General features: G+C 36.2%; 7 protein-coding genes across 7 annotated transcripts in view; 3 read left to right on the top strand and 4 right to left on the bottom strand.

Annotated features, from left to right (window-relative positions):
- Nucleotides 1–8,750: 8,750 nt before the first annotated feature.
- Nucleotides 8,751–26,845, top strand: LOC100243373 (myosin-9). The gene is made up of 38 exons (XM_010661838.3): nucleotides 8,751–9,251; nucleotides 9,747–9,875; nucleotides 13,710–13,853; nucleotides 13,974–14,119; nucleotides 14,286–14,442; nucleotides 14,559–14,617; nucleotides 14,962–15,121; nucleotides 15,206–15,355; nucleotides 15,479–15,615; nucleotides 15,703–15,849; nucleotides 15,985–16,086; nucleotides 16,210–16,267; nucleotides 16,347–16,448; nucleotides 17,393–17,430; nucleotides 17,625–17,751; nucleotides 17,829–17,999; nucleotides 18,199–18,330; nucleotides 18,434–18,543; nucleotides 18,715–18,775; nucleotides 19,099–19,276; nucleotides 19,509–19,714; nucleotides 19,809–19,928; nucleotides 21,100–21,198; nucleotides 21,544–21,765; nucleotides 22,490–22,629; nucleotides 23,432–23,543; nucleotides 23,633–23,680; nucleotides 23,779–24,033; nucleotides 24,134–24,289; nucleotides 24,371–24,577; nucleotides 24,690–24,833; nucleotides 25,095–25,165; nucleotides 25,260–25,359; nucleotides 25,441–25,497; nucleotides 25,590–25,646; nucleotides 25,730–25,810; nucleotides 25,950–26,032; nucleotides 26,483–26,845. The coding sequence occupies exons 1-38, from the start codon at nucleotides 9,249–9,251 to the stop codon at nucleotides 26,604–26,606; spliced, it is 4,593 nt and encodes a 1,530-aa protein (XP_010660140.1). The 5' UTR covers nucleotides 8,751–9,248; the 3' UTR covers nucleotides 26,607–26,845.
- A 10,895-nt stretch (nucleotides 26,846–37,740) lies between these two features.
- On the bottom strand, nucleotides 37,741–38,531 carry LOC104881486 (extensin-like). The gene is made up of 2 exons (XM_010661860.1): nucleotides 38,109–38,531; nucleotides 37,741–37,803 (listed from the first exon to the last, which is right to left on the bottom strand). Exons 1-2 carry the CDS (start codon nucleotides 38,529–38,531, stop codon nucleotides 37,741–37,743), a joined length of 486 nt encoding a protein of 161 aa, XP_010660162.1.
- Nucleotides 38,532–49,806: 11,275 nt separating this feature from the next.
- LOC100260472 (uncharacterized) lies at nucleotides 49,807–102,648 on the top strand. Its single transcript, XM_002263628.5, has 12 exons — nucleotides 49,807–50,164; nucleotides 50,260–50,430; nucleotides 57,002–57,133; nucleotides 58,511–58,650; nucleotides 76,432–76,518; nucleotides 86,881–87,006; nucleotides 96,981–97,133; nucleotides 99,862–99,927; nucleotides 100,385–100,486; nucleotides 101,239–101,409; nucleotides 101,524–101,603; nucleotides 102,270–102,648. Exons 1-12 carry the CDS (start codon nucleotides 50,071–50,073, stop codon nucleotides 102,322–102,324), a joined length of 1,377 nt encoding a protein of 458 aa, XP_002263664.1. The 5' UTR covers nucleotides 49,807–50,070; the 3' UTR covers nucleotides 102,325–102,648.
- A 1,334-nt stretch (nucleotides 102,649–103,982) lies between these two features.
- Nucleotides 103,983–106,605, bottom strand: LOC100255400 (putative pentatricopeptide repeat-containing protein At1g12700, mitochondrial). Its single transcript, XM_059742471.1, has one exon. The coding sequence runs from the start codon at nucleotides 106,062–106,064 to the stop codon at nucleotides 104,301–104,303; it is 1,764 nt and encodes a 587-aa protein (XP_059598454.1). The 5' UTR covers nucleotides 106,065–106,605; the 3' UTR covers nucleotides 103,983–104,300.
- Nucleotides 106,606–115,125: 8,520 nt separating this feature from the next.
- LOC104881487 (uncharacterized) lies at nucleotides 115,126–116,118 on the top strand. The gene has a single exon (XM_010661862.1). The coding sequence runs from the start codon at nucleotides 115,126–115,128 to the stop codon at nucleotides 116,116–116,118; it is 993 nt and encodes a 330-aa protein (XP_010660164.1).
- Nucleotides 116,119–123,315: 7,197 nt separating this feature from the next.
- On the bottom strand, nucleotides 123,316–125,460 carry LOC100256928 (pentatricopeptide repeat-containing protein At1g62910). The gene has a single exon (XM_010661839.3). The coding sequence runs from the start codon at nucleotides 125,394–125,396 to the stop codon at nucleotides 123,645–123,647; it is 1,752 nt and encodes a 583-aa protein (XP_010660141.1). The 5' UTR covers nucleotides 125,397–125,460; the 3' UTR covers nucleotides 123,316–123,644.
- A 17,568-nt stretch (nucleotides 125,461–143,028) lies between these two features.
- Nucleotides 143,029–144,179, bottom strand: part of LOC100246659 (putative pentatricopeptide repeat-containing protein At1g12700, mitochondrial) — a 2,466-nt gene continuing 1,315 nt past the window's right edge. Inside the window, exon 1 of the mRNA XM_003633638.4 lies at nucleotides 143,029–144,179. This exon is cut by the window's right edge and continues 1,315 nt beyond it. Coding sequence (XP_003633686.1) covers nucleotides 143,635–144,179 — 545 coding nt within the window. The 3' untranslated portion in view covers nucleotides 143,029–143,634.

The following is a 144,179-nucleotide window of genomic DNA, read 5'->3' as shown; positions in this document are numbered from 1 at the left end:
GTTCTTACAAATAAATTTATGACACTTTTATTGTTTGAAGCATTAGCAAAAATAATATTAAAAATTTTGCTTTATATGTCATATTCTCTAAAAACACTTATCAAAGAATCATATATGATAGGCTCATCATGAGGATGAAATATTTTATGAAAACCTAATATTTTCTTATGTAATTTTCAATTTGAATTTATATAATGTGTTGTCACACATGTAAAAGGATCATTATGTTGATTAGTCCATATATCTGAGGTCATGATAGACTACCACTATGATAATTAAATTCTTCAATTATTAATTGTTTTTTATTTTTGTAACATTTAATTACATTATTACAAGAAGTAGTCTTAGGAATTCTATGATAGGCTGGTTGGGCATACTTGTGCATAAAATGTATAAATCTAGGATCTTCTCCAAATGTCAATGGAAGCCCCAAACTAGCCACCATTCTAGCTAACCCTTCTCTCAAGAATTGTTGATTGTATATAGATGGAGATATTAAAGATGCACTAGATCCCATTTTAGTTTGACTTATTTGGGATTGCCTAGGGTTTATAGATGTAGCGGTGCGTATACTAACCCTAGGTCTTTTGTTTGTGGGATTGGGTTGAGAAAGGTTAGAATGAGGGACACTAGAAGGGATGCAGGTCTCCTCTGTTAGATTAATTTTTGTAATTAATCTATAATTTGGGCCACCTCATCTTCAAAAGGATTAAATTCATTACATTCATCAATACTAAAGTCAAGGTTTTCAACATCTAGGTTACGAGGATTCATTTTTAATTTTAGAGGAAAAAAAAAAAGGTAAAAGGAAGAAAATAATTAAATTAAAATATAGAATTAAAATAAATAAATGAAATAGCTAAATACAAATACCTCAACCTTGTGATGATGACCACTTGTAGAGTTAGTAGATATCTTTAGCACAAAAGAACTTGTAATTAATGAACACTTGTGGATAAAAGATAACTTGAAGCCTTGAATTGAAGTACTTATGGAGAATTTAAACTTAGAAAATTGTAGAAAGAGATATTAAAGAGAATTGTAACCAATATAAAAAGAGAGAATAGAGAATTGTGTGAGAAAGAATTAAAATAAGAGGAATTTATAAAGAATTATTTGACATAAAATATTAACAGTGAGTGATTTACTTAATTATACTTTAAATTAGCCATTATATAGTTGTTTGGAGGGGTAATATAGATACTTGACATAAAAAAAGTAAAAATAATTATTGATTTACTTTTTTACTCCTTAAACTAGCCATTATATAGTTGTTGAGGGGAATATTATAAACATTTGACATATAATAATAATAAATAAAAAAAGAAAAAAAGTGATATTTTAAATTAAGGGTCAAATGGCCAGCATGATAGGTCGGCATGATGGCATGACGGGTTGTCTCCTTAGGCCCAGCACGGCCCGCTCCTTTGGGTCTTGCAAGCCCAACGCGCTACAGTAATTGGGTTATGTCGGCCCAACCCGTTACAGTAATTAGGTCATGCCGGCCCAACCCACTACAATAATTGGGTCGTGCTAGTCTAACCCGGCCTTTTGGCATGCCGGGCCATAGGCCAAAATGGAAAGTTCAACCTATTAGATAGGTCTAACCCCATCGCGTTATTTATATCTATGGGGCTAGGGCGGGACGAGTATAGGAAATTCTCACATCCGCACTCTCTTGCCCCATCCCTCTTTGTTTAACCTTTTTATTTTTATTTTTTTTCAAATTTTATATTTTATATTTTTTTATTTATAAAAATTTTAAATGGTATTAAAAATAAATATAATTTATAAATTATTAAATATTTGTAATTTATTTTTTTATTAAAAGTAATATTTTATATATGTTAAAAAAATGAAAAAAAAATAATTAAAATAAATTTTAATTTAATAGAGGTAGGGCAAGATGGGATAAAGTCAAACCCAAACTCGCCCTAAATCAATTCCACGATTTAAAAATATATATATAAACCTAAACTTGTTTGCTTTTTTTTTTAAATCGTCCTATTAGGGTGGGAGGGACAAGTATTGAAAAAACCTATGTTATTGTCATCCCTATACATATCTTTTTATAAAATTTTCACAATCCAAGACCATGTTACCACAATTATCTCACATATAAAAAACAAAGGCCAACTGTGAATGAAACTAAAATAAAATAGATTGTAACTAGTCATTTAAGCTTAGTATCTATACATCAAAATAATAGTCACAACTATCAAAATCATAAAAAGGCAACGAACAAACAAGAAAAAAGGAAAAAAAAAAAAAAAAAGAGCAACCAGATGGATGGAAATATGAGATTGTTGTAAAGAATTCTTATTTTTTGTTTTTAAAAGTAAAAATCTTATTATGAGATATCATTAAGAAATAGAAATCCCGAAAAAAGGAAAGGGTTAGAACAAGGAGATCTAATAATAACTTTTATACAAAAGATATAAATTTTTATAAATAAATAAAAAAAAAAAGACTTTCTTTATATCCTTAAAATTTGATTTTATTCTTTTTAAAAGAGAAACAAAAATTTAGCATTTGCTAGTAACAAAACATAAGGATTTTAAACTAAGTAATACAAGAGAAACTAAAATCACAAAGTGAAGTTTTTTACAACCAAACAAACTAATATGGTGAGAGTAGTGACCAATTAGTTTCAAATTAAACATTGGGTTTTCCAAAAAGCCTCTGAAAAAATCAAATTAAACAAAGGATCACTAAAGCAACAAGCAAAGCGTTTTAGATTCAACAAACTAACAAGATATCGATTCATAAACTAACCACTATGATTCTAAAACCATATAAACTAAGATAAGGTCAAGAGAGAACTAACATAAGACCAACTAAACATATAAACATGTGAATATGACAATGTGAATATAATAACGCAAGCACATAGAATTCTAATCAAACACATGAACTAAGTAAGGATTAATCAAAAATTAAAATTAGCAATTCTAAAACTTGAGCATAACAACATAAGAATTAACTAAAATTTTGAATAGCACATGAATTAAACTACGTTCAATCGAGAATTAAAACTAACAAACTTCAAACATGGAAATAATAACATGAGATCAATTAAATTAAATTAGCTAACATCCTGAAAAAACATATAAATTGAAGAGGATGGATTAAAGACTAAAATTAACTATTTTCTAAAACATAAATATCATAAAATGGGATCAATCAAATTAATCAACTAAAATTCTATATATATATATATATATATATATATATATATATATATATATATATATATAACACTCAAACTAAATAAGATGAATCAAAACCTAAAGTTTAATAATTTTAGAACTAAAATATCATAACATGGAATCAATCGAACTAATTAACTAAAATTTTGGAAAACACTCAAAATGAATATTGATAAATCAAAATCTAAAACTAACAAACTTGAGACATAAAAATTATAGCATGAGATCAACTAAATTAATTAACTAAAATTCCCGAAGACACAAAATAAATGTTGATAAATCAAATATTGAACTGACAAACTTGAAACATAAAAATCGTAACATGAAATCAACTAAATTAATTAACTTAATTCCAAAAAACACATTAAATAAATATTGATAAATCAAAGACTTTAACAACTTGAAACATAAAAATTGTAACATGAGTCAACTAAGTTAATTAATTAATATTCCCAAAAACACACAAAATAAATATTGATAAATCAACAAACTTGGAACATAAAAATTGTAGCATGGAATCAACTAAATTAATTAACTAAGATTCTAAAAGAATTATAAACTAAATAAGATGTATCAAAACTAAAATTAATATTTCAAAACATGAATATCTTAACATGGGATTGACCAAACTAAACTTTAAATATTGTAAAACAAGTAAACTAACATGAGAACAATTCAAAAATTAACCATTAAAGATTTTTAAGGCAAGTAAACTATCATGAGATCATTCAAGAATTAACAACTAATAACAAATAATACGTAAACTGATGGACCAAAATGCGATTAAAACAAAATCAAATCGGAACCGCACATCCTAAAAGCAAAAAACTCACCTTCGATCGCATAGTCTCCAACCTCGTGGATGTGTGCGTGTTGTCAAAAGGATGCAGTCGTGGTTGCTCTCCACATGCAAGTTGTGTGTATCTTTTATACTCTCAAAGTGGCCACGAGTTCCATGCATGATGGAGAAAAAAATTCCCATGGTGCGGTTGTGGTGTGCTCCTTTTCAATTGTGCGTGTTGCCTTGTGGGGTCTCCAAAGTGGCAGCCTTTTTTATTTACGCAGGCTGCTCCTCTTTAAGATGGGTTTGTGCGCTTTGTGGTTGTCTCCAAAGTGGCAGCCTGCTGCCTTTTCCCAATCATGTTGTGTTTCTAAACTGATTGTGCCCTTTAAAAAAAAAAAAAAACTGGTGTCCTCAATGGTGCATGCAATCCTTAAAAGGTGCAACCCGGTGCTTTGGGGAGATAAAAAAAAAAAAAAAAAAATCTCCTTTTGTATGGTGCATCCAACTAGAATTCTTTCATTAATCCAAGACCAATCTGTGTTCCTTCTAAAGAAAGGCCCCTAGTCAATATCCTGCTACCCCCAATCTCGTGTGTGGCACCTTTTTCTTTTGGATGCGTGTGATCCACAAAGTAGCCACCTTTCTAGAGAAAATTCTCCATCTCCACAAATCAATCGTCGTCTCCTTTTATATGCTATGTGTGGGTCTTTTAAAGTGTTTTTTCTACAATGATATATGCACTAGAAAAGCCAGAGAGATCAGAATTACAAATATGATACGACTAAAGCATTAGAAAAGCTTGCTAAAATGTTCAATGAGACTGACATCCCTTTCTTAATTGAAAGCACGGTACAAATAGATGGTGCGCTCCCCCATGAATGCGTGTTGACTTTTCTAACTGATCCTTCTTCCAAACTTGTGCGTGGTATGCTTTTTAAGGATATAGTCCTGGTTCCTCCAAAAAAAAAAAAAATTGATGCTGCTCCCTTTTACGTGAAGGCGTGACCTTAAGGTAAGTCTTGGCAGTCTGAGTTTCCTTTTAGTATGCGAGAGTCTGTGCTTCCCTTTTTGCGATGGAGTACCTCAGATCCTTGCCAAATTCTAGTGGTGACTCTTCCTGAAATAATTCAGCCATAGATATCTCCATATATGGAGCCACACTTTTCATGAATTCTCCATTATGTTGCCACCAGAATCTCATGCAAAGATAAAATAAAAATTAAAAATCTTGCAATAATAATAAAATTAGAAATCATGCAATTAAAAATGAAAATAACAAGATCGATCAATCACATGCATTTGTAAGAAATCAAAATATTAATTCATGTAAATTAAAAAAATAAAATAGAATCATCAATCTCATGCAATTTTCTAAAATAAATGAATAAATAAAACAAAAATATAAATATCAATAATATAAATACCAATATCAAGTATGCAATAAAATATATATATATATTAAAACTAATGTAATAGATAACAATCGAAATATTAAACTCATACAAATAAAGATCGGTATTCTTCTGCAATCAAAAATTAAAATCAAGTCAAATGCTCACTTAATCCTAAAAGCATGCAATTTAATTTAATATTGAATCTAATTGAACTACACCTAAAAAACACCTAGTTGAACTTAACCTAAAAAAAAAAATTAAGTGACCTATGCCTGGAACTAAACTAAAGAGACTGTTAAAGTCACAATGATGGTTTAGAAAAATCTCTCAACAAAAGGTTTGAAAGGTAATTTAAGAAAAAAAAAGTTATATGAGTATCAATGGGCTACTAAAGAATGACTATAGGGCAAGAGATAAGTACATGAAAACACCAAGTATCATATGCTAAGATGCTAAAATGAAGGGTTTACACTAAACTTTTTAAATTAGCTAGTAAATTGTTCAAGTCCAAGAGCAATAGTTGGGTTGAACATCCTTGAATTGAAACAATTAACCCATTGCATTTGGGTTTTATGCCATGAATAATGATTCACTCGAGTCTTTACTCGTTAAATTTAACTTTAGGTTCTAACTGAGAAATTTCACAAGTTTGAGATTTTACCTCCATAAAATATTGGCTTGCTCTCATATTACCCTGTATAACTAATATTAGCTCATTTTACAACTGGTCATCATTTGTTCTTTAAATAAAGATAAAAAAATACATCCCATATTGCCTTAGGCATTTCTATATCCCACGTGTATTCAAGTGACTTGTCTTCAATACTACATAGAACATGTAGATTGCTTCTTCTTTTTCTTTTTTTTTTACTATAATTCTCCATTTCCTTGTGCTTTAGGTTTTTTTAGGCTTGGTAGTATGATGTCACCTCTATCAAGGACATCTTATAACTCTTAATCTTCAAGGTAGGATTTAATTTTGATTTAAACAATTTTTGTAATGGTAGTTTTAAATTTTCTGGACTTGCTCATGCTAAAATTCTCCATTGTTTACAAACTCTTGCCATAAGCTTTGTAACTCCTTAATGATACATATTGGAGTTGGGTTTGGGTGCCCAAGTGGGTTGACCCGACCCGACCCAATAAATAAAAAATTGTGTTAGGAAAGTAGTTTCTTAGAGTTTTAAAACTACCTAAAAAATGTCACTATAAATTAAAATAAAAATAAAAAATCTCTCTCTAAAAATAAAAATCAAAAATCAAAAAGAAGATGAGTCTTCTTTTTGGAACAAAAGTCTTTTCTTAATTTTTTTTTTCCCCTATTTTCTTCATAGAAATGAGGGTTAAGATATTGTGCTATGGATAACTCAGTGGTTCTTATATTTGTAGTTTCATCCATGACTTAGGATAAAAAAATCTCTATTGGTTGTTTCATTGACAAGTTTTCTGACATTTCAAAAGGTAACTCGAAACCATTTTTCATTTAGTACAATATCTCAAATATTGGTCCAAGACCACATAATACCTTAAGCAATTGATAAGCTTAGCTTTGATACTTAAATGTAGGGAAAAATAATTGTATTTTCCAAGAAATAATTGCAAACCAAAAAGATAACCACCAACCCAAGCCATGTTTCGTGGAATATCAAGCTTATAGTCACACCAAAGAAAAACACTTTAAAAAAGGACCAATTAGTGCACACCAAATTTGAAAACCAGGCTAAAGCCATGTTTAGTAGAATATCAAGCTTATTGTCACACCAAAGAAAAACACTTAAAAAAAAGGTCCAATTAGTGCACACCAAATTTGAAAACCAGGTTAAATAAAATAAGTGGAGACCTATAAATAAAAAAGGGCCTATTCTCACATCCAAAAGCCACCTACAAAAAAAGGCTAAATGTTACAACCTTAATCTAATTCTCTCATCTACTACTTGATCTTCTCTATTTTTTCTTATTCCAACCCTACACCCATTATAGACAGATAAGTAGATTAATGGTAACTTCTCCTTTTATGGAGATTTAATGTTGGTTGGAGAGGGTAGTGATAGTCCATGAAAACAATGACAATTGGTGGAGAAAGATGACTATGATTATGGTGAAGGACAAAAATGATGATAGGAAGGGAGAGATGACAATGGAGATAGTGGCTTGAACCTTTTAGAGATGCAGGCAAGGTAGTGATTGTAAAGGCAAGGGATAAGGTGGTGCTCTCATCTCAAGGCTAATGTTGGTCTACATTTAGATATAAAGTATTTAATAATTTATGTTGATTTTTAGACTATTTAGATTAAATTCAAGTTAAATGTGTTAGTAAGTCAAGTCAATGTCAAGTTGGGTCACCTATGATATTTTGTTGTATTGTGCCAAAACATGAGTTGTGTTCATATTTACTCGTATCATGTTTTACCCCTATATTGATATCGTGCGGGTACGATATCTCAACATGATTTGTCATAACTAGTTTTTATGCTCCTTTTAAGAAAGAAAGCCACTTAAATTTATGTTATCATCACATTAAAAATATTTTCTATGCTTCCCTCATAAGTGACTAATGACCTAGTGCCCAAATGCTTCATATATGCTTGGATTAGTATTGGGCTTAGGGAGCTTTAATGGGCTTAGCACATAACCTACCTCATAGGCTCATTGACATGGAATTGTCATCTAATACCAAATTCCTTCAACCAAATTAGAAAGGAATGAGGACTATTTAGCCAAATATCAATATATTTTTCATCAAATGGTCAAGTAGTTTTACACATTGCATTATCTTATTGACATCACACACATCTAGTGTTATCTTATCAACGTATCGACTTATAATTCGATAGCTCAATAGATTTTTATCTAATAGAAACCCCATAAATAAACTTAATGGATTATTATTTAAAAGATAAATTTCATCTTTCAAATTGAACTTCTCTATTTTATATGCATATTCTTTAAAGTCTCTATTTCAATTCCGGACTCTTTGAGTTCTCTACTTTTTAGGCAATAATTTGTATGTTTTATATACAAGTTATTACTATTTTCTATATTTTCATATAAGAACTAAAAAAATCATATTTATTTATAAAATCGGGTTATTCAAACCCCCTCTTAAATTATTTAATTAATTAAAAAAAAATAGTGAAATTATGCTTATCTTTGTCAATCAAAATTTTAGAAGTAAGATATATTATTCACATTGAGAGTAATATATAGATTATTGCAAAACCAAAAAGAATCAGAGGATTTTGTGATTCGAGGGAAAATGGTCCAAAAATAAAGCTCCTGGTCATGATATGGTGGAGCAGAATCGAACGGCTACAATGATGAGTTGCATGATATTAAACTACCGACTGCAACACCAGGCAGTGAAAGTTAGAGAGAGAAAGTAGAAAGAGAAGACAGTTGGGAATTGGGAGCCACGAATTTCCTACAAAAGGGCAAAGTTTGAGAGAAGCAGTTTCTAGAGAGAGAAAGACCGCGCGAAATCGAAGGAAACGAATTTACTGGTCGTCTTGAAGAATGTCACTTCCACAAACTGAGCGACACGAAGACGACAAAGAACAAACACAGGAACAACAAAATCGGTTCCCATTGGCATTCACTTCAACGCCATCGATTCTTCTCTTCGTTTCCCTTCATTTTTTCTCGGGAAAATGGCATTTTCCCGCATTTTCTGCCACCGTCCATGATGGGGTCGCAGTGGAGATCATGCAAAGTTTAATTTTTTTTTATCGGTTTGGTTCCAGATTCATCAAAATTTTGGGCAGAAAGGTTATTTTCAGCTAGGGAGGTGAATGGAGAAAATTCTGAAAGGGAAATTCATGCGCTCAGAGATTTGAATACGTGGGCTTTGGATTAAAGCTTAAAATGGTACATCTCTACTTTTGAAAGTCGTTCATCGAATTTTGAATTATTTTCTTCTTAGCATTTTTTATTGAAATGTGGTTTTATTATTTGTGTTCACTTGTTTTCTTAGGGATTATAGAATAATTTCTATTTTCTTTCTTTATTTCTCCATCATATTTTAACAAATAGGAATTCTCTTTCTGGTAGCTTGATATGCATTCTGGTTCCATTGTTTAGAAGTTTAGGTTTTTGAGATAAGCAGTAATTTCACATTCCTAGGAGCCTCTCTTTGTGTTTGTTCCTTCATTCACTTTTCTCCAGGTTGGTAATAACTCGTGTGTTTTCCATTAAGATTATTAAGACAAGGAGGATGAATGTGATTCAAACACTATGCTTTTATGTTCCTGTCTGGAATAATCCACATAACTGTTTTTTTTCATCTCAAAATAAGTTCTAGATCCATTTTCTGGAAAACAAATTTATCCTTTAACATGTGCACATAATTTCTAATTGCTGCAGGGCACTGCAGTGAACATTATTGTAGGTTCTCAAGTCTGGGTTGAAGACCCAGAAGCAGCTTGGATTGATGGACTGGTAACAAAAATCAATGGAGCAGAAGCTGAAATAGAGCTTACTAAGGGAAAGAAGGTGGATGGATATCAAGTCTTACCTTCTTCTTTTTTAGCCATTTTAATGATATTCTTTTCATGTTTGTTGATATTATACTTGCATCCTTGATGATTAGCCTCATCATCCTTTTTTTTTTCTCTCACAATTTGTAAGTTATGGAAGGGAACTAGCTCTATCATGTATTAACATAGATGACAAGTGGATGAACATTTCCTTTATTCCACTAACTAGTTTTGACTTGCTTGGATCTTTTCCTATTTTTGTGTAAATTTATTATTAATTGCCCAAATAGATCATTTTGGACTCAAGTATCATCATGTGTTGGAAATTGTCTCAAATTCTATTTCAAGTCAATTTATAAGTCGTTGATCTTTTCCTATTATGATATATTCATGTAAGGAACTTTCCTATTGATATAAAGGAAATTATAGTGAGATCTTCTCTTAGGAATTGGTATCTTTGACAATTATGTAATGAGTTTCCTATATGAAATCTTCCTATGTAATTGGGAATATATATATAGAAAGAGATTTTTATTAAAAGGGAGAGTATCTTTTTGGGTGTAATTAGAGCTTTGGGATATGAGAGCTCTAGGATTGTAAACAATAGTGGAAGTGCTTCTTCATTTTTATCCGTGGATGTAGGCTTTAGGGTGAACCGTGTAAATTGTTAAGTGTTTTCTGCTTTCATTCTCTTATTTTCGTCTCTCTATTATTGTCTTTTATCGTGGTTTTTCACAACAAGCTATTATTAGAGCTTAAGGTTGTTAGACTTAGAATAGCGACAAAGTTTGAGGTTGAGAGGTGTGATGGAAGAAAAGATTTCAATTTTTAACGCATTAAGATGCATGCCTTGGTGGTTCAACTGGTTTTGTCTAAACCACTAAAAGATAGAGTGGTTGTTAGACTTGGAATAGGGATAAAGTTTGAGGTTGAGAAGTTTGATGGAAGAAACGATTTCAGTTTAGGGCGCGTTAAGATGTGTGCCTTATTGGCTCACCAAGGATTTTCAAAACACTAAAAGTAAAAGAGGCTCTACCAATGATGATGTCTAATGAAGAGAATGATGAATTTATGAAGAAAGTGCATAATGTTATTCTATTATGTTTGGCTAACGAGGTACTTTGTGAGGTTGTAGTAGAGGATATGACTCCCAAAGTATGGTTGAAGCTATAAAGTTTGTATGTGACGAAGATCACCTTGATGAGTTCAATAAAACTATTATTGACTTGAAGAATATTGATGTTAGAATTGATGACAAAGACTAAGCCATAATTTTGATATGTTCCATGCCAAAATTTTATAAGTAATTTGTGGATTCCATTATGTATGGTAGGGCAACCCTGAACTCAAAGAAGTTGAAGAAAAGGGTCTCAAGAATAGAGAAGAAAGCTTTGGTGTAGACTTGGTGGCTAGAGGGAGAATAGAAAAGAAAAATAATTATAGGAAAGGTTAATCCATATCTAAATTAGAGTGTAAGGAAAACAACAAGTGCTTCAATTGAAACAAGGAAAGACATTATGTGAGAAATTGTCTAGAATGTAAAGGTAAAAAAAAAGAAAGGAAAGCTTCTAATTCTGGTAACGCACCAATTATAGAAGAAAATTTGGATATTGCAAATGCCTTTTCAATTATTGTTAGTAATTCAAGTGATGGGTGGATCCTTGATTCAAGTCACTCCTATCATATGCCTACCAATATGGATCAGTTTAGTACTTACCGAGTTATAAATGGTGGGAAGCTTCTTATGGGAAACAAGATAGCCTATAAGGTTGTTAGAATAGGCACAATTGGAATTAAAATGCATGATGACATTGTAAGGACATTAATTGTTGTAAGACATGTTCTCGAATTGAAGAAAAATTTGATTTCTTTGGGATACTCTACTTCAATGGTTGCACATATAAAGTTAGATGTGAAGTTATGAAAATCTCAAAGAGTGCTCTTGTTGTGATAAAATGACAAAAAATTAGTGGTCTTTATACATTGCAAGGTAACACGGTTATAGGTGCAACTATAGTTTCAACCTCAAAAACAATTTCAAAGACTACCAGGTTGTGGAGTATGCGGCTTAGGCATATGAGTGAGAGAGGATTGTTAATTTTGAGCTAACAAGGTTTGCTTGGTAGGCAGAATATGGGAGAGTTTGATTTTTGTGAGCATTGTGTATTCAAGAGACAATGTAGGGTTACGTGCAATGCAACTATTCACAAGACTAAAGTTACTTTGAAATCTATTTAAATCTTTAGAGCCCTTCTTGGGTTATATGACATGGTGGTGGAAGATGGATATTGACCTTCATCAATGATTGCTCTAGAAAGGTTTGAGTATATATCTTGAAACATAAGAGTGATGTCTTTGGAAAGTTCAAGTGATGATGGTAAGCTATGATCGAAAAGCAGACAAGAAAATAGATGAAATTGACAATGACCTGGAATTCTATGGAAAATAGTTCAATGACTTTTGCAGGAATGAAATTATTATGAGACATTGCATTGCCACATATACTCCACAACAAAATGGTGTTGCAAAATAGTTAAATCGAACTTTTCTAGAGAAAGCATGTTGTATACTTTTAAATGCAGGGTTGTCGAAGGAATTTTAGGTTGAAACAATTAATTTAGCTTGTTATCTTATGAATAATTCTCTTTCAATTTCTATTAATTGTAGGGCTTCTGAAGGGGTATGATTTGGTTCCCTTGTTGATTATGTAAATTATTATTATAATTATGTTGTCATGCTTGTGTACATGTAAATGAAGTTAAGTTGGATCCAAGGGCAAGGAAGAACATATTATAAGATATGTAAATGTTGTAAAAGGGTACAGGTTGTGGTGCTTAAATTCAAAATCTTCCAAATTTATGATTACTAGGAATGTGACTTGTGAAGAGTATGCAATGTTGAGTCTAAAGAAGAAAACAATTTGATATAGAAAACAAACCTAGTGTGATAGTAAAGGTGGAGTTTGAGCCTAGAGCTTCAAGAACCATAGAAAAAAGCTTTCAATAAAGCCAAATGAGGAAGAGGTGCAACATCTTGATGATAAAGAAAATGCACCAGAAGAGCAATAATACAATTTGGCTAGGGACAAAATGAGAAGGCATATTAAACCACCTCAGAAGTATGCTAATGAGGATTTTGTTGCTTATTCACAAAGTGTGGGAGACACTATGAGGAGATCAATATAGTGAAGGGTTCAATGGATGTGACTTCTAAATTTGTTCCTACAATTAAGTTAAAGGATCTTTGTGAGTGTAGTTGAGGCTTTGGAATTTGAGAGCTCTAGGATTGTGAACAATAGTGGAGGTTCTTCTTCATCTTTGTCCATGGATGTAGACTTTAGGACAAACCATATAAATTGTTGTGTGCTTTGAGTGTTTACTGTTTTCATTTTTTTATTTTATTCTCCCTATTACTGTTCTTTGTCGTGGTTTTTGATAACAATATGTACATCTTGCTTTCTCCCTCTCCCGAACTGTAAGTCTCAATCCCTGTTTTATACACAAATAAATAAATGAAGGAAAACATGCATTTCATGTGTATTTTGTATATCATATTTCATATTTTCAGTATTCTTTACGGCAGAAACTGTAGAATATCCTATAGTTTCTCTGTTTGGAAACATCATAATGAATTATATTCACATGCATATCCAAATTAGATTTTGTGCAGCAGCTTGAACTTGTGTGAGAACTCCTACTTGATTGGCCAGAACTTCTCTATCTCAACTCAAGGACCTATCTACCCTCTTCTTTCTAAGAGATAGGGGCTACATTGGCTATTCCTGCAGATTGCTTGTATTTCTCTACCCCGATTAATGGTTTTGACTTTTTTTGTTTTTGGTAATGCTAAGGTTGTTGTGAATTTATTGAAAATATATCCAAAGGATACGGAAGCTCCTGCTGGTGGAGTTGATGACATGACAAAGCTATCTTATTTGCATGAACCTGGAGTTTTACAAAACTTGAAATCTAGATATGAGCTCAATGAGATATATGTATGCTTCTCTTACCTATCTCAAACTGGTCAATCGTTGCTCATTATTCTAATAGAAAAATCTTACTGCATCTATGATCTATGTAACAAGATCTGTTGCAAATGTTAAATCTTATGGCAGACTTATACTGGAAACATACTTATCGCAATTAATCCTTTCCAAAGATTGCCTCATATTTATGATGCTCACATGATGCAACAATACAAGGGGGCACCTTTTGGAGAACTAAGTCCTCATGTTTTTGCAGTTGCTGATGTTGCATACAGGTGATCCCAGTTCATTTTTGTTGCCAAGGAACTCTTTCTTTCTCTCTTTTTTTTTTTTTGCTTATGGGTGATCCCAGTTCATTTTTGTTGCCAAGGAATTCTTTCTCTCTCTCTCTCTCTCTCTCTCTTTGACGTTTCTGATGATCCAGTGTCCAATTCAAAACAGGGCAATGATCAATGAAGGAAAAAGCAATTCAATTCTAGTCAGTGGTGAAAGTGGAGCAGGTAAAACTGAGACAACCAAAATGCTTATGCGGTACCTTGCCTTTCTGGGTGGTCGGGTGGCTACCGAAGGACGCACAGTTGAACAACAAGTTCTTGAAGTATGATTGATAAACTCTCTATTTCTACTAAATTGAGTTTAAGTTGCTTGTTACTTTCTATTGATTATGTTGTTAATGACCTCTTACGGAACTTCTATATTTTCTGATGAATGCAGTCAAATCCAGTTCTTGAAGCATTTGGCAATGCCAAAACTGTTAGAAATAATAATTCCAGGTGAGACATTCTTCAACTTGAGTGGTGAAATATGGTGCTAATGGCTATCCTGATATGAATCCTGTTCATCATATAACTTGACTTCAATTCCATGTTGACTTGTTTCATTCATTGGCTTCCAGCACTCAGTCTTTGTACCATGGAGGACAATTTAGTGAATTTGGTACCTAGTTTTGTATCGTTTTTTTCTTTTATTTTATTTTTTATTTTTTTTATGGGCAGTGTTGATTGCATGAACCAGTTCCTCTTAATTTATTTGTTGACTATTTATAAACATGGTAAAATTCCGGAGACTTTTTCTAGTTTTGGTTTTGATGTTTCTCCTAAAATTAATCCTGGTGCAGCCGCTTTGGTAAATTTGTTGAGATCCAGTTTGATAAGCAAGGAAGAATATCTGGAGCGGCCATCAGAACTTATCTTCTAGAGAGATCTCGTGTGTGCCAAATTTCTGATCCTGAACGCAATTACCACTGCTTCTACCTTCTTTGTGCAGCACCACAGGAGGTATCTTCCAGTTGGGATGACTGAGCTACTGAGATGTTCAATTTTTTCAATTTATCAAAATAACTAATGTTAATATGTTTCCAGGAAATTGAGAAATACAAGCTAGGAAACCCCAAATCATTTCACTATCTGAACCAGTCAAATTGCTATGAACTGGTTGGTGTGAGTGATGCCCACGACTATCTTGCCACTAGGAGAGCTATGGATATTGTTGGAATAAGTGAAAAGGAACAGGTATATGTAAAACTATGTTTATTGCATATATTCAACTTCTTTATAACATTGAATTGAGAAAAATGCTCTCTCTCTCTCTCTCCCCCTCCCTCTCCCTCCCTCTCTCTCCCTCACTCTCTCCAGGAAGCAATCTTCAGAGTTGTTGCTTCAATTCTCCATATCGGCAACATTGAATTTACTAAGGGAAAGGAAGTTGATTCTTCAGTTCCAAAAGATGACAAGGCAAAATTCCATCTTAAAATGACAGCAGAGCTTCTAATGTATGAGTGAAGTCCAACTCACATTTATGTTCTGACATTTGATATATTTCTTTATATATTATAGATTGAGTTTAATCTTTATTTCAGGTGTGACCCTCTGGCCTTGGAAGATGCATTATGTAAACGTGTCATGATCACCCCCGAAGAAGTTATAAAGCGAAGTCTTGATCCTCTTGCTGCAACAGTTAGCAGGGATGGTTTTGCTAAGACAATATATTCTCGATTGTTTGACTGGTAAGATGATAAACTTTTGGAATAATTTTATTAGTTTTCTTCACTTGGGTTATTTAAATTGTTTTTAATTCCTAAATAATAGACAAAACAGACCAAGGACTGGGATGCTAAGTGTGCTTAACTTAATATCTGCAGGTTGGTGGATAAAATTAATGTCTCAATTGGACAAGATCCTAATTCAAAATCTCTTATTGGGGTCCTTGACATCTACGGTTTTGAAAGCTTTAAGACTAACAGGTAACAGCTGCTAGAAAAGCCAAAACAAGTCAATAATAAAATATTAAGATAATGTTTTATATAGTTATCTCTGAAGGGCTTGGCAGTACTTGTAACTTAATTTCATCATATCATGCTGTGCAGTTTTGAGCAATTCTGCATTAATTTCACAAATGAGAAGCTGCAGCAACATTTTAACCAGGTAACTTCTCAGACCATAACCGTTTCAGCTTTGATTCAAATTTTATTTTTACTTAAGATGCTTTGTTGATAATTCTCAGCATGTCTTCAAGATGGAACAAGAAGAATATACAAAAGAAGAAATTGATTGGAGCTACATTGAATTTGTTGATAATCAAGATGTCCTGGATCTCATTGAAAAGGTTTTATTCTTTTCTTCTGCATTAATAGCCATTGATTAGTGACGATGAACCTTATATCCTAGTTATCAAAACTGAAGCAGATACCAACCGATTTAGAGGGTTGAGCTTACTCAGACATTTATTAGTGCATTTATATAAATGTGATTCAAAAGTTGTTCTATTCATTTATCTGGGCCTAGACAAGCTGTTAGACATAAAGAGGAGGTAACTAGTAAGAAGGATGTTGCTGTAGAAAAATGGTCGATATGCCATTGTCATAAGTCAGATTGCAGATTGAATACTTGTCTGTTGCATCACATTTCTCAAGGCAGTTAAGAGTTTTATTCTCGCCACCTGCCTGGTCAAAAATTGTCCATCAAGCTAGCATGTTTGTGTATAAACCATATCTTTTAAGAAAATGGTGACTGGGTGACCAGGTTACTGGTCCTACCATCTGGACTGGTGCACTTCTGATAATGATGCCTCATACTCCTCATGTGGCTTATATGAGTGCTAGAATGGCTAGGGTATACTAGAATGTTTGCATCTGCCACTTGGTGCCTCATTTTAAAAACCTTCAAGCTCCTATTTTTGGTTTCTAATAGGCAAAGGATTCTACTGCAATTACAATTTTGGTTGATTTTATGTAAACAAGAATAATTTTTCTATGGCTCTGAAAAGCATTTTAACAGAATGAACTTCAATGATCTTGGATTGTGGTTATATTGGTTGCTCCTGAAAACAGACTTACCAGGTTTATTGAAATGTTAAGTACTAAAACTTCTCTCTTGGAAGGTTATTTTAACTGAAAATTATTTTCACCAAAGGAGCATTTTTACCTTATATACCCCTTTTTTCATGTTTTAGTATATGGCAAGCTTGTTTTTTGTCCTTCCATTTGGACCTGGATACTGGAATTTGCTTTCATCCACAAACTTGAAATTATGTTTTTTTTTTTTTGGCAGAAACCCGGTGGAATCGTTGCTCTCCTAGATGAAGCTTGGTACAAAATTCTCTGCATTTTTCTATAAAATTTCTCTATTTCTTGTCTGAGGAAGGTTGCTGTAGTTCATTTAACATGCTACAATAGAAGTGTTAGTTTCTAATAAGAACATTGATCTTAGAAGTCTGATGTTTCTTTTAGGAAAATTTATAGGTTTTTAAGCTTGTTGTTCACTGGGAATTTTTGTTTTGCAGCATGTTTCCAAAATCAACACATGAAACATTCTCACAGAAGCTTTATCAGACATTTAAAGTTCACAAGCGCTTTATCAAGCCAAAACTATCTCGCACAGATTTCACTATTTCTCATTATGCTGGGGAGGTATGTTGTCATCAGTTGCTGCTTACTGCTGGCTGCTTTTGCATTTAGATATTTTCCCTTATAATATTTATTTTCAGGTCCTATATCAATCTGACCAATTTTTAGACAAAAACAAAGACTATGTGGTTCCAGAACATCAAGACTTGTTGGGTGCTTCTAAATGTACTTTTGTAGCAGGCCTTTTCCCTCCACTCCCTGAAGAGTCTGCCAAATCTTCTAAGTTCTCTTCAATTGGTTCTCGTTTTAAGGTATCTTTTCTTCTGTTATCCTGGTGAGGATGGTGATGGCTTTTACTTCAACAGGACAACTCAATGTAACACAACCATGGAAGTATTGTGATAAGAGCATAAACCCAACTACCACTTTACAGCACTTCTCCCACTGCTCCCTGTGTTTTTTTTAGTGCAAGAAGTTGACAGCTAATGTTGTTACGATCTAATGATGCAGCTACAACTACAGCAATTGATGGACACATTAAACTCCACAGAACCTCACTACATCAGATGTGTAAAGCCAAACAACCTTCTAAAACCTGCCATATTTGAGAATGTCAATATCATGCAACAACTACGTTGTGGTGTGAGTACAATTTAACTTTTGTAGTTTTAAGCTTTTTTCACTTACATATTCAAATTTTCTTAGTTTTAATTCATTCAGTTGTCACTAACTGGTTTCTGTGTAGGGTGTTTTAGAGGCCATCAGAATCAGTTGTGCTGGGTATCCTACACGCCGTCCTTTTTTTGAATTCCTAAATCGATTTGGAATTCTTGCTCAAGAAGTTTTAGAAGGGAAGTAAGTGCCCTCTTTTGGCTAAATTGAAGCCTGAGTGGAAATTTTGTAATTTGTTTGCTGCCTGGGTACTAGGCTAGTTGGATTTTTTCTTTTCTTTTTTTTGAGAATTTCTGATTTTACTTGGGTAGATGTTCATATTCTCCTTTTCAAATCTATTGCATGTATAAGCAGCTATGATGAAAAGGTTGCATGCAGAAAGATTCTGGAGAAAAAGGGGCTTAAGGGGTTTCAGGTAATACAGGAATTTCTTTTTTGCCTGTATTGACTGGTGATAACAAATGAAACACAGGTTCCTTGATCACATCATATTTGTGTAAATAGTACACTTCATTCAGTTATTGCTGGCATCCAGCATATTGCAGCATCCCTATAGAATAATTTCTGATCTATACCTTTCAAAAATTTACAAACACAGACTTTTGTGAACCTTGAATTATGTTAAGCAAAATATTATCATGTTTTGGTTTTATATACGTATAAATTATGAATTCCCATGCATCCACCCATATCTTTGGCAAGAGGTATATATTTGATTCTCCACTAAATTGCTTGCAGATAGGTAAGACAAAGGTTTTCTTACGCGCTGGTCAGATGGCTGAATTAGATGCACGAAGAGCAGAGGTACTTAGTAATGCAGCAAAGGCTATCCAAAGGCGTATACGGACTTATCATGCTCGCAAACGTTTTATTGCATTGCGAAAGGCTACCATTCATGTGCAATCTTTATGGAGAGGTAATCCATTTGAAAATAACAAAGCATGAACATAGTTCACAACTAAATGTAGAGTTGTTTCTTGAAAGCATGGTTTTTTGAGCCACTCTTCTTATTGGAAGGATATGGTTGTAGTTTTAGTTTCTTCCTATCCATTTTTCTTTTGCAGCATAGCTCTCTGGATCATCAATTGACTGATCGTTCATTTTCCTTTTTCAATTCCATTTTCATATGTCTTTTATATGAATTGTAGGAATGCTGGCTTGCAAACTTTATGAGAGCATGAGAAGAGAGGCTGCTGCTGTGAAAATTCAGAAGAACATACGTAGACATGAAGCCAGAAAAACCTTTAACAAGCTTCGAGTATCAGTGCTTGTCTTGCAGACAGGCTTAAGAGCAATGGCTGCTCATAGAGAATTCAGATTTAGGAAGCAAACTAAAGCAGCAATTGTTATTCAGGTTATTTTATTCTTACCATTATATATTTTGAAAGCCAATTTCCCTGTATACTGAATTCTGAATAATAAATGCTCTTTTAAAAAACTATATGCAGGCCCGGTGGCGCTGTCATAGAGCTTTCTCATTCTACAAGAAGCTCAAGAGAGGAGCAATAGTTTCACAATGCAGATGGAGGGGAAGAGTAGCCAAGAAAGAGCTCAGGAAGCTGAAAATGGTCAGCATTGTTTGTCTTTTGCCATAGGAGTTGGGCAAAAGTGCCAGTACATTAATGGGGATTGTTGAACAACCAATTTTCCTAAAAGATTAAGCTTGTAGGAGTTGGTCCTATAATGTATATCGTGCACTCTAACACCCTCCCTCACGTGCGGCCCCATACTCACACATGGAGAGACACATTGGCCCATAAGCAAACAACCACAATCAGCCTTTTTTTAGGCTTAATTAATTGAGGATACAAATATATGGTTGCAAGGTTCGAACACATGACCTCCCATCAAACAAGGCTCTAATTCCATGATGAACAACCAATTTTCCTAAAAGCTTAAGCTTGTAGGATTTGACCTCACACTGTATATCATGCACTGTAACAGGGATGATGGCTTACCTTGTTTAGTACAAGGATTGATTATTTTCCCTGGCTTTTAACACAATTATAAATTGGAATGGGAGTAAGGTTTTATCAATCCTAAGCTTGGGTGAGGGAAGTCTGCTTTTTGTAGATGACTTAGATGATGAGTAAACCCCCAAGTTACAACTTCATGGACCCAGAATCCAGAATCTAAAAAGGATTTTGTAGGTACCCCCAATTAGTGGATTTAAGGCTTTAGCTGCACCGTATGCACCTAGAAGTTTTGATTTGTTGATTTAGGGTGTATAGTAGTTTAGCTAATATATTCATCATCATTGTTTAAGATATAATTGAGTTCTCAATTTCTACATGACTCATTTGTCTCACTTTTATTAAATCTATATCTGAATATGATGTTTGCACAAAAAAAAAAAGACTTAGTAAGATAAACTGATATTTGTTCCATGTGCCTGGTAGTAAATTTGAGGTACTATATATAATCTACAAACAGATGAAGGTATTATTAAGCTGTCCTCTTTATTGTTAATCAAGTGAACAGCTATCCTTTCCCTGTAGATTCAGGTTTCAGCCAAAAAGTTTTGCCTTTGCATCGATAACTAATGTAAGATGTAGACAGAAGACTGAAGCTAGGCTGAGCCATTTTTTATTAAGTACTTTCTGCACAACCACATGGTCTCCATCCCGTTAATGATATAAAAGGATTATGTATGGTATTCCATTTTGGTGAAGGCAGTATATCATGAATTTTTTCTTTTTCCCAGCTTGGATGCTAATATCCCTTACCAATTTTTTGTAGGCTGCAAGAGAAACAGGTGCACTTAAAGAAGCGAAGGACAAGCTCGAAAAAACAGTGGAGGATTTAACATGGCGTCTACAGTTGGAAAAGCGTTTAAGGGTAAATATTTATATTCTGAGGAGAGCCACTAATTAGTCTAGAAGATATTGCTAGTCTTATGTGTTCGTCTGCTTTGAGAAGTTGAGATCCAAGATTGTGACACATTTAGAATTAAGAAAAAAATTACCTATCAAAAGAAAAAAAAAAAGAATTCACCAAAAGATTCTTTTGTTCTTGCACCAAGTGATGTACTTTCAATTAAAAAATCTAACAGGAAACTATTTGACTTCAACCTTTTTTAAGTGCTTAATTTTTTTATTCTACACCATCTTAAGGACTTAGAAATTCTAATTTGTCCTGTTTAATGTACACACTCTCATCCAAAATCTGAAACCATGTGCACAGACTGACTTAGAAGAAGCAAAAGCACAGGAGATAGCAAAATTGCAGAATTCTTTGCAAGCTATGCAAACCAAAGTTGATGAAACAAATGCATTACTTGTCAAGGAACGAGAGGCTGCAAGAAAGGCTATTGAAGAGGCACCACCTGTTATTAAAGAAACCCCAGTTATTGTTGAAGATACCAAAAAAGTTGAGTCTCTAACAGCAGAAGTGGAGAGCTTCAAGGTAATGCGGTTTGACCCAAATTATTACTACCTATTCTCTTCTGCATTTGGACATAGATACCTTTGCAAAGTTTTCTGAATTTTATTGCACTCAGAATAACCAACATGAACCAAAAATCACACGGCATAATGATTTTTAGAGAGTAAGGGCAAATTTTTTATTGACTAGATTATGGATTGTAGATAATAATAGATCAACATGATGAGGTAGGAGGTATTAAATTTAGTAAAGAGTTGCACCTACATTTTGGATTTTAAATTTAGTAAAGTTCTGTTTAGTCAATTTGCAATCTGATAAGTTTATTACTTTATATAATTTGAGTGAAATTTGGTGCCAAAATAAAAATGGCGGAGATCATCGACATAACTAGTTAGTTATAATAATTTGAATCAAAAGGGCCGCATCTAATGATTACTTAAACAGGTGGTTCACCAAAAAGGTAAAAGTCTTGGGATGCATTATTTATCCTGCTTTATCTGTGAAATGACTAAATCAGCATCAGTGCTGTTTTGCAGCTTTGAGCTAGCCTGAAGTGATTGGATTGGTTAAACTTTACTAGTGAAACAACTAATGTTGCCAAACTTTAACTATAGCTATAACAGGATGCATGTAAGCTTTACAAATTTAACTAAGATTCAACTGGGTGGGCATAGGTTTTTTTATATTTCTAGCACTGGATAATGATCTTGTTATTTTGATGATCTTAACCTTTATGTCCCCACAGGCCTTGTTGCAGTCAGAAAAAGAAAGAGCTGACAATTCTGAGAAGAAATATACTGAAGCCCAAGAATCTAGTGAAGAAAGACATAAAAAATTAGAAGAAACAGAAAAAAAGGTTCAGCAACTCCAGGAATCATTGAGCAGGTAGCATAACACTTTAAGAATGATTTTCCCTCATGTTACTGATTTTCATTTATCTTGTGGACATCTTATATGTGGTTTTCTTGAAAGTTTTCATGAATAGATAATTTTTAGTGTAAAGTCAGACAAAGTGTCAAATGATCATGACAGCAATCAAATCTCTGTAAGGAAGATTGTTAAACCGACCACATTCTCAAATGTATGGTTCGCTAGTCTAATACTTCAAAAACAAATAGTTCCATTCTGACTGCATGTAACACTGTTACTGAAAAATATCCATTCTTAACATAAATGAAAGAATTTAAAGTTCCAATTGAAAGTTCTCATAATCAGCTACTGGATAGATCAATTGACCAGTTGCTGGACTACAGCTATAAATGCAAAAAGTGCTTGGTCTGTGACTGAATTAGTTATGATCTTAAGAGAGGAATTCACTAACCAAATACAAAAATAAGTTCTTAGTTCTATGCATTAGTTATTTCCCCCCTTTTTATCTCTGTAAGAAGTAGAAGAAACAAATTAATCTGCATTTACATTTAATGTTTAAGCATTGATGTTTTAGTTTCTTCAAAAGTTATATTGACCTTACTGTTTATTTGTGTTGAAATTGTCTTGTGCATTTAACATTTGATGTTTGACCATTGATGTTTTGAAGTTAAATATTTGAACTACTTCAACTTCTTTTGTCCATTTCTAGTACCATTTCCCATGTTCTATGCAGCAGTTACATGTTTATATTGGGAAAGTAGTCAGTACCAGTCCTTTTGTAGTACGGTTAACCAAACACTTGAACTTCTGTAATTAGGCTAGAGGAGAAGCTTACTAATTTAGAATCAGAAAATCAAGTTCTCCGTCAACAGGCTGTGTCCATGGCACCCAATAAGTTTCTTTCAGGACGCTCCAAATCAATTGTTCAGGTAATCATAGAAATGACTTGTCAAATTGGTGTTTGATATTCAATGTTATAGATGTTTCAGGAAACTTATTGATGTCTGATAATTGGCAGAGGAGTTCTGAAGGTGGTCATGTTGCAGGGGATGCAAGGACTTCTTTGGTATGTAAAATTGCTAAAAATCTCTTTCAAACTTAAAGGTCTGTTTTGTGAAAGCAATATTTTCTTTCTCTTTGATTGATCACCTTTAAAATTATTAGGATCTGCATAGCCCTTCACTAAACCAAAGGGAGTTTTCTGAAGTAGAGGAGAAACCACAAAAATCACTCAATGAGAAGCAGCAGGAGAATCAGGAACTGCTCATTCGATGCATTGCACAACACTTAGGCTTTGCAGGAAGTAGACCAATTGCTGCCTGTATCATATACAAATGCCTCCTGCAATGGAGATCATTTGAAGTTGAACGGACTAGTGTTTTTGACCGGATTATCCAGACAATAGGCCAGGCTATTGAGGTTTGAATTGTTCAATCCTATATGCTAGTATGGTGCATTATCTTCTTCTTTTATGATTAGTAGCTTCCCTTTTTATTTAAATATTCCATTCTGATTGCAGACCCAGGATAACAATGACATTTTGGCCTACTGGTTATCCAATGCCTCAACTCTTCTGTTACTACTCCAGCGCACATTGAAAGCAAGTGGTGCAGCTGGAATGGCTCCACAGCGCCGTCGATCATCATCAGCTACATTGTTTGGAAGGATGACACAGGTACAATCTCTCTCGAACCTATTATTTATTTCAGAAAAAATTCTTTTCTGTTCAAATCTGTTTGTATAATTTTCTTTACAGAGTTTTCGTGGAGCTCCACAAGGAGTTAATCTTTCCTTCACAAATGGTGGTCTAACCGGTGGAGTGGAAACTTTACGCCAAGTTGAAGCCAAATACCCAGCGCTGCTTTTCAAACAGCAGCTTACAGCATATGTAGAGAAAATTTATGGAATGATTCGTGATAATCTGAAGAAAGAGATTTCTCCTTTACTGGGGTTGTGCATCCAGGTACATGAATCTGATCATTTATGCACCCAGTCATGACAATAAACTCTTTTATTGACTTTCCTTTTGAATTACTTATGTGTATAAATTTCTTTTTTGGATAATAATGAATTAGGCACCAAGAATATCAAGAGCAAGCTTAGTTAAGGGACCGTCACGTTCTGTTGCAAACACTGCAGCTCAACAAGCTTTGATTGCTCATTGGCAAGGGATTGTGAAGAGCCTTGGAAATTTCTTGAATACTTTGAAAGCAAATCATGTTAGTGGGGGTCCAGCGGATTTCTTTTCATTATGCCCTTTTCCTTACCTAAATGATAATGATTGGCTGTCTGTGTTACTCTTGGCATATTTCGTGTCTCTTGAGTACATGCCTAAGCCAACTCAAACTATCTGACTTGGCAAATTATTTGTCCATTACTTGGCAAGACCATGCTAGGAAAATTCTTTTCCTGCTCTTATGGTATTTGTTCTGAAATCATATTTACAGTGAAATACCTTTTCCCACCTCTTCTGTTTCCAGGTACCCCCATTTTTAGTTCGTAAGGTGTTCACACAAATATTTTCTTTCATCAATGTCCAATTATTCAACAGGTATAGAGTCAGTATTTCATATTCTATAGTAATTTTCTGTACCGCAGATTGAAGTTTTTTCCTTATGGTCTTGCACACATTGTTATGGTTGCAGCCTTCTATTACGACGAGAGTGCTGTTCATTTAGTAATGGTGAATATGTTAAAGCAGGACTGGCTGAACTGGAACATTGGTGTTACAAGGCAACCGATGAGGTATCTTGGTTTCTGTGCCTTCATTTCATTATTGTACAATAACCTACTTGCTGAATAAACAAAAAAAAAAAAAAATTGCAGTATGCAGGTTCAGCTTGGGATGAGCTCAAGCATATCAGGCAGGCTATTGGGTTTCTGGTAAACCTTTGCAGTTCATCTCATCATTACTTGTTCTAAGGCTGAAGAAATAAGAATTGGGGAAATCTTGACATTTCTATTTCCTGATTCAGGTCATACATCAAAAGCCAAAGAAAACCCTTGATGAAATAAGCCATGACCTATGCCCGGTAACCAGTGTTCCTATAGACAAAAATGAGAGATAACATTCACATCTACCTTATCTCAACCAATCTTGTTTCTCCATTTGCAGGTGCTCAGTATACAGCAGCTGTATCGGATCAGTACAATGTACTGGGATGACAAGTATGGCACGCATAGTGTGTCCCCAGATGTAAGTTTCTATGGATGCCATTACTCAAACTAGGTTCGAGCCATCTTTGTCACAAGGAAGTATGATAATTTTCATAGCACTACATAAATTAGGAAAAACTAACTATGGTAAGTTTTGCCTTGTGAATGTTGCCATCTAGGTTATATCCAACATGAGGGTGTTGATGACTGAAGATTCGAACAATGCAGTCAGCAATTCTTTCCTGTTGGATGATGATTCAAGGTAGGTTACAAAATTCAACTATCTGATGATATGTTCTTTCCTTTTCTTTCATTTCATATTAACCTGATTGGAAATATACCTGGAATGGGTGTAAAGAAAGTTATTCTGTTTTATCTTCAACTGTTATTTAAAAACTTTAATCTTATATTCAGAATCCAAAATGCATGATAATTAGACTTGCAAACTGCTTGAGGATTTTAGCAGTCTATATAATTTTAGGCTTATTGTAATGTGTACTTGGATTTTAAATGTGCTTATTCATAAAATGATCTAAGCCTAAAAGATGTAACAGATTAGATAGAGATTGGAAGAAGAACCGATCTAGACATAACTTGGTAAAGCTTTAGTAGTAGCCAAAAAGAAAAAAAAAAAAAAAAAAAAGCTCTTATACATCTATTCTGACGTGTTATATTCTCAAAGTGGATGCTGATAATATCATTTATGGTGCAGCATTCCATTTTCAGTTGATGATATATCAAAGTCTATGGAACAAATAGACATATCTGACATTGAACCACCACCACTTATTCGTGAGAATTCTGGCTTTAGTTTCTTGTTGCCGCGTGCTGATTAATCACTTTCTCTCATTCCATGAGGCTGGACGGCTTCTCTTTCAGCATCTAACTCTGATGATTATCAATTTTTGTAGATTTACTTCACAACCTCTTTAATTGTGGATTGTCTTAATGGGGTTGATCATTGTTAATTTTGATTCACATTGGAAACTTTTTTCCATTGAGATTGAAATTCCCTTGCTCCCTACCCAATGTAACATTGAATTTTCCTTTGTGTTATACAACTAGTTATTTTTCCCCTCTGGTTTTTTCTTGTGAAGGCTGTACTCATCAGAAGTTCCTCTTCCAATCGGGGAAGCCATATTGGTGGTTTCTTACATAATTTGACAATATCCTCACTACTAATCATACCTAGTATTCTTCAACCATTCCATCACTGTTCTATTTGATTTTATTAACTTGTTGACATCCCTCTAACTTTTTTCTCTTAAATAATTTGACAATATCCACAGTATTGTTTTCATCAAGTGCTTAAAGTACATTTTTCATGGATTCTCTCCATTCCAATTGTGCATTATCCTAGTGAAAATTGACATGTTCACTTACTTTGGAAATATTGCTCAAGAAGGTGCAGTAAGTTTGCAGTCTATTGGTACAACTAAATGAACTCTAAATAGGAAAAGATGCAGAATGAAAGTTAAGAGATCATTTATCTAATTAGTTGGTGGTTGATGAATTCTTGTTGATCGAACATCCTTGATTTTATAGGTGTTGACAGAACTTCTGTTTTGTATTAAAGTTTAAGCCTTAGTTCATATACTTATCAAGAAAAAAACTAGAGAAAAAATCACTACAACTTATAGTATTCGAGTTGTTATCCTATGAGATCAACATTAATATATTTAGTTATTGAGTTCAAAATATTAATTGTCCATCAAATTTAAATAAAAAATAAACAAACCAATCTATCATATTCTGTTTGGGGCTTATGCGGTGGTTAGAACAAAGACACATTTGGTTGTGAATTTTAGATAAAGGTATATATCTGCAAGGCCTAATCAAAAGTTCAAGTCACACATTTCCATAATCCATTGTCATAAAAAGTACAATATTGTAAGTTAAAGGAAAAGATCCAAATACATGTCTTATTTGTTTCAATAATCCATATTTGTAGCAATGAAGTACTATTCTTCCTCCTAGTGATAAATATTAATTAATTAAAATAAAAAATGTGAAAGATGATTTTCTAAAATATTTAATGAAATAAATAAAGTAAAAAGAAATGTATTTCGGAATTTTCACAATTTAGTGTTGAATTCATAATGAGAGGGATCTATGGTTTAGGACCAAAAGCTATCTATTAAATATATTTTGGCATGAAAATCTTCTTAATCACACTTTTTATTCTCTCTTTTTTTTTTTTTTTGGTTGCATTCTATAGTAGATAAACAAACATATTAGTCCCCAATTGAGGACTTAGCATAGATTTAAGTTAAAAGAGTGGATTGACACTCGAAATGTTTTATAAAATCCTTGTTTTAAGTATGAGAAAACCTCAATTTTGAGTGTTAATCAAGTGCCTAGAGAATTTGGTGCAGTAACATCAAGTATCATTGCAATGTTTGGTTCACTATCTTAGATTAGTGATGGGAAGAGGAATACTAAAATACCAAAAATGTAGATTTTCATATACATTTGGAAAATCTACTAATATAATATAAATGTCAGTGACAAAAAATTTTTAATCTTGAGGAATGAATAAAAGATTATCAAAAGTTACCAATAAACCTATAAACATTTGTGCAGATTACCTAAGACCTCCTCTTGAGTGAAGCAAATTGGCTTTGAGTAATTTTAGGATTAAGGGACTAGGGTCAATTTAAAAGAGATGAAAAGGTAGAGTACAACATGGCCTTGTTGTTGCAAACTTGTTATTCATGTCTTGTGCCCACTTTTGTCCATTAGACTTGCTAGTAGTATATGTAAGGTAATATTCTTGCTAAAAAATCTCAATTATATATATAGTGCTCAAAAAATGACATAATCAAAATAACTTCATCTAACTAATGATGAGATATAGAAGGAAAGATACAGATATAGAAGAGGAGGAGATGGAGAATCCATCACCATCAAACTGTTTAGAGTAAGGATTTTAATGTTTTGGTATAGAGCTAGACCAAAAGTGAAGTCATTTTTAATTTTATTTATCAAACTATTATATTGAACCAAATGAGTAAAATCTTTAACTAGAAAGCTAGATAAAGAATGACATATAAGTTAAAGAGTATGAGTTATGAAAACATGGTTCCCAAAACATATAACTCTACCTAAAGAAATTATCCTTCTAAAAAAGTGCATAATTGTAGTATAAACTATTATTGAAGAATTTGCATTAAGTCTCAAAACTTTGTTTTTTAATTTTATGTTTTGATACATATCTTAGCATACTAGGAGTAATTCTCCCCATCCGTCAACTCCTCTCTTCCAATTTAACAAACCATATTGGAAGTTGCTTACTAAAGTCTTATTTCAGATAACTTCCAATTTTTGGCTTTAACTAGAAGATGAAGTTGAAACGAAGTCACAATTTTTAAAGGGTAATTTTGGTATTGTAAAAGCCTTATTAGATATGAAAAAGCTTTTTATATAAGTCAAAATAGAACTTCTACAAGAAGTAATATCTTCTTGACTTCCCTATTAAGATAAATTGTTTGAACAAAATTACCTAAAGAGACAAAAAAAAGCTCTTATTGAGCTTAAAAAAAAGCTTTTAACTTCTTAAAAATCGAACCAAATATGGTCTAAGATATATTATTAAATATATACATAAATTTCTATGTACTTTTAACATGCTAAATTCATTGATAAACTAAAAGAACTGCACATATCTTGGTTATCTTATTCAATTTTCAAACTAAAGCTTATGTGTCCTATGATAATTAAAGGCTTCCCATAATACCACATATTAAAGTATTATAATGAAGACAATGGATGGGAAATTGCAAGGCACTATCCAACCCCTATCTTATGAAGGGTGAAACATGACTACTAAGCATAATATGACTCTACATGTTTAATAAACTACATGCATTCTAAAATTAAAGAAAATAATAATATTTAATAAATTCTTTTTAATTTTAAATTTTCTTTTATATTTTAAAGTTTGAGCATTATAATTTAAGAATTCATATATTAAATTGAGTTGAAAGAATATTTTCTTTAATTAATTGTTCTGTTTTTAATTCTATATACAAACGCTTGAATAAAAATAGATATATTTTTCTAATTCCAAAGTCTAACTTATTCAAATATAAGAATTGGAATATTAAATCCTATCAAATCAAAAGTCTGAATTTATGTACCCAAGGAATATCAACTCATCACAATGGTACATCAAAATATAATCTCTCGTTCTTTTAAGATACTTGAGTATATGTTTTTTACTTTTGTCCAATGTTCTAGTCTTGAATTGAACCGATATCTACTCATCATCCCTATAGTAAAGTACACATCTAATCTAGTACATAACATTAAATACACAAGGCTACCCACCATAAAGGCATTGGGTATTTTATTCATGTGATCTTTATCTTTGAATATCTTAGGCTACTAATCTTAAGAAAGATGATTTTCATGCCTAAAGGGTAGCAAACCCTTCTTGGAGTCCTACATCACATACTTTGACCAAAAGCTTATCAATATAGATGGTTTGAGATAATGCAATTTTCGTAGTCTTGTGATCCCTAAGAACCTTAATCCTAAAACTATATTGTGCTTCTCCTAAATATTTCATTTGGAACTAAGTAGATAACTAAATCTTAATTGATGATAGTAACCCTACATCATCAACATACAAGATGAAAAATGCCATCATGTTTCCCTACTTCTTCTTGTATACATAAGGCTTATCTTATTTTGATCAAAATCAAAAGTCTCAATGTTTAATCAAAATGTTTGTTCCATGAGTGAGATTCTTGTTTTAATTCATTAATGAATTTATGCAACATGCATATTAGATGCTATTGGCCTTTTAGTAAGAAATTATCCAGTTACATCACATAGATGCGCTTAGGGATGGCAACTTCACGGGTTTTTCGGGCTACCCGCCCCTATTAGGATGGGTATGGGAGTGTAGTAATTAGGGATTGGGCGAGTTTTGGTTTATTTATTAAAACTTGAATCGGGTTTGGGCCGGGGTTGGGTTTATTTATTAAAACCCGAATTGGGTTTAGGTCGAGGTTAGGTTTTGTAATAACCCGCCTTGCCCCGCCCTGAATGTACAATTTTACAATATACCAAAAAAAAAACCCCTATAAATATTTCTCTTCATTCTCAGGGTTCCTCGCTAAACAACCTCTCTTTTTATCAAACATAGAGATGTTATTCTCTCTACTTCTCTTTCTCACTCTCGACCTTTGTGGAGTCGATTTTTCTCACAAAGGCAGAGCTCAACCAAAATCACACCCACTACAACCCTCCTCCTCAATCTCATTGTACCAGATCTCATAGAGTTTTCATGGCCTCCACTCTTCATTCTACCTCTATGTGAGTTTTTTCCCTATTCGTTTCTTATTGATTTGGAATCTAGTGACACCCATTATTATAATCCTAAATGTGTTTTTCTTGTTGGTTTTATTTCTTTTATGGGTTTTTTCTCTGCTAAATGAATCATTATGTGATTTGTAATTTGAGTTTTACTTGTAGAGATGTTTATAGGTGTCATCAAAAATTGGTTTTTGGTATTTGTATTAACATGGCTTGTTGTTATTTGATCTAAACGTTTCAGATATTGAGTTGAATCTTGTGGGTTCATTGTGATAAAAAAAAATGAGTTTTTTTTTCCTTCAAATTGATTGCAATTTGTTGCATCTTAAGTGACAATTTCTTTTTGGGAGTTGAATTTCATTATGGATTTGAGATTTGCATATGCCAAACAGGGCGCAACAAGGATGGGGACAAGATTATAGTTTTTGTTTGAAAACAGGTTGAGAACGATTACCTTGCCCCGACTCGGGTTTGGGATGGGGATAGAAAATAGTTTTGTATTTTGGGATGGAAATGGGATAGGGGTGCCATGTCCCAAACCCACCCTGTTGCCATTCCTAGATGCGCTCATCAAGATGACCATTAAAAAACGATGTCTTGACATGATATCTTATAATTAAGATGCGTTGCAATAAATAGGAGCATTCTCATAGATTTAAACATGGTTATTGGCAAAAAGGTTTCCTTATAGTCGTAACTGGGTTTCTAACTATAACGTCTAGCTACAAGCCTAGCCTTATATTTTTTAACATTTTCATCTATTGCTCTCTTCCTCTTGTAGACCCACATGCACCCTATGGGTCTCAAACTTTAAGTGCATCTAGAAGATCACAAACTTTGTTGGAATACATGAATTCTAACTCTGCCTCTATAACTCATTGTCGTAGATGAGCATCAACATAGTTTGTAGCTTCATTTTAATATATGGGATCAACTTCATGTTTCTCTCAAATCACCTTGAAAGACTTCAAACCAAATACATGAATATATTTGGTTGTATCCAAGTCACATTCAATGCAAGAGGTGCAAGCTATAATGCTTACAAAGTATAATACATGAAATGATGATAGATAAAAGTGAATAGGAACTTTATTAATAAATAATAAATCAAAAAATTTATTACATCATATCATACTTTTAAAGGCTCTATCCTAACAATCTCCTACTAGCTTTCAAAGGATCATGCCTTTAAATCAAACTAGCTACATATTTGACACCTATGCTATCCATGTCATCATCAACAAGACCTACAATGAGTCATAATACAAGGCTATCAAATTGTCATGACTTCGCCAAACTACTTCATTGTATTGTTTCTCAACCTTGAAAGAGTACTAAAGTTGTGTTAAAGTTAGCAATGGTTTTGATTTACGAGTGAGATCGTAAGTTGATCATATATTCTTTATGGATTAGGTCACCATTGATGAAAGTCGATAGTTATAGGTATTCTCAATAGATGCACCATGATATCTCATGAAATTGAGATATAATGTCATCTTGTGTGATCTTAAAAAGATATGTTCATGTAAACTATGGTCATAGTAGTTCCTTAAATGGAACTTGACATAAGCTGTTGGAGAACTAAGATATGTCAGTTGAGCATGTAATAGGAAGATCTATAACTCAATGATAATAGAGATAGTTTTGAAGGCCTGATAATTTTCACCTTGTTAAACTCTTGACACCCGTTCACAAGAAAACTAAATGCAATAGATAATAAGTCACAAACCCGAGCATTTAGTGTCTCATTATTATTTACATTGTTATTAGAGGGCAGTTGATTTTGTATAGTGATATGTTAAATCAATTTCAAAATTGGGTCTCAATGGTCTTCATTTGAGCTCATATACCTTATTGGCATAGTCTATGAGGATTAGATTGACTATTGGTTCACTTTTGTGTATAAGGGTGTTTTGATAATTACGCAATGTTGTATAGGGGTTAGTAAACAAAGTTTCTGGATTAGGTTAATTGATTAATTAGAAGGCCCTATGGGGTTAATTAATCAATTATGACCTATTTTGGGCTAGATTAAGTGACCTAAACCCTTGGTGGGATCAAGTTACGTAAGCCCAGTTAGGCAACCTTATAAATAACCTAATAGGGTTTAAAGTTTCAAGTTAGTTATCTTCCACCATCCAAAGATAAGAGAGGGACCTAGCCTCACACCCTTCTAAAACCCCCCTGGTTAAGTACCAAGATAAAGGTAGAGTCATCATGATGGAAAATCTTGGGTTTTTAAGACTTTCGAAAAATTCAAGTTTTATCTTCTCTAAATGGAATAGATTTGAGAACACTCTAATATGAGGTAAGTGTATTAATCTTAAAATCTAAATCCTAAAATTTGGGAACAAAGTGATCTAAGATTGTCTTGTATTAGAGTCTTAGGTTAGCAAAAAACATGATAAAACCTTTCTAGGGTGTGGGAACCATTGTTTTGTGGGGTATTTTTGTTGGGAACTCCGGATTACTTCATTCATAGGCCTTGGATCTCATAGGGTGCATGCATCTATTTGTAGGGTTCTCTAGATCTGATGCAATGAAAAATAATCACTTTAAAAACTATTTTAGGATAAAGATTTAAAGATTTGAAACTCATATCTACGATATAGATGCTCTTAGGTTGAATCCAAGCAGGTGAAAAAGAAGTTTGCAGTCTATAGATGTCTCGTACACTTAAAGTATTATGCCAAATGACTCTAATCATGATCTTAGTACTCCAAAGGGTGAGCTTTGGAAAAGAGGAAGCTTTGGCGCGCTCTCTCTAGAGGTGTGATTCACGCTCGACTTCCCAGCCGGATCTTTTAATCAAAAACATTTATAAAACCTATGACCTTATACTGGCGTAGCAAAGCTACTATAGTATAGCAGTTCTAGGGTCGAACTCAGGGATGGGTTTTCACTCTACCAATGATAGACTCTAAATTAGAAATTGATTCTGATGATTTCCTTTAGCACAAACTTGAAATTTAAAAGAAAATAAAATTGTTTTGAAAGTGGTGATTTAAACTAAACTCACATAGAACTAAGTAAAAAGTGTAAGAAAGAAAGTCTCCCGGAGCTAAAGGTTGCTAAGTTCAAGTTCCAGATGCAAAGTGGAAAATTCCGGATTTTTCTCCTCGCATTGGGGATTTAACCTATAGTTATTTCCCGAACTGGTATAGGTTTGACAATGAAGTTTTAATCCATAAAAAGTCACTAGAGATGGTAGTCAAGGTCCATTAATGGCTTAAGACACTATGGGCTATCACCTTGAATCACTTTCCAATGGCTCGTACATGATAACTAATGGACTGATATGGATCTAGCAATAAGCATCCACAGAGACCTTAAGCTTACCATGTATTGGCCAGTCAAAGTGATCCTAAGGGATTTAAGGCAAAACCTTGGCTTTAGAAGCCATTTATGGACTCCAACTACCTGAAGTTAATGCACGGAAACTTTCCACCTTTTAATCTGGACTTTTCACCTAGCTTCCTTTAATCCAAGAAACTGTTGTTTAGCCTCTCATCCTCTGGGAAAACATCCTCAGAGGGTGTTTGGCTTGCAAGAAAATAGAAAATAAAAGAGAGAAAATAAAAGCAAAAGAGATCTCTGTATTTCACTAAGTAACAAATTTTACAATAGTTCGTCTCCTGGAGAAAGCTCCCCGAAAGATATGTTTTCAGTGATTACAAGAGAATTTATATAGGAAGGTAGTTTTACCCTTCCTTGGATACTTCCTAGCTAAGGAATTACATGGTTGGATGAATACAAGGAGAAAATGGAAATTTAAACACAAAAATATCAGAAGAAAAAAGAGTCGGCAAAAATATCCAATTTTCGCACGCTGAGTTCCAATTTCGCATGTTGGTTTGAGGTGTGCGAAATTTTCGCACAGTGGACTGAGGATTTCGCACCTTAAACAGTGGTGTGCGAAATTGTCCCTCAGCTTGATGCAGTTGTCTTCCGAAGTCCATATCTTCCTCATTTCAGCTCCAAATCATACGTGGTTTGAACCATTGGATTCTTGACTTTCTGAGCTTCGAAATGGTATATATAATGTAAAGAATGGACTTCGGGAAGTGCTCCAAAAGTGCACTAAAAGACTGCAGCTGTGTCCCCTGTTTTCATCCCCTGTTTTCTTCTTCTCCATTGCTTCTCCCTTGTAAACTTTGAACGATTAAGGCAAAGGATTATGAGGCTCCATAGCTTGATTTCTTCAAAAATCAAAGCTTCCAAAAGCTTTGCCATGAACTATAAATAGCTCTCCCTCATTCTTAAATTGCTTTGGTGGGCAAAAAGCTATCAAAAAGCACCAAAACTTAACACAATTGTTAGAAATCTGATTGCAAGGGTCCCTAACATGTTAATCGAGTTAAAAGGTAATAATTACTACTCAAGAGTGTTTAAGAGAGCTAATTACAAGCTACAAAATAGCATGTTTTGAGTAGTAATCACTCCCCCCAACCGACATATTGCTAGTCCCTTAGCAATTAAGGAGAGAAAAACTAAGCAAACGTAATAATATATATAAAAGAGGTCATGCAATTCATTCCAAAAAATAATTGAGTGGCATGACTGATATCCAAACACCTCTCACCTGGTGAACTAAAGATATGAAGATTCAAAATGCAATAGGAGTTAACAAAGCTTAAACTTAAACAAAAAGTACAAAGAGTGGAGATTATGCAATTAAGTATCAAAAGAATCTCTACTCTCAAGGTTTCAAAACAAACTCTTCCATAATAAGCTAAGTGTTAATGAAATTAGCTTCCAGATATAGTATATACAACTATCATCACCCTCCAACCTAAGCTTTTCTCGGATATTGGCAACATTAACCAACTCTTAATAGGTTAAGAACGCACCTTCTTATTCACAATTCTTTTTATTTACTAAACTTAACCAATTCACCTATGTAGCAAGCAGAGGATCGATGACTCCCAACCAATCAAGGTTTAGGGCATCGGGTTTTAAAGGCTTTCGCCACCCCTTCGGATCATGCTTAGGTTTCAAGGAAAGAATAGAAGCTTATTCTCTTTTTCTTTTTCTAAGACTCATTGGTCTTTTTCTAAGACTCATTGGTCTTTTTCTAAGACTCATTGGTCTTTATGAGGTGTCCCAACACTATTAAAAAGAGGTTAAGTAATAAACCAAATCAAAATTTTCCTAAGCTTAGAAAGTGAGAAAGTTTTACATCTTATATCCGGGATCTAATGTGCACAGTGTGTGTAAAAGCTCGAAATGGAAGAAGAAAGTTCAAAATCAAAGAGGCTTCAATAGATTATCAACTTTGAAAGCATAAAACAAACTCTAAGACTTAAATAATTAAGTTAAAACTCGACTTATCCTATTTTATTTTTGAGAAATTATCTTTAACAACCAGAGAGAATGATTCAAAAAAAACTTTTTAAAAATTTTAAATTTTAAGCAAAAATCAACTAAAATACCAAAATAACTTAATATCGACAACAAAACTTCCTTTCTCAATTCTCCCCCCCAACCAAGTTGAACATTGTCCCCAATGTTTCAAAAGCGATTAAAAAATAAAGGGAGGAAGTGGTACCTCCTGAGTGTGACAAAGTCTGAGTGTAAAGGAGGTATGGAGTACCTTAAACCACATGTTCCAAGGACAAAAGAGTAATGAGAAAAGGGAATATAATCAAAAAGGATATATATATATATATATATTACTTGGAAAAGAAATATACAATGTATGATTTCAAGTACTATTTCCAATCCCAGTTTATAACACATGCAAAAGCTGGGATTTACAAGTCTAATATATAAAGTAAAACATAAAAAGATCAGATATGAGTGGGGTCATGTGATGGCTCTGCTCTGATCTCCTCCTCAGGTATAGGCTGCTCAGCTGGCAAGCTCTCCTCATCTGGCACTAGAGGCTCGGATGGTGCAGACCTATCATGCCCAAGAGGGGTCTGCATACTCAGATGCTGCTGAATCTGATGAAGGATCGTGGTATGCTGGGACTGAGTAGCAATGATCTGATCCTGGTGTGCCCGAATAATGGCCATCTGGTGGATAATAGAATCCTGAGCAGTGCTCAGTGTCCGCAATGAACGCTCTAAGCCTCTGAATTCCGTAAGAGAAACGGTGATAGTGGGCTCAGATGAAGGAGGAGGTGCTGGGGTAGCTGGCAGGACTGGTGGAGCACCCGAAGTGATAGGAGAAATAGGATGTATAGGCTCAGGAATATGCTCTGAGGTGTGTGCTGCAGGGGCAGGAGGTGGTGTCTCTGTGAGAATCTCATCCTGCTGGGCCTGAGGTATCTGCTCATCTCGGGGTAGCTCTGGAGGTGCAGGCACAGCTGGGGCTCCCTGGGGTGCAAAATAGGCTACCAAGTGATGCCATTTGTCGAGAGAGAAGTCCTCTCGGCAATGGCGGCGCCTCTCAAGACGGGGCTCTTCAGGATAGCCCAAGTGCTCTAAAATCTGGCAGAGGAGCCTCGGAAATAGTAATGGGATGCCGTCTGCCCTCTGAAGCTTCTTCTGATGGACTTTCTCTTCAAAATGAAGAAGAGAAGTCATAATCAAATGATGAGGGCCGAAGAAATAGCCCTCAGAAATCCTGAATAACGCCTCAAGTATAGCTCCTCTCCTCTGAACTTTATGCTGAAGGGGAAATAGGTTGGCACGCAGGAACACATCAATGAGGAGCATCCCAGATGGAAGCTCTCTCCTGGTCAATACCGAGGCTGTAGAAGTCCCCCTGGACAAAATGCGGACCATGTCACTCTGAGAGAATGAGGACCACTCCCTGAAATCTGCCTGAAACACGGGCTCATAAGGTATACGGAGGGCCTCAGCAATGTGGCGAGCTCCAATGGCACCCTGGCGTCCGTCTATGGTAAATTGGATGAGAGTAGGATTGCGGAGGCCTCGAGTAGTCATAGATTGATAAAAATCTATAACTACTCTAGGATAGTAGAATTGCCTAGGAGTGAGAAGATCCTCCATGTGATACCTCTGCAGCAGTCGGAATGAATCTCTGAGCTCTGGCTGCTGTCTGAGGGCCTCTCTATCAAAATAGGTCTCGGAATGGAAGGGTCGATCTCTGCAATCTAAGTTGCCTTCTATCGGTGGTCCAGCTAGCATGGGACGCCTGATAACGGTCTCGAGAGGAATATCCGGAGGAATCCGAGGTTCCTCTGTAGATGGCTCTGGCTGAGGTGCGTGGGATGGCTCTCCAGGACCCAAGACTTTGGTCCTCTTCGCAGGGGGTCGAGGAACAGGGCTCGTGGCCTGATCGACTGGTGGCAGAGGGTGCGTGGGTGGCCTCCTGGTAGGGTATCGGCGCTGAGAAGGAGCTTCCCCCTCAGATGGGGGAATGGCCGGGGCCTGAACAGGCGGCAAAGCTGCGGCTCCCATGGCGGCTCGAGGTGGTCGAGGTGTCGGTGAGGATGGGGAGGCGGAATGGCCTCCTCTGGTCTTCGCCATGGCCGAAATGAAGAGAGGTGGGTGTTCGGGATTCCAGAGGTGTCTTAGCTTGTGCGCGGGGAGACTGTTGAGTTCCTGGGCTTTTGGAGCTCAAGGGTTTATATAGGAATGAGGTTTAAAGGTTTCTGATATTTTAAAATTTTCCAAGGCAACCGAAAAGTCGTTTTTGGACGTTAGGCACAATTTCGGGGGTAAAATTTTAATTTAAAAGTCCGTTTTAAATTTTTAGAACTTAAAATTTTACCGTGCGAAAGTTTCGCACCTTGGTCTGCAAATTTCGCACCTTGGAATTAGGTGTGCGAAAATGGCACCCCTTCAATTGAAGATTTCGCACCTTGGAATTGGGTGTGCGAAATTTTCGCACCTTGAACAGTGGTGTGCGAAATTTTCGCACACCGTTTCGCACAGTGCGAAAATTAGCTTGGGGTGTGCGAAATTGGCACACGTGTGCCAGGAGAGGATTTCGCACAGTGCGAAAATTTTCGCACCTTCCACAGTGGTGTGCGAAATTGGATTTTAGGAAATTCGCACCTTGAAAATGGATTTCGCACCTTGGAATTGGTTTCGCACCTTGAAATTGGGGTGTGCGAAAATTGCTTCCTTTGGCCCAAGGATTTCGCACCTTGGTTTTGGGGTGTGCGAAATTTTCGCACCTTGAAAATGGGTGTGCGAAAATTTGGCACCTTGCTCTGCTTCCTTGGTTTTACTCCCCTGTTCTGCTTTTGAAGAGTTCTCCTCACTTTTCATGATTTTTTCTGCAATTTATCATCAAAATTGACTTGAATTAAGACAAAATAAACTAAGCTTGAGGTAAAATTATAATAAAAAGAAATAAAATTAATGATATAACTATAAAACTATAACAAAAAATTCATGGACTTATTTAGCCCATGATACCCTGTTTTTACTCAGAGTTGTGGTGGTTCAAGGAGGTTGATCTCCTCCTTGTCTGTACTGTAAGGCTCTATGAATGGCTTGAGACGATGGCCATTGACTTTGAAGGTTTGATTGCCTGTGGGATTGAATATTTCCACTACTCCGTTGGGATGCACTTCATGAATTATGAAAGGACCCGTCCACCTTGATTTCAATTTACCTAGAAAGAGATGAAGTTTAGAGTCATAAAGCAAAACCTTTTGTCCTTTGGTAAAATTCTTCTGATTTACCAACTGATCATGCCATTTTTTCAATCTTGCTTTTGCAATTTTTGAATTGAGGTATGCATCATTCCTCAATTCCTCTAATTCATTCAAATCTAAACATCTCTTTAACCCGGCTCTTGTCAAATCCATGTTGAGCTTTTTGATTGCCCACCATGCTTTATACTCAATTTCCACTGGAAGGTGACATGCTTTGCCATAAACAAGGCGATAGGGAGACATTCCTAGAATGGTCTTGTAAGCTGTCCTATAAGCCCATAAGGAATCTAGGAGCTTGATAGACCAATCTTTCCTATTCACATTGACCACCTTCATCAATATATTCTTGATCTCTCGGTTGGCTAACTCAACTTGGCCACTAGTTTGAGGGTGATAAGGTGTAGCTACCTTGTGCTTAACCCCATATTTGGCTAGAAGAGTCTCAAAAGGTTTATTGCAAAAGTGGGTTCCCCCGTCACTTATAATGGCCTTTGGCACTCCAAATCTTGCAAAGATGTTGTCCTTGAGGAATTTAAGTACCACTTTATGATCATTGCTCCTACATGGGATTGCCTCTACCCACTTAGAGACATAATCCACTCCTACCAAGATGTAGGAATGTCCAAATGACATTGGAAATGGTCTCATAAAGTCTATACCCCAGACATCAAAGATATCCACTATTAAGATGGGGTTCAAGGGCATCATATTTCGGCGTGTTAGCTTACCAAGCCTTTGACACCGATCACATGCCTTACACATAGAATGGGCATCCTTGAAAAGAGAGGGCCACCAGAAGCCTGATTGGATCACTTTCATAGCTGTTTTCTGAGAGGCAAAATGACCTCCACAAGCACTATCATGGCAATGGGAGAGAATTCCCGATTGCTCTTGCTCAGGAACACATTTCCTTATAATTTGATCTGCACAATATTTGAAAAGAAAAGGTTCCTCCCAATAATAGGCATGGATCTTAGCCAAGAAATGCCTCTTGTCTTGAGCACTCCACTCACTTGGTACTTCTCCAGTAACCAAAAAGTTTGCAATGTGAGAATACCATGGAGCTAAATCTACTGACATGAGAGACTCCTCAGGGAAGTCATCATTGATAGGTAGACCATGTGAGTCATGTGCTATCACTAGTCTGGACAAGTGGTCAGCTACCACATTTTCTACCCCCTTTTTATCCCTGATTTGGAGATTGAATTCTTGGAGCAAAAGAATCCATCTTATCAATCTTGCCTTGGCATCCTGCTTGGTTAGCAAGTACTTCAAAGCAGAATGGTCAGTGAACACTACTATAGAGGACCCTACCAAATAAGCACGAAACTTATCCAAGGCAAAAACTACAGCCAACAACTCCTTCTCAGTAGTTGTGTAGTTCTTTTGAGCCTCATTCAAAGTTCTGCTTGCATAATAGATCACATAGGGCTTTCCATCTTCTCTTTGCCCTAAAACAGCCCCCATAGCAAGATCACTTGAATCACACATTACCTCGAAAGGTAATTTCCAATTTGGGGCTCTCACTATTGGTGCAGTTGTGAGGAATTGCTTCAATTCCTCAAAACTTCTCTGACACTTCTCATCCCACACAAACTTGGCATCCTTTACCAAAAGCTCACACAGAGGTTTTGAGATTTTTGAGAAATCCTTAATGAACCTCCTATAGAATCCTGCATGTCCAAGGAATTGCCTAATTCCTTTAACATTTGTGGGAGGTGGCAACTTAACAATAAGTTCCACCTTTGCCTTATCTACCTCAATGCCATTTTTGGAGATGATATGTCCTAAGACAATTCCTTTTTGTACCATAAAATGGCACTTCTCCCAATTTAGCACTAGGTCTTTCTCAATACATCTATGGAGAACAGCTTCTAAATGCATCAAACACTCCTCATAAGAACTTCCATATACAGTGATGTCATCCATGAAAACTTCCATGATGCGTTCAACCATATCACTGAAGATGCTTAGCATGCATCTTTGGAAAGTTGCAGGAGCATTACATAGACCAAAGGGCATTCTCCTATATGCAAAAGTACCAAAAGGACAAGTGAAGGTTGTTTTCTCTTGATCTTCCAAATCAATTTCTATTTGGAAGTACCCTGAATAACCATCTAGAAAACAATAGAAAGGATGTCCTGAGACTCTCTCAAGGACTTGGTCCATGAAAGGCAGTGGAAAATGGTCCTTCCTAGTTACTGAATTCAACCTTCTATAGTCTATACACACCCTCCATCCTGAGGTAGGACGTGTAGAGACTTCTTCCCCTTTCTCATTCTGGATCACAGTGATTCCAGATTTCTTTGGGACTACTTGGGTGGGGCTCACCCACAAGCTATCTGAAATGGGATATATGATCCCAGCTTGAAGTAGCTTCAAAACTTCACTCCTCACCACCTCTTGCATGTGAGGATTCAGTCTCCTTTGGGGTTGCCTCACTGGTTTTGCATCATCCTCCATATAAATATGATGGGTGCACACCAAAGGGCTAATCCCTTTCAGATCAGAAATTTGCCATCCAATGGCTTTCTTACATTTTCTGAGGACTCCTAAAAGACTATCCTCTTGATCACTAGTGAGGGTTGAGGCAACCACCACTGGACATTTTTCATCATCCTCCAAGTATGCATACTTCAACTCCACAGGAAGTGGCTTTAAAATAAGCTTTGGAGGGTCCTCCACAGCAACTCCTTCAGAGTCTTCATGGTTGAACAGTGGTAAGATCTCTTCCCGTCTCCTCCAAGGAGACATAATGGCTAGCACATCAGAGGGTTCAGGGAACCCATCTTCAAGGACTTCCAGGTTTTCATTCAAGCTCTCCTCTAAACTCTTGTCACAGTGCTCTTCAACCAAAGTGTTGATCAAGCATACTTCCTCAAAGCCTTCTTCCTCTTCAGGGTAAAGATGCCTCTTACATAAGTGGAATATGTTTACTTCCAAAGTCATGTTTCCAAATGTGAGCTGCATCACCCCATTCCTACAGTTAACGATGGCATTTGAGGTAGCTAGAAAAGGCCTCCCTAGGATGATTGGCACATAATTTTCTTCCTTGACAGAGGAATCGGTATCAAGCACCACAAAATCCACATGATAGTAGAATTTGTCCACTTGAACTAGAACATCCTCTATCACACCCCTTGGGATTTTGACTGACCTATCAGCTAAAGAGAGGGTCATGGTTGTAGGCTTTAATCCTCCAAGTCCCAGTTGTTTATAGACAGAGTATGGGAGCAAATTCACACTTGCTCCCAAATCTAATAAAGCTTTTTCCACATGTGTCCCTCCAATGTTGACTGATATGGTGGGACATCCCGGGTCTTTATACTTAACTGGGGACTTACTCTGGATGATAGCACTCACTTGCTCAGTGAGGAATGCATTCTTTGTCACCTGTAAACCTCTCTTGACTGTGCACAAGTCCTTTAGAAACTTTGCATATGTGGGGACTTGCTTGATCATATCAAGTAAAGGTATATTCACCTTCACTTGCCTCAGCACTTCAAGAATTTCTGATGAATTCTTGATTTCTTTCTTTCCATGTAAAGCTTGAGGAAAAGGGGGAGGCATATGTTTCTTCATCATATGCTCCTTAATCACTATCCTTGGTTCTTCCTCAATGCTTGATTTGGATGCACTTTTCTTCCCACTCTGCTCTTCTTGGTTTTTGCTCTCTTTAATCAAAGGTCTCTTTGACATGAGTTCTTCATCTTGCCTCACCTTAGGCAAGGGTTTATCAACCTCCTTTCCACTCCTCAAGGTTATCACAGCTTTGACCTCCCTCAACTTTGAAGAATCCCCCTCTTGGATTTCAACTTCATGAACACCCTTAGGATTTTGGCTTGGTTGAGAGGGGAATTTTCCTTTCTCATTCACTGTGTTGAGGTTGGTAAGTCTAGAGATGGAGTACTGAATATTATCTATCTTATGATATAGATCATTTTGCATCCCATCCATCCTCTTATTTAGAGAACTCTCAACATTCTCAATCTTTTGGTGCAATTGGGAGTTGATTGCCCTTTGTTCACCCACAAAGTCATTCATGACTTTACTTAGGTTTGCAATGGCCTGCTCCACTGAAGATGGTTGTTGAGGTGCTTGGGTTTGGCCTTGTGGTTGGTATGGAGGTGGTCTTGGTTTCCAAGAAAAATTTGGGTGGTTTCTCCAGCTTGAATTATAGGTGTTACCATAGGGTGCATTAGTGTTAGGCCTAAATTGCCCCACAACATTGGCTTGATCACCTAACATTTCTCTCACGGCTGGCATGGTTGGACACTCATCTACCACATGATCACATGATTGGCAAATGGTGCATGGCATGGCATGGGCTTGAGTTTCGGAAATAGCTTGGACGTCATGCATCTTTTTCAACTCAAGTTCTTCCAACCTCCTTGCTATTGTTGCCACCTTAGCTTTCATGTCCACATCTTCACTCAACATGTACATTCCAGCCTTTGGATTTTGGGTTTGTTGAGAGGGGAATTTTCCTTTCTCTCTTGAGTTGGGCTCATCCCATCCTCTTGACACCTCGGCCACATAACTTAAAAAGTCCATGGCTTCATCAGGATTCTTACTCATAAAATCTCCCCCACACATGGTCTCAAGAATTTGCTTCATGGAAGAGGACATTCCATCATAAAAATAGCTCACTAGGAGCCATGTATCGAAACCATGATGAGGACAAGCATTGATAGCCTCCATATACCTTTCCCAACACTCATGGAACTTCTCATTTTCTTTTGCAGAAAAGTTTGAGATTTGTCTCTTCAACCCATTAGTCCTATGGGTGGGGAAATATTTCTTCAGAAATTCAGCTTGAAGATCAACCCAATTCCTTATGCTCCTTGGCCTTAAAGAATTAAGCCATATTTTTGCCTTGTCCTTCAAAGTGAAAGGGAATAGCTTGAGTCTCATCAAGTCTATTGAAGCTCCTCCCTCTCTAAAGGTATTACACACCTCCTCAAACTCCTTGATGTGAGAATATGGATTCTCACTCTCCATTCCATGGAAAGTTGGTAGGAGGGGTACAATATGGGGTCTTATAACCAACTGCTCAAGAGGGGGCAGGATGCATGAGGGTGCACTCATCCTTGGGGGATGCATTCTATCCCTCATGGATAGGTATGCATTAGGATTACCCCCTTGACCTTGTTGAGAATTCTGATCCTCTGGTGGAGGGTCCATGATATTTACACAGATATCCAACTCTGTGTCTTGAGGATTCTCAATCCTTACTAATCTTCCCTCTTGGTCCCTAATCCAATAGGGCATGCACAAGTTACAATACCTGAAATAAGACAAAAACAACAAAAACAAAAGGAATCTAGAAAAAAAAAATTAAAGTTAGGAAGAAAAATGAAAATAAAATTAACAACAGGGAAATGAAAGAAAATGAAATTAGTGAAAAAGAAATTCACCTAACTTGTGATAAAAATCACAAGTAGCCTCTAAAAGGTTGTATCACTGTATTGTGGCACCATCCCCGGCAGCGGCGCCATTTGATTCACGCTCGACTTCCCAGCCGGATCTTTTAATCAAAAACATTTATAAAACCTATGACCTTATACTGGCGTAGCAAAGCTACTATAGTATAGCAGTTCTAGGGTCGAACTCAGGGATGGGTTTTCACTCTACCAATGATAGACTCTAAATTAGAAATTGATTCTGATGATTTCCTTTGGCACAAACTTGAAATTTAAAAGAAAATAAAATTGTTTTGAAAGTGGTGATTTAAACTAAACTCACATAGAACTAAGTAAAAAGTGTAAGAAAGAAAGTCTCCCGGAGCTAAAGGTTGCTAGGTTCAAGTTCCAAATGCAAAGTGGAAAATTCCGGATTTTTCTCCTCGCATTGGGGATTTAACCTATAGTTATTTCCCGAACCGGTATAGGTTTGACAATGAAGTTTTAATCCATAAAAAGTCACTAGAGATGGTAGTCAAGGTCCATTAATGGCTTAAGACACTATGGGCTATCACCTTGAATCACTTTCCAATGGCTCGTACATGATAACTAATGGACTGATATGGATCTAGCAATAAGCATCCACAGAGACCTTAAGCTTACCATGTATTGGCCAGTCAAAGTGATCCTAAGGGATTTAAGGCAAAACCTTGGCTTTAGAAGCCATTTATGGACTCCAACTACCTGAAGTTAATGCACGGAAACTTTCCACCTTTTAATCTGGACTTTTCACCTAGCTTCCTTTAATCCAAGAAACTGTTGTTTAGCCTCTCATCCTCTGGGAAAACATCCTCAGAGGGTGTTTGGCTTGCAAGAAAATAGAAAATAAAAGAGAGAAAATAAAAGCAAAAGAGATCTCTGTATTTCACTAAGTAACAAATTTTACAATAGTTCGTCTCCTGGAGAAAGCTCCCCGAAAGATATGTTTTCAGTGATTACAAGAGAATTTATATAGGAAGGTAGTTTTACCCTTCCTTGGATACTTCCTAGCTAAGGAATTACATGGTTGGATGAATACAAGGAGAAAATGGAAATTTAAACACAAAAATATCAGAAGAAAAAAGAGTCGGCAAAAATATCCAATTTTCGCACGCTGAGTTCCAATTTCGCATGTTGGTTTGAGGTGTGCGAAATTTTCGCACAGTGGACTGAGGATTTCGCACCTTAAACAGTGGTGTGCGAAATTGTCCCTCAGCTTGATGCAGTTGTCTTCCGAAGTCCATATCTTCCTCATTTCAGCTCCAAATCATACGTGGTTTGAACCATTGGATTCTTGACTTTCTGAGCTTCGAAATGGTATATATAATGTAAAGAATGGACTTCGGGAAGTGCTCCAAAAGTGCACTAAAAGACTGCAGCTGTGTCCCCTGTTTTCATCCCCTGTTTTCTTCTTCTCCATTGCTTCTCCCTTGTAAACTTTGAACGATTAAGGCAAAGGATTATGAGGCTCCATAGCTTGATTTCTTCAAAAATCAAAGCTTCCAAAAGCTTTGCCATGAACTATAAATAGCTCTCCCTCATTCTTAAATTGCTTTGGTGGGCAAAAAGCTATCAAAAAGCACCAAAACTTAACACAATTGTTAGAAATCTGATTGCAAGGGTCCCTAACATGTTAATCGAGTTAAAAGGTAATAATTACTACTCAAGAGTGTTTAAGAGAGCTAATTACAAGCTACAAAATAGCATGTTTTGAGTAGTAATCAAGGTGGAAGGCAACTAACTGAAAATCCTAACCCTTAAGGGGGTATTTATAGGGTTTCTTCTTGGCTTAAGTGACATGAGCTCATATGGGCCAAAGTTATTTAATATAACCTAAACTGGACCCTAATTGATTTTTCAACTATATAGGATCATCTAATTAATCAATTAGTCTAATTCAAAGACCTTATTTACTATCCTCTGTGCAACTTTGTGTAATTACCAAAATACTTTTATGCACGATAGTAAATCTATAGTTAATCCAACCCTCATAAATCTTGAGTTTGCTTCCTCTATCCTTTATCTCTTTACATTCTTGATTTATTTTTTATCTAAATTTAGCATGTTATTAAAAATTTTCAAAAGCCCAATTCATCCCCTCCTTTTAGGTGATTTTATTAATTAATTAACCTTTAAATTCACAGTTTTTTATTTTAACAATAAAAAACAGAAAAGTATAGGACACTTAATTTATCAAAGATTTACATACCGATAAGTTCATAGCACTTTTGAAACTATTCTCCATTTAAACACTTGATTACTTTTTGTCTTAGCTAATTTTTCTTTCAATACAATTCAAAAAAAATTCCAAAAAATTTACAATAATACCAAACTGACAGAATATGACAGGATATCATTTAAATGCATTCATAAACATGAAGCAACAATGCATGTTCCTTAGTAAGAGATGAGTGAATTGCAATCACAAACAAGAAGTGACAATGCATTTTGTAGTCATCGTCAGGTGGGTATTTTGGGAAAAAAAGAGAGGAAAATTTGTCTAAAATGAAAAAGAAACATATATAATTAAAAAAAGTTAAAAAAAAACCTTAAAATGCATGAAAAATATTACAAATTGAAGAATAAAAATTGAAAGAGTAATGATTTCAAGACAATGCACTAAAACTAAATCATGAAAATGTAATTTCAAAATAATGGATTTTGAAATAAATAAATAAAAGTATAAATAAATATTTATACTTTTAAATTATTTCCTAAACTTATAAAAAATCTCTTGTTGCTTGTATTATTATATTACATAAAGGTAATTTTACTCACATTCAATGAGATTTGAGTTAAATAAAAGGCAACTTTTTTTTTTAACTTAAAAATAAATAGAATTTAATTTAACTTAATTATAAATACAATTTAATAGTAGTAAGTATTAAATTGTTTGTTTTTTTATTATTATTTTATTTCCGTTAAGTACTAAGTATAATAGAGTGAGTGAGAGTCATGTTGAAATTGTATTTTGATTATTTCAAAAAGATATTTTTAATATTCAGCAAAAAATCAAATAATTTTAGATTTTTTTATTTAGTAATTTTAAAAAAAAATAAGTAACAAGTAAAAAAAAAATTTGAATATAAACTATCGAAAGTTTGAAAAGAAATTGCATTCAACATTAAGTTAAAAACAAACACTATCTTAACCACTGTGAGTTTGAAATTTCATTCATATATCTATTTTATTTTCAATTAAAAGGGAGATAAATAAAAATAACAAATAAAAAAGATTGAAGATGCATTTGATAAAATTTAAAACAAATGATAATAAATAAGAGGAAGACCAGTGAAATTCACTGAATTACAATCAACAACATTTTATTTTTATTTTTTTAATTTACATTGACTTGAAATAAATCCCTAACTCTTACCCTTTAGAGAATTAATTTTTTGATTCCACAAGCATGTTATTTTTATTTTTAAAATTTCATGTATGGTATGCATTTTCTCAACCTAGAGATGTAATATTGGAAAATTTGATATCTATATAGCTTTCTAAAAAAATATATATTTTTTTAAATAACGGTAATTGTAAAAATATTTCAGGATTTATAAGAGTTGAAAAAATAATGGTTTTAAAAACGGGACCGGATTGGGTGGTCCGACCGTCGGCTGGTCACGGTTTCGGTCCAATCTGGTCAATTGGGTTTGAAATAGGTTGAACCAGAATTGGACCATTCCCAAGATCCATTCGTTTTTTTTTTCTCTAACAGATGGTCAGAACTTCATCTGAGTTCGAATCTTATTAAGAGGTCCACTAAAGATCATAAATTGTTGAAGAAACAACAAGATGTTTTTTTTGTCCCTTCTACGCTATTGGAAAGTAAAGAAATGGTTAATATGTTTAAGATAATTACGGTCAAAGCGCCTTCATCATTTTAATGTATTTTTTTAATTATGATATTATGTTTAATATTCCATTTTTATAAATTTTTCTTTTTTTGTTTATTTATTAGTCTTCACAGCAACATTACAATTTTGTATGAATTGTGAGCTCAAATTGATAAAGTAAAAAATGCCTTTTTATATGGATTTACATGAATGGTATTAGATATGATTTAATGCCTTTATATATGGATTTATATGGATGATATATGATTTAATGGTAAAATTAAAAACATTATAATTTTAAATAAATTTTTTATTTTAAAATCAGTTTTTTATTTAAAAATAAATATTAAAAATTTAAATTTTAAATTAAAATTATGATTTTAATTTTAATTTCTAATTTGAAACTAATTTTCTGATTTTTAAATAAAAATTTAATTTTTAAATAATATATAAATTATTATTTTTATTTTTTCGATCATCGGACCGACCAATGAACCGTGAATTGGTAACTTTTCCGCTTCAATGATCGGTTCGATTATGAAAACATTGGAAAAAACACTTCCAAATTTATGATATTTTATGAAGTAATAACTTAAAGTTGTTTTTTAAAATATGGATATGTCTTTTGAGAAATTAATTCTAATGTAAAATTTAAAATTTAAAGTTAATTTCTTTAAAAGACAATTCAAAATGAAGTTATCTATTTTAACAAAATAATTTTATATTAACTTTTAAAAAAAATATCCTAGATTCAGAAATAATTTTTCAATTATCATATTTTAAAAAGTATTTTTTAATAATAATATATATATATAAATAAATGACATGTATATGTCTCGAGTGGAGCTTGGGATTAGAGTTAAATTCCCAGCTCTATGGGGTCCAGGGCCCAAGACCGGCCCGGAAAGGCTGGTTTAGAGCCTTTAGACAATTGGACCCAATCATAAAAGGATCCGGGCCGCGCGTCATCGACCGGATTCCTCTTCCGAGCCTCCCTCATCGAAGTGCTGAGTACTGATCAACTCAACTAAAACCCCAGCTTCACCGCCACTTTTTAAGGTTTTTTTTTTTTTTTTGTAATCTTCAAAAAGGGTTTTAGGGTTTCATTCCTTTTCACCCAATAATGGCACCTGATGCCTATGCTGCCCTTGCGACGAGGAACAAAGTTCAACAATTTCTCAATGCAGCTTGCACAGGCAATCTTGATCTCTTCAAGAGTATGTTTTTTTTTTTTTTTGTTTTTTGAAATGTCAATAAGTTTGTTGTTTTTCTATGAAAATTTGACACTTTGGGTTGAATTTTGGTTTGATAGAGTTGGCAGCGCAGCTTGATGATGGGAAGGGATTGGCTGGAACTGTGGCGGATGTTAAGGATGCGAACAAACGAGGGGCTCTTCACTTTGCGGCCAGAGAAGGCAGAACTGAGGTCTGCAAGTACTTGTTGGAAGAATTGAAACTTGATGTCGATGCAAAAGATGAAGATGGTATTATTTCCCTATTTATTTTATTTTTGGCTATTCCATCTTTTATATGAAACCGAATATTATTAAAAAGAGAGAAATGGAGGACAGGGAAGGATCATATGTCGTTCAAAGAAAGCGAAACCTACAAGAAGGTGGCAGCTGTGTTAAACCTAATGGTTCAACATGGGCGAATTGATCTGATCAAACCCGACCTTTGGGCGGTTCTGGGGAATCATGTTTAATACTCAGGCTGGGGTTCGGTCTAATTTTTAGACTACTTGAGCCTAACCAGCATCAATTTAGTATTTTTATAATATTTATAATTTATATTTTCTATATAATAATCTTCATTTTATTTATTTTATTTTAGATTTTGAAGGAAAAATATCAAATTATAATTATATCATATTATTTTCCAATTTTCTAGAAAGCTGTGTAAATTTGTTTTTACTTTTTTGTTATCATCTTGAAATCTTGCTTGATTTAATATTTAAATTTTGATACATTTAGAAAAAACTTTAAAAAATATTGTGGTTTTGAATTCTTTAACCCGATCAACTTGAGTCTTATCCGACCAACCTAAATTCAATTCAAGATTAGAAAAATGAGGATGAGTTGAACTTGAGTTAGACTTGGTTTGAGTATCTGGGGTTAGAGGTCAAGTTGGGTTGGACTCAAGTTGATTGTTTATTACTTCAAGTTTGGTTCAAGTTAACCATGAATCCAACCTAACCCGCATAAGCTGCAACCCTGAACCAAATACCTACACCACATAAAACATGACCCCGACCCAAAAGTTGCCCACGATAAACTCAATTGAGGTAGAGGCTCCCCTCTTTGTTATACCGTCCTCTTCCTCTAATACAAGAGGAAACCGTGTTTTTAACAAATCAAGGATCCAAGCCTTCCAATCAGCATATCTTGTAAAGGGACTCTGCAGCCTGTAGACTGTAGACACCTGATGAATCACTACAAGGAGTCCCTTTGATCATGAGGCTGCCAATGTTGATCATGGAGGCCTCTTTCTAAGTCTCAAGACTAGTGAATGCTTATCAATTGGTTCAATGAAGACCCTAATCTGGTTCACCTACATTCTCCAATGAAACTTATTGGAGGAAGAGGGAAAGGAAAGGAGAGAGGTTGGGGTGTCACCGCTAACATTTTGACATCTTGATATATGACAACCCTAGGATGGTTGCCGACACTCAAATAGTTGGGTTCTGGTTTTTATTTTTAAGGTGTAAGGAGAGGAACAAGGAATGAAGCTTATGATAAAGAAAAAAAAAAAGAAAAAGAAAGAGAGAAGATACGACAAATAAAAGATGGAAACCTTAGAGTCTCATTAAGGTCTTTTAGGAGTCTCACCCAGAAGAAAATCAATGGAGTCTCACTATTGAGGATTACAACTCTTGCAAAAAAAAATTATAATATTATTAACATCAATCAATTTATTCATTTGATTTACATTGATTAGCCTTATTTATAAGCTTCTTTAAGAAATCCAAAGTCTATTAGGATTCTAATAACTTATTATGACTCTAATTCTAATTGTTTTACAACATTTTTTTTATAGGTAAATGGAAATTGTATTGAAAAAATATACACGATGTATGCAAAACAACAAAAACCATAAGGGGCGAATACACATAAAACAAATGCACCCTATTGGGAACCTAACCAATCCACAAAATCTAATAATGATATATACCAATCCCCCATGAACAATCTAATTCAATCCCAAAATAGATACAAAAAAGAACTTTTAATTGCTTTGTCCAAACTTTTATAATTCTCAAAGGCTCTCCTATACCTCTGCCTTTAAATGGACCAAAAGAGGCATAAAGGAACAACTTTCCAAGCCTTTTTCTTTTTTTTGCCAACTAAGGAGCCGTATTAGTTCAAGATCACCCCTCTCACGGAAGAGTGCATCACCCATTGTACATTAAGAAGAGTAAAAATTAGCTAGCACAATATGCCAACTTTTAGATAGTGCAAGAGAATATGTTCACCCATTTCTTCTTTTGCTTTGCACATGTAGCATCTGTTAGGTATCCTTCATCCATCCCCTCTTTTTGAGTCAATATCTTAGCCCAAGTTGCTTCCCAAACAAAAAAGCTAGCTTTTACAGGAGCCAAAGATATCTAAACTATGTTATGAGGGAAAGACTCTGCTCTCCTACCTGCCAAGGAGGAGTAAAAGGACTTAATTGAAAAAACATTGTTTTTTGTCTCCATCCAAACCATAACATCATTTGTACCCAAAGAGATGGAGTGATCATGCAACCTGCTAAAAAAGGCATTTACTTCCTCCAACTCCTAATCATTGAACTGTCTACTAAACCTCAAACCCCAACTACCCCCATCCTAAACATCAGCCACCTAATCGTCTTTAGAAGAGGTTATAAAATACAGGTTTGGGAAGGAATCCCTTAAAGAAAAATCCCCATACCACCTATCATTCCAGAACTTCACTTGGTTCCCTGAGCCAACTTAAAGACTACTTTTGTCTTTGAAAGCCTCCCATCCCTTTCTGATTGCCTTCCAAACCCCCACTCCATACCATTTTTTTTTTTTTTTTTTGATAGGTAAATAAGTAAAACATATTAAAAGCATTTGCCAAAAGGCACAACAAGGTACACACGGAGTATACAATTAGAGTCGATTGACAAGTAGGAGAAAAGAGAAGAAAAACCCACCACCCTAACAACAATCAACCACAAAGGAAACTGGGATGCAAGAGAAAAAAGAAACCCCTACTGCAACCCCAAAAAAGAAACTCCTACTGGGTACTAAAGCTTCCTGAGCCCAAGTCCAACCCCTTCCCTAAATTTTGGCACCCCTCCCCTTTCCCGTTAAGGATGGAGAGTAACCGTGGTTGACTGAACTCTCTAGCTTTCAGAGTTCCCTCTCAGAACGGGAAAAAGGAAAAGAATTCTTCTTTCTCCCTGACCCCTTTACCCCCTTCCCTTTTCTCGAATCCAGTTTCATAAGAAGACTAATTTCCTTCTCTAAGCCCGTGATTGGCATCCCTAAACTGCTACTGAACTTGACAAAGTTACTGGGCAAACTAACAACTTCTTCGCCCTTCGCAGCACTTTCGAAGACTAGATCACAAGGGAGAACCATCTCCTTATCCCTCACCACCAACTCCTTACCAGAAGGACTCTTTGCTACATTTCCTGAGAGCTTCAACAAACGGCCATCTTGAAGCAACATCATTAAGGGCTGGCGTCCAGGGCTTAAAGGTTCCACAAACGGGAGGGTAGAAATCCCAGCATGTCCATTCGCCTCTGTCACAAGAGCCTCGTCTGTGATCGCTACCCGAGATTTTGGTGGAGACCCACGTCTTACAACACTTCACTCCTCACACCTCACGACCCCCACATAGCCATCGTCAAGGGTTGGCTTTGCCACCGTCGCTGGAAAGGGCTCTCGCCTCTTGGCCTCAAATCCAAAGCTCCCCCCATCTCGCTTCGCAACCGTGAGATCTTCTCTACCCTCTTTTTCTGTCACGAAAGCCAAAGCAGAAGCGCTGAGCCCCCTAGCGAACCCAATGCTTCTTCAAGCTTCTCCTTTAATCGTTGTCTCTCCCTAAAAGGCTCTTTGTTCATTGGGCTAGAAGATCCAAGAGAAGGACCCAACCTTGATAGGCCCACCACCTGGGCCTTAGATGAGAATGATCCAAGAGAAGCTTCTCCTTTTTTTTTTTTTAAACCCTCTGATACATGACACACATCTACATTATTATTATTATTATTATTATTATTTTTTTTTTTTCTTCACCATTCTAGAAAATGACGCAACTCTTATTTTATTTATTTATTATTTTTTTCTAGATCTATTCATTTGAGTAATCAAAATTTGTCGATCTTCATTAACAAATCAAACTATGTTCATAAATTTTTAATTTTTTTGACCTATAAATTAATTAAACGAACTCTAATCAAAATTGAGATATTCCAATGAATATCTAAAGTGTTTAAAACTAATTAACGAATATAAAATATTAATTTAAGGATTAAAAATCTTATCGGAAAAAATTGATCTTCAAACCCTAAACCGCCAAATCTTCAGCCCTATGCTCTCTGATCTTTGTGTAAAAGGGTTTTCTGAATAGAGAAGATATGAAAAATCTAATTTATATCTAGGGGTTTTGAATACAAAAAGACCTTTTTACCCTTATTAAATTATTTTAATTAATTAATCATTTTTGAATTACGATTTTACCCCTAAATTGGGTTTGGGGCATTACACTTTGCCCCCTTATCTCTTCATTTTGGGAATGGAAATGCTCTCTCGCATTTTATTAAGGGCAATAGAAGGGGCCTTTATTGATGGCTTCTTGGTAAGGATGGTTGGGGGTTGGAGGTCTCCCACTTGTTATTTGCAGGTGACATACTTATTTTTTATGATGCTAGCAAGAAGAACTTGGAGTAATTGAGTTGGATCTTTATGTGGTTTGAAGCACTATCAGGGCTAATGATCAATTTGGAGAAAAGTGAGTTGATACTTAGTGGAGATGTCTCCAACTTAGAGAAGCTTGCAGGGATTTTAGGTTACAAGGTGGGTGCTTTGCCTACCACCTATTTAGGCCTACCTTTGGGAGCGTCTTACAAGTGCTATAAGGTTTGAGAAGGAGGGGAATAAAACTTTCAAAAAAGGCTTGCCTTGTGGAAGAGACAGTATTTCTCAAAGGGGGGAAGACAAACTTTGATAAGGAGCACATTGTTTAGCTTATGAGTCTATTTCATGTCTATCTTTGCTATCCCTAGGAGGGTAGCAAAGAGTTTGGAAAAGATGCAAAGGGATTTTCTTCGAGGAGGGGGGGCTTTGACCCATAAACCACATTTGGTGAATTAGGTTGCTTGCTGGATGGAAAAACTAAAAAAGGGTTTGGGCATAAAAAAATTATCCATCTTAAATAAGGCGTTGTTGGGAAAATGATCCTGGAGATTTGCGAGTGAAAAGAACCCTCTTTGGAAATGGGTTATTATAGGGAAGTATGGGCAAGAAGAAGAGGGGTGGTGTACTAAAGAAGTGAGGGAGGGGCATGGTGTAGGTGTGTGAAAGACTATCAGAGGTGGTTGGGAGGTGTTCAAAGAAAGAACAGGGTTCAGAATTGGAGTAGACAATAGGGTGAAGTTCTGGATAGATAAGTGGTGTGGGGACACTTGTTTGAGGGATTCGTTTCCAACGCTTTATTCTATAGCATCCTCAAAAGATGCTTGGGTGGTTGACCTAAGCATCTTTTGAAAATGCTATAGAATAAAAGTTCTTTTTTGTATATTTTTTGGGATTGGGTTGGAGTGTACATGGGGGATAGTGTTACTTCTTTGATAGATTTTGTGGAGTGGTTAGGCTCCCCGTAGGGTGCGTTTGTTTTTTGTGTGTTCTCGCCCCTATTAGTTTTTGTATTTTTATAAATCGTGTATACCTTTTTTAATACAATACTTCTTTTACCTATTAAAAAAAAAAGATGCTTGGGTGGTTGATGTCTAGGATGGTGGTAGTTGATACCCTAGGTTCACTAGATAGTTACATAACTGGGAGCTTGAGGAAGTGGACGCATTTTTTAGGAGATTGTATGACTATTCCAACAGGGTGGACTTTGATGGTGTGGCTAGGGTCAAGGAATGGCACCTTCTTAGTCAAGTCTTTCTACTCCTCTTTGGATTGTAGGAGAGTGGAGCCTTTCCCTCATGATATAGTTTGGAATTCTTAGGCCCCAGTGAGAGTTTTTTTGCTTGGGAGACTACATGGGCTAAGATTTTGACTTTGAATCAACTTCAAAGGAGGGGTTGGAGGATCCCTAACGAATGTTACATGTGCAAGGAGGATGAGGAATCGAACGATTATATTCTCCTTGATTGTAAGAAAGTGCACATGGTGTAGCAGTTTTGCTTTGTTTGGTGTATAGCGGGTTATGTACTTTTTAGTTAGGGGATTTCTTTAAGCTGGGGTGGTGCCTTTGTTGGGAAAAAAAGAAAAAAGGCTTGGAAGATTTCTCCATTATGTGTGTTCTAGACCTTATGGAGGGAGAGCAATAGGAGAGCCTTTGATAGTTGAGAAAATATAGATCAAACAATTAAAAATTATTTTTTGAATCTTTTTTGGGATTGGGTTAAATTGTATATTGGGGACAACACTTTGTTGATGTTAGGATTTGTGGATTGGTTAGGCTCTAGGTAGGACTCGTTTTCTGGTTTGTGTTTTCGTGCCTCCTCTTGGGTATTGTGGCTTCTTTGTATACATCGTGTATGCCTTTTTTTTATTTTATAATACGCCTTATTTACCTATATATATATATATATAAAACTATTATGCAACTGAATATTTTTTTGGATTTGGTCATTTGGTTTGTTTTATTGAAGAGCATAGTTGGTTGGACTCTTTTGAAGGATTAGCACCATCTTTGTATTAATTGAAAACTGATATGTTCTTTGTATTATTTAAAAACTATGTTGTTGTTGTTTATATGGTCTACATATACAATGGCATCACCTAATGGAATGCAAAGATATAAAATGACTTGTGCCACCAGAGCTCTATAGTCTTAGTGTACCTATCTTTTGGAATTTGTTATTGCTTTACAGGTGAGACCCCTCTACTTCATGCTGCTCGGCAAGGACATACTGTCACTGCCAAATACCTTCTTGACCATAGTGCTGATCCTGCTATACCCAGTGATTTAGGGGCAACAGCTCTGCATCATTCTGCTGGAATTGGTGTGGTTTTTCTTCTTGTTCTTCTTCTTTAAAACATTTGCTGCATATTTATGTTGTCAACATTATCTCTCCTCCATAACTGGATAAAGAATCAACTCTCTCTCTCTCTCTCTCTTCCTCTCCACACACACGCACACGCACACGCATATGAACCTCATTTATTTATTTATTTTTAGCGTAATGGAGTTTCCGTCTTCTCCCTCTTAAGGAATGTTTCTGACTTGAGTATATCAAAACTGCTTTGTGAATCCTATTTTGAAATTTGAAAAATTAATATGCCACTCTTATAAACCAATGTCGCTTGTTTACATAGTTTTGGTGTCTTTTGTATGAGGTGAATACATGGGAAATGACAAGCTGATGGTTCACCTTTTACAGTACACCTGCAGACGTTTATTTGTATATTTAAATCTCTGTTTTGTAATATGTAGAAAATGTTCATTTATTTATTTTAAATTTTTGGGGGGATTTTAACATAATTTTAAATCAACATGGAACCAAAAGCATATACACACGGCTTGAGAACCTAGGAGTCTTTTGGAGTGTACCTTATGGAATTTAAAGAGCTTCTCTGTGGCTCCATTGGAGATGGACTTTCAGCACTAATTATTAGTAGGGTTCATGATTATCTAGGGTTGTCATGGGTTGGGGCTCATAAAAAAAAAAAAAAAGGGTTGGGGCAACCATTAAAGTTTTTGGCGTTATGCTAGCTCAAGTATGGCCAGATAGCACTTGGCCTAAATCCAAAGGCTTGGGACTGACCTTTTTTTTGGATAGGTGAATGAGAATATACTAACAACGCTTGAAATAGAGCACAAAGCACATATGATGGAAGCAAATAGCACCATCAGGCAAACAAAAGGAGAGAAAACAAAAAATAATCTCCCTCCACCTACTTTGAGCTCAGCCAAACAATAAAGCCTATCATAATACTAGAACTGATAGTACTTGTAGTTCATGTTATATATGTTTATTTTGTTTTTCTCTTTAACACAAGTTTCGGTTTCTTAAAAAACCTATTTTTCTAAAGTTTCAATTTGAGTCATTTTTTAGGATCTAAAAGTCTTCTTTATTAGAAACTCTTATTATAAGTAATTTCTATAAAATTTAAGACTGTTTGGAAATTGTTCTCAAGAACAATTTTTCCTTTATGAGAACAAAAAATAAAAAAACACATTTGGTTATCTATTGTTCCTAAAACGGGTTTTAAGGACTGTTTTTTGTTGTTTTCACTTGTTTTTTTGGCGTTGTTTTACCTTCGTCTATCAATGGGCCCTATCATGTCAAATCTAGCATTGACCTTTTTTTTTCTTTTTTTTTTTCATCTTTTTCCCCATTTTAAATCCCACCTTCAATACGATTCGTACTTGCTTGCAGGGGACATTGAACTACTTAGGTTTTTACTTTCAAAAGGTGTTGATATTGATTCGCAAAGTGATGCTGGAACACCTTTGATTTGGGCTGCTGGGCATGGGCAACATGATGCTGTGAAAGTTCTCTTGGAACACCATGCTAATGTAAGATCATGTTTTCTTGTTTCATTAATATGTTCTTTTTATTATTATGATTATAAACTTAGAATATTGTTAAACTTGAATTCTTTTCAGGCATATGTATTCACTTTGCATCCCATTTTTTATGAAGATAGATACTGTTCCAAATATCTAGAGCTTGTTGTGTCTTTGTTGCCACATGTTCAATAACTTCAGTTCATTAATGTTAAAAAAGCCTATAAAAAAACCTTAAATTCTTGTCATCTTAGGGTCATTCATTTTGGTTCAAATTCCTTCCCCCCACACCACCCCCCTCCCCCCCTCAATTTATTTTTTGTTTTTTATTTTTTTATTTTGCTTGTCATTTCTTTATCCTAGAGGGACACTTCTCACTTGAGGGCTTTGGTTGTTCATGGTCTTCTGTTGTGGAGCCTTTGATAAAGGCTTCCTGGCCTCTTTAATTTATGATTATAACATTCCTCTAGAGGCCCTTCTTAAGACCTACAGGGCTTTGGTCATACCTGTTTTACATGAGCTTCTTGGACGTACTTTGCACAACCCAAGTCTTCTTTTTTGATAAGCACACAAAAAATATTATAGATAGAAGATAGGCCGAAGCTCACCAATGTACTGTGGGAGTATACAAAGGGAGCCAAGCGGAAAAGACAAAGAAAAAGAAGGGCAAAGAACAAAACCACCTACCTACAACTACTTGGCTCCTAACCAATTTACAAAAATCGATCAAAGACATAGGGATTCTTTCTAAATGAATCCTAACATGGTCCAATAAGGAAAGCAAAAGTGCAAATTTAAGTGCTTGATCTAAAGTTTCCACATCTTCAAAAGCCCTCTGATTTCTTTCATGCCAATTGATCCAAAAACGGCACAAAGGGGCAGCTAGCCAAGCTTTCTTCCGTTTTTTTCTAACGGTTGTACCCCACTCCAGCTTAGCAACGTCAATTTAATCAAATAATGCATCACCCACTGCAACATGCATAACGAGAAAATCAACTGCCACAGATAACCAATTGTAACACAATGTAGAAGCAAGTGGTTGATGGGCTCCTCCTTCCTTTTACACAAAAAACTTCTATTTACTAAAGGAACCCCCTTTCTTTTCAAGTGGTATAAAGTCAGAATTCTTCCTTAAGGTGCTTCCAATGCAAAAAAGCAAATCTCATTGGAACCCACTTTAACTGGAAAAGCCTCTACACCCCCTGGAGTTAGGAAAGAGTAGAATGCTTTAACGGAAAACTTTTCGTTCCTTGAGGCTGACCAAGTCATTCTATCCTCCATCTCATGCCTAATTGAATGCTTTTGAATTCTCTGCAAAAAGCTTCTGCCATTTCTAATTCCCAATCATGGAATTTTCTTGAGAAATAGGACTCTAATGACCTAGCTCCCCTTTGTCCTCACACATATCTACAACCCACGCATCCTTTGAATAAGTGATGGCAAATAAGGTGGGGAAAGACTTTAGCAAGGTGTCGCCACACTATTTGTCCAACCAAAACTTGATTCTCCTCTCATTTCCAATAATGAAGCCAACTCTACTTTTAAAAACCTCTCAATTTTTCTTGATGGCTTTCCAAAAGCATACACCATAACCTTCCCTAATGTCACGACTTGCTCAAATGATCCTCTCCTGAGCTCATATAGGTGAGCAGGAAGCTTTTGGAACCTTGAAGTCATCTACACTAGTGGAGAAATGTGGAAGGTTTTGGAGAGACCTAGAGATGTCCACACATCTCTACACTAAGGTGGAAGACAAGGGAAGAGTATGGAGCCATCTAGAGAGTTCCATAGGTCTCTTGTAAATACTTGTAAATAGTCTTTGTATAGGGAATTCTAGAGAACTCTAGGATAGTGGGGAACCTTTGTGGGTTCCAGAGAGTTCCACTAGTGCCTATAAATGGGTGAGAGTCTCATTTGGCCAATGCACCGCCCAAATCACTTTCTTACCAAGCAAGTGAGCTTTTAAAAGCATTGTAAAGCATCATTTGAGCAATAAAGCTTCCTTTCCTTTAAGTGTTGCCTTCGGTTCTCTTAGCTTCCAAGTCGTGTGCTTAACTTAACCTAGCTAGCTAAGTATGTGGGGAAGGCTAACTTAACAATATCAAGCGGGTTGAGTTGTCTAAGTGCTGCATGTGAGCTTATGAGAAACTTAAGTTTGTGACAGTTGGTATTAAAGCGCGACTACGAAGCGGGCATAGTGAAGGAAACATGTCGGGCTCCAACGTTGAGGAGACTAGTGAGCAAACCTGTGGGAGGGAGACTGAGCCAATTGTATGTGGTAGGGGAAGGAAGGATAAGTCTTGTGACGCCTTTGCCAACTTGGAGGCAAGGCTAGCCAAGGTGGAGCTAGCCATGGTTGACACTTAGGAGGGAATGGACTTGATCGAGCAAGGCATGAAGAAGGGCATAGAGGATCTTAAGCAATAGATCCAAGACCTTCATGAGGGGATGCTAGTCTTTCAAGTTCAGTCAATGTCGCATGAGGAGTTTGTGTCCTTCTAGGAGAAGGTTTTAAGCATGCTTGCTAGCATGGAGTCAAGGTTGGAACCATTGGCTAGCCGAATGGAGTCTCGGGACTAGGAGGCTAGGCAAGAGTTGGCCATATACAAGGCTGCTGTGTCAGCATGGGTCATGGCCACACGGGAGGCATCTAGGGTGGAGGTGCCGAAGCCACAAGGTTTAGTGGTAGGTGGGATTCCAAGGAGTTAGATAACTTCTTATGGCACATAGAGCGGTACTTCAAGGCTATCGCACTGACTGATTAGGCGGTTAAGGTAAGGATTGTGACCTTTTACCTTACTGACACAACTACTCTATGATAGTGTCAAATGTTTGCCGATATAGAGAAAGGCATTTTCACCATAGGCATGTGGGAGGACTTCAAGAGGGAGATCAAGAGGTAGTTCTAACCCAAGGATGTGGCTTACTTAGCCAGGAAAAACATGAGGCATCTTAAACACAGACTTGATTCGCAACCATATCAAGGAGTTCTCTTCGCTCATGCTTGATATTCCAAACATGACCGGGGAGGATTAGCTATTCAACTTTATGGATAACCTGCAAAGATGGGCTGAGTAGGAACTAAGGAGTCGAGGTGTTCAAGACTTGGCCACTGTTATGGCAGTAGCAGAGTCTTTAACAAATTACAAGAGGGGAGACTCCTCTAAGATTGAGTGTTCGGAGGATAGCCATGCCAAGGGTGGGGGAGACGAGGTTTCGAGGGACCACAATGCTACTAGAATGGGATTGGGCAGGATGCCTAACGTCCAGGAAGGAAAGGGTAAGCGGAAACGGAGGAGTTTGTGCCTAAGATCAAGTGCTTCTTGTGTGATGGTCCACATTGGGCGCCAGATTGTGAAAAAAGGAAGGCATTTAATGCGATGATCGAGGAGAAGGAACAAAAGGTTGAGGCACATGTGGGCTCAATGCAACTACTAGGTGCCCTCCAAGTCAACCCAATGCCTGGCACGCTTAAGACCTCCTTATTATCAATAATGCAAGTAAAGGAGGCAAAAGGGGAGCGAGCTGAGGTAGCCCGCCCACACATGCACAAGGTCACCAAGGGAAAGGTGAAGTCATTGGGCAAAAGGAAGCGATGCTCCAAGCATTGAAAGGGTAGGTGTCAGCATCCATCTGCGACCTCACGGGAGAAGGAGGTGGAGAATATCTTGGTTGAATGGGTCACCATGAGACAAGGGGTTCCTCCTGTGATAGAGTATCTAGTCCAATGGAAAGGACTACCTGAGGGGTAGGCAAGCTGGGAACATGCAGACGCCTTGGAAAAGTTTTGGAAACAAATTGAGAGATTTTAAGCTGAGGCAACGATGAGGACGTCGACGACATGGGTGTGGGAGAGTGTTACGATTGACTCAAATGACCATCTCCTGAGCTTATAGAGGTGAATAGGAAGCTTTTGGAACCTTAGAGTCATCTACACTAGTGGAGGAGTGTGGAAGGTTCTGGAGATGCCTTGAGATGTTCATACATCTTTACACTAAGATGGAAGACAAGGGAAGAGTATGGAGCTATCTAGAGAGTTCTAGAGGTCTCCTGTAAATATTTATAAATACTCTTTGTATAGCCAGAGAGCTCCACTAGTGCCTATAAATAGGTGAGAGCCTCATTTGGCTAAGACACCACCCAAATCACTTCCTAACCAAGCAAGTAAGCTTCCAAAAGCATTGTAAAGCATCATTTGAGCAATAAAGCTTCCTTTCCTTTAAGTGTTGGCTTCGGTTCTCTTAGCTTCCAAGTCATGTGTCTAACTTAGCCTAGCTAGCTAAGTATATGGGGAAGGCTAACTTAGCAACATCAAGCGGGTTGAGTTGTCTAAGTGCCACACATGAGCTTAGGAGAAGCCTAAGTCTGTGACACTAAGCATCCTTGAAGTCTAACCTCCACCTCTCTCCCAAAGCTTCCCAACAATCACACGCCTTCACAAAGAGTCCTTCTTCGAAGCGAATCTCTAACCTCACTTACCCAAAAATGTCATGTTAAGAACAACAAGATTCCAATTTTTTTTTTTTGATAGACAACAAGAATATGCATTAAAAAGTGCTAAAAAGGGAAGAAGGGGGGGGGGGGGGGGGCTATGTACACAGAAAAAACCAAAACACACCTCATACAAAGATGGTTCACACTAACAAATAAAGCAAAGCTAACCATAAAAAAGAGTCAAGGAAATTCAACATAGAGGGGAGTTAGATTCCTAATTCCCAATCCCCCTCTTTGCGCCACCCAAGTCTTGGGTTGACACTTCATTCATTTTGTTAGATTTTAGGGTCTTTACCTATTACTTTGGGAAGGATTTCTTGGGGCAATAATTAAAGTTATAAGATCCATTGGCAATGTATTCGAAAACAATACTCAAAAAAATAGTTTTTAAAAGTAATTTCAATTGTTTTAAGGAACAAAATTTTGTTTAGAAACTTAAATGTGATTTTTTTCACTTTATTCTTCATGAAGGTATTGAATATTTATATATAATGCAAAAGTTCTAAAACATTTTCTGTATTTTGAATTGTTGCTCAGAACACTCTACAAAATACATCGGAAAACACCTCAAATTTGTCTTAAAAATCTATTTTTAGATCAAATTCTAAAATATAACTGTTTTCTGTCAAAGGTTTGCCAAACGTGTTTTAGAAAACAATTTCTAAATAGGGCATCTCTTGGGCTTGTTCTTGCTTTTACCCTTTGGATCTTCATATATAGCTGCCATTATGAATCCACCTCACTTCTTTAGGAAGTTGAATCTTGATTCTAATCAAGGCAAGCGATTGGTTAGCCTCCTTAAACTACCTTTGAGGACTTCAACCTTTCTCAGAAAGGTGGACACATGAAAGGATTTATCGAGAGTTGTGAGGGAATGGGTAGAAGGGTTTTCAAGCCCAACAAATGGTAGAAAACCTTTTAAAAATTGAGAGCAAAACAAGCTTAAGAAACTATGACCCTTTCCTCACAACATTAGGGTATTATGGTTGTTTATAGAGAAGTTAAAAAATCCTAAGTTATGTTTAGAAAGAGAATTTTTAACTTAAGAAACTAAAAATTTGACCTTAGATCAACATTGGTAGGCTAAATTTTAAATAAAATAGAGGAAGATTACATATGGTAGATCCATGGGCTAGCAAGGGGGATTGATCAATGGCGAGATTTTTCAGAAAACAAAAAATAATGAAGTTACTTGTGGCCAATTGTTGTGCTCCATAGGTGGATTGATTGGCCTATGTAAAAAATAGTCAATTGCCCTTCTTTTGAGTTATAAACTCTGTTTAAAAACAAACACAAGTAACCTTTTCATGTGATTTTTAATCCACCTAAACCATCAATCTCATGTCACAAATTTAACCAACCAAAATTTGAAGCTCTTGATGCAAATATGCTTGATAATGCTCTTCCTCCATATCGATTAAGTGCTTGATTGGATGTGAGAACTCAACTTGACTCAATGAACTAGTTTAGATGGGAATTTCCATAGTAAAATATTGTCATCCATGTGAGTTGTGCTTGATATCATACATATTCACTAAAGATTATTTATTTATTTATTTTTTAATCATAAACCACAAATGTATTACCTATGAATAAAAAGTACATGAGAAGGATAAAGAATCCTCCCAATAATTACAAAACCTTCTATTGTTTTTCCTTTTTATCAATATATTCCTTTGTTGTTTCCTATAAAAAAAAAAATTAAAAAAAAAAAAATTACAAAACCTTTATAAAAATGTTTAAACTCCTCCCTATTCAAGGAATCTATACAACATGATTTAGTCCTCATAAGAAAACGAAAATTCACATCTCCTTAAACCCTGTCAAAGCTCCTCTCATTGTTGTCCAAGGCCTTTTAATCTATACACCAAATGCCAATTGTAACATGATCGAACAAAGCACATAAAGATGGACAAACATTTTATTAAAGAGAAACTAGATAGGGGGTTGATTTGTACTCCTTATGTATCTAATGACCGCCATTTTGTAGATATACTCACAAAAGGTTTAAATAGTACAAAGTTTCAAGCAAGTGTATCCAAGATGAGAATGGAAAACATCTATTCACAAGCTTTAGGGGGAGTGTGGAAGAATAAAATTAAGAAAGTCGTGATTTTATGGAGAGAATTAGGTAATCCCGTGATCAAAGAGATTTGTTGTAATTGAGTTAGGAAAGTTTTCTATTTAGGTGCTAGGATTTTTTGTATATATATGTAAGTCTCTATACAGGCAAAAGATTAAGGAAAATAATTTTATACCTTTCTTTCCTTCTATCTTTTTTCTTCTACAAGGAGTATTGGAGCCTAGAGGGGCTATGACAGTAACATCTCTGTTCTTCCTTGTATAACCTTATTGGAATATAATTTGGTTGGTCTTTCATCCCTTCTATCCTCATATTCAAACCTAACTGGCATAGGGTTGGGAGTATCTAAAGACTCCCTCTTACCCAAATAAGTTGTATCTTCCCCTTGACCTAAAATCCATAATCACTTCTCTTTTGACCATAACCTTTCCTCTTCCTTACTACTAAACACCCCATCCCTTAAGAGGACCTAAAGACACATTCCCAAAAAATAAGACTCCTTCGCAAAATTGAACATCCATGGAAATATAGTATTTTCTTGTAGGAGTATGAAAGCATTTATTGCCCTTTTGGGAATTAAAGTAACCAAGAAAGACACATTTAAGAGCACAAGGATCAAACTTATCCCTTTGATGAGAGTGTATATGAGCATAACATACACAACCAAAAACTTTAGGACAAAGATTCAAAGAAGAAGGAATAGAGTGAAATTGTGATAACATTCACAAAAGAATTTGATAATCAATGACACGAGTAGACATTTGGTTGATGAGAAAGACAATAGTCATGACAACCTCAACCTAAAAACATTTTGGAACACGCATAGTAAAGCTTAAAGCCTAGGCCACCTCTAGAATGTGGTTCGTTTTTACACTTTGCTATGTTGTTCTGTTGTGATATGCATGTACACATTGTCTGGTGGAGGATTTCATTTTCTTGAATAAATCAACAGGAGACTGATTCACAAACTCATGACCATTGTCAGAGGGAAAGACCTTAACCTAAGTATTAAATTGTGTGGCAATCATTATGGAAAATTGAGGAATAACATGTAAAAAATCATTCTTAGACTTAAGAAAATATACCTAGCTCACCCTAGTACAATCATCAATGAAAAACAAAGTATTTATGACCTGAAACAGAAAGAGTGGAAAAAGGACTCTAAACATTTGTAATAACTCAAGTAAAAGGAATAGACTTTTATTGAGAATTTATTTTGAAAGGTACAAGATGATTTTTATCATATATGCATTGTTCACACCTTCAACTAGAAACTGAAATATTTTGAAACAATTGGGGAAATAAATGTTCCAACTAAGAGAAAGATGGGTGACCTAATTGGCAATGCCATAAAATAATTTTTTTCTATTAGACATCTCTCTTACTACTTAAAAAACACGGTTAGATTCAAATTGTCACACCCTTGCCCCCTCCAAGTAGTAAAGACCTCCCCTCCCCTTACCAATGTCAATCATCATCTTTGTAAGATTGTCCTGAAACACACAATGAGTAGAATGGAAGGTTACAAAACAACTAAGATGTTTGGTAATCTTGCTAATAGAAAAAAGACTATTAGAGAGACTTGACACAAGTAAGACAAAAGACATGGAGAGTGTGAGGGAAAGTGAGACATTTCCGGCTCTTGAAATCGACATAGGAGTTCTATTAGCAACCTGAATAGACTTAATAAGTGAAAGAATTAGAGAGTCAAGTAAGGAAGAATGATTAGTCATAGAATTACTGACCCCTGAATCAATAGCCCAAGTGTTAGAGGTAGTAGAAATAAAGGCCAAACTAGAATTACATTATTAAAAAAATAATCGAGAAACTTGAGTTGGAGTAGCATTGGTAAGAGCAACCTGAAGTGATTTCTTGTTCTTCCTTTCAGCTTGTTTAAATTTGTACCAATTTGGATAACCTTGCTTCTTCCAACAAACATCTATTGTATGATTGGTGCTATTGCAATGAGTTGAGTAGTGAGAAGAGTTGGTAGGAGTAAAAGATGTTGACTGTGTGTTATTCTTATGGACAACCATAGTGGAAGCCTCAGAGTGATCTTCTATTCCCATGGTGACCTGCCTTTGTGCTTCACAACAAACTAGTGAATAGGCTTCGTTTAGACTTGGTAAAGGAGAGGTGGCCAAAACATGACCCTTAACTTGATCCAAATTGTGATCAAGACCTGCAAGAAATATATAAACCCAATATTCAACATTATACTTCCTTTGTTTCTCAATATCAACTACATACGTTAAATCATTAGGTCTTCGATAATTGAACTCCATGAATATTGAGTTTAACTCATTGTAGCATCCTGCAAGAGGCGACCACCTTGGTGTGATTGAAAAGATTTCTTCATCAGTTCATATACTTGAGAAGAATCAAAGACATTAAGATAACTCCTCTTGACTATATCTCAAACCTCCTTAGCTATTCCACACTGCACAAAGTGTGACCTCCTTTGATCGATCATAGAATTGATGAGTCAAGACTTGACTAGAGCGTCTTAGACCTCCCATTCATCATAGTTTGGGTCATCCTCTGCGGGTGCAGCCTCAATTGCTATGATACATCCCTTTTTCTTTTTGCCAAAAATATGCATCTCCAAAATTTGAGACCAAACACGATAATTAGCACCATCCAACTTAATAGAAATTGTTGGAGAGGCAATCTCATGAATGGTCACCATGGATGGCTTTTTGCTATCAGCAATACTCATATTAGTTTTTGCAGACATGATATGGTAAAGAAGAGGGTGAAAAAGAATGGAAGAAGTGTCAGCTAGGTAGCAACGGAAATTCTTTGCTTTCGCGCTAATACCAACTTGATAAATTGCTAAATAATTATTTTTATATATCTCAAGGGTATTTATACAAGGTACACAAGACTATTTTAGGATAGTCAACTATACAGAATAATAGACAACTACATAGAATAATAACAGCTGTGAATCACAGTTGTATAGAATACACACAACTGTAAATCACAGTTGTCCCGAATATATACTGACTATTAGATTTGAGGATTCTTGGTTAGGGGACTAACCTTTTTCATCATATTATGTTGTTGTTTATGATCCTAGGTCTCATGCCTCATACAGTCTAAGACAAATACCAGGATTTTTTAGGAGAGAACAGGTCAGTTACCTAGACGTGCGATAGTATTTATTGCCATACACCCCATTGGATTTGCCTTTGTCCTGATACAGACTGTTGAGTGAATATCTTGATCAACTATGGCTGAACCAATCAAGAGTGTGAAAGACATCCAGTCTTTTTAATTTGTGGAAGAATTATGAGGGTTCTTGAGAGGAAGACGGTAAAGGTCTTGATTGAGAGGAAGACCTTCTTGATTAGGCTGGAAGGTGATCAAGGAGGTGAATGGTGTTCGATGACAGAGATAAGTAGAGGCTTGGTTTTTGCATTAGGATTTGAAAAGGAAGCAGTTGGGTGGTTGGTTGAATACTTGAAGAAAGCCATAGCATTGAAGAGTCATATGGGGTTCAACAAAAAATTCAGGGGAAAATGCAGGGCTCATCTGTTGGAAGTTGGCTTCAACAATCATGGAAGGTTCATAAGGATCTCGGAGTTTGCTACCAACAGAAAACCTTCCGTTCTGATCATTCCTGAGGGCGACAAAGGCAGAGGTTGGGAGAGTCTCAAAAAAGCGTTAGATACAATGCTGGTGGTCCCCTATCCGTATGCAGAAGAAAAAGGAAGGAATTTAAGAGGGGAAAGCTGGCCTCACTACAAAGTGGGCTCGATGCACAGATCCTACGCGAAGATAGTTAGTGACGAAGGACCAAGAGGAGGTGGTCTAGTTCCAGTGGGGAGGTGGGCGCGTGCTGTGATATGTGAAAGCAAGTTTGACAGGGAGAATTGGGCTGAGGTTGGAAGATTGGTGGCGAGAAGCTTAGGGAAGAATGGAGTTGTAACGATCGTACCCTTTTCAGCTAGAAAAGGTGTATTTTTTGTTGAAACAACCAAGGAAGCGTTATTCCTCCATGATTTGAGGAAGTTAAGGGTTGGGGAAAGGAACATTATTCAGCTGCGAAGATGGTCGCCGAAGGAAAATGCGGAAATAGACCGGAAATTTAGAGAAGGATGGATCGAATTAAAGGGGTTGCCATTTCACCTATGGTCGGAGGTTCACCTGAAGAAGATTGTGGAGCAATGGGGGTCTGTAAAAGAAATTGATTGGCGGACGCTGAAGTTATTCGATCTCAGCAGGGCGAGATTAAAGATTGTAATGAGGGATAGGGCAATCCTTCCAGCCATGTTAGAGGTGACGGATGGGGATTGGGTGTTCACAGTCGTCGTGGTGGTGGTCGGAGATGAAGAAAGACGGAGAGGTAGCGAGAAGGGTGAGTCGACTCGGGTGGCTGTCGCTTCTCACATGGAGACAGGTGGAGGAAGGCGAGGGGAATGCGGCAGATCAACGGAGAAGGGAAGGTACCGTGTCGGGGAGGATAACAGACTTTGGAAGGAGGGAAATAGGGGTAAGGGCTGCCAGATCCCGTCACAGTCTCGTTTGAAAGCAACAGATGGGATGGACGGGATTGGAGAAGGAGGAGTTTGGGCCGGAGAAGATGAGGATATTGCTGATGTGGGCTGTCGGGCCCGAGAGAGGAAGGCCCAGCTGATGGTAAAGACTGATCCAAGTGGAGATGTAATGGGCTGCAAGATTAAAGACCTACTGGGCTTGGGCCTAAGCCCAGATGAGGTTACCCCAGTCGTGACAGTGGCGTCGTCACGCGAGGAAGAAGAAGACGCATCTTCTGCAAACGAAAAGGTGAAATCAGCTCCTGGACTCCTTGAGTTTCAGTCGAGTAGGTTAGCGGAGAAGAAGGTGGTGCATGGTTCAAGGAAGCGGTGGTCAACTTTCTTTCCCCCAAGCTCAGAGCATCGACAAGGTATCCGGAGCAATAGCGAGTCCATTTCGCGCGGAAAAATCAAGGTGGACAGCGAAGAGGACCCAAAGACAGATGATTTAGGAGCCGAATCTCAGGCAAACAGAGGACTAAATGCAAGCCCTCTCTTTTCTCCGTGTTTATCAAGGCCGCGCAAGGAAAATATAGGGGAAAGGGACTCGTCGACAAGAAAGGAAGCAGATCTGGAAATGTTTTCATCCAACGAAGATATGGAAGGTTCTTTGGGCCGAGTGGGGTCTGATTCTCGTGGCTCAGCAGCCATGGTTAAGCCTTCTTCGCCAGAAACCAGAGGCAAAGGGCCTAGCTTGATGGGGAACTGTGTTCCGAGGGTTGCGGAAAATCTGGAGGTAACGCCTTCATTTTTTAATTCCATCCACCCATTTATACCCTCTTCTAGTGGCTTCTCTAATTCCCTCTTGAATCCTCCCGTACACATTCAGTGTCCCTCTACCCCCATGTCCCCTGACTCATCTTCTCAATCTCTGGCACCCATGGAAAATCGAGTAAAATCTAATTTTTTTTCCAAAAAAGGCAACGATGAAGGTCATTTTCCGGTTGATATTCCTAGTTTAGAAATGGAAACGGAGGTGATACAGCCTGCTGATCCTTACCAGATGTCTGAGAGTGCCAATTCTCTCTCAGCTAATTTAAGATTGCCTTGCAAGGAGTCCAGTAAGGCTACAGTCCACTTGGGAGGTATTGCGGGCTCTCCTTCGGGCGAGTTCCAAATAGAAGGACTGTCTCCTAGGAAAATGGCAAAAGTTCGTGAGGTTTTAAAAACTCTGGATATCAAGGTATATTCAAGGAGGAAGAGCAGATGCTCCACAGGATTGTGAGACTATCTGGTTTTGGTTCGGAGATTAGGGTCACAAAGTTTCACATGAAGATAATCAGTTGGAATACCAGGGGTTTGGGTTCAAAGAAAAAGAGAAGGGTGGTCAAGGATTTTTTGAGATCAGAAAAGCCAGATGTAGTGATGTTTCAGGAAACAAAAAAGGAAGAGTGTGATAGAAGATTTGTGGGTAGTGTTTGGACAGCCAGAAATAAGGATTGGGCAGCCCTTCCGGCATGTGGGGCTTCGGGTGGAATTTTGATCATATGGGATACTAAAAAATTGAGCAGGGAGGAGGTAATGTTAGGTTCTTTTTCGGTCTCAATCAAGTTTACATTGAACGGTTGCGAATCTCTGTGGCTATCTGCAGTTTATGGCCCAAACAACTCAGCTCTCAGGAAGGATTTGTGGGTGGAGCTTTCAGACATTGCTGGGCTGGCTTCTCCGCGCTGGTGTGTGGGAGGTGACTTTAATGTCATAAGGAGAAGTTCAGAAAAATTGGGCGGTTCTAGATTAACCCCAAGCATGAAGGACTTTGATGATTTCATAAGTGATTGCGAACTGATAGATTTACCTTTAAGGAGTGCATCATTTACTTGGTCAAACATGCAAGTGAATCCAGTTTGCAAGAGATTAGATCGTTTCCTGTACTCAAATGAGTGGGAACAAACATTCCCTCAAAGTATTCAAGGAGTACTACCAAGATGGACATCGGATCATTGGCCGATTGTCTTGGAAACTAATCCGTTCAAGTGGGGTCCAACGCCGTTCAGGTTTGAAAATATGTGGTTGCAACATCCTAGTTTTAAGGAGAATTTTGGAAGATGGTGGAGGGAGTTTCAAGGAAATGGGTGGGAAGGGCACAAGTTCATGAGGAAATTACAGTTCGTTAAAGCCAAATTGAAAGTGTGGAATAAGGCTTCTTTTGGAGAGCTAAGTAAAAGGAAAGAAGATATATTATCTGCTTTAGTTAACTTTGATTCATTGGAGCAAGAAGGGGGCCTATCCCATGAACTTTTAGCCCAAAGAGCTATAAAAAAAGGGGAGTTAGAGGAGTTGATTTTGAGGGAAGAAATACACTGGAGACAAAAAGCTAGGGTGAAATGGGTAAAAGAAGGGGATTGCAATTCAAAATTTTTTCATAAGGTGGCCAATGGCAGGAGAAATAGGAAATTCATTAAGGAGTTGGAAAATGAAAATGGCCAAATGATGAATAATTCAGAGAGCATAAAAGAGGAGATTTTAAGGTATTTCGAAAAGCTCTACACGAGTCCTTCTGGAGAATCTTGGAGAGTGGAAGGCTTAGATTGGTCCCCTATATCTGGTGAGAGTGCGATTAGGTTGGAATCCCCCTTTACTGAAGAAGAGATTTGTAAGGCTATATTTCAGATGGACAGGGATAAGGCTCCGGGGCCGGATGGCTTTACCATTGCAGTGTTTCAAGATTGTTGGGAAGTGATAAAGGAGGATTTAGTGAAAGTGTTTACAGAATTTCATAGGAGCGGAATTATTAATCAAAGCACCAATGCTTCCTTTATAGTTCTGTTACCTAAAAAAAGCATGTCTAGGAGAATCTCAGACTTCAGACCTATTAGCTTGATCACTAGTCTTTACAAGATAATAGCCAAAGTGTTAGCAGGGCGTATAAGAGAGGTACTTCATGAGACCATACACTCTACTCAAGGAGCCTTCGTACAAGGGAGACAAATTTTGGATGCAGTTCTCATAGCCAATGAGATAGTGGATGAGAAAAGAAGATCGGGGGAGGAAGGAGTTGTGTTCAAAATTGACTTTGAAAAGGCGTATGATCATGTGAGTTGGGATTTCTTGGATCATGTGATGGAGATGAAAGGGTTTGGTATTAGATGGAGGAAATGGATGAGAGGTTGCTTGTCCTCGGTTTCTTTTGCAGTCCTAGTAAACGGTAATGCGAAAGGGTGGGTTAAGGCATCTAGAGGTTTAAGACAAGGAGACCCTTTATCACCGTTCTTGTTCACCATAGTGGCAGATGTGTTGAGTAGGATGTTATTGAAAGCTGAGGAGAGAAATGTCTTGGAGGGTTTCAAGGTGGGTAGGAATAGAACAAGGGTTTCCCACTTACAATTTGCAGATGATACCATTTTCTTTTCCAGCTCTCGGGAGGAGGATATGATGACCCTTAAGAATGTCCTGCTAGTGTTTGGGCATATTTCCGGTTTGAAAGTTAATCTTGACAAAAGCAATATCTATGGTATTAATCTTGAGCAGAATCACCTTTCTAGGTTGGCCGAGATGCTTGACTGCAAGGCTTCTGGGTGGCCTATACTTTACCTCGGTCTTCCTCTGGGAGGGAATCCTAAGACGAGTGGCTTTTGGGACCCTGTGATTGAGAGGATATCAAGGAGATTAGATGGGTGGCAGAAGGCATATTTATCTTTTGGAGGCAGAATTACTCTCATTCAATCTTGTCTCACCCATATGCCTTGTTATTTTCTCTCCTTGTTTAAAATTCCCGCCTCTGTGGCAGCAAAAATCGAGAGAATGCAAAGAGATTTTTTATGGTCAGGCGTAGGGGAAGGCAAAAGAGACCATTTGGTTAATTGGGACGTGGTGTGTAAGCCGAAATCGAGAGGGGGATTGGGTTTTGGAAAGATATCTATAAGGAATGTCGCTCTTTTAGGGAAGTGGTTGTGGAGATATCCTAGAGAGGGTTCTGCTCTATGGCATCAGGTGATTTTAAGCATTTATGGATCACATTCCAATGGTTGGGATGTCAACAACATAGTTAGATGGTCTCATCGTTGTCCTTGGAAGGCTATTGCACTAGTCTACCAAGAGTTTTCCAAGTTTACTCGGTTTGTGGTAGGTAATGGGGATAGAATTCGGTTCTGGGATGACCTGTGGTGGGGGGAACAACCTTTGGGTGTCCAATATCCAAGATTACTTAGAGTAGTCACGGATAAAAATGCTCCTATTTCATCAATTCTTGGTTCTACCCGCCCTTTCTCTTGGAATTTCACTTTTCGCCGAAATCTTTCTGATTCTGAGATAGAAGATCTAGAGGGCCTTATGCAGTCTTTTGATCGTCTACACATTTCATCTTCGGTTCCAGATAAGAGATCTTGGTCCTTATCCCCTTCAGGTCTTTTCACAGTCAAATCTTTCTTTCTGGCCTTATCCCAATATTCTGTGTCGCCTCCAATTTTCCCTACCAAGTTTGTCTGGAATGCTCAAGTCCCTTTTAAAGTCAAGTCCTTTGTCTGGTTGGTGGCTCACAAGAAGGTTAATACTAATGACTTGCTACAATTGAGAAGACCTTACAAAGCACTTAGCCCTGACATATGTAAGTTGTGCATGAAGCATGGAGAAACAGTAGATCACCTATTCCTTCATTGCTCTTTGACGATAGGGTTGTGGCACAGATTATTTCAATCAGCAAAGATGGATTGGGTTTCCCCAAGGAGCATCTCTGACATGTTAGCTAGTAATTTTAATGGTTTTGGATTTTCCAAGAGAGGGATTGTTTTATGGCAAAACGCGTGCATCGCGTTAATGTGGGTGGTGTGGCGGGAAAGAAATGCAAGGATTTTCGAGGATAAAGCAAGGAATTCTGAGTATCTTTGGGATTCTATTTGTTTTCTTACCTCTTTTTGGGCTTTTTGTTCTAAGGTTTTTAAGGGGATTCCTCTTAATATGCTACAACTTGATTGGTTAGCGGCGTGTAACTAGAGTGTCTACTTTTCTCTTTTTGCACTTTCTTATATTTGATTTCTTGTAGTCTTGTTTTTCTTTGATGGGAGGATTCCTCATCCTTCTTTTGTACCTTCTTTTTATCAATATATTCCTTTGTCGTTTCCTATCAAAAAAAAAAAAAAAATTTCTGCCGCCAATGAGTTTTTTGATACTCCTATCAGCATAACCTATTAGGTTTGGAGGCTGATTTCCTTATCTAATTAGTGGAAAGCTGTAAGTTCTTAGTGGGATCCCCTCTTTGCTAGATGCCTCAAGTTCAAATTTGGTGGTTGCTGGTTGGGAAACTGGGGCTGAGCTAGTTAGTGTTTTGCTAGTCACATGGGCTCTGAACAGTGCTAGAAGGCCTTCAAGAGGCTGCTTCTTGAGGATTGGTAACCTCATGGTTGAGGGGGACTCTGTGACTGTTGTATGGGACTTTTGAGGTAAAAGAGCCTCCAAGGTAGAACTATTATGTGCCAAATCATAGATTTATTGGAAGACATGATGTGCTCCTTTTTATGTGAGACAAGATTAGTCACACAAAGGCTGATGCCTTTTTTTAAGAGGAGAACCTTGTCCTCCATTCTGCATGTAGGAGATTTCTTTTCCCTGTCAGCCTTTTGGGGGGGTTTCCTTTGAGTTCTTTTAGCTGGGTGGTAGGTGTTGGAAGCCTCATTTTTGCTTTTTCTTTCATTGCCACTTATGTTATTTCTCTTGGTTGAAAGTTCTTTCATTGTAGTTGTTCTTGTTTCTATAAACAAGAAAGTTCCACAATTTGATGTATGAATAAAGGGGTGCTGATCTATGCAACTTGCAATATAATGATTTTATCAACACTAGGAAATGCAATATAATGAAAGGATGGGACAACCTCTATGTGGAAGCATAAAAAGGGATGTATAACATCATCGAGCAATACTAAATACAGAAGTATAACCAAATAATGGACTTCCCCTACAAAGGATTCAACAGGCCTAGCCCCTGAATTAGCAAGACATGTTTAGCAAGAGGAGTGATTCCCCAATCTTCAGAAATAGGAAAAATGACATCAGGAAGATAGTTTTTTAAGACACTTGTGGTTAGGATGCCAAGCCTTAGTGCCAGAACTTATAGATAGTATGATTTATGATAAGGGGCAGTTAAAGCACACTGCCTCTGAAACTGAATGGATGAGCTTGCTTAAAAATATAGGCACATGTGGCATTGAGAAACTGGTGCATCATTGCTATTTAGAAGCTGATTTGTCTCCTGACATCCAATCTAAGGTTCCAACTAAAAGAAGCATCCCTTCTTTTAGAAAGATCCAAGAACTCTCTCAACCAGAGCATAATGCCAAGGATCACTTCTCCTGAAGATGACCCAGGAAACACCTACCGAAGAATCCCCTTCAACAAGAAGGTTTCTATTCATTTCTGATCAAAAAAAAAAAAAAAAAGAAGTATTCCTCAATATGAGAAAATTCCCTCAAGTTTCCCATCAAGGCTGAAATTTCTGTCTCAATTGTCGGTCTAGTTCTTACTAATCTAACTCAACTTTCTTTTCTTATTCAATGTGTTATTTGTCCTTTCTTTTCTGACATGGATTTTCTTTATTTCCATTTTCTTGCTTCTTGTTTTTCTTTGTTCCTTTATATTTCTATATATCAAGTTTTCTGATAATTGTTGTAAAAAAACATAAGCATTCATTATTCTTATTAATTGTGAGGTGAGTTTGTCTTATTTCATTTATATTCTTTTGCAGCCTAATGCTGAAACTGATGATAACATTACTCCACTGTTGTCAGCTGTAGCAGCTGGTTCACTGGCATGCTTGGAGCTGTTGATTCAGGTCATATAGAATTGTTTGCCCTCTAATTTTAGCTTTCTGCTAGCTTAGTGGGAAATGCTGATGGTTTCTTTATAGAGATTTATCTGGAAGTGAATTGCTTTCTATTTCTAGGGGGCCATGTTATATTGCATTTTTTTAATCCATCTAAATTTTTGTGCATATGTGATTGTCCTTGATCTTTCTAGAGAGATAGAGAGTGAAACTGATTGCTATTCCTATCCATACGCTAAAAAACTTTCGACTCTCTTTGGAGTCGAAATCCCTTTTATAAAAATTTTTCCTTAAAAGGTTTTCATTTTCCTCCAAAATACCTAGAAAAAATTCAGATGTTCTATGAGTATATCTTGGTAGATACTGACTGCATAGAACAGATTATAATCAACTTTTCCTTTTGTCAATAACTCCTTTTATCTTGGTAGATACTGACTCTATAGAACTCTCCCATATGCCAGGCTATCATTGAGTTGTATTTAAACCAGTGGAAATTCTTGACAATCAAACATTAAAACTAAAGAATACATCAAATGATCAACTTCTAAATGAACTACAAAAACTAGTAAAACTGGATGTTTCAAAACCCTCCACCTCAAAAAATATAAATACGGTAGAAGACACTTCAAAAATAGAAATAGGAAAATTAGGAAATATTTTCAAAGAACAACAGTATGTGCAAATTAATGAGATAAATACCAGTCATCCAAGATGTAAGACTAGGAACCAATTCTTTCAAATATCCAGTATGAAGAAAGAAGCCAATTTACTCAATCAAAGTATGGTGTAGAAGGAATATGTGAATGGAATATAGAATGCTCTTTGTGGCTTAGTTTACTGTCAATTGGATTGTATACTGGGACTATACTCAGATTCAAGTTGTTACTTCTCCATTTCGTCCATATCTAGGTAGAGAATTCTAGATTAAATGGTGATAGATTGTATTCTATATTTGATATCCATATTATTGGAGTTGAAGAGTGGTATTGTTTACAATCCAAAAGTAAGAAATTTTCTTTGCAAAGCCCCTCAAGCCACGCCTAACATTCCAATGTCCACATGGTTTGAAATTGATGCCCTAAAAAACAATATTTTTTTTTTTTTTTTTTGATAAGTAAAATATATTCATTCAAAAGGCAAGACGCCACAAAGTATACAGGGGGTATACAAGGCATCTAAGCCTCAAAAACAACAAAAAAACACAAACCCCTCCCTTTAAGTGGAAGCCATCCACTCAAGAAATCCTATAAGAGAGAACGCCTCCTCACCTACATACAGTTTGGCCCAGCTCCACAAATTGCAAACAAAAAAATTCTTTAACTTCTGAATATTCAACACCCCCCCCCTAAATGCTAATCTATTCCTTTCCTTCCACACCGTCCAAAAAATACACAACGGAATGGCTTTCCAAATCTTTTTCCTTTTGTTTCCCACAAACGAGCCCCTCCAACTAACTAACACATCCTTTACAGTTTCTGGGAAGACCCATTTCACATCTACTAAACCAAACACTATATCCCATAGAACTCTGACCACTGTACAGTGTAAGAGAATATGATTTACACTTTCTTCCTCACAACCACACAGAAAGCATCGATTTGGAAGTTGTAAGCCTCTTCTTTGAAGTCTATCCAAAGTCAGCACCCTCCCCCACGTCGCCTCCCATGCAAAAAAACAAACTTTAGTTGGCACCCTTGTCACCCAAATGCTTTTTGAAGGAAAGCCTGTATCATCAGATCTCACCAGCAAATTATAAGCTTCCTTTACCCTGAAGTGTGCCCTTCTTTCTTTACTCCACAGGACTGAGGCTTCTACCCCAGAGGGTTTGTGGCCCCTCAAAACCTGAAGAAAATCCCCCACCAACCCCATCTCCCAATCATTGAAATCCCTCAAGAAATTAAGATTCCAATTTCCGCGACCCGAATTTTGATCCCACATTTCCTCAACCGTTGAGTTCCTTTGAACCGCCATAGCAAAGAGATGAGGAAAACAATGGGACAATTGACTATCCTTTTTCTAAAAAATCAATAAATGTTCAAATAAAAGGGTTACCAAATCTTGGATAGCTACGAATGATATTGTTATTACTTCAGTATATAGAAGAAATAAAACTTAATGCTCATACTATGGAGATAATTAATTTCTTTTAAGAATTGATTGTAAAAGTGTTAAAGAAATTCTTGAACGAGGTGTTGATAATCTTGTTTCATAACAATTTTTTGCTAGATGACAAGCTATTTTATTTGTTTTCAATTTTGTATGACTCTTTTGTTTTTAGCTTGCCTATTGAAGAATGAGAAGGTTTAGAAGTGCTCATCTTTTTCCTGTAAAAATTCTCTTATAAGAAAATTTGTAAGTGAATTTAATATGTTTGAAATCCACACTTGGTAAGTTGGGCGATAGTTTGTTTAGATAAAAGGAAGGGGAGCTTGGGTGTGAAGTGTCTTTCAATGCTTAACAAGGTTCTCCTTTGCAAATGGAGTTGACGTTTTGCTGATAAAAGGGGGGTGCTTTGGAAACAAGTTATAAGTGGGAAGTATAGGAAGAAGGGAGGTGGCGTTTTCAAGAAGTGAGTGATGGGTATGGTGTTGGGTTATGAAAAAAACCATGAGGAAGGATTGGGATCTTTTGAATAGTAGGATTTCTTTCTTAGTGGCAAGGGTTGGAGGGTGAAATTTTAGAAGGACAAGTAGTGCGGAATTTCACCATTGTGTGTTTTCTTCCCTTCGTTATTTGCCTTAGCCATTCCTAAAGAGATGTGAGTAGTAAATGTTTGGAACTCTTCAGTTGAAGGCGGGGTGGGTTGGTGTCTTTACTTCTCTAGGCCTTTCAATGATTGGGAGGTGGACAATGTGGAGTGGTTTCTTTTAAGTTTGCATGAGAAGAGGGTGTTTAGGGATCAGGAAGATAGAATATTTTGGACAGAGACAAAGAACTGAAAGTTTACAATCAAATCCCTATATTCCGCCTTGGAGTCGAGCAATTCAGTCTCTTTTCCAATTAACGTCATTTGGAACTTGTGGGTGTTGCCTAAGGTAGGCTTCTTTGCTTGGGAGACAATATGGGGAAAAGCCTTAACCTTGGATAAGGTCCAAAGAAGGGTTTGGTTTTTAGCTAATAGATGTTTCCTTTACCAAAATAATGAAGAATCCATAGACCACATTCTTGTATGTTGTGCAAAGACAAGGGTTTTGTGGCTGTTGCTTTTTGTTCTTTTTGGGGTGTCTTGGATGCTCTCTTCTTAGGTTAGAGAGACCCTTCTAGGCTAACGGAGACCTCATCAAGGGATGAGGAATTTGTTCCTTGGATGAGAATTCCTTGTCCTCACTATGCCTAGTCTAAAACGGGAAATGGGACGAGGATAGAGAATAAATTTACAAGTGGGGATAAGGACAAGCGAGCCTTCCTCGACCTTGCCTTGTTTACATCCCTAAAATGATGATGATTATTATTATTATTATTATTATTATTATTATTATTAAAATTTTAAAAATATTATTCTATATGTAATTTAATATTTAAAAATAAATATTTATATTAAATATATTAGTTTATATATAATTTTATATTTAATTTTTTTAAAACTAAATATAAATTCTAAAATTAAAAAAACTAATGAGGATTTCCTATCGGGGATGAGGAATTTATTTAATAACCATTCCCTATCCTCGCCTTGCTAATCTCAAACGGGAAATAGAGATGGGATGGAGAATAAATTTACAAGCAGGGATTGGGACAAGGGAGCCTTCTTTGACCTACCTTGTTTACATTAGTAAGAATGAACCTCCTTACCCCATTAGAATGACACTCTAGACTAAATGTCCTCCCACTTCCTTCCTAAGCCTTGAAGCACATCTTGTCTTCATCCCAATAACAAGCTTCCACACCTTTCAATAATCAAGACAAGCTCACGTCCCTAAAACCATTATGGGTGGAAAAGCCTCTGCCTATCTCTAGATTTTTTTCCTTCCAGCCCCCCTTGAACCTCCTAAACCTAACACATTAGTAAAATCTACCAAAGATGTTTTTCAGACCCATCAGCCTGCTTGGGGGTATATATAAGCTCTTGGCCAAAGTGCTAGCAAACAGAATTAAGGAGGTGCTAGACAAGGTGGTCTCGCCGGACCAAAATGCCTTTGTGAAGGGAAGACAGATTTTAGATGCCTCGCTCATAACCAATGAGGTGATTGATTATTGGTTGAAACGCAAAGAGAAAGGGCTGATATGTAAACTGGATATTGAAAAAGCCTATGATAGTATTAATTGGAACTTCCTCATGAAGGTCATGCGAAAGATGGGCTTTGGGGACCGGTGGTTGAATTGGATGTGGTGGTGCATTTCAACGGCAAGCTTCTCTATTCTGGTCAATGGGGTGCCGGCTGGTTATTTTCCCAATTCTAGGGGGTTATGCCAAGGAGATCCACTCTCCCCCTACCTCTTTGTGTTGGGTATGGAAGTTCTAAGCACTATGATAAGAAGGGCTGTTGATGGGGGCTTCATTTCAGGTTGTAACATTCAAGGGAGGGGGGGATTGGAGATAAATGTCTCCCATTTACTTTTTGCTGATGATACGATCATTTTTTGTGAAGCAAGGCAAGATCACATTACCTACCTAAGCTGGATTTTGGTGTGGTTTGAGGCAACCTCTGGTCTTAGAATAAATCTTGCTAAAAGTGAAGTAATCCCGGTTGGAGAGGTGGAGGACATTGAGATGTTGGCGGTGGAGTTAGGGTGTAAAGTGGGGACCCTCCCTTCGGTTTATTTGGGGCTGCCCTTGGGGGCCAAGCACAAGGCCATGGCTATGTGGGATGGGGTTGAAGCAAGAATGAGAAGAAGGCTTGCATTGTGGAAAAGACAATATTTGTCAAAGGGTGGGAGGATTACCCTCATCAAAAGCACTTTGGCCAACATGCCGATTTACCAATTGTCTCTTTTTCGCATGCTAAGCTAGTTGTGAAAAGACTTGAAAAACTTCAAAGGGATTTTCTTTGGGGAGGGGGAAGTATGGAAAGAAAGATCCATCTAATCAATTGGGAGGTGGTGTGTACCCAAAAGGAGAGTGGGGGTCTAGGTATTCGGAAAATTGATCTTTTGAATAAGGCTCTGTTGGGGAAATGGATTTGGCGGTTCGCCTTTGAGGAAGATTTTTTCTGGAGGAAGGTGGTTGGGGTGAAGTATGGCCAGTTGGGTTTTGGTTGGAGAACAAAGGAGGCACGCGGAACGTTTGGGGTGGGGGTCTGGAGGGATATCTTGAAGGAGTCGTCTTGGTGTTGGGATAATATAGTGTTCAAAGTGGGAAAGGGGACTAAGGTGAGTTTCTGGACTGACCATTGGTGCGGAAATGAGGTGTTGTCCCAAGCTTTTCCCCAGTTGTTTGCGTTGGCAGTCCAAAGGAATGCCTCGGTAAATGAGATGTGGGATTCTAGCCTCGGTCAAGGAGGTTGGAATATAAGACTCTCTAGAAACTTTAATGATTGGGAGTTGGACGCTTTAGGAGAGTTGCTGCATTTGTTGAGGGATTTGAGGATTTCTCTTGAAGAGGACGCAGTGATTTGGAAAGGAGAGGGACACGGCCGTTTTCGGATTAGAGATGCTTACAAGCTGTTGTCAGGGTCTAATGTCATCATCTTCCCGAAAAAGAGCATTTGGGTGGACAAGGTCCCAACCAAAGTTGCTTTTTTTGCTTGGGAGGCTTCTTGGGAGAAAGTCCTAACTTTGGACAAGCTTCAAAGACGGGGATGGCAGCTTCCAAACCGCTGTTTTTTGTGTGGCTGTGAAGAGGAAAATGTAAATCATATTCTTTTACACTGTACAGTTGTAAGGGCTCTCTGGGAGATTGTCTTGGCCTTGTTTGGGGCCAATTGGGTGTTCCCAGAGAAAGTCAAAGAGATGTTAGTTAGTTGGAGGGGCCCTTTTGTGGGGAGAAAGAGGAAAAGGATTTGGATTTCCATTCCGTTGTGTATTTTTTGGACGGTATGGAAGGAGAGAAATAGATTAGCCTTCAGGGGGGGCTCTCTAGCTATTCAGAAGCTAAAGAATTCTTTTGTTTGTAACTTGTGGAGTTGGGCTAGGGTGTATATGGGAGAGGAGTCCTCTTCGCTTTTAGGTTTTTTGGAATGGCTCGCCGTTCCCTAAGGGGTGGTGAGTGTTGGTTTTTGTTTTGGCTACTATGTATACGTCCTGTATGCTTTGTGGCTTTTTGCCTCGTTTAATATATTTGCGCTCACTTATCAAAAAAAAAAAAATCTTCCAAAGATGTTTTTCCATTCTTTATAGATCCACGAGTCCTAAAAAACAATCCTCATATTTTCAGTTGCAATTTGACTGCTTAGAACCATTAAGAAAGAGGGATGCACAAAAAACAACACCCTTGCCTCACTTACAACCTAACCAAACAATAAGATTAGATAATGACAATAAGCTAAAACCTGAATGCACCATAGCCCAATCCAAGAACATGTACATAAAGGAGCATATAATTGCTTTCTCTTCTTCCATAAGGTCCAAAATAAGCATTAAGAAACTGCTCTCCATACCTTCTTCCTTTTCTTCCCTACAAAAGCTCCATGCTAGCTAAGAAGGGCATTGTTGATAGAAGGTGGCATCACCATTGAACAATAAGTAGAGAAAAAATTAGGTGCCAAAGTTTGGTTGTTTTAAGGTAGTGAAGGAGGATATAGTTTGCTGATTCTTCCTCTCCTTTACACAAATAACACCTGCTTGGTAAATACTAACTCCTTTTTTTAGCTAATCTAGAGTTAGAAATCTTCCTCATAAAGCTTCCCAAGCAAAAAAACCTAACCCTCATTGAGACCAAAGGGTTCCACATGATGCCTGAAGGGAACACCTTCAGTCTACAAATTTCTAGGAATGAATAAAAGGATTTAACTGTAAAAATGCCTCCCTTTGACTCCCACCAAATCATGACATCCTCAACATCTTTTTTAATCATTTGTCCTTGCAACCCTTTGAAAAAAGCTTCCACCTCTCCCATCTCCGAATCTCTATTTTGTCTTGTGAACACTAGATTTCAACTACCCACTTCCCCTAACTACTCCCACATTACTTAGGCATCTTTAGTGGAGGCTATTGAGAACAATTCTAGGAAAGTCTCATCTAAGGAATCCTTACCACACTGTCTTTCCAAATCTTACCCTCTTACCGTTTCCCACCCTAAATTTAACCCCTTTGTTAAACTCCTTCCACCCGTTCTTGATAGCCTTCTAAAGACCCATGCAATAACCTTCCCTCGAAACTTTAGAACACCAACCCCCTTCTTTCTCCTCATACTTCCCTACAATCTCTTGCTTTCAAAGCAACTCATTCTCATATGCGGATCTCTAACACCATTTTCCAATAAGAGCCTTATTTAGAGTAGACAAATTTCTAATACCTAGCTAATAGGTTGAAGAAGGTAGTGAGTAAGGTGGTGTCTCCTACCCAAAATGCCTTTGTTGAAGGAAGGCAAATCCTTGATGCTGCGTTAATTGCTAATGAGGCCATAGACTCGCCGCTGAAAGGGGATGAAGCTGGTGTGTTATGCAAATTGGACCTAGAGAAGGCTTACGATCATATTAACTGGGATTTCCTGTTGATAGTGATGCAAAAAATGGGTTTTGGGGAGAAATGGGCTGGTTGGATCAGGTGGTGCATCTCCACTGCTTCTTTCTTAGTTTTGATTAACGGATCGCCTACGGGTTTTTTCCAGAGCACTCGAGGGTTAAGGCAAGGGGACCCCATTTCCCCTTACTTGTTTGTATTAGGGATGGAGGCCTTAAGCTGCCTCATTAATAGAGCAGTTAGGGGGGGTTTCCTGACCGGTTGTAGGTTAAGGGGTAGGGGTGGCAGTGGGATTCAAGTGTCTCACCTATTGTTCGCGGATGTCACGTTGGTTTTTTGTGAGGATTCCCAAGAACAAATAGCTATTCTAAGCTGGCTTTTAATGTGGTTTGAAGCCATTTCTGGTCTGAGCATCAATTTGAACAAGAGTGAAATTCTGTCGGTGGGAAGAGTAAAGAACGTTGAGGTTTTGGCTTCTGAACTAGGATGCAAAGTGGGTTCTCTCCCCTCCACTTATTTGGGGCTCCCTCTAGGTGCTCCTCATAAGTCGGTGGCTGTGTGGGATGGTGTGGAAGAAAGGATGCGGAAGAGACTTGCTTTGTGGAAGATGCAGTTTATTTCCAAGGGGGTGGGGAGAATCACTCTCATTTGGAACACTTTGGTTAGCATGCTGATCTATCTTATGTCCTTGCTGCGTATGCCAAGAGTTGTTAGATTGAGGCTTGAGAAAATCCAAAGGGACTTCCTTTGGGGTGGGGGTGCGTTGGAGAAGAGGCCTCATCTTGTAAAGTGGGATTTGGTTCGTTCTCTTAAAAAGGAGGGCGGTTTGGGGATTAGAAAATTTTCTATTCTCAATAGGGCCCTGTTGTGTAAATGGAGTTGGTGCTTTGCGGTTGAAAGAGAGTCCTTTTGGGAGCTTATTATCATTAGGAAGTACGGGGAAGAAGGTAGAGGGTGGATTTCTCGTGAGGTTAGAGAGGGCTATGGGGTGGGGTTTTGGAAGGAAATTAGAAAGGAAGGCTTTCTGATGTTTCAAAATGTCTCTTTTGTTGTAGGGGATGGTAGAAGGGTGAAATTTTGGAAGGACATTTGGTGTGGAAACATTCTCCTCTGTGAGGCTTTTCCTTCTTTGTTTGCCTTTGCGGTCTCTCAAGATGCGTGGGTAGCGGATTGTTGGGACTCTATAAGGGATGCGGGGGGATGGTATCCTTGTTTTTCTAGACCCTTTAATGATTGGGAGATGGAGGCGGAGGTGAGTCTCCTTTCGCTCCTTCAAGGAAAGAGGCTTTTTGTTGGGATGGAGGATAGAGTGTTGTGGAATGCTTCTAAGAATGGGATTTTCTCTGTAAAATCCCTTTACAATACTCTTGATTCTAGTGGTGCAGTCCCGTTTCCTTGGAGAATCATTTGGAGCCCTTGTGTGCCTACAAAGGTGGGTTTTTTTGCTTGGGAAGCTTCTTGGGGGAAGGTTCTAATCCAAGATCAACTCAAAAGGAGGGGCTGGATTTTAGCAAACAGGTGCTTCTTGTGTGATGAAGAGGAGACAATAAACCACATCCTTATTCATTGCCCCAAGGCGAGGGTTTTGTGGAATCTTGTGTTTTCGTTGTTTGGTGTTAATTGGGTCCTTCCGCTTACGGTTAGAGACACTCTCCTTGGTTGGTTCGCTTCCTTTGTGGACAAGAAGCGTGGAAAGACTTGGCGGGCAGCTCCTCTCTGTTTATTTTGGACGGTGTGGAAAGAAAGAAATAGGATAGTTTTTGATAATGAGGCTTTGTCGATCCAAAGATTGAAAAACTCCTTTGTTTGTAATCTTTTCACCTGGTCTAAGTCTTGTTTAGATGGAGAACCCTATTCCTTAATTAACTTTGTTGATTGGTTGGGTTCTAGTTGAGGGTTGGTGAGTGTTTGCATTTTTGTGTTTTTTTGTCGAGGGGTTTCTCGTGCATAGTCCCTGTATGCTTCGGGTTGCCTTCTTGCTCCCTTCTTCTAATAAATTTTCTGTGTTTTATCTATCAAAAAAAAAAAAAAAAGCCCCGTCCTTTTTATCCATGGAGACTATTGACTAACTCACCAAATGAGGCCTACTTTGAAGTTCGCCTCCCCCTCAAAGGAAGTACCTTTGAATCTTCTCTTATCTTAAACTCACCTTATAGGGGATTACAAATAAAGACATAGTAGATTAGTAAGCTAAAAAGAGTGCTCTTTATGAAAGTTAGTCTCCTTCTTTTTGATAAGTATTGCATCTTTCACATTGTAAGTCGTTCTTGAAATCTTTCCTCCACTACATCCCAAACCTGCAAAGATTTAATAGAGGCTCCAAATGGGAGGCCCAAATAAGAGGAAGGGAGAGAGCCCACTTTATACCTCAACATCGTAGCCAAATCCTTAGAATTAGAAACTTCCCCTGCTCATATCAACTTGGTTTTAACCAAATTATTTTTTAAACTGAAAATCACTTCAAACCACATGAAAGCCTAACTCAAGAACTCCAGATACTCCTTGTTAGAATCACATAAAATCAAGGCATCATAGATTATTGTTTTTATTATCATTAAGAATTTATTGGATTCATGGGAGTTGGCTGATTTTGATCAGACTATTTGCATGGTGCTGGATTATCTCTGATTTCCCCCATGCCATTATTACGATTGTGCATGTTAGCATGATATCTGCTAACTTTTGTGCTCTTTTATTTGTTTTTTTTTGTTTTTTTTTTGTTTTTTGCTTGGAGTGGGTAAGGTACTTTCTAATGTTCTACAACCATCTGCTTGCATATGACACTAACTTTTTGTATGTTATTTTGTGCAGGCAGGTGCAAGAGTGAATATTATTGCTGGTGGAGCAACCCCTTTGCACATCGCTGCTGATATTGGGAGCCCAGAAATTATAAATTGCTTATTAAAAGCTGGAGCTGATCCCAATGTCACTGATGAGGTAAGGCAATAAAATGCATTCATTTATTTGTATAATACATGCTATTCTCAACTTTAGCTCGTCTTTCTGGCATTCAGTACATGCATACTTTTAGGATACATGTAACAAGTGTTTTAATCTGTTCACTTCTGAGTTTCTTTTAATTTGTTATTTCATTTATTAGTCTTAAACATTTGTATCCACTATTGCTCCTTTAATAAAATTTCCTTACGAAAAAAGAGATGGTTTTTATTTTTATTTATTTATTTATTTGTTATTTTTTATTCTGCCAGCCTGGTGTGCCTTGTACTTTGGCTTGCACCCCCCTTTCTGTTAGGTGTGTGTGTGTGGGTGTGTGTGTATGTATGTTTGCTATAATAAATTCATCGAATTATGTTATCAACAATTAGGTTTATGAGAATATTGATTCTAAAGTTTATTTAACTGGTGTTGTTTTCCTTGAAAGCTCTAATTGATTTTTGTAATATTAGAAATTAATGCAACGATTATTTTTGTGGATTTGTTATGTTGTCTACACTGATTAATATTCTGGTGGAGCTAAGACATCCAAGCTGTGTTAACACTTCTTTATCTTGAAAATAAATATCAGCAAGTGCATCCTTGATCTCCTCAGCAGTAACTGCTAATCTCTAGTTGTAGAGAATATTGAGTGCAGATATGCCTTTGAGTTACCTGTAGTCTCTTGTGCCCCCAATTAGAAAATGAGGGTTCCAGGACATCAAATTTTGATTGAAACCTAGCTTTGACTCAAAGCAGGAATTTTTTTATTTTTTATTTTTTAATCAGAAACAAAGATAAATTTTTATTGATAAAAGAAAGAAAGAAGGATGAGGGGTCCTTCTCTCAAAATGCAAAACCTAATCAAAGTAAGAGTATTGTCCTCCACTATGAATTACAAACCAGACTTAAAGCAGCCATTAGCACATTCCTTTGACATAAACACATAAACGCCTAATTTCAGGCTCTTTTTGAATCAATCCTCAAGTGAAACCGAACCAAGCATTGACTAAGTTGACTCAATTTGCAGGAGTGGGCTTCTTGAATTCTTTTACATAAATACATTCCTTTGACATAAATACATAAACGCCCTTTTAATTCTTTTACATTCTTTTTGGTATCATTTTTCCTTTTGTCTAGATGTTAGAAGCATTTCCTTTTTGCAGTATCTTTCTAATATGAGGCAAATTCACAAATTTTAAACATAGTGATGGCCACAGGAGATCCAAATTGGGTTGACACCATACAGTCCCAACCTTTAAGAGACTATCTCCTGATGCTGAAGGGGACTTGATTAAGGCTAGGTCACATGGGAATACTAGGAAGACCTCCCTCAGTTGAAGATGGTGTTGAAGTTGGACTAGGTGGAGCAGATGTTGGCAACCCCTTTGTAATCCTTCATTGATTTGGATGATGGTGTTTCAAGGAAGCTTTCTTCTCTCCCCTTGGCTTGTTGGGATCGGGGGAACATGCTTTCTTATTCTTCACCTCCTCATTTTCCCTTGTGCAAGTTTCAAGGGAAGCTAATAGGAGATGTGGGTTGGGGAATTTAAGGTAGGGAAGACTTAGGGTGGTGATAAATTTGGTCTGTTACACATGTATAGTATGATAGTCACATAGTGGGTTTTTTGAAGGTATGTAGATCTTAAAATTTACATGGAAAAACTATCACACACCCCTCACTCCTTTTGTTAGAGTTCTTGGGATCCTAACTAGTGAGTGTGGAACTAGTGGCTACAATATATTTGGGGTCCATAGGGCAAGCTTATTGGGGTTACATAGCAATTGTGAAGGGGAATTTCTTTTGGGTTAATAAGAAATTTACAAGATTTGTCAAACATGTGGGATGGTTGTGAAGGGGTTTGAGGAGGAAGTTTTGGCTCTACTTAGATAAAATTGAAGATGGATGAGAAACCATAGGACAATGCCTTAAGCTAAAAAGTCTAGGAGTCAAACGAGCTTGTGAAATGGGTGAGAGTTACATAAGCTTTCTTGTGTGGATCACAAGGCCATAGCTTTTGTTCGGTTAAGATGTTAAGATCTAAAGGAAAGAGATGGAGATTTATCAGTTGTTGGGATGGAAGCTAGAAACTTGGTCGTCTAGTAGGAAACATCTTTTAGATGAAATTAGGTTTTTTGGCTGAAGGATGGGGATCAAAGAACTATTTGCTTTGACAAAATAGCAGCTCAAAGGACAGGTAATTTCATTAGCAGACTGCACATGCCTGGCTTTTAGAGGTTTTGTAGTTGAAAAGAGGGATTCTCAACTTTTTCGAATATTTGTACTTAGAACTAGGGGACAAACAACTTGGATTAGTGACAACAGGCTCAAGCACTTCAGGTTTGAACAGAGTCATTAGGCTTTTTAGTACCATTGTTGGGTTGTAGATGCACTTGATGTAATGAGCAGTTTCCATGAGTTTCATTCTTTGGTTTGTTCTAGATGAGCCTAACCTGGTTTGGTCCTCAGAAAAGGGTAGGGTAGAGGATATCAACAACCATCCCATTAATATATTAGGTGGTTTGTATGCAATTCTGATAACCCTAAGGTTATTGGATCTAGATGCAAAAATCTAAGGCTTAGGGTGGCTTGCAAATTGAACACTGAGAAGGTTTATGATCATGTAAGTTGGAACTTCCTACTTGCAATCATTTGTAATATGGACTTTGGGCAGAAATGGATTGATTGGATTAAGTTCTACATTTCATTATTATTAATTTTAAAATTTAGTTAATAAGATTCCAACAAAACTTTTGAGAGCTCAAGACGTTCACATAGGGAAACTCTCTCTCTCTCTCTTTCTCTCTCTTTGTTATTTATTTTGATGATAGAAACTTTGAGTCATATTATGGACCGAACATAGATGGAAGTTCCATTAGTGGATTCAAAGGAGGATAGAGGGAAAGTTATGGGTTGAGATTTAACATATTTTGTTTGTGGATGATTTCTTTATCTTATGTGGGACTGCCAATAGCAATTATTTATTTGAGATGAGTGTGGTTGTGTTTTGAAATTGTTTGGGCCCCAAAAATCATTTTGGGAAAGAGTGAGCTTATTCCAATTAGGATGGTGGAAGAGGTAGGGTAGTTCCCAAGGTTTAGGTGTAAACCTCCTGCTAAATATTTGGGTTCTCCTTTAGAGACCTCTTATAAATGCTTTGCAAGTATTGATGCAATAGAAGAGCAAAGAAGGGTTGCTTGGTGGAAGGCTTTTCTTATTCTTAACTCTTTGGTTCAACAATTCCTTTATAACTTAAGTGACACAATAAAAGCTATGAACTCTTTGGTTCAAGGCCACTCACTCCATGGCCTTGAACTAATGATTGGCTTTTTCTACAAAAATTGTGAATTTGCCCATAACCATCAAATTATATCGATCTTGTTTCCTTCTTTTTGGTCATTCTAAATACAATTTTTTTTTTCCAGATAAACAAAAGAATATCTATTAAAAAGAACATCTAAGGAGTGGATGGCCAATAAGGAGTTTTTCGAGAATGTAGAGGTGAAGGGATTACGTTTAGTAGCCTGATGTGTAACTCTAATCGACGAAGCCCTTGTGGAAGAAGCTCCTAGGTACCTTTCTTCTTTGCCTCGTTCTTTCTGCACCTTAAGGGGTCAAGTTTCTCCTCTTTTTTTCTTTCTTTAGGGTGGAAAGGGCGTTGGTTGCTGCTCATAAAGGTCATGGAGCTCTCATTGGGTCAATCGTTGAGGAAGAGGAGGTGGCCCCTGATCTATTAAGGGTAATCTTGGTGGATGGAAGAGCGTTGGGTTGTTTGCGTGTGTAAGAGTTAGGGATGAGGAGGGTGTTGCTAGGGGCTTTTCGGCAAGGGAGTTGTGAGGCGGGTTGGTGGAGGAAGAGGGTGGGGCTTCAAATTCTTGGATGAATAGTTGCTTGGCAAATTTCAGCCACTACTTAGGAATGCCGACTGAGGATCTTGAGGGGGGAGATTTTGAAGCTTCTCTTAAAAGGATGAAAGGGAGAAAAGAACAGAAGGAGAAGGTGACTAGTAGGAGGAGGAAATTTCAAAAGTCCTCAAGATTTGAAAAGGAGTTGAAAATTCTTGCTCGGTGAACCATCTTGGTTTGAGGAGGTGTGTGGGGGAACTACCTCGAGTTAAATGAAGCTACAAATTTTATCTTGGAATGTAAGAGGGACCAATGACAATGATAAGAGAAAGGTGATTAAGGCTTTGATTAAGTCTCAAAAGGTGGATTTAGTTTGTCTACATGAAACTAAGATTCAAGAGATGTCCATTAGGATAGTACAGAGTCTTAGCGTGGTGAGAGGCTTAGAATGGGGTGTTGTTAACTTGAGGAGAGTAGTGGGTGGCGTCTTGGTGTTTTGGGATAATAGGGTGTTATAGTTGGTGGATTGGAAGTGGGTAAATTCTCGGTGTTGTGTCGGTTTAAGAATTATGAGAATGAGTCTTGTTGGAGTTTTACAAGGGTTTATGGCCCTATGTTGAAGAAAGAAAGGGAAGGTTTTTGGGGTGAGCTAGGGGCTATTAGAGGGTTGTGGAGTGATCCTTGGTGTATGACAAACAATTTTAATTTGATCAAATTCTCTACAAAGCGTAGTAGAGGTGGCAGTTTGCCCTTTACCATGAGGAGGTTCTTTGAGGTCATTGAGGATTTAGAGTTGAGAGACTTACCTCTATAGGGAGGCTCATTCACTTAGAGTGGTGGCTTGAATAATCAATTAAAATCGAGACTTGATTTTTTTTTGTCTTAGAGGATTGGAAACGTCTCTTCAGTGGGGTTGTATAGTGTGTTCTTCCCAGACCGATGTCTAATCACTTTCCTATTCTACTTGATGGGGGAGAAATGAGGAGAGGTCTCGCACCTTTTAGATTTGAAAATATGTGGTTGAAGGAGGAGAGTTTTAAGGATGTGCTGAAGGCTTAGTGGGAGGGGCAATTTTAGTGGGTCGACTAGTTTTATTTTGGCTACAAAATTGAAAGCTTTGAAATCTTTGATGAGAGGCTAGAATAGGGAAGTCTTTGGTAAGATCAAAGTAAGGAAGGCTTTGGCATTGAACCAAGTGAACTTTTGGGATACAGAGGAGAGAACTCGTTCACTTTCTTTGGAGGAAGAGGAAGCTAGGAAGGAAGCAAGGGAGGATTACAAAAAATGGGTCCTCTTAGAAGAAATTTCCTAGAGACAGAAATCAAGGAAAGTGTAGCTGAAGGAGGTGGGATAGAAATACTAGATTTTTCCATAAGATGGCTAATGCTCATAGAAGGAGGAATCTGATGGCTAGAGTTAAAATTAATGGTACTTGGTTCATAGAAGAGAATGAAACCAAAGGAGTGGTTAGAACCTTTCAAAACCTTCTTACTACTTCAAGAGATTAGAGACCTAGTTTAAGCAAGCTATCATTTAAGAGGTTAGAGGCTTAGGAGGTTACAAGGCTAGAGGAGCCTTTTTTAGAGGAGGTTTTCAGTGCCCTTTTGGGTTTTAGTAAGGACAAAGCACTAGGTTCGTGGGAGTTTGTGAAGGATGAGGTGATGAACTTTTTTAGGGAGTTTTATGAACATGGTCGTTTTGTTAAGAGCTTGAATGCAACTTTTCTAGTTTTGATTCCGAAAAAAATGAAGCTAAAGACTCGAGGGATTTTAGGCCAATTAGCTTAGTGGGAAGGTTGTACAAGTGTTTGGCTAAGGTGCTAGCCAATAGGTTAAAATTGGTGGTAGCCAAGATGATTTCTAAGGCCCAAAATGCTTTTGTGGAGAGTAGACAAATTTTGGATGCAGTGTTTATTGCCAATGAGGCCATTGATTTGATCTTGAAAAACAACGCTTTTCCAATTCTGTGCAGACTTGACATAGAGAAGGCTTATGATCATGTAGACTAGTCCTTGTTTTTGGTGATGAAAAAGATGGGGTTTTGGGAGAAGTAGATAGGGTAGATGAAGTGGTGTATATCCACAACTAGTTTCTTTGTTTTGGTCAATGGAACCTCTTCAGGTTTTTTCCAAAGCTCTAGGGGTTTAAGGCAAGAAAACCCCTTTTAGCCCTATTTATTTGTGATTGCAATGAAGACATTGAGTTACCTCCTAAAGAGAGCAGTGAATGGAGGTTTATTATCAGCTTGTTAGGTGAGGGTAGAGGTGGTGAAGAGGTTTAGGTTTCCCACTTGTTGTTCGTAGATGATACACTTGTATTTTGTGAGGCTACTTATGTGGTTGAGGCCATTTTGGGGTTGAAAATTAATTTGGATAAAAACAAGTTAATTCCAGTGGGAAGAATGGATAATGTGGAAGATCTGGCTTTAGAGCTTGGTTGTAAGGTCGGAAGTCTCCCTTCCTCTTACTTGGGGATGTTGTTGGGTGATCAATTTAAGTTTGTGGCAGCTTGGGATGGAGTTGAAAAGAGGTTTCGCAAGAGATTGGCTATGAGGTTTCTAAATGAAGGAGAATCACCCCGATACAAAACACTTTGTCTAGTTTGCCCATTTATTTCATGTCTATGCTTTCCATGCCAAGGATGATTAGATTGAGGTTAGGAGAGGTGGGGCTCTTGAGCAGAAACCTCATCTAGTAAGGTGGACGACTATTTGCTTAGACAAAAGGAAAGAGGGATTGGGGGTTAAGTTTCTTTCTACTCTCAACAAGGTTCGTCTCTGCAAATGGAGTTGAGGCTTTGCGAATGAGAGAGGGGCCTTTTGGAATGAAGTGATCAGGGGGAAGTGTGGAGAGGAAAGAGGGGGATGGTGTTCTTGGAAAGTGAGGGAGGGGTATGGTGTAGGGTTTTGGAAAGCAATTAGGAAGGATTGAGACCTTGTCAGGAGTAGACTTTCCTTTGTGGTGGGTAATGGGTGAAGGTTGAAATTTTGGAAAGATAAGTGGTGTAGGGCTAAACCTTTGTGTGATTCCTTCCATTTTTTATTTGCTTTAGCAGTCTCTAAGGAGGCATGAGTGAAGGATGTTTGGAATTTCTCAAATGCAAGGGGGAGTTGGAGCCCTCTCTTCTCTAGACCTTTTAACGATTGAGAGGTGGATGAAATGGGGAGTTTCCGATTGTGCCTACATGGGAAGAAAGTGCATAGGGATGAGGATAGGGTGTTTTGGATAGAGACAAACAGTGGCAAGTTCTCTGTTAAGTCTCACTACAAATCCTTAGAGTTGGGCAATTCAGTTTTTTTTTTTCAATGAAAATCATTTGAAATTCATGGGTACAATCCAAAGTGAGCTTCTTTGCTTGGGAGGCAACATGGGGAAAAGCTTTAACCTTTGACCAAATTTAGAAAAGAGGATGGTCTTTAGCAAATAAATGTTATCTATGCCAAATGCATGAAGAATCCATAGATCATATCCTTCTTCACTATGTAAAGACAATGGTTTTATGAGAGATGTTCTTTATTCTTTTTGGGGTTTCTTAGGTGCTTCCTTCTTTGGTTTAGGCAACTCCTTTGGATTGGAATGGGTCCCTTGTGGGTAAAAAGTGCAAGAAAGTTTGGAGAACAGGCCCCTATGCATTTTTTTGACAATTTGGAATGTAAGGAATAGAATTGCCTTCAAAGACAATGTGCTTTCCATCCAAAGTTTAAAAGGATCTTTTGTTTGCTTTTTTTTTTGTTGGAGACTAAAATGTTTATAAAGGATGATCCTTCGATGCTAATTGGTTTCATTGATTGGTTGGACTCTTGTTGAGGGTGGGGATGTTTTTTGTACCCCCTTTTTGATAGCTTCTTTTTTGTTTGAGCTATGTGGGGTGGGTGTATTTATCTTGTATACCTTGGGTCGCTCTTTTGGTGCCTCTTTTTAATATATATAATTTATCAAAAAGAAAAAATATATATCTATTAAAAAGAGCCAAAAGAGGGGGCACAATCTATGTACACATGCAGTATACACCAAGCACCCTATGAACAAGTGGCATAACCAATACACCAAGAGGCATAACAAGCCAACCTAACCACAAAACAAGGAATCTAAGAACTTCACCATAGAGAAAATCTCCATTTACAAAGAAGCTTGGGACCACTCCAAAAGGGATTTAGTGAAAACCTCCTTCAACCTAAGCTCTAAAAGCACTTCTCCAAAACAAGCACAGAGGGCCTAAATGTCAAACAGTTTTTCTTTTCTAATCCAATCTCTTAAATTTCCACTCAAAGAGGAGACTTTTCGCTAGTGCTGGAAACACCCAAGTCAGGCCAAAGAATGCTGAGAGAAACACCCAAAAGAACTCATCTTCTCACTGTGAATCAATATATGATTAGTTAACTTTTTGTTGTCTTTGTAAAGACTGCATCTGTTGACCATGGTCCAACCTCTCTTAATTAAAATATCTATAGTTATGATCATCCCCAAACAACTTCCCATGAGAAATAATGTTCTTTGAGGTGCTTGAGACCACCAAATCTCTTTGGCAGGAAAACTATATTAGTCTTATCACATAAGGAATTATAAAACAACTTTACACTGAAATTTCCCCTTCCATCCTGGCTCTACAGTAAAGCGTCCTCTCTTTCTTGCATTCTCACAGGGTAAATGGGAGCCAAAAATTGGGTCACCTCCTCTAACTCCCAATCTTGGAAGGTTCTTCTAAAATGAACCCTCCAATGGCCTCCACTCCCTTCTCCCTCACATACATCTGCAGCTGTGGCATTCTTAGCAAGAAGCTATCCTCATGAGCAGAGTGGTTATGGAGATTGACTCATGAGCAGAATGGTTTGTGGACAAGAGTCATTATAGACAAAATTTGAGCACAGAATAGGAGCACTAAGGAATTCAACCTTTGGAAAGCATAAGCAGGGAATAAGGAGAGAGTATCATGAGAGAGCTAGCATTTTCATTAGTAATGGCCTGTGGAGAAAATTTGGGACAAACATGTGGTATTGGAAGTGGATTCTAAAGGATCATTTCCTCACAGTTTTTGCTTTAACCCTTCATAGAGAAGCTTGGATGTGTATTATTGGGATGTAGGGTTGGGGACCGGGGCTTGTTGGAATCCTAGGTTTAGAGAGGCCCCTGTAATTGGGTGTTGAAGATGGTGGAAGAATTTTCACTCCTTGAGCTCCATTTCCATTTGAGTTAATTCTATCGATGAATTGGTAGATGGTATCCAGTTTCAACAAGTCTGTGTGTCCAACAGTTGCCATGTTTTTTTTCCCACTGGAGAAATTTTAAGCTTCTAAGGTGTTGTCCAAGGTTAGCGTCTTTCGGCAGTAGCTTAGGAATTTTCTCACAATTGATCATCTAATTAGAAGAAGTTGAATTTTGATAAACAAGTGTTGTCTCTACAAACCGTAGATGAGATGTGTGTCTACATTCTCATCAGTTTGAGTGGTTGTCCAACTTTGGGTTACGGTGTTTTCCTTGTTTGAGTTGGCTTGCATTCTTTCTAGTGGTGATATCTGTTGTGGGTGGCATGGCAGTTTCATGGGTCAAAAAAGAAAGGATGGTTTGGAACTCTCTATGCTTTCTTTGAACTATTTGGAAAGAGAGGAAGAGAAGAACATTTCAAGGTTCATATCACACTTTATTGGTGGTGAAAGATGTCTCCTTAAAATTTTTGCTTTCTAGATAGTTTGAAGATAGTTTGTGTAGGGGAAGTCCTAGGTTTGTTCAGCTATTTCCATTCTTTTGGCCTTATTGCACCTTGTACTTACACTTCCTGCATATTGGTTGTGCCCATTTTGGTAGACGTCTACCCATTTTTTGTAGGCGTCTTTTAATGCATGTTATTCTATTTTCATATCATTAATAAAAATGCACATAGAGTTTTCCTGACTTGGATTGGGTGTGGTGGTACATGGAGCAACTTTTGGACTTAAACCACTGTTTTATGGAATCCAAATGGCATATGCTCATGATCATTTAGTTTTGCTTAACTTGATTTGCAAATTCTGGAGCTTTATTTGTTTGATTTTATGGTTTAGTATAATACCTCTGTCAATAATGCTTACAGTCATGGTAGTGATACTTGACTTGATCAATCAACTCAAATGAATCATAATTTTTTTTCCTATTACAGGATGGGCAGAAGGCGATACAAGTTGCAGCTGCAAGAGGCAATCGTGGAGTTGTTGAGATTCTCTTTCCCCTCACATCACCCATCCAATCTGTTCCAGAATGGACTATTGATGGAATAATTGAACATATGCAGTCTGAAATGGGCAAACAACAGGTATCAGAGCCTGAATATAAGCTTTGGAGTTGATATAACTGAAGTGCTTTTCTCCATCTCTTTTCTTTCTAAAAAGAACAACTTTACTGGAGAAAAAGAAATAATGAAAGGTAAGAAGCCCTTAAAAAAACTGAAAAAATTAAAAAGGTGAAAAGATGTATAAAGCAAAAGGATTAAGCTCCTGGTCAAACCCAATTTCAAGGAGGACAATGATCTGTTAGGATTCACACCACACACTCACAACAGAATTCTATTAGCAATGGAGGCAAGAGCCAACAATCAAGAAAATAGCATTGATAAAAAAATTACAAAGATCGGGTAGCAGACATTCAAGAGGTCTGCAAACTCTCCCCACAGCCCCACTTATCAACTTTTTTCCTGCCTTCTTTATTTTTCCCTTTTCTCCCTTTTTATTCTTAATACTCACTAACTCAGCCCCAAAGATCCCAATGCAGTCTAACGGAATGCAGCTCAGCACAACTAACAAAAAACAACCAATTTACACTAAAAATGATAAAGGTTGTTCACAGATTATTTTTTGCTCCGTAGCATATGTGAAACGCATTGGAGGTCTATCACAATCCCCTCCAAAATCCAGAAGTGTCATAGAACTCATACACCCTTTCTTGTGCGAGGAAATTGGAATCTACATTAGGAGTCTATAATAGAAGCCCTTGAAATCCTCTTGAAGTTCATCTCCATTGAAGAGGAGACACTGAAAATCTCCCTCACTGCCTCACATGATAGATAGTTCCCTAAAAGCCAAAAGATTTAGAGGGAAACCCTCTTACTAATATTAGAAGAATTACCTTCCATTTCTTACTTTTTTCAACCTGTTGTACCTTCTTGCCTAAGGCTTTTAAGAACCACAAGAAACTTCGACAATTCCAAAAGATTTTTATAAATCCACCATTTGCCCAAATTCCAAGTGAATTAAATTTCATTTGATCAAATGGAGGAAGACTCCTTTAGGAGCCCAGGGAGAGAGGGGTGTACCTCCCAGATAAATTGCTCTTTAATTACCTGCACATAGGAGCACATCTAAAACCTCCTATGAAACCGAGGTCTAGAAATAACTCACACTTATGCTTATCTACAAAAATTGTAGATTTTTTTCCAACAAAATGGTCTGAATCAAAGCAAACCAATACATGATCACGAAAGCTTACTTCAGCCCATCTGCCAACACAAAAGTGAAGAAGAAAACAAACTTTGAAGCAATAGAACATGGTGACAGCCTACCCAATCTAGCCATGACAAAAAGTCCAAGCCCTAAAGTTTAGGTAAGTGGGCCATGCAAATAAAGATGGCAGTGTTCTCACTATGGCTCTTTTGGACAAGTAGCCTTGAGGGCATTCTTGTGTCTCCTATCTTAAAACATATAGTTGGTGGTGCTCACCTCATTGTGGGCTATAATCCAAGCCAGAACCTTTTAGGGTTCTTTTGAAACTTCCATATCATTTAAACTAGGAGGAGATCCTAGGTGATATCCTCTTTGGTCAAAACATGGAAATACGATTTGGTCTTGAAGGTCTAAAGAAAATCTTTCAACTTGTTGGCATCTCTGTCATTCAGTTTATGTAAAATAATGGAAGGTCCAATAGATATCACCATTGATTGATTAATAAAATGAACTACAAGACCATTTCAAGGTCAGAAAGATGAAGATGAGGAAAGGCAAGAAGGTTCATTGCTCCAGAGTCATAGTTGACGACTCATGAAGCAGGCTGCATATATTTTTCCTATTCTTCCCTGTCATGTGTTATGATATATTACATCTTTTGTTACAAATTATTTAACATATTAGGAAATGAATAGAAGGAAAAGAAAAAACATATGTATGTGTGACCAATTTCATGAAAGATACTGAGGGTAAAAAAAGGGGCAAACATAGACATTATCAGTGTCATGCATATGTTAAATTTGACCATCAGAATGTTGATGTAACCAACTAAATTCAGAATAACAGTTCAGAGCACATCATTGTAGAAGTCACAAAATACTGTTACAATAAACATCCATAGTCCTACCCGTTTGGACACATTGTGTTATATGCCAAAAAATGAAACTATGAGCATGTACAAGCCTAATATATGCTTGTATGAACCAAGGACATATATGTGTGATGTGTAGCAACATGTACAAGTATACACATGCAGTGTTTTCTTCCATCTTATGCACAGCATAGCAATAATTGCCTTTCTACATTTTTTTTTTAAGAGCGAGGAACCTTCCATAGCCGAGCCCTTGGGACTTTCCATGGGGACCCACACCTTAGGGTGCTGAATGTGCCCGCCACAACCAGCACCACGTAATTCAGAGTATATGCAGTAGGATTCAAACCTGGGACTGTGCACCTCTACCACACATCCCAGCACTTACCTTAACCAACTGTGCCACCCTGACGACCTAACTGCCTTTCTACATGTCTCATTGGAATGAAAAAATGTGAAAGTTATTTCTGTATGGATATGTATTTTGGGTTCTCATCCACCCTTAAAAAAGGGGTTCTGGTTGTCTGAAATGAATCCACATTAAGTTTTAAATTTTGGGTTCTCATCCACCCTAAGACATCGACATTGAATTTAGTGGTCTTTTTCACTTCTACCTGAAACCGAGTCAAAGTATACACAATCTAATTCTTTGCTCCAATTAGATTTCCCTCCTTCACTGCCAGGTTGCAGTCACTGTCAAATATGATATTAATATTTGAGGGAAAAACTTGCAGGATGAAACAAGAAATGTGAAGGAAGCTAATGTGGAGACCACCTTATCAAAGCAAGATATCCCTCAGGTGCCATCTTTGCCCTGTAATGTAATTTTTTGTTTTTCTGCATTACTTCAGCTGAGAATCTTCATGGGGCGTGGAGGTTGTTTGGGTTGGGTTGGTGTTTGCTCTCAGTTAAGGCTGAGGGAAAAACTGGGGTACCTTTATTCCTTTCAACCTTCCCTATTTTTCACTTCCCTCCTTTCTTCTTGTTCTCCTACATCTTTGGGTGGGGGCTGGAAAAGTGGGCTACATTTTTGTTTTGATTTTATTTGTTTCTTTATCTATTTTCAACTTTCTTTGGATTTAAGGGGTGGGGGTTTCAGGCTCAGGAAAAACTAGGGGACATTTTTCTTTTCCTATTCTTTTCACTTTATTTTTTCCTTTCTTCTTTTCTTTCTCTGTCTGTCTGTCTCTCTCTCTCTTTTCTTCTACTTGTTTAGAAATGTGTGTGACACTCATAAATGTTTGATAAACCATTCAGGTATCACCTGAGGCCAAGAAGAAAGCAGCAGAAGCAAAATCAAGAGGAGATGATGCTTTTAAAGCAAAGGACTATTATATGGCTGTAGATGCTTATACACAAGTACATTCTTTGTCCATTCTGTTTTTGAGCATTATTTTCAATTCTCTTGCAAGATCGGGTTCCAATTTGATTAAACTCTTGCTTGAGACAAGCTCATTAGATGTAAAAACAATTAAGCCCAAAAATTTCTTAGTAAGATATTTATATATACATGGTGCAAAAAGTTAGAAAATAAAGCATCTTTGCAGATGTCTCTAGTACGTATTAGAAAAATGAAAACTTTAAGTTTACAACTCCTTGACACCTGGCAAAATATTACCTTTTAGATAAAATTTACGACAGAGACCAAGGTCCAGCGTTCTGCTGATATTGAATTCACTATTTAGAATAAGCACATCAGACTATAGAAACCATTTGAAATCTTAATGTAGGGAGGGTGGGCATAGTGGAAGCTATCTGCAGTAAGAAGAATATTTGTTCAATTGCTGGATTTGAAACTGGAGTAGATTGTGTTTCTGACACTTTGATGACTGAGGGGTTAGGAGGTTTTTAAAAATGTGTGAAGTTTTTTGCTTGCTGTTATTGGGAGTAGTGAATGAGGTTTGATTTAATCAAGGTGAAGGCTGAACAGACCCATTAAAAAAAAAAAATGGAATGGGAATATGGCAGGTTCCAGGTTTGAATCCTAGGAGGGGGCGAGGGAAGTTGAATATTACCTGTCAAAAACAAATTGGCAATAAACGATTTGAAGCATTTCTAATTGACAATGTTTCTGAATTATGATCTAATTGGTGCATGGTGATGTACTACAGGCAATTGATGTTGATCCTACTGATGCCACTTTGCTCTCTAATAGAAGCCTCTGTTGGATCCGTCTAGGACAAGCTGAACATGCCTTAGATGATGCAAAGGCCTGTAGAGCCCTACGACCAGATTGGTCAAAAGCTTGTTACCGGGAAGGAGCAGCTTTGCGTTTATTGCTGGCATGTTTTTTTTTTTTTTATATATATATTTTTTTGCCTTCTAATCAAAGCATAGAAGGAAAAATATGTTTTATATCATCTGACATAATGTTTGCTTTACTCCTTTTATTGCAGAAGTTTGATGAAGCAGCTAATTCCTTTTATGAGGGCGTGAAGCTTGACCCTGAAAATAAGGAGCTTGTAAATGCATTCAGGTTTTCATCAAACACATGTGTTCTTTCTGGTTTAACTAGGCTTTGATTTAGGATGGCCTATATTACAGCCTGCCTTGTGCTACACATTTTTTTCAAATCAGTTTTGGACACGTATGCATGGTAATCTACTATCTAGATCATTGAGTGTTGTAAGATTTATTTGAAATTCAGTGGGGAAGTATGTTGTTATTGTGGAGTGTGGACACTTTCAAATTACATGGTGTATGTGGGGATTTTTGGTTATCATGAACATTATTTGCATATTCACAAATTTTATGGATATCACCCAATACTGAGGTAAACTCAAGTCTCATGAATTATTGCAAAATTTCGAGACATTTTGATAATCAAATTGTGAACACTTTTGCCAAAAATGTTCCAAATTCACAAAAGAAGCAACTAGCAATTTTGTTCCAACAGTAACCAGCATCCTGGATCAGTGTACCTTTAATATCTCATAAAGTGGATAAGAGATCACTTATATTGTGTCATCATGGCTTATTGATAGCTTACAACTGGCCTCTGCATTGAGCCCTCTGACCTTACTAGCCAAAAGAGAAACGAGTTGCTCAATTTTGTAGTAGTTTTAAACTGGGAGAGCTTTATATATATGTATCAGCCTTAAGGTTTTATGCTCTTTAATTTCTTGCCTTGCAATGTTTTCAGGGAAGCTGTTGAAGCTGGGCGGAAGTTTCATGCTAGGGATCAGGAAAAACCATAGTGGTGCTTTGCAGAGCAGAGTTTTGCAGATACGAGTGGGGAAGGATGGAAATAGATGAGAGGTTGACAGTTTTGATCTCATTTGAGTTTTCTGGCCTGGTTATATGTACTGTTATTAGATCGATAGGGTGCCAGTAGAATATGTATTGTGCAGGAAATTAGGGGAAGAGGTACATTTGTTGTAATTTTGTCAACCAGAAGGAATGGCCAAACCAATGTGTTTTTAGAACATCTTTGGCTGATGGAAATGTTTTTATTGTCTGGAAGGGTATATGTACAGAAAGTTCTGAATTCACTTCCCTCATAAAATGGTTCTTTGAAGTCATTGCAGACATAATTTATGTTGAGGCTGTGGTTGTGAAGGTGTTTACCAAGTAATTAAACGTCCTCCTTTTACCCCCAAATTGCTGCATCTGCATGCTGAACTATAAAGTATTGGTGTCTCATGACCTTGTTAGCTTTATTATTTATAAGGCAGGTGGGTTGAGGCCTGGGATGGAAATTTGATTAGTTTAGCAGCTCTATTTGAAGCAACTAATTAGAAAAAAGAAAAGTGATGTTCATCCTATGCTCAGATAGCATATAGTTGTATTTTGGTTCTGTAAATATTTGCCACATGTACTATACTACAGAAATTGATGGATAAGCATGTTCAGGAAGAACAGGGTTGCTCTTAAAAAGAAACATTGGCGGCACCCTTGGGATGAAAGGTTTTGGAAAATGCATTTGCCCTCAAAATTAGCAAGCTGGGGCCTCTGCTGCCTAAAATTGGGATCTCTTGACCTCATGGTCTCAGCACTCAGCAGATAAAAGGAGTGTCAACTGTGTCGGGATGCCATGGATGATGATGGTTCAAGGGAATGTCGGTGACAATGAGTATTTTCTCATTTGTATTTTAGTTATTCTGTCACTACATCCCATTCCTTGGGGATACGGAATAGGAAATAGGAATGAGAATGAGTGTGAGTATGAATTATAATACGCATCGTGGGAAAGAGGAATCCCAAATCCTTGACATGGGTGGGTTTCGGTTTTTATTACGCCTATTTCTAATTAGTCAACTAAACACAACAATAGATGAAAATAAAATAGATTTTCCCATTCTCTGTCATCCCCTATTCCAATCTTCAAAACGGATACACCTGTGATCAAACCATATATAAAAAAAGAAGCTTGGAAATGAACACCTGCCTTTCTCCTACAGTTAAGTATATTACACTGGACCACTAAATTTTAACACACTGCCACATTGGAACCCACGTATTCTGGTCTCCAAATGATACCAGCAGACTGCTGATCATGGGTACTAATCTCAACTAATCTATCAACCGTACCTCACACCATTTGCCTCAAAGATTTAAGCTCAACCATCAGTAAATAATTGGCTAAATGTATAATAAGATCTACCATACATATATAATATATAACTTGTAAAATGGCGTGGGCGCTCTAGTGCAACCAAGTGAGCTCAAACCTAAGACCAAACTGCTTCAAGTAACACCAGTGGCAGTAACCCCTGAATTATTTGAATCATTGCCTGTACCATTTCTACAAGACAATCAGTTTAAGGTCCTTTAAATGAAATCCACATCAAAGGACACTAATGACAAGTAAACATGTTTACAAATGTAACACACATTGGAATAAACTAGATCAATCTTTGGCAACAATATGATTTTTTGATAAATTAAACTCTTTTGCTTACAAAAACTTGGTTGATATAATCAAAAGTCATTAACAACTACAAACAAGAGTGGGACCGTCCAAGAATTCTATATTTAGAGTTAATGAATATCATAACTCTTTACTGCACAAACTCACTTAGAATTTGTTTTACAGATTGATCCAATCTATCATCACATAACATTTCCACCAATAAGGTCGTAGTGGATACATCAGCAGAAAATCCCCTTGCAAGCATTTCTTGAAGAAGTTGAATAGCTCTCAATGCCTCCTCATTTCATAAAAGTCCACTCTTTACTGCACAAACTCACTTAGAATTTGTTTTACAGATTGATCCAATTTATCATCACATAACATTTCCACTAATAAGGTCGTCGTGGATACATCAGCAGAAAATCCCCTTGCAAGCATTTCTTGAAGAAGTTGAATAGCTCTCAATGCCTCCTTATTTTGTAAAAGTCCTTGGGTAATTGTATTGTAAGTGCAACCATCTGGTGAGCAACCATTCCCATCCATTTCCATGAATAACTTATTTGCCTCATCTAATAAACCTCTTCTACAAAGCCCATTTATCATTATGGTATAAGTCCGAACATTAGGACGCAAACCTTTGGAGGAGAGATTGGAAAAGATATCCCTTGCAGCCTCAAGTTCACCAGCCCTACACATGCCATCAATGACAATAGTATAAATTTGTATATCAGGATCCATATTACTACCTTCAATAGTTTTCAGCAAAGCCATAGCTTCATCAAGATGACTCTTTTTGCATAGATAGTCCAATAAAATGCGGTAAGTGGCCAAATCTGGAATTTGGCCATGAGCTACCATCTCATGAAAAAGTGCTATTGCATCCTGGAGTCTTCCCACATGGCATAAGCCATGCATAAGAGTGTTGTAAGTCACAGTATTAGGAATCAATTCTTTTTGACACATTTCTTCAAAGAGATACGTGGCCTTATCCATCCTTTGAATCTTACAATAACCATTGATCAAGGTGTTATAGCTAATAACATTAGGCGCATAGCCATTATGAACCATCGTATCAAATACTTTAACTGCCTCATCCATTTCAGATTGCAAACAGTGTCCATCCATCAATGCATTGTAGGTGACTACATTAGGCTCCACACCTCTTATAATCATCATGTCGACTACATCATGAGCTTCCGTGATCTTTCCTTCTTTACAGAGTGCATCCACCACTGTACTAAAGATAACCACATCTGGCATTATCTTGCTATTTATCATTTGATTAAGCAGTGTTGTAACATGTTTCCACTCACATAAATTACATAGAGAGTGAATTAGTGAGGTGTAAGTAAAAATATCAGGCGAAATGCCTTGACCGACCATCTTTGAGAAAAGGTTGAAAGCCTCGGTTACTTGTCTGTCCTTACAAAGGCTATCAATGATGGAGGTATAGACAACTACATCAGGCTGACAATTTCCTTGTTCCATGCTTCTAAGTAACCTGATAGCGGCATTAGTGTTGCCCACTTTGCATAACCCATTTATCAATGTTCCATATGTAACTACGTTGGGTTGAAAACCTTCCCCAATCATTTTATCAAATAAGTGGAGGGCATCACCAATTTTACCCTCAACACAGAGCCCCCTAATCAGAGTGGTGAAGGTTGCGGTGTCAGGTTGATGCCCAAGTTTGAGGATTTTGGCTAAAACGGAGAAAGCGAAACCCAGCCGATTCAAGTGGCAGAAAGAGTTAATGAGGATGTTAAGTGTGTAAACATCAGGTGGAATTCCAAAAGAATCCATTTGGTTAGAAAGAGAGAACACAGTGGGGTACTGCTTCGTTTTAGCAATGGAGGTTAAAAGTCGATTAAAATCAACAGTGGAGGGAGGAGGATGCATATGAAGCATTCGATTAAAAGAAGAGAGGGCATCATCGAGGGTATTAAAATTCAGGGATTTGGAATGAAATCTATTATGCGATAAAGACGAGAAATAAGGAGGAAGGGAAAGCACGCATGTACCGAAACCAGGAGGAGAAGAACAAGGCCTCGTCAGCATCTTCATCTTCATCTTCATCTTCCTCATCGCGGGTACTTCAATTCTAGGGCTTCAGCTTTACTCCTCGCTTCAAGTATCCAAGCCTACTGGGTCTGGAGCTAGGAGTTGTATATCTAGGTTGAGGGGCCCTTTCAATCTTCAACCATAGTTTTGAAATAGCTGGCTTGGCTGCAGAAAGCATATACTCCATTCATGTCATTGATAATCTCCTTCATCGGAAAGTGATCTCTCCAAATAGTTTGAACAATGATCAACTGAAGTAAGAACCATCACATATGCAGCATTCGTAGCTATACAAACTTGGAGAGGGAGAACCCTGCTAACAGTAGTCCTCCATATACGAGAAAGAAAAGGTAACATTCATAGTAGCAGAGATCAGTGGAGGGACAACACAACATTTTCCAACCAACAAGATCAGACAGGCAAGAGTGATGTTTCAACTGAAAACTTTTGTATCAGTGTATGCCAAAGGCAATGGAAATAAACAAACAAAAACCAGAGATTTGGACAACACAACATTCATTAAGTCCCAACCAAGGCGAGATCTAATAAGTCATTCAGATAAAAAATAACTTCCATTAGAGCATTTATATCTTCTTTCCAGGGAACATGTAACACCCCCAACCTTAGAATAAAGTCATAATTTTATTAATTAAGAAAATAAAATTTTGGGGTGGTTAAATATTTTTTTGGTGTGGTTTTGAGGTATAGAAGAATTAATCTTAATAAAAGGTTTAATAAATTATTTGGATGATTGGATGCTTGAAAAACATTAAGCTAAAATTCCTTGAGAAAGAAAGTTGAGTAATTATTTAGAAAAACAAGTTAAGTTAACGTAAGTAATGGAAATTGGATATTACCCGATTGGAATATTAATTTATCTAATTTTGGTATGAGGTTAAATAATAAATAAATGTATACTTAGAGTATAATATTTATTAGAACTTTAATTTGAAGGATTTCTTTAAATCTCTCAAGTGATGATTCATAGGAAATTTCTGTAACTCTGTTCCTTTGGGTTTATCCAACTCAGATAAGGGTTAAAAATTAAAATTTCAGTAAGTCATTTTATAATCCTCTATCTATTTTTTCATATGTTTATAGAAGTATCAAAATGTTTGAAATTTTTAAAGTGGGTCAAGTAATAATTTTTCTTAAATATGCTCTTATTTGTTCCTTAATTAAATAAATTGGGAATATCATGTGGTTTGTTTATTATTTTACAAGTGAATTTTATCATTTAATTTATTATAATGATTTTTGATACTCTAGTTATGTGGTCCTGGTCAATAAGAGATAAGTCATTGACCTTCATTACCCTTGGTGAAAGTAGTGATCCAGTGCAACCCTAACCGATAAGGGTATTATTGACTTTTGGCATACCATTGATTAAAAACTGTTCCATCCATCGGTAAGAAGAATAATTTTGAGGCTAGTCACCTAGTGTAAGTCCTACTATTTGGGCATAGTAGTATTGTGTGTATACCAAAGTAAAAAAAGATTTGTTTATGAAATGCTTTTCAATATTAAAGTGGTTATGCAAAGTATATGTTGTTTTATCCTTAAAAATTGAAAATGTTGAATTTTTCCGTAAAAGTAAATTAAATGAGCTTACTTATTAATATATATATTTTTTTTATAAAGATGTGATCTTTCATATTTAAGTTTGTACTATATTTGATCCTTTTTATTGAATTATTTTCTCATTGAACGGTCAAGTTCACCCTTCTCTATTATTTCCCTTTCAGGTACAAGTAGCATCGATAAAAAGAGTTCAAGATTGGAAGAGTGCTTCTTTAGAAAAAGATTTTGAGTTGATTATTTAATATTCTTGACTTAAGATTCTCTTCTGTTATGGCTTATAGAATTTTTTTTTTTTATTGAAGTGTTTGTGATTTTTTTTTTTTCAGTTTTGGTTTCAATTTGATATGTGAAGTGACCGTGATACCCTCAGCCTCCGAGTTCGAGGTGTCACATAACATGTCCTTCAGCTTGTGGCTTCCTTTACATACAGAAATATCATTTCACAGAGGCTAATCAGTCTCTTCCATAGTTTTAGGTTTCACAGTAACCCAAATTGCTAGGAACATCAACATCATTTTCAACATAACTTGCAGTTGAATGCTCCACTTTAGTATCTCTTGCCTTTGAATCGCAAGATGGCTCCAATATATTCTCCAACATTGTTGGATCCAAGAATTTCTTCCTATAAAGTTCAAGCTCGGCTACTAAATCTCACATCTCTTTCTCTTTCTTGGACGGAAGGTCATTTGCCTTTTGCATTGCATCAATATCATACTCAGACTGCACTTCCATCATTCAGAAGTATTGCAATGCTTCCATATGGGAATTATGGAGATTACCCTAGTGGTAAACATCTGGAGTTTGCAGCCAAAGTAGTGTTTACTTAAAAAAAAAAAACAAACAAACTAATACATCTTTCAAACTATTTGTCAAACTAGTCTTTTGAATCCACATCAGCAATCCACTACTCCGAAGACCCAATTTTTCATCCAAAATCATTCAACAAAGAAACCCTAACTATTATTTTATCTTCTCTGCGGCTCCCACCATCTCTCCTCACCGTCTGTGGCTCCCACCATCTATGGCTTCCACCATCTACGGCTCCCACCAGTAGCTTCACTAGCAACATCTTGCAGCGGCTAGGTAAGTTTTTTTTTCCCTCATTTTCCTTAGCTTTCTTACTAACCAAACAGTGGAAAACGAAAAATTAAAAACAACCTTTGAAAATTTTAAAAATCTCAAGTTGTTTTTTGTGGTTTCTACTTGTGAACGGAAGAAAAAAACACCAAAAAATGATGGAGAAGAAAAAAAGAAAGATTGACAGAGAGAGATAAGAGCACTGAAGGAAATTGGTTTCTGTACTTTGGGGGTTTGGGTAGATTTCGAATTTGGGTGATGGTGGGTTAGGGTTCGAAGATGAAGAAAAAGTGCAGGTCAATGTGCAAAAATAACGAATTTTTTACCCAAATGCAAATTCTTTGATTTTGCCCAGTTTTTTTCTTTTTTTTAAAAAAAATCTTCTAGCTCCGTTCTTAACCCAACAAAACCCACCTCTCAAGAAGGCCTTCATCTTTCCTTCGACGCCATAAGCCTTATACAACGCGATCCTCTTCCTTCTCTTGATCTCGGGATCACTGAATCCCCATGATGAAGATGAGGAGTCCTCGTAATAATAGTTTTTGGAAACGGAGGTTCTGCCGGAGCGAGGAGAAGGGTATGGCACTTCACTCACCTGCATGTTGGTGGAATAGGCCCTTGGCTCGCCCGACCTTTTATAGCTGTCATGGGAATATTGTGGATCTCTCATCTCTGCTGGTTGAAGCTTAGAATTTTTTAGTTTTGATGATAGAAAGAGGACAAGAAGGAGGGTAGGGAGGGCTGCCAGAAAGGATGGTCTGGAGAGCACAAAAAAAAATTATTTTAACTTTCTTTTAGGGATATTTAATAATTATTTTTGAATTAATTTTTATAATTTTAAAATTTTGAAAATTGATTGAATTTTTTAATCATTTTTTATTTTCCTTTTTTTTTTAATAAAAAATTAAAAATTAATCATAATCCACTTGTTTAAAAATCGAGTGGGAACAAAAAGAAATAAAAAATAGAAGAAAATTAAAATAAAAAAAAAACCACAAAGGAATATATATATATATATATATATATATATATATATATATATATATATATATATATATATATTTCACTTATTATTATTATTATTATTATTATTATGAAAACTAAAAAATATCAAATTGTGTATAGTTATTAATTGTTTTCAAACACAAGTTTTTGATAGATAAAATATTATAAATAAAATATATTTTTAATAAATATTTGAAAAACAAGAAAACATGTCCAAAATCTTCCCATATGTATTTTTATTCTAAAAAAAAAATATTACAAATAGAACCAAATTTAAAACTATTTTCAAAACACTTCCTAATAAATCCTTAGAGTTATGAGTTTTAATTACTTGTTTATTATTAAAATATTTTATCTTCTTATTTATTATAATTACTAGATTTACCGAGAAACCATCATTACAAATGCTTAAGTTTTTCAAATTATTTTTAAATTTGTTTTTATAATTTATTAGCTTTATAAAATTGGAAGTGATTATTAAATTTATTTTTCTTTCTTTTTCTCCTCTAAAAAAATATATACTTTTTATTATATATATATTTTTTTTAAAAATTTATTAGGATCAAGAAGATCTGAGTGTGTCATTTTTCAATCATCATTTTTCTAAAGATAATACTATTGCGCATATAACAATCTCTTCCCCATTACAAGGCTCCTAGAACTTGAATCATTTAATGGCATGTGGAACATTTAATAGCACCTCTACAAATGCTAACAACTTTATAAAACTGTAAAAAGACATGTAGAACCTAGGTTGGATCTCCAAACCATGAAAATTGCTTGTAATTATTGGTTAGCTTTTGAATTGTATCATATATTAGAAAGTGTATCAAATTCTCAATTAGTATAAATTCCTTTTTGTAAAGAATATTGTATAAAGTATTTTCTAAGTTAATTTATTATTGTGATATCATATTTCCTCATAGAATAAGGAGAGTTATTTAGAATATTTTTATAAATATTTTAGGTCATAGAGGGAAAAATCTATAAGATCGAGATAGACTCCTAAAGATTATAAGATATTTGAAGAACTCAATAGTTATATAAAAAAGAAATAACACTAAAAACAAATTTAATATATAGAAAATATTAGTTTTTACTTCAAATTTAACTTATTAAATTATAAATTGTAGAAATTTAATTAAATTAAAAAAATTAAAAAATTAACCAGACATAAGCAAAAGTGTATTAACTATTCCGCTTTCTCTTTTTTAATCATTTTAATGGAAAATATTAAAATATTTATAGTCGTGACTATTAATTATGTTGAATATGTACACATTACATCCATTTTTGAAACTTATATAAAATCAAATTTTGAACAAATTTAAAAAAATTTCCCACTTAAAATGGGTAGCTTAAACAAAGACATTTTAATTGTTAATGGAAAAATAACAACCTTTTATTCAATTTTAATGGTAATAAATAATAAGAAAATATTATTAATAAAAAACATTGAATTATTTGGATATTAAGGTGTTATTTGTTATTTGATTATTGTTAATAGCATACCCTATTATTGTTATTTGTTATTTCATTACAAATTGATGTTATTACTAATGTTTTCTATTGTGTAATTTTGTAATGAAATTGATTTGATTTTTTTGGCTTATTCTATAGGTAAACTATGTCTAATTTATCGGTGGTAATAGTTTGTTTTTGTAATGGGAAAATGGTGAGAATACAAACCGATGTTGATTATGTTGGGGATAGAGTTGTGGTTGAACCTATTGATGTACCTCTTGGGACAACATATGAACAATTGTTGGAAATGATATACTCGATCACTGACATCAATAAAGAACATTTTCGATTAATTCTTAGTTGTAAGTATCCTATGAAAAAAGGGAATAAATTCCAACCTTGCCCAGTAAAGAATGATAGTGGTGTAGCTTGAATGTTAGAAATGCATAACAGATTTGGGATGGATGAAGTTGAGTTATTTGTTGAACAAGTACCTATTGACTTACAAATGAATTCACCAATTGGTAATTGCATGCCTTTGTTACTTGGTGAAAATGATGGTACTAGTAATGTTCAAAATCCATTTACTTTTGAGCATAGATCAAAAGAGGATGAGAAGACGAAGAAGGAAGACAATGTGATGATGACAATGTAGGAGCCGAGGATGTTCATAATGATGATAATCAAGATAGGGAAGGTAGCTTGCCTTTTTTAGCTGTTCGTGAGGCAATTGAAAGAGAACAAATGAGATATGTGGCTATGGATGGGGAAGGATGTAACTTGTCAAACAATCCAGATATAGAGGATTTAGATGACCCAATTGAATTATCTCCATTGCAATATCATTTGGCACCATCACCACAGTTTGAAAATGTTGAAAACATTGGTTATGTTGTGTCAAGTGAATGGACCCCATGGGGAAACACTCTTATGGGACATCCAATTGGAGAGTTCATAGTTGGACAAATATTTAATTTCAAAGGAGATTTGCAACATGCTGTAAAGATGTACTCTATTAATTTGCACCAAGAGTATATCGTTTTATCATCCACAAAGAAATTGTTGGTCCTAAGATGTAAGAAAGCTTAACAGTCTCAATGTCCTTGGAGACTTCGCGCTACGGTTGTTAAAGGGACATCTTTATTTGAGATCAACAAATAAAGTGGCCCACAGACATGTGTCAATTCTTGCATGAACCAAGATCATCATTAGTTAGACTCAAACCTGATAGCCGCCCATATAGAGGGAATGATTAAGACACAATTCACACTTTCAGTGGCTGCCATTCAAGCAAATGTTGTAGAAAGATTCGGGTACCATATCTCATACTGTGGACCCTGCATTTTGGCTCATGCGTTTCCTACTCGAATGGTGAGCTCGATTTTTATTTTGAAAAATTGATTCATTTATTTGGTGAAAAAAAAATGACTTGGAGTCGCCACTTATTTTTGTTTTGTTTTTAAAGGGTAAACAAAATAAGAAAGAAAAACCCTAAGTGTGACTCCTTATTTTGGAAAAGGTGGTCTGCGAAAAACCGGATCGGGTTCGGGGGTCAGGTTACATATCGGGAAGGTACGGTAAAGATCGTAGCACCCCTCTAAGTCCCTAAAGTCAGGTCTCTACTAATAAAATGAAGCAATCATGGCAATTGATGAGGAGATCAATGAATACTCGGAACTATCATGCATATATGAGAATCAAAGCATGCATATAGAAATACCAGAATGGGAATGGACATGTACCTGGGCGACGAACCACAATAAGCTTATCAAAAAATAAGGTTAGTGCACAATTAAGGAATAATTTCGAGCATGTCATAGAGCAGAATAAAATCAATCACGCATGGTAATTCAAACAATCAATCAATCTATCAATCATAAAACACATATGTGGGGCCCCCAACAAAGCCCGTTTATTTTTGCATGAATTAATTCCATAAATTCCATCATTTGGAATTACAGAATTTGACTTTTGCTTATTTCAAAACAATTTAAAATCATGGAAGTTATGAAGGTAGCATGCCAGAAAGAAAATGACGGCAAAATTTATTGAAAATGGGATCTTAGGAACCCCAAGAAAATGCTCTAAAGATGAAGAAAAAGGTGGAATGTCGGCCGGATAGAATTCCGGATATGAGACATCCGGGTGGAATGTCGGCGGGGAAGAATTCTGGATATGAGGTGCCGGGTGGAATGTCGGTGGGGAAGAATTCCAGATGTGAGATATCCAGGTGGAATGTCGACGGAGAAGAATTTCGGATGTGAGATATCCGGGTGGAATGGTGGCGGGGAAGAATTCCGGATGTGAGGCGCCCAGGTGGAATGTTGGTCGGATAGAATTCCGGATGTGAGACATCCGGGTGGATCGTTGGCCAGACAGAATTTCGGATGTGAGACATCCGGGTGGAATGAGTGAGAATTTTCGTCCGGGTGGAATGAGCGATGCCACGTGTCGCAAGGGGCTGTATGCGTGTCCAAGGGAGAGGGAGCCATGCGGCAATTTTTAGGGAGGATCCCACAGGTAGGTGAAGGTTTAGAGAGAGAAACGGGTTTAGTGGGTTGTATGGATATGGAGGCTTGGGTGAGTGGTTTTAATGGGTATGCGAAGGATGGCATGCACCCGCGAGACTCCATGTAAGCGAGGGAGCGAAATGGAGAATGAATGAGAGGAAGATGGGCGTGGTGGAGGATGCTTGATTCCTGCAAGCTTGAGTGAGGAAATAGGTATGACGACCTAGAGAGAGGTGGATAGATGAACGATGGGTATGGTGGATAAGGAAGAAAAAAAAACATGGGGATGGGATGACAACACGCTTGCGTGGGAATAGAGATAAGAGTCATGCAAAGTGAAGACATGTGCATGGACATAAACACAATGGGCAGGCCACCAGCAAATGTGACTCCACGTCTAGCCAACGAATATGCCTGGTAGTATGCACTCAAGGGGGAAAAGAAAACAAGGGGATAACAGGATAGCGACAAGAAGAAGAACATGAAGACTTTAACCATCATATTGGACCCATTTCATCATTTCATCCATGGGTTCAACATCTAGTGAGTTAAGATGGAAAATACTTGTCAGAATATGGTATAAAACACAGCAAGCTCTTCTAATATTTGATCAGTAATCACCAAAACAGAACAACCCAACAGGCAGAAATGAAAAATCACTGAGAATCAGACCTGGACAGCATGAAAAAAAATGGAAAATATACAAAAAAAAAAAAAAAGAACAAATGGTCATACCTGGAAGTCTCCCTTCTCAACTCCGTGTCCTGGACTCTTCCCAACAACTCTACGCTTCTTTGTTTCTAGCTCTCTACTCTAGTTCCCCCCATCTCTTTTTTTTCTTCCCCAATGCTGTCACCTCCCTCATTTTCCGGATTTGCCTGCCCAACGATCTCTGTCGTAGCCACCTTTCCTGCCACACTCCTTCTACAGCCACATTTTCTTCTCTCTAATCCGCGGCCCCTAAAGGCCTGCGGGACCCCCCTCCAGAAAGTTCCTCCACGTGTCAAAGTCTTACTACAGCTTCAAAAAGCGAGGTTGATTCCTTATGGCCACTAAGGATGTGACACGTGGCCCGTTGGGATAGTGACACCTGGCTAAAAAATGTGATCTGCAAAAACAAATATAGAAAAGTGACCCATGCCTAAATGGGGGTCTACACATACACTAAGGCTTCGAAAGGCAAGCGTAAAGCATTAACTAATTTGTTTGGTGATTTCTATAAATCATACGCTAAACTGCCACATTTTTTTGGTGCCTTAGAGCAAGCCAATCCAAGATGTGTTGTAATTTCTAAAACATTCCCAGGAAATATGCGAAATGAAGAGGTATTTTAGCGAGTCTTTTGGGCATTTCATCCTTCCATAAAGGGCTTCAAGCACTGTCGTCTTGTGCTAACTATTGATGGTACACACTTGTATGGGAAGTACAAGGGCACTATAATGATTGCCATGGGCTGTGATGGAAATAATCAATTGTTTCCTCTTGCTTTTGCATTAACTGATGGTGAAAATGTTGATAGTTGGGGATGGTTTTTGGCATGTATTAGAAATCGAGTAACTCAAAGGAGGGGTCTTTGTGTTATCTCTGATCATCATCCGGGCATTATGACTGCGTTTGCTGATGTTTATCTTGGTTGGTCTGAGCCAAATGCATATCATCGAATTTGTATGCGCCATCTTGCTAGCAACTTTATGACTCACTTTAAGGACAAATGCTTGAAACAACTTTTATGCAAAGCCGCCTTAGAAACTAAGGTAGAAAAATTCAACATGCATATGGAGACAATTGAGAGAATCAATCAAGACGCACTCAGCTGGTTGGAGGCTATTCCCTTTGAGAAATGGGCACTATCACATGATGGAGGTCGACGATATGGCATAATGACTACGAACATGTCAGAAGTGTTCAATAGTGTGCTTAAAGGGGCACGAAGTTTCCCTATCACCGCATTTGTTCAATTGACATTCTATCGAGTTAATAGTTACTTTGCTGTAAGAAGAGAACATGGTGCTAGTCGACTTGCTTCAGGTGAACAAGACACTCCTTATGTTGATGCTAAGATTAATGCAAATGTTGTTAAGACAAGTTCTCATGAGGTTGTTTTGTATGACCATTTCCAAGGACTGTTTCATGTGAAGGCCAGTAGGGGTAGTAAAAAGACATCATTTGGTGGAAGAACATATTGTGTTAACCTACGTGAGTATGGATGCACATGTGGCAAAACACGCATATATGGATTCCCATGTAGTCATATTCTAGCGGCATGTCATTTTCGTTCAATTGATTTTAGATCATTTGTTCAACATTATTATACTATACAATCGTACTTTAGCACTTGGGCACCACTGTTTAACCCCATACACAATGAGTATGAGTGGCCACCATATGTTGGTCCAGTTATTGTGCCTACAGATTCAATGAAACGTGTGTCAGGTGGATGACCTAAATCTACTTGTTTGCACAATGAAATGGATGTTAGAGAAGATAAAACCTCGGTTACATGTGGTTTGTGCAAACAAAGTGGTCACAATCGTCGTTCTTGTCCAAATAAGAACATAGGTGTTGGGTCTTCATAATGGGTGCTAGGCTTTGGATGTTGATATTATGTTGTTTGTATTTTGGACAATACTTATGTTATAAGAGAGACTTTGCTGTTAATTTCAAAATTGTAATATGAATATTTTGATGAATCGGGTTGTTTGTATTTTGGAGAATACCCTGTTTATAGGGGAGACTCTGTCGAAATTTTTAATATTTGGATGCGAACATTATATTATTACATTTTTTTTTTCATTATTGTACTTGGATATTGATATTGGTTGCAGATGAACATTTTGATTAATCAGATACTCTGCCGAAATTTTTAAAATTTGGATGTGAACGACAATTTTTTTTTTTAAATTATTGTACTTGGATATTGATATTGGTTGCAAATAAATATTTTGATTAATCAGGTTGTTTGTATTTTGGAGAATACCCTATTTATAAGGGATACTCTACCGAAATTTTTAAAATTTGGATGTGAACATTAGTTTTTGACAAATTTTTTTTAAATTATTGTACTTGGATATTGATATTGGTTGCAAATAAATATTTTGATTAATCAGGATCTTTATATTTTGGAGAATACCTTTTTTATAGGGGAGACTATGTCGAAATTGTTTAAATTATAATATTAACATTAGTTTATTATGACAATATAGTAATGGAGCATAGAGAGGGTAGATTCGATCCAGATCCATTAGATCGCTCTATTTTAGTGTTACAGGACAGACATATGTCTCAATTAGTGGATTCTGGTCAGGTATATATGTATATATAAATATAGATGTATAGAAAAACATAATCATAAACCTTAATTAAGTTCTTATTTAATCGAAATGGTATCTTTTGTAGCTTAATCAGGTATTGACATGTCGACAACGTTTATGGATATTCATGTGAGAGTGGGAGATGGACCCTTGTATTCGGCGATATGTGATGCAATCTAGATTTTATGGTGTATATCGTGTCAAACACATTTCACTAGATTGGTCATTGATCACGAGTCTTGTTGAGCGATGGCAGCCTGAGACACACACATTTCATTTACCTATTGGAGATATGACTGTTACTTTACAGGATGTAGCCATGATTCTAGGATTACGTATTCATGAGCCTCCTATCACTGGCACATGTGACATAGATTGGTCACTACTATGTTCTGAGCTTTTAGGTGTCGTCCCACCTCCATCTCAGATTAGAGGGTCATCTATATCAGCACGATGGTTGTGTGAGCAGTTCTCATATCCACCAGCAGGGGTCGATGATGTTATTTTACAATGTTATGCGCGTGCTTTCATATTAGCACTATTGGGTGGAGCATTGTTCGCAAACAAGACTGGCACACATGTACAATTATGTTACCTTCCACTATTGAGAAACTTCACTGAGATTTCTCACTATAGTTGGGGCAGTGCAGTGTTGGCATACCTATATAGAGAGTTATGTCGTGCGAGTTTGGATAGTGCCACAGAGATTTCTGGACCTATCACACTATTTCAGGTATTTCGACATAACTATCTATTCTAATTAATTGACTCACATTATTGTTGTAAGTTGTCTAATTTTGATAATGCTATCTGATTTTGTAGTTATGGTCATGGGAGAGACTTCATGTGGGTCGACCTGATTTCGGTTGTCCTCCAATGCTTATAGTAGTCCCACATGTACATGATGATGTAGTTGATGGTTTACATGATCATCTATTGCCAAATGAGGCACTCCCAGTCGATCCATTAGGCCACAGGTGGAGAGTACCCCTATCTTGGTCTCATAACCCATCACCACATGTGTTGACATTCTATCAAGATCAATTGGATGCCCAGACACAGGATCAGGTAAAGTGTAGATGCGTAAGATTACCTTTGCAATATTTTCCACCAATGTGACTAATTTTTTTTTTTTTAAATTACAGGTATTATGGGAACCATATACAACAGATTTGATTGCACATCTTCCGGCTATATGTTAGGTTGATGAAGAAATTTGGCGAACTATGTCGCCTCTAATTTGCTTTGATATTATCGAGTGGCATAGACCAGAGCGAGTTTTACGCCAATTTCGTATGCAACAAGGGATACCTCCACCTTGTTTGATAGTTATGGAGCTACATTTAGTGGATAGGCGAGGACGACATCAGTATGATTGGGTCACATTCCATGCTTAGTATATTTCTATTTGGGCTACTCATTCTAAGCGTATTGCGACAGCACCACTTGCGATTACTATCATGGCTTTTTATGATCCATATATGCAGTGGTATGGACGTATCACGCGACGTCTGACCGCACCTGTTTGCCATAGAGATCATATGAGGTTCCATAGTATAGCTTCTGCCACTGAGTTATTGGTGAGAACATTTGAGATACAAAACCATTTTTTAATGAATGTTAAACTTAAATTATGTACAAATGCCTCATGTTTCATTTTCTTATACAGATCACCGTCGTATTGCAAATGGCTATTTCAAATGATTTGGAGGAAACTCACCGAATTGCTATTGAAGTTTTACATGCTATAGGAGAGGACCATCGCGTACACTCGACACATGAGCCATCCATTAGACCACCATCATTGATTACGCCTGTTAGGGTACCACCCATTAGAGGTCGGGGGACGTCAAGCTGGTCACCGACATGTACCTTTGGCATCTACTTTGGTACAACCCTCACATCCACCAGTCACATCTACCTTTCCTCTATTTCAGCCATCTGCGTCATTAGAGTTGCCACTCTCTCCCCCTGATGTATCCATACCAGCCCATTCATCTCGACCCAAGACTACCATACCATCTACCCTTACCCCTATTCAACCATCTATATCATTGGATGCACCCGCACCTATTACAGAGTTTATTGCACCCCCACTTGTTACAGAGTCTATTGCACCTCCACCTGTTACAGAGTCCATTACACCTCTACCTTTTCTTCAGGGGATAGCTCATGCCACGCGATTACATGTACGGGTACCTAGAGGACATCAAGCTCCACGTGTACGTCGAGTTCTACCTCCATCAGTTCCATCTAACTCGATAGCTCATGTAGATGACGTGTCACAGTCTATAAAGATGGAGACTTTTCAGATAGCACAGATGGATACAACAAATATGGCCATCTACCGTAGATGTTCACAACGAAAGAGAAAGATTCCATCATGTGGGACACATTGAGATATTTTTTCATGTTTGTAGAACTATAATACTTTGGTTTATACATTTAAGGTTATATAAAGTGTTAATTCAAATTAGTAATGTTATGTTATTCACCTGTTTCCTTGATAATTTAAACAAATAAAACTCAAATGCATCCTAAAGTCTAAATGAAAGAAATTCTAACTAAATAAATTATTATAACCATTACCTATTTTTCTTTCATATAATTAAAAAATTATACATTTTAACTAAGACATAAGTTCAAATCATACTTATAAGAAATAACCTAAAATCATAATCATTGGCATTAATTTTCATATGAAAATATAAAATTTTAAAATAATATAAACAATTTCTTTAGTTATTTTAAAATTTAAAAATAATATGAATAAATAATTTTCTTTAGTTCATATGTGAAAATATTCGTAAAACAAATAAATATTTTATTTACCATAAATATATAAATTTTTATGGGAATGCATGTAGACCAAATTATTTTCTCAAAATTTCAAGGAAAATATGAAAAAATAAAGATAATATATATATATATATATATATATATATTAAAAACAATCATAACAAAAAAATTTGTGAAAACCAAAGTTCTAAAATCCCATACTTTTTTACATATGAGTTCCCCTTAAAAATATTTGTGAAAATTGTAAAACCACAGTCCGTAACTGTGGTTTTAAAGAAAATTATAAAACCACCATTTGTAACTGTGGTTTTTATAACATTTTTAAAACCACAGTTACTAACTGTGGTTTTATGGTTATTTTGATAAAAAAATATTTTAAAAATAATATTAAAATTACAACACCATTAAAATAGACGTTGATTAAAAATAATTGTAAAACCACAGTTACTAATTGTGGTTTTATGGTTATTTTGATAAAAAAATATTTTAAAAATAATATTAAAATTACAACACCATTAAAATAGACGTGGATTGAAAATAATTGTAAAACCACAGTTACTAACTATGGTTTTATGGTTATTTTGATAAAAAAAAAATTTTAAAAATAATATTAAAATTACAACACCATTAAAATAGATGCGGATTAAAAATAATTGTAAAACCATAGAACTGTGGTTTTAAGGGAAATTGTAAAACCACAGTTTGTAATTGTGGTTTTAAGGATATTTCTGTAACTTTTAAAACCACAGTTACTAACTATGGTTCTAAGAGAAATTGTAAAACCACAATTTGTAATTGTAGTTTTAAGGATATTTTTGTAAGTTTTAAAACCACAGTCATCAACGGTGGTTTTTTACACTTAAAGAATAAAAATCCATGTGGATGCTTACGTGGATAAAAAATATTACTTTGACAAATATTTTGAAATGGGTATTATTCTACCTTTTTTTTTTTTACAAATAAATTATTTTGGTCTTAAACTCAAACATCTGCATCCCAATGGGAACTAGCGGGATTCCAACTACAAAGCATTATTTTGAATTTAAGTACCGCAAAAAATATGAAATAGCTGTATAAAGCTCCAACGAAACAGACATATCTGTGTTTCAGAAACTCTGAGAAGACCCAATGAAATATTGGACCATGGCTCATACCTGCTGCCCCCAATTTGTGATAGGGCGCTCAGTGACATGTACTTCTGGGGCACTAAGTCGCCTGAGTGCTACAATGTGTGGAAGCATGGCTTCGATCTTAGCTGATGCCCTGGTCCTTCAAATTTTGCAGTGGCGAGTCTGATTTCAGGCACTTCAATTCTCATTGGTCAGACTATTGCAGTGGGAGTGGGAGTGGGTACTCTTGGCCCAGCATTTTTAGATGATTCATTGACATAAGTTTTAGATGTCCAAAGAAAGGGAAAAAAAGCTTCAAAGATGAGTTCAAGGTAAAGAAATACTGGATCCAGAGGAAGGTAGAGTGGAGAGAGTGCCCAATAAGTTTACCAATCCATAGTTGGCTCTGTAGGAAACTTGGCATGACACAAGAAACCTACTTGCAGACTTCTGTATCAGGATGCAGACAGGCATAGTGTTGGTGAGTAAAGCAGTGAGGTTCATTTCCATATTCTTTGCACGCCGGTTGTTGGAATTCTCCTTCTGGTGCAAGGAATCAAGAAGGAAGCTTAAACAGAATAGCAGCATTTCCAATAATGAATCTGGGTCAGAGTTGCAGCCCAATCTGAAGCTGGATTTAAGCCCTTTTGTTTTGTATCTTGAAGGAGAGGAAGATCTGGTTGAGCTGATCACAGAGAGCAATTGTAATGCTACTGATTGTTGGATACATATGCGAAAAAAAACTCAGCAAAAATTATCTCGTGAAACTGCTGGAGAAACATATGCCTTCACAAGGATTCAAAGGAGTAGAAACATTTGACAGTGATAAAGTTCCTTCTCTAGATTATGAAGGGCCTCTTAATTGTTGGGCTTATCCTGTTGTGACACCAACAACCAGTGCAGTCGCGCTCCCTAACATTGGCAAATGTCCAATCAAACATTTTATGCGGAGCGTAAATGAAGGCCTAAGTTCTGTCAGGCTCAAAAACCATAACCTTGATGCCAAAGAACTGATCAACATCAGGAAGGCAGCAGACACCATATGGGTAGGAGTTGATCTCTATCACAAGGGGCTAGGTGTGGATATCCATAAAATGGGGCCCCAAGCAAAAGGTCCAAAACAAGAACTGGAAGAACTTGATGATATTGCAAAGAAAAGGCTTACGGAATATAGCAATAAAAATATGGCTGGATGTTTAAAGGAGACCCCTTCCATGTTGCCCATAAAGGTACTGGCTGCTAATTCCATGTACAGAATAGGAAGAGAGAGTAGGTTTCTCCCTTTTATTCTATCAATTTATATTAAAAAGATGTAATTACAACAACACCCCCCACTGAAAATAACAAAAACAAATAGATAAAACATCCATACTCTCAACATAAACCTTACACCAATTTCTTTTCAAGTTCAACTTAAACGCCAGAAAATATGAGGACTTGACATCTTTTTTCCCTAATTAAGCTCAAAGCATAAAATTAATTTATTCACAATCTCACTATCATCTAACCTATTATATAGGCAATTGTCCACTTCTTGAGTTGGACTAGGATGAGTAACAACATTATTGGATGTCTCTCATAGTCCATCCTCATCTCTTATCAAGCAACAAGGTAGTTGACAATGTGAAAGCACCACACAAGGAGAAGGAACTAAAGTATTACCCATTGTTTCACATTCATCATCGCACTCACATTCATATCCTAAAAGAATAGGCTCCTTAGATGAGGGATTTGGATATAACATGCAACAAAGTATAAGATACACTCCTATGCCAGGACGGAGAACAAAGGCCAAATTCTGGTTATAACTTATCAGGTTTTTTTTTTTTTTTTTTGATAGGTAGGTATCAGGGTTTTTCATAATAAAGCATGCATTATGCAAGTTACTACAAGACAAAGCAAAGAGGTAAAGTAGGAAACAAACCCGCATTAAGTAATATTCACAAGAAGGGATGAGGAACATAGACATGTTTGAGGATACACTTTTAACTCTAAGGTCCAAATTTTCTGGTCTGCACTTTGGGAGCTCCCAGATATAGAATAAGAAAAGGAGTTCCCTGGAAATTCTCTAAACATATGGAAGAATGAATCTAGTGCCTGCAATAAAAAAATAAAAAAATAAACACCAGATCTTTGTGATATTCTCCGTGCATATGGAGGAATGAATATCGCACCTGCATCGCAATTAAGCACCATTACATCGAGTACCTTTGATATCAATAGTCAGTAGGTTGAAGCTAGAGAAAGAAAGATAGAGAATGGAGGAGAGGAAAGTATTACCCCAATATATGCATTATTTACCTGAGTAAGACTAAAGAAAGCAAGTTAGATTTACATATCAAAATCATTTATGTGTTCACATGTATAAAAACAATGTTGACTAACTAATACGTAAGGTTGCTGAGATATCAGTCTCTGATTAAGCATAACAAAATATCACATCCTTCATTAAAGAAAAATCTTAAAATTTTAGAATCTGCTGATAAAATATAACAAAAGATGACATCCTTCAGATTTGACATTTGCTTTTTGCAAGACAAAAAGGAATGCTATCACTAATATCCTACATACTACAGTTTTGAAAATATTGACTGTACTGAGAGAACAACAAATATTTATAAAAGTTGCAACAATATTACACACAAGTATAACTGTAACTTACAAGTGATATTAACAATTACCCAACTACAAGAAAGAGTGAGACCCTCCAAAAATTTCATATTTAGAGTTGATGAATATCATAACTCTTCACCGCATGAACTCACATAGAATTTGTTTTACAGATTGATCCAATCCATCATCAGATAACATTTTCACCAACAATGCGGTGGTGGACACATCAGCAGAAAATCCCCTTGCAAGCATTTCTTCAAGAAGTTGAATTGCTCTTGATGTCTTATTATTTTGTAAAAGTCCTTGGGTAATTGTATTGTAAGTGCAACCATTCCGCAAGCAACCATTCTCATCCATTTCCCTAAATAACTTACTTGCCTCATCTAATAACCCTCTTTTACAAAGCCCACGGATCATAATATTATGAGTCCAAACATCAGGCTGCAAACCTCTGGGGGCAAGATTAGAAAAGAGGTCCCTTGCAGCTTCAAGGTCACCAGCTCTACACATCCCATCAATGGCAATATTATAAACTTGTACATCTGGATCCAAATTACTGCCTTCAATAGCTTTCAACAAAGCCATAGCTTCAGCAAGACGATGATTTTTGCATAGATAGTCCAATAAAATGCTGTAAGTAACAAGATTTGGAATTTGGCCACAAGCTACCATCTCATTAAAAAGTGCTATTGCATCCTGGAGTCTTCCCACATGGCACAAGCCATGTATAAGAGTGCTGTAAGTCATGGTGTTAGGAATCAATTCTTGTCGACACATTTCTTCAAAGAGATACATGGCCTTATCTATCCTTTGAATCTTGCAATAACCATTGATTAAGGTGTTATAGCTGACAACATTACACACACAGCCATTTCGAACCATCATATCAAATACTTTAACTGCCTCGTCCATTTCAGATCGCAAACAGTGTCCATCCATCAATGCAGCGTAGGTAACTACATCAGGCTCCACACCTCCTTGAATCATCATGTCGACTACATCATGTGCCTCTGTGACCTTTCCTTCTTTACAGAGTGCATCCACCACTATATTTAAACTAACTACATTTGGCATTATCTTGCTCTTTACCATTTCATTGAGCAGTGTTGTGACATGTTTCCACTCACATAAATTACACAGAGCGTGAATTAATGAGTTGTAAGTAAAAATATCAGGTGAAATGCCTTTAGCGATCATCTCAGAGAAAAGGTTGAGAGCCTCAGTTAGTTGTCTATCCTTACAAAGGCTATCAATGATGGTGTTATAAGCAATTAAATTAGGCTGACAACATTTTTGTACCATGCTCCTAAGTAACCTGATGGCGGCACTAGTGTTGCCCACTTTGCATAACCCGTTCATCAGAGTTCCATAAGTGACTACATTGGGTTGAAAACCTTCCCCAACCATTTTATCAAACACGTCGAGGGCTTCACCAATTTTACCCACAACACAGAGCCCCCTAACCAGAGTGGTGAAGGTTGCGGTGTCGGGTTGATGCCCAAGTTTGAGGATTTTGGCTAAAACGGATAAAGCGAAGTCCACCCGATTCAAATGGCAGAAAGAGTTGATGACGATGGTGAGAGTGTAAACATCAGGTGGAATTCCAAAAGAATCCATTTTCTTGGAAAGAGAAAGCACAGTGGAGTAGTGTTTCATTTTAGCGATGGAGGTTAAAAGTTTAGCGAATTCAAAGATGGGGGGAGGAGGATGCATATGAAGCATTCGATGAAAAGAAGAGAGGGCATCATCGAGGGTATTAAAATGAAGGGATTTCGACTGAAAGTTATTTTGTGATGAAGACAAGAAATGGGGAGGAAGAGAAAGCATGCATGTACCGGAACCAGGAGAAGAAGAAGCCATTGTCGCCCTTGTCATTATCTTCATCATGATCGTCGTCGCGGGGATTTCAATTGTACAGCTTCAGCTTGACTCCTTGTCCTAACTTCACGCCATTTTGAAGGTAAAAGCCGGTAATAAGGGTATTTGGTAAGTTGGTTTTAAACATAGTTTTTAAAAATAAAAAATAAAAAATTTGTTTGGATAAGTTTTTTTTAAAAATAATTTTTTTTGTTTTGATTTTATAAAAACATTAAATATTCAACTTATATAATATTATTAAACTTAATTCAAGTCTTATTAAAATTAAAAAAAAAAAGTTTTATAATTACAAATAAATTAAAAGATAAATAGTTTTTAGTAAAACATTAATAATAATTTTATAATAAAATCATATATTATATTTATTTTAGGGATAACTGATTAAAAGGGGCAAAAATATCTCAATATTGTAAAACTAACTCTACACTTTTAATAGCCTCCAAAATGACCCAATTTAGACAAAAATACCCCTGAGCTGGATCAAATCCTTTTTCCCATCTATTCTAATTTTATTTCCCTCATTTCAACTCTTTTTTATTCTTTCTTCCACGTTTTTTTTTTCTCCTATTATTCCCGTTTCTCTTTTGTCAATACATTTCTTCAAATTTCACACATACTTTCTCTTCAAATTTCTTCAACTTAAAGCGTTTAAAGTTGTCATTGGATAAACAGTGCTTAAAGTTATGACTTGATAAATAGTGTACATTTATTTTATTTTTTTCTTTCATGTTTTATTTATTGAATATTTTCAAACATTTAATGAGATGTAGTAAATATTTAAATAAGTTTGAAATTGTTATAATTTTTTAATATCATTTATAGCCATGAAAAAATGGGTTAAAAGAAGGAAACAATCAGCTTAAAAGTGTAGTGTAGAGAAACATTGTCCATATGAAAAAATCAAATGATGGTAAGTAATAAAACTTATGGAATTTTATAATGGTTTTGGTATTGTTTGCATATTTATTCTTTATATAGATGTAAATATATGTGTTAATAGGGTTTTGATATAATATATAAAGTTATCTTTTTTAGTTATATACCAAAACCTTACGGATATTAAGTTGAACTTGACGTCTGTTAAGTTGAACTTGATGTAAGTTAAGATTATATATAGTTACTTTATAGTAACATTATATTACTGTTATTTTATTTAGTTATACTCAATTTGAGTTGAATCATTTGCAAATTACTCTTGACATTAAATGAATTACAACATAACCAATCTTTTAGTAAATAAATATATTTTTATTGTTTAAAATAGTTGAGAGTTACAATATCTGAATTTATTTAATAACTATATACATTGTATTTCTATAGCATTATTGGTATTATTTGAGGTAGTAAAGATGATTAATAATATTATTTATTTGTTGTTTATTAAAAAAATAAATATGTGTAATGAAATAATATGTATTTAATAATGAATGAGTTTTTTAAAATTAATACCTACTTATTGATGGTAATGCTATGATGTAACTAAAAAAATATTCTAATATTGTATGTTGATGCCAATAATTGAATTATTTTGTTATTTCAATGGTTGATGAAGTAGGAATAATGCTTTTATTTGAAGGAGAATGGGTTCGAGATGGAAATGCTTTCTATTTCGAAGGAAGTATAGGTAAAGACATTGAGGTCCTGAAAACCATATCATATAAAGAGTTATTAGGGGTTGTCCATCATATTCTGAAGCTAGATCCAACGAATTGTTTTTTTTCTATGAAATATGTATTCAATGCCAACATACCCACAAGTCCTATACAACTAACCGATGATGGGGATGTGAAATTCTTTATTGGTTTAAATTGTACAAATGGTAAGATGCCTATTCCATTGTGCATCACAGTTGAAAAGAGAATTGATAATCACAGTCAGAAATCAATTTGCAATTCTTATTTCAAATATCATATGTCTTCTGAGATTGATAAAGAATTGAACGATGACTCAATGTTGATACATAAAAGTAGACACATTCATTGTGAGTTAGTTGAAACTCTTACTGTTGATGGTGAAAATGGACCAAGATTTCAAAATGAGTCACTTGAAGGGTATAAAGTTCATGATTGGAACATGAATGAGACTACAATTAATGGGGAGGATTATAGAATGGACACTAACCCTACTAATGATAAGCAAGTGACCCAAATTGGCTCATTCAAAACTGGTTCAGCTTAGAGTGCAAAAATCTTGACCATGATTGATACAAATGATGGTTTCATGCATGACAATCCCACTATAATTGAAGGTGTAGCACATGAAGGACAAAACATGATGCAACAAACTATAGTTAGTGGAATTAGTGATGACCATCTAGAAGAACTCCAAATATACTCAAGTAAGAAAGAATTACAAAGGAAGTTATATATGATGGCTCTCAAAATGAAGTTTGAGTTCAAAACAACTAAATCCACTACTAAATTATTGCTTGTTGAATGTTTTGATAAGAATGCAAGTGGCGAGTTCGTGCTACCAAGTTGGGGATTTTCAATATGTTTCAAATAATGAAATACTATTCAACACACACTTGTTGGTTAGATATGATGTCTCGTGACAATCGACATGCAAGTAGTTGGTTGATTGGTGAGAGTATAAGAGAAACATATCAAGAGGTTGGTTGTGAATTTCGACCAAAAGACATTGTAATAGACATTCAAAAGCAGTATGACATTCAAATCAATTATGATAAGATGTGGAAAGCCAGAGAACTTGCTCTAGGTTCTATTAGGGGATCACCTAAGGAGTCTTATAACACTTTACCATCCTATTGCTATGTTTTAGAGCAAAAAAATCCTGGTATCATTATTGATATAGTTACTGATCATGATAATCAGTTCAAATACTTTTTATGTCGATTGGTGCATCTTTTGTTTCACACATCAATAAAGCCTGTGGTTGCAGTTGATGGGACATTTTTTAAAGCAAAATACTTAAGGACTTTATTTATTGCAGCGTGTAAAGATGACAACAATCAAATGTACCCTTTAGCCTTTGGGATTGGTGATTCAAAAAATGAAGCCTCATGGGAGTGATTTTTACAAAAATTGCATGATGCAATTGAACACATTGATGATTTGTTTGTGATATCAGATCGACATGGTAGCATTGAGAAAGTAGTACATAAAGTATTTCCCCATGCTAGGCATGGTGTCTGCACTTATCACATTAGATAAAATTTGAAAACAAAGTTCAAGAATCCTATAATTCATAAGTTGTTCCATGATGCTACCCATGCTTATTGTGTTTCAAAGTTTAATTTTATCTTTGGGCAACTAGAGATGATTAACCTAAGAGTAGTAAGATATTTGATGGACATAGGAGTTGATCGATGGGCACGTTCATGTTTTATCGGAAAAAAATATAATTGAAAGAAGTTTTCTTGTAATATATTCAATCCAAGCATATGAAACTTCTGCTATAAAAATAATTTTTGAAAAATTTAAGATCATCTACTTACCTCCAGCCATTGTTTCTGAATTGTAGTTGGTGAAGTCTTAGATTTCCAAACTCTGATCTCTCTTATGAGATGGTGTATAACTGAAGAAAAAACGACAGAGAGACGAGTTCAGGACCATGAGAGATCTATATAACGTGGCTTCCCATCATACCACGTTGCTTTTGATTTGCCACCATTATGAGTAGTTTGTAGAACATACTCCTTAACCGTAGGGAAGTGAGATGGTTGGTGAAGGACATGGTCAGGTGTTGGACCAGTTCAAAGTGGTGAACGTGTAGCTGATAACATTCTCCTACTTGGTCCACACCTTTAACCTAATGTCCTATCTTAGTCCATCAATTATCCGCATTAAGTAACAAATACATGGATCATGGCGATAATTCCTCTATATAACAAGTGTTACCTTCCATGTATTACAGTGTATTTATTTATTAACATTATACTTTATGTGGCAATATTACTTAATGAATAAACCCTATGTTCATTCTTGGTCCAATGAAGTTAAATTTTCTCAAAATTAAGTAAAGGTGCACATCAATATGAGAAAACATCATAAGAAGAGTTTGTACAATAGAAACTATATAAGGGAACTAAGTCCCATGTTCACTACATGATCCTTGAATTTCAACAGTGGCATGCCCTTAGTCAAAGGATCAACGATCATCAATTCAATGCTAATGTGCTCAATAACCACTTTTTTTTCTTTAACACGTTCTCTTATGGCTAGATACTTAATGTTGATGTGCTTGCTTTGACTTCCACTTTTATTGTTCTTCGCCATAACGACTACAACTGAATTGTCGCAATATATACTTAATGGCCTAGATATTGAATCCATAACTCTAAGCCCGAAAATGAAACTTTAAAGCCATACACCATGTGAAGTAGCCTTAAAACAAGATATGAACTCAGCTTCCATAGTAGAAGTAGCAGTCAAGATCTGCTTAACACTCCTCCAAGATATAGCTCTACCAGCCAATATAAAAATGTATCCAGATGTTGATTTACGCAAATCAACATAGCCAGCAAAGTTTGAATCTGAGTAGCCAACAACCTCTAAATTGTTTGTTCGTCTGTACATAAGCTTGTAATATTTGGTTCCTTGAAGATATCTCATCACTTTCTTTATAGCTTTCCAGTGGTCCAAACCTGGGTTACTTTTATATCATCCTAACATTCCAACAACAAATGTAATGTCAGGCCTTGTGCAGACCTGAGCATACATCAAACTTCCGACTGCAGAAGCATATGGAATATTCTTCATTTGTTCCCTCTCAAGATCATTTTTCTAGCATTGGTTCAGATTGAACCTATCTCCCTTCACTATAGGGGAAACACTAGGTGAACAATCTTTCATCCAAAATCTCTCTAAAACTTTATTGATATAGGTTTCCTGAGACAGACCTAAGATACCTTGAAATTTGTCTCTATGGATCTTAATGTCAATGACATAAGATGCCTCACCCATATCTTTCATGTCAAAATTTTTAGAGAGGAATTGTTTCACCTCATGAAGTAAACCCTTATCATTGGTTGCAAGTAAGATGTCATCCACGTATAAAACAAGAAAACAAACTTTACTCCCACTGACCTTAAAGTATATGCATTGATCTATAACATTTTCTACAAAACCAAATGAAGAAATTATGTTATGGAATTTTAAATACCATTGGTAGGATGCTTGTTTTAAACAGTATATGGATTTCTTAAGCTTGCAAACCAATTGCTTACCATCACTAGAGGGGAATCCTTCAAGTTGTTTCATGTAAACTTCCTCTTCTAGCTCTCCATTAAGAAATGTTGTTTTCACATCCATTTTTTGAAATTCCAAATCAAAGTGGGCTACTAATGTCAATATAATACGCAAGGAATCTTTCTTAGATATAGGAGAAAAGGTTTCCCTGTAATCGATTCATTCTTTCTGAGTGAACCCCTTTGCAACAAATCTAGCCTTGTATCTCTCAATGTTGCCTAATGAGTCTTTCTTTGTCTTAAAAACCCATTTACTGCCAATGGCTTTTACACCATTAGGCAACTCAACAAGGTCCCAAACATTGTTGCATTTCATGGAACTCATCTCATCTTTCATGGCATTGTACCACAATTCCGATTCTTTGCAACTCATGGCTTGTGAAAATGATTCAGGATCATTTTCGGCTCCTATATTGTAGTCAAATTCTTATAGATACACTACATAATCACTAGGAATTGTTGACCTCTTAGTTCGAGTAGACCTTCTTAAGGTTGCACCATTATCTTCTAGAGAAGCATGAGGTTCAACTTGTTGTTTAGAAGTGTCAGGCAACTCTTGATCGACTTGATCTATTGAAATGTTGTCAATAACTTGTGGAACTTCAATGACTGGTTGAACTTCAGCAATTGTTCGTTCTACACCCGTTTGAACTTGAGGGGGTGTTATGACCAACAAACAATCTATCACTTGAAGTGGAAAGTTAAGACTATGTGTGATCAATATCAAAAACTATGTTTCTAAATTGATCGCTCCCACTGACCAAGTCATATTCAAGAAATTTAGCATTTCTTGATTCCACAATCCTAGTGCTGTGAGATGGACAATAAAATATGTATCCCTTAGACTTTTCAGCATATCCAATGAAATACCCACTAATAGTCCTTGGGTCCAGTTTCTTTTCTTATGGATTATAAATTCTCACTTCAGACGAGCATCCCCAAACGTGCATATGTTGCAAACTTGATTTCTAATCTTTCCATAACTCAAATGGCGTCTTTGGGACAACGTTGGTTGGAACTCGATTTAATATATACACTGCTATTTTAAGTGCTTCAGTCCATAATAATTTAGAAATTTTTAAACTGCTAAGCATACTCCTCACCATGTCTAATAAAGTTCGGTTTCTTCTTTCTGCTACACCATTTTGGTATGGAGAACCAAGCATGGTGTATTGGGCAACAATCCCATGCTCTTGAAGAAACTTCGCAAATGGCCCAGGTGTTTGTCCATATTCCAAGTATCTACCATAATATTCTCCACATCTATCTGATCTCACGATCTTAATTTGTTTACCACATTGTTTCTCTACTTCTACCTTGAAAACTTTAAAGACATCTAATGCTTCATTTTTGTTATGAAGTATGTAGAAATACATGTATCATGAGAAATCATCTATGAAAGTGATGAAGTATTTCTGACCATGAGAGTCCATGTCAAGACTACATATATTAGTATGTATGATCTCTAGTATGGCGGAACTCCTAGTAGCACCTCTCTTTGACTTGTTGGTTTGCTTTCCCTTAATGCAGTCCACACAAGTCTCAAAGTCAGTAAAATCTAGAGTACTAAGTACCCATCATTCACCAACCTTTTGATTCTATCTATGGAGATATGACTTAATCTCCGGTGCCACGATGTAGAGGAATCCTTATTTACAACATATCTCTTAATGCCAGTTTGGACATGTAATGAATTATGAGTGATATCATTTTGTAAGAATATGCAATAATGACCATCAGACAAAATACCATTCCCAACACAATCAGATTTATAAATCAAACTGAAAGATGTTTCTGAAAAATGAAAGGAATATCCAAACGGTACAAGTCTAGAAATTGAAATCAAGTTTCGTGAGAAACTTGGTACATAAAAGGTCCTTTGCAATTCCAAAACAAAACCATCATTAAAAGTTAAATAACATGTCCTTATCTCTTCCACATGCAAGCCCATCTTGTTTCCGAATAAGATGAATTGCTCACTTCTCATTGGCTTCCTTAGGTTTTGCATACCCTGCAAGGAATTTGAAATGTAGATTGTAGATCCATAATCAATCCACCATGTGTTGGTATTTACATTAATCATATTAGATTCATAACAAACAAATGAGGTAAGATTACCTTTCTTCTCAAGCCATTTCTGGAATTTCGGACATTTCTTCTTCACGTGTCCTTTCTTTTTACAAAAAAAACATTTTTCATTTTTCTTAATGTCAGATTTGGGAGGAATTTGTTGCTTCCCTTTCTGACTGGCTTAAGATTTTCCTTTCTTTCCTTTCTTTTGAGTCACTAGCATGACACTTTCTCCTTATTCCATCATTAACCTTCCTTACTCTTGAACACACATGGTCATCAATTCATTGATAGACCACTTATCCTTATGTGTGTTGTAAGAGATTTTGAAAGGTCCATACTAAGGTGGAAGAGTGTTAAGGATAAAGTGTACCAAGAAGGATTCAGACATTTCTACCTCGAGCTTCTTTAATTGAGCCACTATATCTCTCATCTCCATGATATGTTCGCGTACACCTTTTATACCGGTGAGTTTTAGGGATGTGAACTTCATAATTAGGGTGCTTGCCAAGGCTTTATCTGAAGTGACGAATTGCTCGTCAAACGGACATTCTCATGTTGCTCGATTGAACTATGTATACCAACACTAATTTTTGTCTTAATGTACATCACGTTATGGCAATTAGATTTCTCCCAGCATTTGTACAATAGAATTTCATCAAGTTTGCTGGTATCAGTGATCTTATGTGGTTCATCTTTTCTTATGGCATAGTCTATGTCCATGTACCCTAATTGAAGAATAATTCTCTCATTCCATATCTTAAAGTTATCTCCTGATCGCTCAGATTTTGTCGTTTGTTGGATCAAAACAAAATTTATAACCTAATTCACTATTCTATAGCAATTTGTACCCGATCAAAAAGTGGGTTTAGTACAAACTATTGTAGTATAGTGGTATTTAGGTATTGTCCACAAGGATAGATTATTCTCGGTAATTAAAGCTTGAATGAGATGATAAGAAATGATTGTGATAAATTGAAATTGACTTGAAATTGCATGATAAAATCTCAAGATAACAATGTATTCAAATTGAAAGGAAAATGAAGTGTAAAAGAGAAGAAAATTAATAAGATGTGAGATTCTCTGAGTTAGGATTTTCTAGAAAGCAATTTCCATGGTGAATAAGTGTTGAGATCTAATTTTCATCAAGTTAGATTGAAAACCTAAATTTTCATCTAAACCGATTTTTGATTTAGCTTTAGGTCTAGATCTAATTTCTCTTCAAATTAGGTAATCTAATCTAAGAGATCAATTGGAATCATATATTCAATTCATCTTAAATTATCTTCCAATGATTCACACAAAGCAACTATTCAATCTCATTAAATCTAGCATTAAGAATTTAATTAATCTACCTAGCTTGCATTGTAGTAATCATCCAAGACAATTTGAACAAAAAAATCCCCAAATTTCAATTAATCAATCAATTGGATCAAATTACCTTTGCAATTCAAGCTCAATTCTCTCATTCACCATAGATCTTACCTCTAGATTCTCCATACTCCGAGAAAAACGAGATTTAGCCACTCATGCTTGGAGATTTGATCTCACAAGACATGTTTGGCTACCGAGAAAATGAAGGAAAGTAGATAATTATATAGAGAAAAGAAATATGAAAAGTTTTACAATTAGAAAATGTATCAAAAGTCTTTAAATGAGTCAATCACGTTTCTATTTATAGGCCAAGGTTAAGTGGACACTTGGCATCATCTAAGAGGTCTTCCGGAGGCTTCTTCATCAAGGAACCTGGAGAAAATACATTTTGGCACGAGCCCCTAGCAATTTCGCATGATGATGTGAAGTGGAAAATCCATCAGCTGCATTTTCGTCTTGCTGGAGCATTTTGCATGACTGTGCAAAAATTTCGCATGGTAATGCGAAACCACTTTTCACATTTCCCTTATGTGCTGCAACCAAGCCTATTCTGTTTCATTTCACATGACCATGCGAAATTGAAAAACATGTTTTTTTCGACTCCTCTTTGCAATTTCTCCCATTTCTTTCTCTTGATTCCACTTCAACTACCTCCAAATCAACTCCAAATCCCGATCCAAACCGACTGCATTGCTTTTTTCATTATGTGTTTGGATCATCATCAACTTTATTTATTTTCTTCAATTTGATTCATTTCTTTTGTCACCAATTTATCAAAAACATACCTTGAAATGACTCCAAAACTTCAGAAAACTTGTTAGTAACTCTTGCAAGGGCAACAACATGTTAATTGAGTATTTTAGGCATACTTACTACTCAAAAGACGTGAAACTCATGAGAATTATTATCTAAAATATGCTCTTTTTTAATAGTAATCATCTCCCCTGTGTTTGGGAACCTCACAACGAATATCAAATATGCTAGGTAAAATTGCACAAAAAGATTACAAGCTTATAAAACTTTGAGGCTTTAATTTAAATTCATGTTTTACCAATGTAGAACACACTTAAAAATTGAATATAATTTTATTAAAAATTGCATGTGGGCTAAATCTTTAATTCAATCAGATTCATTATCTTTATGATAGATTTTATCAAACTATTTTACTGAATTTATGAAATTTATTATGAATATAGTTTGATATTTTCTACCTATAAGCTTTATGATAAACCTATTAAATTAATTTTTCCTAACTCATGTGGATAAATTAGGAAAAATTAATTTTAATATTTTATCCTAATTAATTATATAAACATAATGAAATCCCTATAGGGTAAAATCATAATATTTACAATTAATGTCCATAATGTGATCCCTATTTTCTTAATATATAATTTTATATAATTAAGGATGCTATGGCTATGCCTTAATTATTTAAAATTATATGGTTCACTAGACATTAAAACTATATGATATAAATTTAATATATCTAACACAAATTTAGACAACAATTGCATGCAATTAAAACTACAACTTTTAATTTATCTAACTCAAATTTAGGCTACATTTTTACACATACAAACATATAAATTAAAATAAATAATTTAATTTTCATGTATAAAAAACACATATAATTTAGAATTAATTTGAAAGGATTTCAGATAATGATTGGGTGCCCAAATCCATATAAAAACACAATAAATTTGAAGTCCAATAAAAAATAATTCAAATCGGGCCAAAAGGGCCTAAACTGGCCCAAATTTCTCATTTAACTCATGGCCCAACACTTAAAGCCCCTTATTTTGCACAAAAAAAAAAAAAAAAAAATAGGCCATTGCACATGCATTGAGCCTAATGGGCCCAACAACAATTTATCTAAAGGCCCAAAACAATAGTGGAACCCAATCTCCCTCTAGGTTCAACAAATTAATAACACTTGCACTAAAACCCACCATCCTTATTTTCCGCCACCCCGTGGACTGCTTCATCATCGGTAGCGACGTGCTCGTTGCCACCCACGTAGACTGCACCATCATTGGAGCCATGCAGCCGCCTACAACACATAGCAGAAAGAGCCCCATCGATGCTTCAGCGAGGCGTGTAGGCAAACATCGCAGCCAGCGCATAGGTAAACGAAGTCCACTTTGCATCCCGCCAACCTCCTTGTGTTACGAACACGAGCCCAACCATTGTCTCTACCAGGGGCAGCAATAACACTCCATGGAGGCTTTGCGTGACACCATCACAAGCTAGATCAATATGGTTGGTTGCGACAGCATCAACAGTCACCACAATTGGGTCGAGGTGCTTCCGCAGAAGTGCAGCCCCGATTCCTTCATCCCCGCCTCTATGTGAGCTCCACGAGAGTTTGCCCGCGAGCCCTTCCAAGCCTATATCGATACCATGAAGGCCTGTGGCGTGGAGTAGTGGGTCTGGTATTGTGCACGGTGGGCGGGGAGGGGAGTGATTGTTTTAGAGGTCGATGAACAGTCACAATGGCTTCTTAAACCGCACCCACCAGATTACTTCACTAGCCCTTATCATCGTCACCTTCAGAAATGGAGGTACCGGAGGCAGACCCACTTCGGAAATGGTGCAGTATTTCTATCGAAAAGTCGTCGGACAGTGGCTTTCAATTGGGAAATTAGGAGAAGTCGATCTCCAAGTTTGGCAAATGGGTTCTTTTCTATAAAGCCATGACTCATAGATTGGGTGGAGGCTCACCATCCAGAGCCGGATTTATTAAAATTATACTACAGTGGCAGTAGCAATGAACCATTAGTTGTGGTATCATCAAGGGCAGAGATTCCCCATGCCAAGCAAGGGTGTTTCAATTGTTTAAGTAGTAATTGAGAGATCATAAAATATAACAAAGTATCTCAAGCAAAAATCAATACAAGACAAAGATAAGATTTAGGATGCTCTAATACCAAATAAAAGAAGTTTTCATGCAATATATTCAATCTAAGCATATGAAACTTTATCTATAAAAATCATTTTTGAAAAATTTAGGATCACCTACTTACCTCTAGCCATTGTTTCTGAATTGTAGTTCGTGAAGTCTAAGATTTCCAAGATCTGATCTCTCTTATGAGATGGTGTATAACTGAAGGAAAAATAGCAGAGAGACGAGTTCGGGACCATGAGAGATCTATATAACGTGACTTCCCATCATACCACGTTGCTTCTGATTTGCCACCACTATGAGCAGTTTGTAGAACATGCTCCTTAACCGTAGGGAAGTGAGATGGTTGGTGGAGGACATGGTCAGGTGTTGGACCTGTTCAGAGTGGTGAACGTGTAGCTGATAACAATAATATCATGACGACAAGGATCGTTGAAAGCCTTAATGCTGTGTTGAAAAATGCTAGAGACCTTCCGGCTTTGCAATTGGTTAAAGAATTGAGAAACTTACTTCAAAAATGGTTTGTGACTTGTCAACAACAAGCAATGTTAATGTCAACTTAACTTACCATGTGGGCTGATGGAGAACTTCGTTCAAGGTATAATATGTCAGCAACATATCTAATGGAACCTATCAACTCCAAGTAGTGTAATGTTAAATATATTGGCATTAGTGCTCAAGTGAATTTAGACACTCATTCATGCACATGTCGTCAATTTGATCTTGATCATATTCCATGTGCACATGTTATTGCTGCTTGTAGATTTTACAACATTTCATGTTACACTTTGTGCTCCCAGTATTTTACTACTAAAGCATTGTTATCTTCATATTCAGAGTGTATTTATCCAACTGGAAATGAAATAGATTGGGTAATACCTTATTACATTCGTAACAAAGTTGTGTTACCACCTAAAATAAAACCCCCAATAAGAAGACCAAGGAAAGTAAGAATTCCTTCTGGTGAAAAGGGTAAGCGCACATCTCGTTGTAGTCGATGTGGTCAATATGGGCATAATCGGAAAACATGCAAACGATCAATCCCTTGATATCATGATAGCTTTGGCATTCTATGAACTTACATAGAATGAAAATTATAATAGTGAGCTTTTTTGTTTTTTTGGTACCCATGTGAACAGAAATGTAAGTTACTTTTTTGTATAAGGTGATAGGATAAGCACATAGATGAATACTGTAATAATGATCCTTTTTTTTTGCATACCCATAGAAATGAAGATATTTGTTACTTTTGTACATATATATTATGATGAGTTATGTATAAAGTATGAATGAAAATTGTGTGTTTATTCTCAAACTATGGACTCAACTATCTTCAAGTTTATTGATAAGGAACTTGACAATAGATAAGTTTAGGTTTTGTATGAAGACTATGGACTTAACTACTTTTAAGTTTGTACATAAAACAACTTGACAATAGTTAAGTTCAAGTTTTGTCTAAAGACTGTTGACTTAACCATCTTCAAGTTTGTGCACAAAACAACTTGAAAATAGTTAAGTTCAGGCTTTGTCTAAAGACTGTGGACTTAACTACCTTCAAGTTTGTATATAAAACAACTTGACAATAGTTAAGTTCAGGTTTTGTTTAAAGACTATAGACTTAACTACCTTCAAGTTTGTACATAAAACAACTTGACAATAGTTAAGTTCAGGTTTTGTCTGAAGACTGTAGACTTAACTACCTTCAAGTTTGTTCATTAAACAACTTGAAAATAGTTAAGTTCAGGTTAAAATGGCAACTGTAGACACAACTTCCTATGAGTCTATACAAGATCAACTTGATACCTGTTAAGTCCAGATTAAATATGTTATTTTGGAATAGACTTCGACTTAATATCTTTTAAGTTTGTTCATAGTTAACTTGATAATAGTTAAATTCAGGTGTTTTATTAAGACTGTGGACTTAACTACCTTCAAGTTTGTAGACAAAACAACTTGACAACAATCAAGTTTAGCTTAAAAAGTCAATTGTATACATAACTATCGAACTACATTCATCAAAATATCCAAGTATATATATCAAGTTGTCCAACTACATTTATCAAAATGTCTAACTACATATATCAAGCAATTCGATTACATATAACAAACCATCCAACTACATTATCAAAATATGAACTATCAACATGAATTCATTACATAGGCAAGTATTTCATAAAAAATAACTCTACTACCATCTTTTCCCTAAACCAATCCATTCGAGCACTTGTTAATGACTTCAATGGATGGTTGTACATTTAAGTATTCAACATATTTGACAACAAACATGCCACAGTCACCACTGCATGGTACACAGATAATCAATGTTAGAGTTATTATTAAATATTAAGTGTATAAGATATGAAAGTAAATTTAAGATCACTTACTCATGTTCCTGTTGAGGAATATCTTGCAATCGTTTAATTTCCTATTCCTGGTAGTTAACTTTTGTGTCACCATGAAACCCATAATATGTTATGACATTCAATATATGCAGCAACAATTTGGCAAATGGTTTAATGGTAACTTGCAATCTTGCATTATTATTGATGTCCATCAATGAGTCATATACATATATAATCCCTCGACGAATGTGGACAACTCCTAATACCCAGTGACTAGCCCGAACATTGATGGGAACATGCATAATGTCAACATCAGGCCATTTGATAGAATAAAGAGGTTGCGTACCATTAGCATAATCAATAAGAATGTCATTATTTGGTAATTTGAATTGGTTCCATTTCTTATCATGCTTAATCCATCTTGCTTGAGTATTTTGCTACATAGAATAAAGTTAACATGCATAAATAAATAACCAAGATTATAAGATTCATTATTATAACAAATTAAAAATGATAACTAAAATTCAAACTACACATACCCAAAACATAGTATCCACTGTGGTAAACTTTTGGGAAAAAATATGAGGATTTTCTATTCGTCGTTTCCAAGAAAAAAAGAAGGCAACATCAATGTGCTAACAATTACAATAAAGTAAATTAGTTATATTATTTGGTTGTAAGTTGAACATAATAATAAATAAAAATAAAAACAAAATGCATCATTTACAAACCATGTCAGCAAGCCATGAACCATGATTAGACAGTGATTGAAACCATTTTTTATCTATATGCATGTAGTCAATATCAATTGTGGACCTTTGACATCAAAGCAAAAAAAAACATTAGTAATTTTATAACTTGTGAAGAACACAAATTTACAAGTATGGATATATGCAACTCACCCTTGGTCATCACTCATCCACTTTCGAAAGGACTCTAATGCTTCTTCAGAGGTTGGACGCAAAAGACCAAATAAAGTTAATGATTCTTCAATCTCTTTTCTTAGTTTCTTTCTCTTGGTGGGATCTGTAAAAGGGTGCTGCAAAATACGAGATTTTTTAATCTCATGTCTTCACTTAAAAATGGTAGGAGATAGATGGTAAGGTATGACATATACTGAAAACTCACTCGACATAGTTGGGGTACCAAACAACTTGACAATATCAATAACCGGATCATCATTAGAGTAATCATCTTTCAACTCTTTAGTCATGTGTTTTTCTACAAGCTGAAGGTTTCTAGAAGCTTCCATGCCAATGTTCACATCCATGGGAATGTCATTCCTCTCCACTTCATCATTTATAACATCCTAAAAAATTCTAGTCTGGAAATCAAAGCCCATATTGTTGTCATTTTCCTTTGTACTAGATTTTTTTAATCTAGTGTCATGCATAACATGTTCCTCATTCGAACTCTTAACCTGAAATTGCATACACCACCCAATAATAATAAATACAATAAAACACAAATGTCAAAACATTGAAGTATTAGAAAATATAAACATAGTAAACATGTCACTAACTTCTAAGAAAAGTTGTTTCAATTCATCCATCTTCAAGTTGAGTCTTTTAATTTCTTTCTTTAGATGATTGAAATTTAACTCTGAGCTTTATCTGAATTTCACAAACTCCATCCATAATTTTTGCACATATTGCACATATATATATATGACAAGTTTGTTCACTTTGAAATAACACACTTGTTAAATTTAGGTTTTTTCATGATCCTTGCAGACTTAACTTCCCATAAGTTTATTTATAATGAACTTAACACTAGTCAAGGTCAAGTTCCACATGTTAATTATGGAGTGAACATCTTATATTAAATAAAGTTCAAAAAAAAAACATGCATGCATTATTTATAATGGCTAAGTTTAGGTTAAGTTACCTCTATTGATGGGGCAACTGCATCATTTGTTGTTTCTTCTGCCATTGTAGCAGTAGCAGCAACAACATATGTAGCAGTGTCAAATGAGCTTTTTTCATGCCTTAAGTCATCCTTCTTGGCATCTTGTGAGGTATTTGATTGGTGCAACATTTCTGCTGAAGCTCCTTGTTTATCTACATGCTTGCAATAATCTTGTTATTGCTCCTCTAAAGTGGGTGTTAGGAGTGAATGAAAAGTTAACTACAAAATCCAAATAAAATATAATTATTAATAAACAATAATACAATAATATTTATAATTGCACTCGTAAAATTTAAAGGTAAAGAATTACTTGCATTAGGCTCTAGAAATACCTTTTCAACCTTAATAGACCTTGGAGCACTAGTTGCACTCCAATTTAATATTTGGGGATAGCTCCCAGATACATGACTGACATATTTCAATCCAATAAGTGGAATAGCCTCGTATGCCCAAACTTGGAAGGCATACGGAAATCTAACAAGACTATATGCTTTAACTACAACTTCTCCCTTTGCTTTCTTCTTCTCTTGGTATTTAGATACCCGGTTCTCCAAAGCTCTTTGCAAACCAAATAGTGTCCTCTCATAACAAATCCCTCCCATAAATACTTGTTAAAAGCCTCCAAATTATCAACCAAAGCAACCCATTCCATATTTATTAAAATTTTCCTTTTTTTCCCAAATAAAACATGCTTTAAAAAATACAAAAGTGCCAACTTTATCACCTCTTCATCTTCAGATTATTTTTTTTCTTATTATTTTTTTTTTACCTCTCCTAAAGAAAAGAAAACTTTCTCCAACTCATTATTACGCACCCTGTTTTCTCCTTTAAAGTATGTGTCCCTTTTTAGTAATGATTTTTAGTTGCATTTTGGAATAGGACCAAAACTCAAGCTTCTAATCAATGCAAACTTTTCTTTACTAAATCTTAAGCCCTTTGACTTTAATAAAATCCATATTTCATTGTCTTTTTGGTTTCACATTGGCGTAACAACAATTGATGAACAATTTGGGCTGAAAATCTAAGTTCGAGAAAAAGTAAAAAATGACTAGAACATGATTTTCTAAACATCTCCAATTGTGGTTTAGTCAATTTCTTCTTAATATTTTCAATGGCTACCAAGTGAGACAAACATGCAATTTTTCTAGGAAAGTACTCCTCTTTAAGTATTTTAGATATAAAATATAGGAGAGGATAAGGAATGTCAATCTGCAAGATAATAACAAATTGTAAAAATATCAATATAAATTGAGTAAAATTATATTACCAAACTTATCTAGCTATGTTAAATCCATCATTTCGTATTACTTCTTAACATAGACTTTATTTTCATATTATTTAAGGATGTCATGTCAAATGCTAATATTCTAAAGATATTATTTTACTAATGCAATTGAAGCTATTATATTTTACCAAGTTGCAGCTAAAAAAAATGCAGACATTATTCTAATGTTTATTGAAATTTGAAACAAAACCAAACCATTTTGAAATTGGAACCTGTTGACAATGGACTTGATAACAGTTAAGTTCAGTTTTTTCTTAACATATATATTTAAATCAAAATTCTAAATATTTGGATAAAATAATTTCATAAAAATTATATTCAAATACGTTATAAATTCATAACAAATAATTTCATTATACAAAATTTCAAAACCTTTTGATAATGAACTTGACAGTAGTTAAGTTTAGTTTTCTCTGATCATTCAAATATTGCTTTAAACCTTGGACTATAACCTCACTGAGAAAATTTTCAACTTCAATTCCATAAAAGTTTTATTCAATTAGATTATCAATTCATGAAAAATAAATTCATAAAAAAATAGATTAAGGTTCAGCACCTCTGCACATGCCATTGATGACAATAGCATAAATCTCTACATTAGGTGATTCAATTGCAGGGAGGGAACAAGAAATAAGCAAAAGAAAGAAGAAAACAGGCTTCCCACTTTCTCCTATTGATTTTTTCTAAAATGGAACAAATACAAAAACACATCACTACAAGTAAAAGGGAAAAAAGAAAAAAAATCACATCAATGAACAAAACATCCATACTCCCAACCTCATCACCAGAATAGTCTTCCCAGCTACATCTTCACCCCTCATTAACTAAGAAGGTAGGTATGAAAGCTAAGTGCCTCAAGTGACACTGGTGGCAATAACCAATGAATCATTGCTCATACCATTTCCAAAAGACAATCACTGTAAGGTCCATTAAATGAAATCCAATTGGAAGGAAATCAATGGCAGGTAAAAATACGGTAACAACAGAAATTACAATTAACTAGAATTATCTCTTGCAACACCATGACATTTTCATAAATCCAACTCTTTTGCTTGCAAAAACTCGTTGATACAATCAAAAGGCATTAACAACAACAGAGACAAGTGGGACCCCCTAAGAATACCACATCTAGAGTTGATGAATACCATAACTCTTTACTGCACAAACTCACGTAGAATTTGTTTTAAAGATTGATCCAATCCATCATCGGACAACATTTTCACGAATAAGGTCATAGTGGATGCATCAGCAGAAAATCCCCTCGCAACCATTTCTTGAAGAAGTTGAATAGCTCTTGATGTCTCATTATTTCGTAAAAATCCCCGGGTAATTGTATTGTAAATGCAACCATTCAGTGTGCAACCATTCTCATCCATTTCCCTAAATAACTTACTTGCCTCATCTAATAACCCTCTTCTACATAGCCCATTGATCATTATACTATAAGTCCAAACATCAGGCTGCAATCCTTTGGAGGAGAGATTGGAAAACAGGTCCCTTGCAGCTTCAAGTTCACCAGCTCTACACATCCCATCAATGGCAATATTATTAACTTGTATATCAGGATCCAAATTACTACCTTCAATAGCTTTCAGCAAAGCCATAGCTTCAGCAAGATAACGATTTTTGCATAGATAGTCCAATAAAATTCGGTAAGTGACAAGATTTGGAATTTGGCTGCAAGCTACCATCTCATGAA

Source organism: Vitis vinifera, chromosome 14, assembly GCF_030704535.1.
Source record: "Vitis vinifera cultivar Pinot Noir 40024 chromosome 14, ASM3070453v1".
NCBI lineage: Eukaryota > Viridiplantae > Streptophyta > Magnoliopsida > Vitales > Vitaceae > Vitis > Vitis vinifera.
The sequence above is the reverse complement of the archived record's forward strand: the minus strand, read 5'-3'. Positions and strand labels throughout refer to the sequence as shown.

Excerpts from the sequence above, each read along its gene's own strand:
- LOC100256928 (XM_010661839.3), bottom strand. The coding sequence starts at position 125,396 with ATGATGAAGATAATGACAAGGGCGACAATGGCTTCTTCTTCTCCTGGT.
- LOC100255400 (XM_059742471.1), bottom strand. The coding sequence starts at position 106,064 with ATGAGGAAGATGAAGATGAAGATGAAGATGCTGACGAGGCCTTGTTCT.
- LOC104881486 (XM_010661860.1), bottom strand. The coding sequence starts at position 38,531 with ATGGCGAAGACCAGAGGAGGCCATTCCGCCTCCCCATCCTCACCGACA. Across the intron at positions 37,804-38,108 it reads AGACCTATTTTGATAGAGAG|GGGGACTTCTACAGCCTCGG; the intron begins GCCCTCAGACAG and ends CATTTTGTCCAG.
- LOC100260472 (XM_002263628.5), top strand. The coding sequence starts at position 50,071 with ATGGCACCTGATGCCTATGCTGCCCTTGCGACGAGGAACAAAGTTCAA. Across the intron at positions 76,519-86,880 it reads GCTTGGAGCTGTTGATTCAG|GCAGGTGCAAGAGTGAATAT; the intron begins GTCATATAGAAT and ends TATTTTGTGCAG. Across the intron at positions 87,007-96,980 it reads ATCCCAATGTCACTGATGAG|GATGGGCAGAAGGCGATACA; the intron begins GTAAGGCAATAA and ends TTCCTATTACAG.
- LOC100243373 (XM_010661838.3), top strand. Across the intron at positions 15,850-15,984 it reads TATTCTCGATTGTTTGACTG|GTTGGTGGATAAAATTAATG; the intron begins GTAAGATGATAA and ends TAATATCTGCAG. Across the intron at positions 23,544-23,632 it reads GCTCCAAATCAATTGTTCAG|AGGAGTTCTGAAGGTGGTCA; the intron begins GTAATCATAGAA and ends GATAATTGGCAG.
- LOC104881487 (XM_010661862.1), top strand. The coding sequence starts at position 115,126 with ATGGGCTGTGATGGAAATAATCAATTGTTTCCTCTTGCTTTTGCATTA.